This window comes from Quercus robur, chromosome 7, assembly GCF_932294415.1.
Source record: "Quercus robur chromosome 7, dhQueRobu3.1, whole genome shotgun sequence".
In the NCBI taxonomy this organism is placed as follows: Eukaryota; Viridiplantae; Streptophyta; class Magnoliopsida; order Fagales; family Fagaceae; genus Quercus; species Quercus robur.
Genome location: NC_065540.1, coordinates 7,313,859 through 7,457,683, shown reverse-complemented (window position 1 = coordinate 7,457,683; position 143,825 = coordinate 7,313,859). Strand labels below are relative to the sequence as shown.

General features: G+C 34.7%; 8 protein-coding genes and 1 long non-coding RNA gene across 18 annotated transcripts; 7 read left to right on the top strand and 2 right to left on the bottom strand.

Moving 5' to 3' along the window:
- The first annotated feature begins 25,585 nt into the window (after window positions 1-25,585).
- On the top strand, window positions 25,586-28,044 carry LOC126691994 (probable 2-oxoglutarate-dependent dioxygenase SLC1). Its single transcript, XM_050387340.1, has 5 exons — window positions 25,586-25,778; window positions 25,897-26,195; window positions 26,442-26,689; window positions 27,002-27,347; window positions 27,474-28,044. The coding sequence occupies exons 1-5, from the start codon at window positions 25,586-25,588 to the stop codon at window positions 27,717-27,719; spliced, it is 1,332 nt and encodes a 443-aa protein (XP_050243297.1). The 3' UTR covers window positions 27,720-28,044.
- Window positions 28,045-37,151: 9,107 nt separating this feature from the next.
- On the top strand, window positions 37,152-45,675 carry LOC126691993 (carotene epsilon-monooxygenase, chloroplastic). 4 transcript variants are annotated; one of them, XM_050387336.1, is made up of 10 exons: window positions 37,152-37,909; window positions 39,325-39,621; window positions 39,709-39,906; window positions 40,927-41,028; window positions 41,422-41,562; window positions 41,844-41,951; window positions 42,899-42,981; window positions 43,162-43,324; window positions 43,692-43,750; window positions 45,106-45,675. In XM_050387336.1, exons 1-10 carry the CDS (start codon window positions 37,391-37,393, stop codon window positions 45,170-45,172), a joined length of 1,737 nt encoding a protein of 578 aa, XP_050243293.1. In that variant the 5' UTR covers window positions 37,152-37,390; the 3' UTR covers window positions 45,173-45,675. The 4 variants fall into 4 exon arrangements, with proteins under 4 accessions (XP_050243293.1, XP_050243294.1, XP_050243296.1 ...); XM_050387337.1 differs by lacking the exon at window positions 45,106-45,675 and adding an exon at window positions 43,908-44,288; XM_050387339.1 differs by having other exon boundaries at window positions 37,153-37,909; window positions 45,173-45,675.
- A 1,771-nt stretch (window positions 45,676-47,446) lies between these two features.
- On the top strand, window positions 47,447-60,895 carry LOC126691992 (nicotinate N-methyltransferase 1-like). Its single transcript, XM_050387335.1, has 3 exons — window positions 47,447-48,396; window positions 59,753-59,817; window positions 60,493-60,895. Exons 1-3 carry the CDS (start codon window positions 47,676-47,678, stop codon window positions 60,790-60,792), a joined length of 1,086 nt encoding a protein of 361 aa, XP_050243292.1. The 5' UTR covers window positions 47,447-47,675; the 3' UTR covers window positions 60,793-60,895.
- An 11,194-nt stretch (window positions 60,896-72,089) lies between these two features.
- On the top strand, window positions 72,090-78,676 carry LOC126691991 (nicotinate N-methyltransferase 1-like). Its single transcript, XM_050387333.1, has 3 exons — window positions 72,090-72,953; window positions 77,928-77,992; window positions 78,267-78,676. Exons 1-3 carry the CDS (start codon window positions 72,233-72,235, stop codon window positions 78,564-78,566), a joined length of 1,086 nt encoding a protein of 361 aa, XP_050243290.1. The 5' UTR covers window positions 72,090-72,232; the 3' UTR covers window positions 78,567-78,676.
- A 4,120-nt stretch (window positions 78,677-82,796) lies between these two features.
- On the top strand, window positions 82,797-92,998 carry LOC126691990 (uncharacterized). 2 transcript variants are annotated; one of them, XM_050387332.1, is made up of 9 exons: window positions 82,797-83,183; window positions 84,045-84,242; window positions 84,512-84,634; window positions 86,712-86,749; window positions 86,835-87,000; window positions 88,030-91,323; window positions 91,412-91,537; window positions 91,799-91,935; window positions 92,524-92,998. In XM_050387332.1, the coding sequence occupies exons 1-9, from the start codon at window positions 83,103-83,105 to the stop codon at window positions 92,756-92,758; spliced, it is 4,398 nt and encodes a 1,465-aa protein (XP_050243289.1). In that variant the 5' UTR covers window positions 82,797-83,102; the 3' UTR covers window positions 92,759-92,998. The 2 variants fall into 2 exon arrangements, with proteins under 2 accessions (XP_050243289.1, XP_050243288.1); XM_050387331.1 differs by having other exon boundaries at window positions 82,799-83,183; window positions 91,409-91,537.
- A 16,847-nt stretch (window positions 92,999-109,845) lies between these two features.
- LOC126691988 (uncharacterized) lies at window positions 109,846-121,584 on the top strand. 4 transcript variants are annotated; one of them, XM_050387330.1, is made up of 21 exons: window positions 109,846-110,068; window positions 110,182-110,970; window positions 111,075-111,152; window positions 111,230-111,434; window positions 111,576-111,684; window positions 112,316-112,450; window positions 112,689-112,781; window positions 115,102-115,194; window positions 115,309-115,390; window positions 115,470-115,529; window positions 115,620-115,672; window positions 115,753-115,919; window positions 116,673-116,883; window positions 117,047-117,104; window positions 117,242-117,298; window positions 117,426-117,671; window positions 119,377-119,441; window positions 119,544-119,600; window positions 119,707-119,783; window positions 120,176-120,194; window positions 120,894-120,993. In XM_050387330.1, the coding sequence occupies exons 2-19, from the start codon at window positions 110,209-110,211 to the stop codon at window positions 119,765-119,767; spliced, it is 2,592 nt and encodes an 863-aa protein (XP_050243287.1). In that variant the 5' UTR covers window positions 109,846-110,068; window positions 110,182-110,208; the 3' UTR covers window positions 119,768-119,783; window positions 120,176-120,194; window positions 120,894-120,993. The 4 variants fall into 4 exon arrangements, with proteins under 4 accessions (XP_050243287.1, XP_050243286.1, XP_050243285.1 ...); XM_050387328.1 differs by having other exon boundaries at window positions 109,847-110,068; window positions 119,690-119,783; XM_050387327.1 differs by lacking the exon at window positions 120,176-120,194 and adding an exon at window positions 121,113-121,584 and having other exon boundaries at window positions 109,849-110,068; window positions 119,690-119,783; window positions 120,894-121,034.
- Window positions 121,585-122,356: 772 nt separating this feature from the next.
- Window positions 122,357-127,625, top strand: LOC126691986 (probable pectinesterase 15). Its single transcript, XM_050387325.1, has 5 exons — window positions 122,357-122,873; window positions 123,113-123,284; window positions 124,641-124,847; window positions 126,097-126,347; window positions 127,091-127,625. Exons 1-5 carry the CDS (start codon window positions 122,380-122,382, stop codon window positions 127,290-127,292), a joined length of 1,326 nt encoding a protein of 441 aa, XP_050243282.1. The 5' UTR covers window positions 122,357-122,379; the 3' UTR covers window positions 127,293-127,625.
- Window positions 127,626-127,707: 82 nt separating this feature from the next.
- Window positions 127,708-128,501, bottom strand: LOC126691987 (non-specific lipid-transfer protein 1-like). Its single transcript, XM_050387326.1, has 2 exons — window positions 128,001-128,501; window positions 127,708-127,917 (listed from the first exon to the last, which is right to left on the bottom strand). Exons 1-2 carry the CDS (start codon window positions 128,351-128,353, stop codon window positions 127,908-127,910), a joined length of 363 nt encoding a protein of 120 aa, XP_050243283.1. The 5' UTR covers window positions 128,354-128,501; the 3' UTR covers window positions 127,708-127,907.
- Window positions 128,502-129,993: 1,492 nt separating this feature from the next.
- On the bottom strand, window positions 129,994-142,767 carry LOC126691985 (uncharacterized). 3 transcript variants are annotated; one of them, XR_007644915.1, is made up of 4 exons: window positions 142,549-142,766; window positions 142,389-142,449; window positions 139,282-139,378; window positions 129,994-130,245 (listed from the first exon to the last, which is right to left on the bottom strand). It is a non-coding gene; the product is annotated as an uncharacterized LOC126691985 (long non-coding RNA). The 3 variants fall into 3 exon arrangements; XR_007644916.1 differs by lacking the exon at window positions 129,994-130,245 and adding an exon at window positions 132,813-133,125 and having other exon boundaries at window positions 142,549-142,767; XR_007644914.1 differs by lacking the exon at window positions 129,994-130,245 and having other exon boundaries at window positions 139,065-139,378; window positions 142,549-142,762.
- Window positions 142,768-143,825: the final 1,058 nt, after the last annotated feature.

Here is a 143,825-nt window from a genome sequence, read left to right as displayed (position 1 = left end):
TTTACTGAATATTTTTGGTATATATAAATATATAAAATTTTCTATTTATTTATAAAATTTTAATTTATAACCTCATTATCATCAGACCAAGACACCAATCGATTTTTTATGTAGATGTGGATTGAACTCTATATCTCTTATTAAATCATCAGTATTCAACTATAAGCAAGGGCGGAGCCAAGGGGACCGCGGGGGGGGGGGGGGGGGGGGGGGGTGTGGCGGAGGGGAAATACGGTGAAAAAAATCCCTTAAGTACTTCTGTTCCTACCTAATATGGTGAAAAAAAATACTCCCTTTGCAGAAACAGACCTTGACACCAACCTAATAAAGAAAAAACAATCTCCCTCACGTATATTCAAAGCATGTGGTTTTTCACCTACTTCACTATTCTTTTAAAGTAACTTATATCTTGTGACAAGATTATTGTCTCATGTTTTCACCCATTTCACTGGTGTATTGTTTTGTATTGATTTTTTTTTTAAATTCACTATTCATATAATTTTCTTGTTAAATAATACTAGAAATATTACAAATTTTACTACATTAATCTTATAAGATGATGTATTACTATCACAAAAATCAATTATATTTATTTTTTATTTTGTCCAGTGGTACTAATCAAGTTCTTACCATATCAATTTGTTAGCTTTTTGTAATAAAACTTGTAGCAATTTTAGTATTATTTTAGTCTCAATTTTTAAAAAATTTCTATTCTATATCTTGACTTTTTCAATGTTTTAAACTCCACTTTTATTATAAACCCAAATCTGTTCACAATTGTTTAATTATTTTTTTATTATTATCAATTAATATTTTTTAAATTAATTTCTTTTTTAATATCAACTTTTAATCTTGTCCCCATAGATTGAAATCCTGGCTCCGCCACTACCCATGTCTCATTGGGTAGTGTAACTCATTTACTCCGTTTCTTATTTTTATTTTACAATTAGGGGTCAATTATATTGTCCAAAAACTTTTTTTTTTTTTTTTTGATAACAAAAACTTAATTTTTTTAGTAAAGCATAAAGATACTCTTCAAATTGATTCTAATAAAAATGCTGTTGTATAACAACTCGAATTTGAGTATTAATCTTAAAATATTTAAAATTTTCTGAAAAATTCTGAAATTTTAAATTAAAAGAAAGGGTCAATCTTCCAAAAATCATGTACAATCTCCTGTGTAACTTAAGCTTTAGTTTAAATTCAAACATTTTGTGTTCAAGTTTGACAAAAAATAAATTGCACTACGCTCCTAGAATTGGAAATTGATACTTTCCACTAAAAGGGGCAAGAAGTATTGTTAATTTGGTCAGATACAAAATATACAATGGTAGACCTTGTCTTGAATCTTGATCCCTATAACAGACAACTCATGGATGGATAAAAGATACTTCTTGATTAATCATTTCTTAAGCCAAAGGAATCACACTGAGAATGATATTCTCAAGAGTAGGTTGTTTAAGTTTGTTAGTACTTGAATTCGTACTATACATTAATATACATGCTATGTAGACGTGGACTTGAACAATATTACCAAACTGATGATAGTTCTCTCCTCCTGTTTATTTTATTTTATTTTATTTTATTTCCAACCGATGAAAGGTTTTTTTTTTTTTTTTTTTTTGAGAAAGAACCAATCAAAGGTTGACTTCATAGGTGACGTATTCGTGTATAACTTATACAATAAAGTTAGTGGTATAATGGGAAAGTTGTCACAACAGGACTTTCATGCATTTCGTTTCTTCCAAAAGCCAAGCACTTTCATGTTCCAAGAGAATAATCACACGATTCTATTTACAGAAAAACAGGATTGGAGCCACTCTTAGACAATGGGGGGCAACGCCCTCTCCCAATTTTTTTTTTTTTTTTTTTTTTTAATTATTAGTATATATAGGTACTAAGTTTAGCTATTTTATTCTATAAAATTACACATCGTTACTCTTAATAATATCATTAATACTTTTGAGAGTAATGCTAAAGGTTATAGTCACAAACTTTTTTACAGTATTTTTATAAATTGTTGAGGTAACAAATTTAGAATTACCACATACATCCCTTTTTTACATAACAATAACCGCTAACTACATCAACAATTTATAAAAGAGAATAAATTTTGTAAGGATATGGTGTAAAATCTATGTTTTATCCTTTTAATCCCAACATGCCCCATCATCTTATCACATATTTAAAAATAAGCAGCACTACAGTCAATCAATTCTAATACCCATATATAAATCCAACTAAATTGAGAGTTTATTGAAATGTTATTAGGTGTGGTAAGATGTATTGAATTTCAAGTAAATTGCCGACATGGCAATCTCTTATTATATTTATAAAACATGGGTTTTACACCCCATCCTTACCCAATTTGGACTCTTTATAAAAACGTTTGTAACTCTAGCATTTTCTTCATTTTAAAGGCTATAAAAAATTTATAGATCTAAAATCTAAAACAAAATAGTTATGTCCTTATACATCAGTAAGCATCAAAAACACTAAAAAAAAACAACAAAAATCCCCTAAAAGCTAAACAACAAAACCAAATGCCAGAGCCGCCGCAACCAGCAACAAAGCCACCCCTAATTTCAATTACCGGCTTCGTTCTATATACAGAAAAACATAGTAAAGAAAAGACTTTACGTGTATGTGATTGCCTTCAGTTCTATATTTATGTTTTCAAAATCAAATAGCCAAATATAACTGAAAAGTAGTATGACCAATGAGCAATTTTTTGTCCCTTTGGTCTCATTGATGGTCGGGCAGACTTTGGGAGAGAGAGAGAGAGCGCTAACTTTTGTATTTCTGTTAACTATCATGAGTTTAACCATTATTGATGCTCAGCTCAGAAGCATATTAACTATGGAGTTACTTTTGAATAATTTATTTGTACACACATTTCAAATCTAGCCAGTTTTAACCTTATGTAAAGGCCAAAGTCTACTGATATCATAAACAATGAAAATAATGCAAATCTTACTCATATATTTTTTAAAAATTAAGGATGTGGGTCTCCAATTCTCTGGATACTTTTTTTTTTTTTTTCCTTTTTTTGTGGTTAGGGGAATATGGTCGCCTATTCCTTACAATAAGCAATTCAATAGAAAAATATCTATGAACAAGGGAAACCAATGAGATACAAATACATAAAATAAGGAGCAACACATACAATATTGAGGAGCTGAGGTGGACCTAAACCATGCAACGAATTAGGAGCAAAGGACAAAGACAGAGTTTAGTAATGGCTAGCAGAGAAGTTTGATGGCCTTTTTAGACCAGCTTGGCACTGCCCCAACCACACACATAGGTCACTATTTAGTAGGGACACCACGGGTTCGATTGACTTTAGAGAGAGAGGAACGGTCCTATAGGTCACTTGTGCTTAAATAGTTAATGGAATTAGTTTAAGGGAGCTGCAGTGAGCATAGTGAGTGACCCAAGACGAAACTGCATTGAAAGTTCAAGAATTGGCTAGGGAACAGAGACCCGTTAGACCATGGAGAACAACTTCAATGATAATGGTTTCTTATTTACTTGAAATTTGTTTTCTAGTTGTATTTTAATCTAAAACTTAGAAAATTGTTTTGCTTTTGGGGTTATCTAGGGCTTGTGTGGTTGTGTTTTTTTTTTTAATAAAAAAAAAAATACATATATATATATATATATAAAACTAAAAAGTTGGAAGAAGAGGAGGAATTTGAAACCCTACAGGTTTATATATATAGAAAAACATGCTATATTTAAGAGTAACCATCTACAAATAACTTCTGAAAACGTATTTGTTATGCATAAACATAATTAATAAAAAATAGCATTAAAAAATAAGTATTGTAAGAATTATGTGTGATCTAACCAAAATAGATAAAATGGGAAGATATTATCTAGCTCCTCGTGCATGCATCCAATATCTTATAACATGAAATTTTACTTGTATAGTTAATTCCATCAAATAATGAGGATGATCAAGTTTAAATGGTCACCCTTATTGTCACATTACTAGTATGCAATTTTAGCATTTAGCATCTAAAAAATCAACTTTATAACATATAACACATCACTTTACAATATACCTTACATCAAAACTTTTTTTTCATCAAATAATGAGGATGATCAAGTTTAAATGGTCACCCTTATTGTCACATTACTAGTATGCAATTTTAGCATTTAGCATCTAAAAAATCAACTTTATAACATATAACACATCACTTTACAATATACCTTACATCAAAACTTTTTTTTAACACTTTATTTAAATATTCTTTCTTTATTATTTTTTATTCTCTCTCTCTCTCTCTCTCTCTCTCTCTCTCTCTCTCTCTCTCTCTCAACCCAACTATTCTTAGCACTGCCAGCCACCACATCCACCCACCCATACCACAACCACCACATCCACCCACCATTGCCGCTACCAGCCACCAGCTAGATCCACCGCAACCACAAATAACAACAGAAGAAAAAAAAAAAAAAAAAAAAAAAACCTAAAAAAAAAAAATCTTTGGACCATCGAACCATCGCCGGACCATCGGACCATCGCCGGACCACAGCCATTGAGAGAGAGAAGAGAGAAGTGAGAGTTGGTAAGAATATATATATATATATATATATATATATATATATATATTACAATCTACCTATAGTGAGCTGTTATCAATAACAGTTCACTGTAGCTCAATGCTAAAATTTTTAGCATTTAGTATCTTTATTGTAGGTGTATTTTTGTGATTTGAGGTGTTATAAATGCTAAAAAATAGCTTTTAGTATTTTTAACACATTTGATGAAAATGCTCTAAGCAATGCAATAAGCTTTAAAATAGGAGCACCCACCTTAATATCCAAATAGCAAAGAATAAAAATACTTCTAGTTTGTAAGAAGTGAGAAAATACAAAAGTATGAGAAGGACTTCTCTTAGAACAGTCTGTTTAGCTAGACCCAAAAACTAAATAGGTCAATGCCTATGAAATAATGAGTAAAAAATATTTGTATTGGTCTAGCCATACCTCTCAAATAAAAAACCAATGAATGAGTGAATACCAAATGGCAAAATTAAAGCCTCACTCTACTACTACAAGAGTTAGACATTTTTGTAGTGGTACTTTAGGTTAAGTAATATGTTTGAATTTAGTGAGAGACTGTAACTAAAGTAATGTTTGTGTGTGTTAGCAATTAGTTTTTTTCTCCAAAAAAAAAAGGGCAAAATTTGAAATTTCAATTAATGGGGAAATAAAAATATTCTTCCCGATCTAACAATTTAAAAATAATTAGCTTTTTCAACGAGCAATATCGAGAGACCTCGTCATATATATAATATGAAAGCACAGTTGCACACGTACAATTACATAACTATTTTATTAGCAATACATTTTATATATATACAAAACTTAGAGGACAACAGCTGTAATGCAAGATAAGCTTAATTTTGGAGTGTAAGGAAGATGATCAATGCCATCACATGTTGATGTTAGTATGTTAAGAGTGTCATTATTGAGTTTTTTAAATATTTGCTACTATTTCTTTGCGGTTTCCTGGAACTAAAGTAATTAGGTGTACTTTCTCTCCAAAAAAAAAAACAAATTGTAATTAGGTTTACTATTTGTCTATCAAATTAATATTATGTTTATAACATTTTTACAATACTTTCCTAACAAATTTAAAATAACAAATTATTATTAACTATTATTGGTGGGCTAAAAAGTAATTTCAATTGTTAGTTCAAATTAAAACCAATAACAACTTATTACCTATGATTTGTTGTGAAAGTATTATAAAAATATTGTAGACGTAGTAGCACTTCTCTTATAACTATATATTTTTTATTTTAAAACATAGTTTAGGAAAATTTTAATACCACTTTGATGGAAAATATAAAAAAGTTATTAAAAAAATTAGTTATTTTTTATAACGGAAAGCTAGTGGATCATTTTTAGAAACTTTTTTTCACCCAAAAAAGGTTTCTAAAAATGATTCACTAGCTTTTCCGTTATCACAATTTTCTTAAGCTGGTTCATTAATAAATGCTCTAATGACATTCGTCAATTGGACCCGATTTTCAAAATATGCATATTATATCATACGATAATATGATGCTTCTTTTCCCCTCATAAAAGGGAAGTTTTTATTAAAAACAAATATAAAATATACATACTATGATCCTACACGATTTAAATAAATATTGTCAATAGTTTAATTTTGTCAAAGACTATTTGGTGAAATATGCCTGCATGCCATCTCTGTAAGCCTATATTAACTTCATAGTAGATCTTTCCATTTTCTGCCACGTGGAAATTTTATGCATAATTAAATAATAGTAGATAGTTCATCAATTACTTGACGCACTAAAATGTCATTGTGATCAATCACGACTGGTTGTTCAGGCACCTAATTTTGAGTTGAGGACTTTGTTTACATTTAAGAACTGACTTTAATTTACACTCATTTGACTAGGGCGTAAATGAAGTAAATTATTTATAATTTATAAATAGTTCAGATTTGGTTTGAGAGAAAAAAATGTTTATGTATATTTGTTTAACTAACAAGTAAAGCTCAAACTCAATTTAATGCTTGATAATTAAACAAGTCAAGTTGAAATATAATAATGTGTTTGTCAGTAAATTAGTGGGTATGTATTGGGACATCATTATCTAATGCTACAATCAAGATAGATGACGATCATCAACCACAGTCCACAATCGAAACCACATCTAAGGCTGCGTTTATTTTGGCGTAAAACCATTTCAAGAAATGATTTTACACTTCACCGTGTGTTTGGTTGCGCATGGAAAATAGAATTTTCCGGAAAAACATTTCATTTGACCGTATATATTATGGCTTTGACCCGGAAATTGGTTTACATTTCTATTTTCACTTCAAACCATTTCCGGACTCAGACGTGCAAAGAGAGAGAGAGAGAGAGAGAGAGAGAGAGAGAGAGAGAGAGAGAGAGAGAGAGAGAGAGAGAGAGAGAGAGAGAGAGAGAGAGAAAAGATAGAGCTCAAGCACATTCCACCTGAAGAACCCAAGCATATCCTCGCCGGTCAAATCGCCGTCCTTGTTCAAACTCATCCTCGTCGGTGATGCCCAGAACAACCCCTCGACACACGGCCCCGCCGTCACATGCAAGCCACTTCGCCAACCCATCCCTTGTCCTCATCCTCCACCGACCCATCCCTCATCCTCGTCCTCACCAACCCACCTCCATTGACCCATCCCTCGTTCGAACCAACCCATACCTTCAAATCAAGTTTTACGGATTGAAAAGTCACCGCCAAACACAAATCGAAGCCTTGTCATCTCGTTCTCATTGCCGCTAAAGCTTGTCGTCAACGCCAAACACAGATCGGAGCCTTGACCCGATTTCAATCTCTCACTCTTTCTTCCTCCCCCTCTCTGTTTGACCGAGTTTGAAAGTTTAATGGTTTTATTTTGATTTTTGTTTCTTTAAAAACTTTACATCTTGCAATTTTCTATTATAAATTTGTTTGGAAGTTGAGAAAATGGTTGAGAAAATGTGAGAAACCAGTAGAAAATTTATATTTTTCAGAATGTTACCAAACACTTGAAAATATTTTCTAATACAATTTTCAAAATACAACCAAATACTAAAAAAATATTTCCCTTTCCGGAAAATATTTTCACCTAAAAATATTTTACATTCAACCAAACGCAGCCTAAATATATATGTATAGTTATTTGTTATTTTGTTATGTAAAATCTTCTCAGCATACATTGAATATAAATACAAGAGGCTTCTTCTAATACATTAATTAAAGAAGCAAAACAAAAACACGTTCTCTATAAGTTTCTTTAGTATGTAGCTTGATTTGAGTATATATAATATTATATGTTTATTTGTATAGATATAGAAACTATACTTACATAGGCATGAGACTAGATTGTCTAAATTTGTAAATAAGTTACAAATATATCAAATTATTATTTATAATTTATTGATAACACAAATAGACAAATAGTTCATTTTGTAATAAATATTATATATGATTTTCAACAATACAAGATTGATGGATCTAATTTTTAAAAGTTCATAAAAATTATTCTATGTAATTAAATTTAACAATATAGTTGTAACTATAATTTAATTATTAGCTAATAGCATATATTTTGTGAAGGGTAAAAAAAAAATGTTGTGTTTACTTTCTATAGGAAAATAAGTTAATCAAGTGACTTGTAAATAAGTTTGAGTTTGTTCAATAAGAAATTAAACTAACCTTGAACATGCTATATAGCTTGGTGATAGCTCAAATTTGGCTTATATTCGAAATAACACTAAATGAACAATCATAAAATTTTAATACTCGACTTGTTCACAACCCCATTACATGCGATTTGGTTTCATACGTGATTTTTTGTATTATTAAGATATGTACCATGTGTATGTCTTCTTCTTTTTTTTCTTATTATTTTTTAACAAAAAAATAAGTGGCAACTCCACACATAATCCTGAAAATGGAAAATGCCGATACCTCTCCCCTTTTCTGAGAGCACCCTAGTTTTTCTGGTCTCTCACACACCCACTTAACCTCATGTATCGTAGATGTTAGATATATTATGCCTTAGAGCAATTGCATCAATACTTCTAAATTTTTTTGTCTATTTTACAAAAAGAATCTACTTTTTTCTATTTTACACAATCACTTTTACAAAGCAGCCACATTAGTTTATCTATTTTAAACATTTATTTCAATAAAATATTCATTCTATTACATTTTTTATTATGGCAAGAGATAAGTGGCAAGAAGAGAGAGAAAGAGAGAGAAGAAAAGGAAATTAATAAAATAATTTATACAAAGCTACAGTAACCGTGTATATTTACACGGTTACTATAGCTCCTTTGTATACTTGCACAATTATAAACAAGCAGATGTGGGAGCTTTTCATGTCATATTGTATAAATTTTATCACTTTTTATATTTTAGAAGCATTAATGCAATAGGCCCAAACTTGTTGTCCATAATCAATGCACTCACTACGGGTTGTAAAACTGACTAATTTTCCAGCCACCCACAACGGAAAATGTGTTTTGGTAGATAAAACCAACACACATTTTGGCAATTGGTTTCCCTCATTGTCATTGTTTATCACTATATGTTGCCACCAACATTTGTCTCACGCATTCCATTCCACATTGAGTACAAGCTTTTGCGCATATTATTCGCCTAGTCTAACATGCCAAACTCAAAGTTATACCTTTAGTTTGATAGAGGTGTTAGATATATTATGCCCCAAAAGAGCAAAACTTATTATAGACCCATATACTCATTACAAACTTAGGGTTAGCATGAGGCTAGACTATATATTCTACATTGAGTTTTTTGTAATATATAAAGTTGAATAGTAAAGCTGTAGCTATTTAGTACTTTCCACTTTGAAATATAGACGGTCAAATTAAACCATGTTGTTCTCACTCTTTATTGTCTTACAATCACTTTTAATCTCACAACAGTTGCTATTCTAAGTTCTAAAAATAAAGATACATGGATTAGGATCGAGTGCAATACTTAAGATATTGCATCTGGTGCAATTACCCCCTCCCCACTCACAAACATTTTTTTTTTTTAAATCATTTTCACATTTTAACTTTAATTTTTTTTACTTTTTAATTTAATGGTCGAAATTAAAAGTTGTATTTTTCAACTCTCATTCTTAACCGTTGATAACTAGTACATCATGCAGTATTTCACCTAATCTCGATCCAAAGATATTGCATGGTTAGTGTAATTTATTTGAACTTAACCCTCATTCCCCACCCACAAATCAAAACTAAAATAATCTTTCGAATAGATAAAATTTGAAATTACTCAGCATACGTACTTTCCCCTCTGCCGAAGGTACGTCAAGAAGAAGCTTAGCATCAACATTTCCTCGCCAAACATATAGAACAAAGACCTTATTGGTCGGTCGGTTGGTCCGACGTAGTCACGAGCACAAAAGTTAATTGTTTTCTGTTTTTAAAGGAAAAGGTTATTTATTCATGCGCAACAGATATGAGCAAAACAAATAGTTTTTTTTGGATGAGTCAAATGAAAAACCTATAGCATAATATTTTATGTAAAAGAATAGTAAAACGTTTTTTTATACATAATATTACGTGTAATGTAGATCGGTACGTACTGCATCTGACATGAAATGAAATTACTGCACCTATAGAATTGCAACTTGCCTGACTCTATTATATATGTATGAGTTTTTTTTTTTTTTTTTAAAAGAAGTACATGATATTACAGAATCATACTTATTTTTTTAACCATATTGAACAATTGAGATATATATAAATGCTTATATTATTAGACTTTTTACTGTTTATTACAAATTGTTGATAATGAAATGGCGCATGCCCACTTAAGTTGTTTATCAAAATGACCATAGTGATCATCAAACAGGGTCAAACAATGTCCAGTACAGTACTTGGAATAAAAGAAATAGTTTGAATTTCTTGTCTTTGAGATTTGAGATGATCTTTGGTAGTCTCTCGATCAGTCCGTGGATGTATATAATGTTATGAATCACATTGTTACAGCATAAGACTAAGTCCTTGATGAAATGTCAGATCAACTTTTTTTTTTGGGGGGCCAAAGACAAATCAAATTATTAAGTTAATTTCTCAAAACAACATAGGGTATAACCTCGTCAAAGATTGGGTAGTACATATATAATATCATTATTCGCAATATACAGTCAAAATGAACGGAAAGTGTGGGGCCCAACAATATATGAGCCAGGCCCACTTGTTCACGGGAAGCTTTAAGGCCCAAGCCGAAGAAGGTGGTAGTCCAAGCTCATTAGCGCAAAGCACAAATGGGCCCAGAAAAGCGGCCGAGGACGGTGCAGCCCTTGGCTGGCCCAAAGCTTCACCAAGAAAAGGGGGCAAAAGCGGCATAGGGACAATCTTAAAAGAAAATCTGAAATATCTAGGAAAGGCTGCCCTTACTGCCTTTCCCAGACTGAGTTTTGCACCTAACAGAGCCATATCTTTTAGCTTTATCAACTACTCCCAACGACTTGGGTTTGGGACTGATGGGACAAGTATCAGTCTTGGAAAGGTCGACCCTACACGTGGACGAAGGAAATTGAACGCATGCGAGTATAAAAGAAAAAATATGTATCCTAAAGAGGGGAGTCCCACTAGAAAAAAGAGGGTTCCTGAGGTGAATACACCTGAGCCATGTAAGAACACCTTAACAAAAACCACCTCCAGGTAAACACGACTTAGCCTTTCGATCCCACTCTCTACAAATGATATTGTATGGGCCCATTCACGTCCTGACACAACAACAAGTTTAAAAAGAGAATACAAGTTTTGGACAGAACCAAGGCCTTGTATGGTCCTCGGACCCAAGCCTCTGGGGAAACCAACTACTTACAAAGAGAATACAAGTTTTGGACAGAACCAAGGCCTTGTATGGTCCTCGGACCCAAGCCTCTGGGGAAACCAACTACTTAAAAAGAGAATACAAGTTTTGGACAGAACCAAGGCCTTGTATGGTCCTCGGACCCAAGCCTCTGGGGAAACCAACTACTTAAAAAGAGAATACAAGTTTTGGACAGAACCAAGACCTTGTATGGTCCTTGGACCCAAGCCTCTGGGGAAACCAACTACTTAAAAAGAGAATACAAGTTTTGGACAGAACCAAGGCCTTGTATGGTCCTCGGACCCAAGCCTCTGGGGAAACCAACTACTTAAAAAGAGAATACAAGTTTTGGACAGAACTAAGGCCTTGTATGGTCCTCGGATCCAAGCCTCTGGGGAAACCAACTACTTACAAAGGGAATACAAGTTTTGGACAGAACCAAGGCCTTGTATGGTCCTCGGACCCAAGCCTCTGGGGAAACCAACTACTTAAAAAGAGAATACAAGTTTTGGACAGAACCAAGGCCTTGTATGGTCCTCGGACCCAAACCTCTGGGGAAACCAACTACTTACAAAGGGAATACAAGTTTTGGATAGAACCAAGGCCTTGTATGGTCCTCGGACCCAAGCCTCTGGGGAAACCAACTACTTACAAAGGGAATACAAGTTTTGGACAGAACCAAGGCCTTGTATGGTCCTCGGACCCAAGCCTCTGGGGAAACCAACTACTTAAAAAGAGAATACAAGTTTTGGACAGAACCAAGGCCTTGTATGGTCCTCGGACCCAAGCCTCTGGGGAAACTAACTACTTACAAAGGGAATACAAGTTTTGGACAGAACCAAGGCCTTGTATGGTCCTCGGACCCAAGCCTCTGGGGAAACCAACTACTTAAAAAGAGAATACAAGTTTTGGACAGAACCAAGGCCTTGTATGGTCCTCGGACCCAAGCCTCTGGGGAAACCAACTACTTAAAAAGAGAATACAAGTTTTGGACAGAACCAAGGCCTTGTATAGTCCTCGGATCCAAGCCTCTGGGGAAACCAACTACTTAAAAAAAAAAAAGGATACAAGTTTTGGACAGAACCAAGGCCTTGTATGGTCCCCGGACCCAAGCTTCTGGGGAAACCAACTACATAAAAGGAAAACTGTGTTACATGGGTTCTCTAGCTTGCCCTCGGATCCTCAACACTAAAGGGACCAGTATGGAATGGAGTAACGTGTTTCCAAAAGCATAACTGAAGTCATGCAATGCTCGGTCACTCCCTCGGATGAATTATTTAAAATTTGTCGTCCTCAGACAATATTCTCGCGCTTATTACAGAACGTTCAAATGTTATCTCGGTTAGTTTCCTAAATTTAACTTACTATGAGTTATTATTATTATGCCTGATATTTAACTTACTTTAAATACCGCCGAGGAGGAACACACACATGGAGCACACCCACTCACAAAGTAGTGTTGTCAAAGGAACAGCATTCAAAACAAGTAAAGAAATCTCCATTTTTTACTAAAACAAAGAAATAGTACAGCGTACAATGAAAAGCTAGAATCAGTTTGTGTCAAAGCTGACTACATAACCAAAAAGAAAGGAATGTACAAGAGAATAAAGTAAAGCCGAGGAAGTAGATCAGAGGAGAGGTTGGCTACAGCTCCGAGACCTTGTTCTTCCTCAATGCTTTCACTTGCCCACAACTCAAACAGCAAAAGAGACCCAACTTGAGCCTGACACCGCTGAAGGAAAGGTGCAGGGAGTTGGAAGTTGAGGGGCTTTCTCTAAATATTCGTCCGCCACAAGGCAGAGGCGATGATGGCGGAGAATCTTTCTTCTGACACACCAAAGTTCTGGCGTGAGCAGAACCTGCTTCGGATTTTGACTAAAAGAGGGAGAGACATCCTTTCCCCTCGATTGAAATGGAGTACTCTCTTGAACTTATGCTTCCTGTGCCCATACCTCACCATTTTAAGTCTCATAAGGGCACGGCGCTTCGGTGGCGGAGAGATTTCCTTCTTCCCAACCCTCGCCTCAGACATATTTTGCTAAGGGAGGACAGCACTGAGTATAGGAGCTGTGATTTGGGAGAAAACCAAAGAATTGGTGTGAGGATGAAGTAACTTTCTCTCCTATTTATTTAAAAAGATAAGGTGGTGGCATTTAATTCACGCAGCGTCCCAAGGAACGCTACAGACAAGATGGCGTAGGCTCAATCTCCAACGCCACCTGCAACCAGGGGATTAAAGGAGTCTCTGGAAGGTGCACCTCGAACATTGGGACGCCAAAAAGTACTACGTAACCAAAAAACTACGTAAATACCCTTTAAGTTGTGGGCCAAGTGAATTCGCGGCCCAGGCCTGTTCTGCATGGGGGCCCAGGGGCAATGGCCCACCCCGAGGAATAACTGTTACCGAGGACAACTTCCTGCTCGGCACCTCGAGAAATACCTGAGGAAAGGGAGAAACTGAACTCAAAGAGTCTTGGACAGAACCTAGGCCTTGTATGGTCCTCGGACCCAAGCCTATGGGGAAACCAAGTACTGAGAAAATCTAAGTTTAAGACAGAACCCAGGTGTTACGAAGTCCTCAGACTCAAGCCTTTTGGGAAACCGACTACTCGAATGGGGAGGGTTCTCGGCTCAGATACTGTAAAAGGTTAAAGCCAGTGTGTTAAAAAGATGGCGAAACGACCCAACTTTCATTAACCTAAGGAAACTGTCCATTTGGCGATTGAAACGTCCTCGGATAGTTATTTCCTACACTGTATCGAGCGCTTAGTCCTCATCTTGGCTAATTTTAAGGTGAGTTTCGTTCCTCACTGGTCGGCTTTGCTATGTTAAATAATTTTATTAAAGTTATGGTGACACCTTTTTATTAACAAATATTTCAGCCTTAGTTGTCATTAATTCAAATGCTATATTATTGTACCGAGCAGCATGTGTAAACTCATAAAACATAAAAACAGAACATGCGAAATAAATGAATAGTAACTTTTATTAATATGGAAAATTGTTACAACGTACAAAGAAGGGCTTAAACAAGCCTCTACAAAAGGTGAACTTCCGAAGCAGCAATAACCACTGCAATACAGATAAGTAAATAGTCAGGTGCCCTTTAAACTCGCCTTCAAAGCTTCTCCAATCTCTGCCTCAGTACTGCTTGTATCAGGAGAAGAACCTTTTTTAGAAAAAGATAAAGGAGAAGGAAGAAGAATTGGAACACATGGAAGCACTTCAGCAAGCTCTTGTCACCAAAGAGCACAAAGGAAGAAGAAGATGGAGGACATGAGCAGAAGATGGAGGAGATGAATGAGGAAGATGGAGGACATGAGCAAGAGAAGGAGGAGAAGAAGAGGGAAGAAATGAAAAAAAGGAGAAAGGAGCAAAAGAGAGAGAAGGAAAAGCCCCAGAATGGAGCTGGTGGTGGAAAGAAGAAGAAAGAAAAGTAAAGGGTGGCACCAGTGAACGAAGAGAGGAAGAAGCAGGGGCATTTAGTCCCTGCCCCAGTCCTGACTCCTAGCACACCGGTACCACATTAGATATGCTCATGAGAGAGCGGGTGGTGATGATGTTGTGTGTCCTCGGCTCAGTCACGTCGAAGGTGCGACGTGACGAGTTCCTGCTTCGGATTTTGGCTGAAAGGTAGGCAAGACAAATCTTAAGTCTCCGCCATCCTTGCCCCGACCGAGCCATCTCGAGCTTGGCCAGAACAAGGTATTTTTGGGAGGGAGAAGGTTTCTTCATCACCTATGACCGTGGCGAACGTATTACGAGTCGAGGTATAATCAGAGGGTAAATGTGAATTCTGGGAGGAATCTAAGGACTTCAGTTTTTTTGGGGGATTAAGGGATTCACATATGAAAGAAACAACTCATGTCCACCCTCTTTATATAAGGGACAAAGAGGATGGCATTAAATGTGTTCAGGTCTTCAAGGAAATCTGCCAGCAAGAACGCGCCTGTTCCGCTCCCCCACGTTATCAGTAGCCATTGAATTTGAGAGGTCTCGTGAAGGGAAAACATTAAAGACCTACTTCGGGTAGCCAAACAGACAGAACGTATAAATGCTAAATCAAGAATGATATCTCGTAGATCGGAGCGTTTCCTGGGCATTCGGAGAATTGCCAACGCCAGGGAAGGGTCAAATTAATTGAGCCGTAATAAAGGCTTGGAGTAACCAAAACCCCCCTCTCCAACCAAGAGGTCAGACAGCAGGGTTTTGAGGGGCTATTGTGGGGCCCAACAATATATGGGCCAAGCCCACTTGTTCACGGGAAGTTTTAAGGCCCAAGCCGAAGAAGGTGGTAGTCCAAGCTCATTAGCGCAAAGCACAAATGGGCCCAGAAAAGCGGCCGAGGACGGTGCAGCCCTCGGCTGGCCCAAAGCTTCACCAAGAAAAGGGGGCAAAAGCGGCATAGGGACAATCTTAAAAGAAAATCTGAAATATCTAGGAAAGGCTGCCCTTACTGCCTTTCCCAGACTGAGTTTTGCACCTAACAGAGCCATATCCTTTAGCTTTATCAACTACTCCCAACGACTTGGGTTTGGGACTGATGGGACAAGTATCAGTCTTGGAAAGGTCGACCCTACACGTGGACGAAGGAAATTGAACGCATGCGAGTATAAAAGAAAAAATATGTATCCTAAAGAGGGGAGTCCCACTAGAAAAAAGAGGGTTCCTGAGGTGAATACACCTGAGCCATGTAAGAACACCTTAACAAAAACCACCGCCGGATAAACACGACTTAACCTTTCGATCCCATTCTCTACAAATGATATTGTATGGGCCCATTCACGTCCTGACACAACAACTATTATGGTTCGTTTCGGAACGTGACCCTACAGAAAGGAAGGTTAAAATTACCCAAAGAATTAAAAATATAAAAAATGAAAGAAATGATAAAAGCATGCATCTCGGTGAAATTTCAGAGAAGAGAGAATTTGCAACAAGGACTTTGACAGAGTCCAAACAATAATGAATCTCTGTCTTTTAACGAGTTGGTTAAGGAGACTCCGACAAATAAGTGAGTAAATCAGTGGAAGAAGGTAAATGAAATTGACAAAATAACAATGTTCAAGGTCTCATATAGCTTACTTTGGTATGAGTAGGGTCAATTGGAACTCCTTTTGAGAATTGTTATACTAACTGGTCGATTTTACGTGGCCGACCTAATAAGTAGATGTTGGTTGCACCGATGTGGTTGATCTGGTAGGGTAGTACACCTTTTTTGGTCCTGTCAAGAACGACCCCCACACGTGTTTTGCCTCTCATTATTGGTAAAGATTTGTGTACATTGCCGCTATGATAACGTGAAGAAAGGGTTAAAATCATTCCTGAAAAGAAGAATAATAAGTCAAGGAATATACATGGCAACAATTTCTATAATTTTTGTTTTAAACTATTGATTTTTTTTTTTTTTTTTTTTTGAGAAATGGATACTTGAGTTGGTATGTTATGATTGGTACGAATAAAAATGATGTTTTGATTTGAATTAACTTAAATATCCTCAAATGAAGGACTTTTAGTTCAAATCTTTCTTAAATAAAAAATCAATTGGTTTCTTTATTTGAGGGTAAAAAAAATCATTATAAGTTACTGTGGGGCCCAACAGTCTATGGGCCCGGCTCGCTCGCTTATGGGGAGTCCACAGGTCACCAAACTAAAGGAGGCCAGGGCCCAAGCCCAAAAATAGTGAGCCCAATGTGGTTCAAAGGTACGTCCGAGGACCGCTCAGTCCTCGGAAAGCCCAGAACCCCATTGACAAGAATGGGATACAGGCAGACTTGAAAGATCAGAAAATATCTCACGAAAATAGTCTTTAAATATCCTTCATTGACATGACATCGCCCCAGACAGAGCCGGATTTTTAGGCTTTATGGATCATCTCCCACAATTCAGGGATTAGACTGATGGGACAGATATCTGCCCTGGAAAGATCGACCCTACACGTGGACGAAGGACAACGAACGTAGGCTAATATAAAAGAGAATGTTATGTGACCAAAAGGAGGTCTCTCATGGAGCTCCCGAAAAAAGAACTGGAGGAAAGAGAATGTCTGAAGAATATACGCCGGACATCACCTAAAAAACCCGCCGATGGGCAATCGGGGACAACACCACCGCTCCTCGGACAGTATCCGAGGAGCCAGATCCTCCTCAATACAAGGACGAAGGGCCTGAATATCCAGCCCAAAGCTTTATCTCATGTTGGTTCATCTAAAGTCTGGCCCAAAATGCCATCCTGTGATCCAACGCTGGCTTTTTAACCCCACTCTCTACAAATATTATTGTGAGGGACTTTCCGTGTGCGAGCCCAACATCGTCGCTGGGCCGTTACAGATTTTGTGTCCTTACAATTGGCGCCGTCTGTGGGGAGCTTGCGCGTTGGCGTAGGAGGTGTTCGAGTCAACTCTTTAGCCAGCTGAGGTTTGTGGAATTCCCTCCGTCTCCGGCGACATGCCGTCGTTGCTCCGACCCGAATTTCTGCTAGGGGCTACGCCCTGCAGTGTCAACAGCGCGGACAGCTTTAGGGGCTCCCGCCTTCAGGCCAAATCCCCCCTGCCATGGTCTAGGGGCTGATATCTTAAAAGTAATGGACAGAACCAAGGCCTTGCATGGTCCTCGGACCCAAGCCTATGGGGAAACCAAGTACAAAGAAGACATCTTAAAAGTAATGGACAGAACCAAGGCCTTGCATGGTCCTCGGACCCAAGCCTATGGGGAAACCAAGTACAAAGATGAAGGCATCTTAAAAGTAATGGACAGAACCAAGGCCTTGCATGGTCCTCGGACCCAAGCCTATGGGGAAACCAAGTACAAAGAAGAAGACATCTTAAAAGTAATGGACAGAACCAAGGCCTTGCATGGTCCTCGGACCCAAGCCTATGGGGAAACCAAGTACAAAGATGAAGGCATCTTAAAAGTAATGGACAGAACCAAGGCCTTGCATGGTCCTCGGACCCAAGCCTATGGGGAAACCAAGTACAAAGAAGAAGACATCTTAAAAGTAATGGACAGAACCAAGGCCTTGCATGGTCCTCGGACCCAAGCCTATGGGGAAACCAAGTACAAAGATGAAGGCATCTTAAAAGTAATGGACAGAACCAAGGCCTTGCATGGTCCTCGGACCCAAGCCTATGGGGAAACCAAGTACAAAGAAGAAGACATCTTAAAAGTAATGGACAGAACCAAGGCCTTGCATGGTCCTCGGACCCAAGCCTATGGGGAAACCAAGTACAAAGAAGAAGACATCTTAAAAGTAATGGACAGAACCAAGGCCTTGCATGGTCCTCGGACCCAAGCCTATGGGGAAACCAAGTACAAAGAAGACATCTTAAAAGTAATGGACAGAACCAAGGCCTTGCATGGTCCTCGGACCCAAGCCTATGGGGAAACCAAGTACAAAGATGAAGACATCTTAAAAGTAATGGACAGAACCAAGGCCTTGCATGGTCCTCGGACCCAAGCCTATGGGGAAACCAAGTACAATGAAGACATCACTGGAACCCCCTATATCCCAGTCGATTGCTCAGAGGGATTGCTTAGAAATCATCAGCCTTGGACGATATTCACGCGCTTATCACAGAATATCCAACTGATATCTCGGTTAGTTTTCTTAAGTTTCATTTATTATGAATTATCAATGTAATGCCTGGTATTGTCGATAAATTGGAGTTAGTTGAATTATGCTTCAAGTCATTCGGCTCTAAGTACTCTTGAAGAAACGCACACATAGGGCACACCCATTCAAAAAACAGTGTTGTCAAAGAAACAGTGCTCAAAACAAGTAAAGAAATTTCCATTCTTATTATGAAGAAGAGATAGTACAGTGTACAATGAAAAGCTGGAATCAGCCTACGTCGAAGCCTACTACATAAGCAAGAAAAAGAAAAATACAAGAAAGCTGTAGAAAGCCGAGGAGGTATGTCGGAGGAGAGGTTGGCTACAGCTCCGAGACCTTATTCTTCCCCCGCATCTTTGCCTGCCCATAACTCAGGCAGCCAAAGAGACCCAACTTGAACCTGACACCGTTGAAGAAAAGGTGTAGGGAGTTGGAGGTGGTGGGGCTTTCTCTAAATATACGCCTACCGCAAAGCAGAGGCGCTGATGGGGAAAAACCCTTCTTCTGCCGCACCAAAACTCTGGCAAGGACAGAACCTGCTTCGGATTTTGACTGAAAGAGGGGAAGATTCCTTTCCCTCTCGGTGGAGATGGAGTACTCCCCTGAACTTGTGCTTCCTGTGCCCATGCCTTACTGTTATAAACCTCATGAAGACACGGCGCTTCTGCGGCGGAGGAAGTTCTTGCTTCCCAACCCTCGTTTTCAACATGTTATGCCAAGAAAGGAGGACTCCGGATATGGAAGGCGTGAGGTAAGAGAAAACCAAAAGGAGGAGTGTATATATATAAAGCAACCTGTTCTTCCTCCTATTTATTTGAAAAGACAAGATGATGGCAGTCAACTCATGCGGCGTCCCAAGGAGCACTACAGACAAAGTAGTCTTGGCTCAACTTCCAACGTCAACTGCAGCCAAGAGATTCAAAGAGCCTCGTAAAGGCGCGCCTCGATCCTTGGGGGCGTCAGAGAAGTACTGCATGGCCAGAGGTTGCAGAAATATCCCTTAATCTGCGGGTCCATTGGATTCGCGGCCCAGGCCCGCTTTGCGTGAAGGCCCAGGGACACCCTGTTTGGCACCTCGAGAAATGCTCAAGTTAAAAGGGAAAACCAAGTACTGATGCAGACGTTGGTCTTGGACAGAACCTAAGGCTTGCATGGTCCTCGGACTCAAGTTAAAAGGGAAAACCAAGTACTGACGCAGACATTGGTCTTGGACAGAACCTAAGGCTTGCATGGTCCTCGGACTCAAGTTAAAAGGGAAAACCAAGTACTGACGCAGACATTGGTCTTGGACAGAATCTAAGGCTTGCATGGTCCTCGGACTCAAGTTAAAAGGGAAAACCAAGTACTGACGCAGACATTGGTCTTGGACAGAACCTAAGGCTTGCATGGTCCTCGGACTCAAGTTAAAAGGGAAAACCAAGTACTGATGCAGACGTTGGTCTTGGACAGAACCTAAGGCTTGCATGGTCCTCGGACTCAAGTTAAAAGGGAAAACCAAGTACTGATGCAGACGTTGGTCTTGGACAGAACCTAAGGCTTGTATGGTCCTCGGACTCAAGTTAAAAGGGAAAACCAAGTACCGACAAAGACACAAACCTCGGACTCAAGCCTAAGGGAAGAATCAAGTACATAAGATAAAACCTTAAATACTGGAAAGGGTTAAGTCTCACGTATCATGAAAGTGGTAGGACAACCTGATGATCGTCAACCTAAAGAGGCCATTCATCCGGTGGGTAACACGTCCTCGGATAGCTACTTCTTACATCTTATCGAAGCATTTCATAACCATCATGGCTAATTTTAAGATAAGTCTCATTCCTCACTGGTCGGAGTGTTATGTTGAATAATAATTTTGTTAAAGTCATCGTGGCATCTTTTTATCAACGATTACTTTAGTCTTATATATTATTGATTGAAATGCTATACTATTATGCCGAGCAGCGCTTTCACATTCGTTAGAATATATAAACAATACATACGAAATAGAGTAACAATAACTTTTATTAATATGAAAAATTGTTACAATGTACAAGGAAGGGCTAAAACAAGCCTATACAAAAAAATGAACTGCTAAAACAGTAACCACATCCGTAACACAAGTAAGTAAACCATCAGGTGTCTTCTGAATTCGCCTTCGAAGTCTTTCTGAACTCTATGCCTCAGTACTGCTCGTATCAGGAGAAGATCCTTATACAAAAATAATGAAGGAGAAGGAAGAAGAATTGGAAGACATGGAAGCACTTCAGCAAGCTCTTGTCACTGAAGAATGCAAGGGAAAAAGAAGATGGAGGACATGAGCGGGAAGGAGGAGAAGAAGAGGGAAGCAATGAAAAGAAAGTAAAAGGAGCAAAAGAGGGAGAAGGGGAGCCTTATTAGGTATGCTCATGAGAGAGCGGATGGAGATGACAAGGGATGTTTTCGACTCAGTCACGCCAGGAATGGGGTGTGACGAGTCCCTGCTTCGGATTTTGGCTAAAAGAATGGGGAGGCAAATCTTAAGCCTCCGCCACCCTTGCCCCGACCGAGCCATCTCGAGTTTTGTTGGGACATAGCGTTTCTGGGAAAGGAAGGGTTTGTTCATGGTGGATTATTATGAGATAAGTATTATTGAATAGGGAGTAACCGGATGGAGGAAATGGATTCTGGGAAGAACGTGAGGGATTCGGATATGAAAGGGTCACCCTCTGTCTTCTCTCTTTATATAGGGGACGAAGAAGAGGGTATGAGACACATTCAAATCCTCAAGGAAATCCAGAGTATGACGCGCCGTTTCGTTCTCCCACACCATCAGTAACCGTTGCATCTGGAAGGTCTCGTAAATGGTAAGAGATTAAAGGCACGTTGCAGATAACCACGCGGCATAACGGTCACGTACATAAATCCAGGAAAAACGGCTCGTAGACCGGCGCATCCCTCGTGGAGGTGAAGAGTCATCAACGTTGATCAAGGGCCGAATTAAATGAGCCGCAGTCAAAGCTCGGTATTACCAAAACCCACCTTTCCAACCCAGACGTTGGACAGCCGGGTTTTGAGGGGCTATTGTGGGGCCCAACAGTCTATGGGCCCGGCTCGCTCGCTTATGGGGAGTCCACAGGTCACCAAACTAAAGGAGGCTAGGGCCCAAGCCCAAAAATAGTGAGCCCAATGTGGTTCAAAGGTACGTCCGAGGACCGCTCAGTCCTCGGAAAGCCCAGAACCCCATTGACAAGAATGGGATACAGGCAGACTTGAAAGATCAGAAAATATCTCACGAAAATAGTCTTTAAATATCCTTCATTGACATGACATCGCCCCAGACAGAGCCGGATTTTTAGGCTTTATGGATCATCTCCCACAATTCAGGGATTAGACTGATGGGACAGATATCTGCCCTGGAAAGATCGACCCTACACGTGGACGAAGGACAACGAACGTAGGCTAATATAAAAGAGAATGTTATGTGACCAAAAGGAGGTCTCTCATGGAGCTCCCGAAAAAAGAATTGGAGGAAAGAGAATGTCTGAAGAATATACGCCGGACATCACCTAAAAAACCCGCCGACGGGCAGTCGGGGACAACACCACCGCTCCTCGGACAGTATCCGAGGAGCCAGATCCTCCTCAATACAAGGACGAAGGGCCTGAATATCCAGCCCAAAGCTTTATCTCATGTTGGTTCATCTAAAGTCTGGCCCAAAATGCCATCCTGTGATCTAACGCTGGCTTTTTAACCCCACTCTCTACAAATATTATTGTGAGGGACTTTCCGTGTGCGAGCCCAACATCGTCGCTGGGCCGTTACAGATTTTGTGTCCTTACAGTTACAATCCTATTGTAGGTATAAAAGGGAAAAATATGTCTGTAATTGACCTATTAAAAAACGAAGTTACTTCAATTATTCTTCTCAAATAATAAAACAAAGCTACTTCAATTGTAATTATGACATCAACAATTTGTGGGGAAAAAAAAAGGTGAAAATTTGCGGTAAGAAAAAGAAGAACCTGTAAACGTCAATGAACTAATATGGCAAAGGGCAGTGGCGACTCCAGAAATTTTTTTCAGGGTGTTCCTCAACAAAAATAAATTACATGATCTAATAAAAAGAAAAATTTGTATATTGACAGCAACAACAATTAAAAAACATGTAAAGACATAAAGTTTACAATTATCTTGTATATGGTTTTCTTATCAAATATTTGTCTATAATTTTAGCAAAAGAATAAATAATAAACTATAAGTCCATTTGAAATATTAATAAAATTATTAATTATCGTTGTTTAGTTTTTCATTAATTTATTTGTCTTTTATAAACTATAATTTGTTATATTATTGTTTCATTAATTATAAAATTATTAATTGTTGTTTAGCCAAACATAATTTAATTTATTTGTCTTTTATAATGTATTGGTTAATTAAATTATCAATTATTGTTTATTAGTTGCTTCCCCCAATTAATTATTGGTTAATTAAATTATTGTTTATACTTATGTATTAATTAAATTAATACTTATTTAATATTTTTATATTATAATTGTGGGGCCCGGCCCAAAAATGATGGGCTATTCCAAACTCAAGCCCAGCCGAGGAGCGTCCTGGCCGAAGAGAAGCCTCATATGAAGCGTACTCAATCCCAATAGCGCTAAGGAAACCTGTCCGAGGAGTAACTCCTCCTCGGACATCATGAAGCCCAGACGAGGAACTTTCCCCAGCCCTTTCAGCTCATCTTCACAACATATAAAAAGAATTAAATCTAAAATATCTCATGGAAGGCTACCACCACATTAATTGCACCCCAACCACACTCTTGGCCGCATTAATGAGGAAAAGACCCCTGAACAGTACCGCCTTGGCCTCTGCAACTCACAAAGGGACTGATGAGGGCGTCTGATGGGACAGGTGCTCAAGTGGATGCATAGATGATCAACAGGTGTAAGGTTGAGATGAAAAGAAGAGAAATATATAATGTAGTGGAGTCTCTCAAAGAAGGGACGGAAAAACTGTATCAGGAACAAAGAGAAATAAAATCGGACTTGAGAAATATCCATTCCGGTGTTTTTATTTTCTTTTGGCAAACAATACTGTCCATGCATTAGACCGAACAAGTTCACTGAGGCTAAGTTCTTTGACCCATCCTCTACAAATATTTATTGTGGGTTGCGCTTTGGGCCAAGGCCTAATCAACATAAGTTGGGCCAGGAAAATCGTGCAACTACAATAATATATTTCATTTAAAATCCATTTTTGGTGAATTTCTTGCTCATTTGTGATATTTTCATCTAAATTTTGTGTTATATTTTGTTTATTACTAATAACAAATTTATCCATTGATCCTTTTTGAGACTCAATTAGTTTTTCTTCTTTTAAGTTTTTCATATTCAGATGTATATTTTCTAGTAAACATTTTTAATCAAACAATATATTTACAAAGACTAAAAAAAAAAAAAACTTTCAAGTATAGAGCAAATGAGAAATAAAACCTGATTTATATAAAAAGTATTATTATAGTTTCACCGAACAATAAAATTTTTTTAGCAATCTCAACCTGCATAGATAAAAATTTATTCATTATATTCCCAATAACTAAAATATATATATATATAAACACAAGATTAAAACAAAAAAATAAAAAATAAACACAATACTGTACAAGCCCAGGGCCCTAGCCCAGCCAAGAGGATGCCTGCCAAGATGGCACCCGCAAAAAAAAAAAAAAAAAAAAAAAAAAAAAAAAAAAAAAAAATCCAATTGCACCAATAACACACCCAAAAAAAAAAAAAAAAACCGGGCTTAACAAAGCAAAAAAAAAAAAAAAAGGCCCAGACGTGGTGAAACGTCCAGTCCACTGCCCAGAGAAAAATTATCTTTAACAAATCTAAAGAAGACTAGAAGAGTCTAGAGAAAGCCAGTAAAACTGAAAGGAATCAAAACCCAAATGCAGCACTCAGCAGCAGCGGAAAAAAAAAAAAAAAAAAAAGATGAGATCGGAGGAAGCTTGGTCTAGGGCCGGCCCTGACAGTGGGAGTGGAGAGAGAATGAGAGAGGCGGAGAGCATGAGTTGAGAGAAAAAAGCAGAGCAAGAATGAGAAAAAGAAATGTAAAAATTTTAGAGATTTGAGATTTTTTTTTGTTTTGACAACTTCTAATTGCGTTTTTGGTTTTTTATTATTTTGTTTTTACAATCCGTGGGTTTGCTACCATGTTGGGTTTGCTACATTGTTTTTTTCCGTTAGATTGGGTTTGTAATCTGTTGTTTAGGATTGATGTTGAGTTTTTTTTTTTTTTTTTTTTAATTTTTGGGTGTTCCTAATTTTTTTTTTAGGGTAAACAAATAAAAAAAATTTAATTATTATATATATATATATAAAAAAAATAAAAATAAAATTTCAGGTCAGGGTGTTCCCGACCCTACTAAGATGAGCTGCATAGAAAAAGTCAGCTGCCATTTATAAGATTTTCCATTTACAATACATTTAATTGAGAGAGAGAGAGAGAGAGAGAGCTACCAACAAGGATAGGTGTTAGGAAACAGGACAAAACGTTACAGTTGAGTTTTTGGAGTGATGGCATATAGGGGCTTTCTCAGTCCTTAATTACCAGCTCGTGGTCTGACTAAACCATTGTCAACGGTTCGTTATATGAATAGAAGTGTAGAACCAATCCTAGGGATTCACAAATCCGAAAATGGTTTCTCAAAAACTTGCTACTGTTCCAGTCCCCTCTTGCTTCTCTACTATATATACATGCATCAAAACCTTCTTATTATCACGCACTTCATTTCATTCTTGTACTCACTGTCCCTTTTATCTCTTCATCAACGCTTCACTTTTGGTTTGTATCTAAACCATAAACCTCTCTCCCCTCTCTCTCTCTCTCTCTCTCTCTCTCTCCACAAAAGCATAATACTAAGCTTAATTATAACATCATTTTCCTTATTTGTGCATTCCAGGTTATTGTACCATGTCTCCTGCAATGGTGATGGCAGCTAAAACAAAGCAGAATGACAATCTAGAAAGCCAATACCAGAAAGGAGTGAAGCACCTATGTGAAAATGGGATAAACAAAGTTCCCAAGAAATACATATTACCCGTTTCCGATCGACCCAATATGAAAGATAGAGAGCTAATTAATGTCAACAAGCAAAATCTTAAGTTGCCCATCATTGATTTTGCAGAATTGCAAGGTTCCAACCGGCCTCAAGTTCTTAAGTCTCTCGCTAATGCTTGCGAACAATATGGTTTTTTCCAGGTAGGTTTTTGTGTGATTTGTAATTTGTTAGCAAGATCCTGACCTAAGACCTAGTTGTATTACATGTATTGGATATGTGCATTTTCTCTCTTCGAATGGATAAGTCTTGCACGATTGTAAAGCCTACATAAGACACTATGCATATATTGGCCGGATACATAAAATACCTATTACTAGTTACCTTATTCAACTCTCTGAACTGTTTAACCCTTATTTTAAAGCAAATATTTTTGTTGGTTAATGCAGTTGGTAAACCATGGAATTCCAAGCGATGTTATAAGCAGTATGATTGACGTGAGCACAAGGTTTTTCGAGCTCCCATTTGAGGAAAGAGCCAAGTACATGTCCTCGGACATGCAATCACCAGTTAGATACGGAACTAGCTTTAACCAAAACAAAGACGATGTGTTTTGTTGGAGAGACTTCTTGAAGCTTATTTGTAATCCCATATCAGATGTTGCTCCTCATTGGCCTTCTTCTCCCGTGGACTTGAGGTGAGAAGCTTAGCTTAGCTTCAACTAATTTTCTATTTAAATTCTCTCTCTCCAATTGCTTGGCCTATAATCGCTGTCCAAGGCTTTGTTGGATTAGCTGCACCTTTCTCAACTTAAAGAACTGGTTGACTTACAAATCATGCAATTATATATCAAAAAAATTTATATTAGTAAACAATTTTGAATGACTTGTTTCAAGTTGTCTATCAATTAATATAACTTTTTTTACTTTTTTTCGTTTTTAATCTGTCTGTCTATGATGTTGGTAATCTAGAAAATGACCAATCAAGCTTGTTGTTGTTTCTTAAACAGGAGATTGGTGGCTACCTACGCAAAAGAAACCAAATACTTGTTCCTAATGATCATGGTGTCCATCTTAGAAAGCTTAGGACTTGTGGGAACCACGGAGAACAAGACAGAAGAAGATGATATTTTAAAGGACTTTCAAGATGGGAGCCAGCTAATGGTTGTTAATTGCTACCCTCCATGCCCTGAACCCAATCTAACCCTAGGAATGCCACCTCACTCCGACTATGGATTTCTCACTCTTCTTCTCCAAGATGAGGTTGAGGGTTTACAAATACAACACCAAGACAAATGGGTCACCGTCGAACCAATCGCTAATGCCTTTGTTGTCAACGTTGGTGATCATCTTGAGGTTGGTTTATCATATTAAATTAAAGAATAATTAAACTAACATGACACATAAATTTGTAAGAATTATATAATAAAATCTGTACGTGTCATTCATGTATGCTAACAATAGTACTATTAAATTTTGTAGATCTTTAGCAACGGGAAGTACAAGAGTGTTTTACATAGAGTCTCGGTGAATTCTATGAAGTCTCGGATATCGGTGGCTTCTTTGCATAGTCTTCCTTTCAATTGCATGGTTGGGCCATCGCCTAAACTCGTCAACGAAGAGAATCCAAGGGGTTACAAGGACACTGACTTTTCTAGCTTTCTTGAGTACATTTCATCTTGTGAGCCCAAGAGGAAGAATTTCTTGGAGTCGAGGAAACTATGCTGAAGGAAAGTGAATGATTAATGGATAAAAGATGTTTAATTATGTTGACTTTGTAACATCAATTATCTTGCGTTGATTACTTGATTAGATGGAATGTATTTTCCTTCGTTTTTTTCTTTTTCTTTTTTCTTGAGTGGGTCACGAATGGCTGTCAAACCCTAAGCTAAGCGGCTACACCCCCTCACCTGCTTGAATTGTAAGACAGATGTAGCATTTGCAATATATATAGTGTGATTTAGCTAATCTAGGGATATAGATTGTGTTGAAGATGATCTAGCTCTATTGATTGTACTGTTAGATATATAATAGTATATTTAAAGCTTTTCTATATTGTATATATTTTTTTCTTTGTGTCTTATTTTATAATATCTACCTGCTACATTTTGTTTTTGCATGACATATGATCTCTGAACTCGCATCCACCCTTTAATCGCTTGAGCTAAACCAATCACTAGTCAATAGGCTGCAAATTGATTAATATCTTAATATTTATTCAAGATTTTCAAACTAATAAAACCATCTACAAACACAATTGGTAGCGCCATTAAGAATAATGTTTTATTACCCAATATTCAAGTCTCTTTTGTCGCCTACCTATCACATTTTGATATGATAGCCGTCACATCTAGGTTCTTTGAGATAGTCCACTCCGGTACTCATGATAAATTGATAATGAGTTGTTTGTTCACTGTTATCGTTGTGTTATACTTTAGATAAAAAGATATCAGGGAAATAAAAAATTAATGACAAAATGAGTTTTATTATGTGTAAGTAACTTAAGCTATGAAGTATATATAATTAAAGTTGAAGAAGTTTGTTAGGCTAGCCTAGACAAGTATATATTTATCAATGCCCAAGTAAATATATCAAATAGCAAATCCACCCTTTAATCGCTTGAGCTAAACCAATCACTAGTCAATAGGTGGCAAATTGATTAATATCTTAATATTTATTCAAGATTTTCAAACTAATAAAACCATCTACAAACACAATTGGAAGCACCATTAAGAATAATGTTTTATTACCCAGTGTTCAAGTCTCTTTTGTCGCCTACCTATCACATTTTGAGATGATAGCGGTCACATCTAAGTTCTTTGGGATAGTCCACTCGGTACTCATGATAAATTAATAATGAGTTGTCTGTTGACCGTTATCATTGTGTTATACTTTAGACAAAAAGATGTTAGGGAAATAACAAATTAATGACAAAATGAGTTTTATTATGTGTAAGTAATTTAAGCTATGAAGTATATATAATTAAAGTTGAAGAAGTTTGTTAGGCTAGTATATCAAATAGCAAATCCACCCTTTAATCACCTGAGCTGAAATAGTCACTAGTCAATAGGCGGCAAATTGATTAATATCTTAATATTTATTCAAGATTTTCAAACTAATAAAACCATCTACAAACACAATTGGGAGCACCATTAAGAATAATGCTTTATTACCTAGTGCTTAAGTCTCTTTTGTCACCTACCTATCACATTTTGATATGATAGCCGTCACATCTAGGTTCTTTGAGATAGTCCACTCCGGTACTCATGATAAATTGATAATGAGTTGTTTGTTCACCGTTATCGTGGTGTTATACTTTAGACAAAAAGATGTTAGGGAAATAACAAATTAATGACAAAATGAGTTTTATTATGTGTAAGTAACTTAAGCTATGAAGTATATATATAATTAAAGTTGAAGAAGTTTGTTAGGAGCCTAGACAAGTATATATTTATCAATGCCCAAGTAAATATATCAAATAGCAAATCCATTCCAATAAATGTATTTACCAATGTCGATATCCTCTTGTCAAATCGACCACTCATGATGGCAATGTGTGAAAAATGTTATGTGTGTGTTCCTCATACATGCCTTGTGCATGTATGAGAGTGTGAATTGGTAATTATGGGGAATTGCCTAAATTTACGAAGTCACCGTCCATCATGGGATTTGTACAGTGTGACGTGATTGGTCACTTATATTTATTTGATATTTTTTCCAAACATATATAGAAAGGAAGTCTAGTTCTCCTACTCTAAAAAAGGGTAAAAAACCATGTCTTGAAGCTAGAGTCGTGAATTCAGGAGTTCAATTACCTGTAGGAAATATTCTATGCAACCTGTGACGCTTGTCTCTCGACAACATTCTTTCTTGAATTATTCATTGACATATAAAAGAGTTACTGACATTATCTTTTGGGTCAAAAATGTTTTTGGGTTTTTGAAGTTGCTTTGAAAATCATATGTGACAATTATGCGTGCTTTGCGAGCTGATAGGAATTCCTACTAGATTTCTATGACGAAAATCCAACAACATTTCTCCTTATTTTCATAATAGAAATCCATAAAAGATCCAAACCTAGTGCATCACTATGCACTAAACATGATCCTTACCAATATTTTGTGGTAAAATATCGGCATCATTTTGCCTTATATTTACGGTGAAAATTTGGTAAAGATTCGCATTAAGTGCATCATGGTGCACTAGCAAGGTGTTGTGCCTGTGTGCACAGGGTGTACCAACAATGTTCATGGCCAGGGAGGGGTAAGCACACATAAAGACGCATTTTACACCAAGGTGCACCAATGACTTCCCTTGTGGTGCATGTCATACACACAATGAATCCACATATATATCACTAAATAACACGAATAGGGGAAATCACACACAAAGATGCATTGTACACTCCTGGAACATGCTTACATATCTACAACATAAGCTTTGAACACTTATACTTTACAAGGTTAATTAGAAAATTTTATAACCAAGGAGGGTCGTTCCTTGTCACAAATTTCCATCATCCAAAGTATACAACTTGCCTTATTGCACACATTCATCACTTATAGTATATAAAAGTACAAATGACAAATGGAAGTATGCTTAAATTAAATACGATTAACCAGGACCAAAGTGAAATTCATGCATTGATGCATGAGCATGAGTAGGAGTGTGTTCTTTTTTTAATAAGATATTTTGTTAGATAAGTCAGACATGAACTTATATGTCAGATTTATAAAATCTGATGGAAGTGAGTATTATTTATACAAACTTTTCAATAAATCCATCGGTGTAATCTATTAAAAGCATTTTAACTTTAATAAAGCAACTTCCATAGTGGAGCTGCTAGGGACTATATGTTTTGTTGAATACAGTGTATTTGAAAATCTTCTAATCAAGGCAGTGACTAAAACTAAGTACAACCTACCGAACACAAAAATTCAAACACAAACAAACAAAAGAAAAGGCTAGCTCTGTTCTTGTAAATGCTGTGGAAATGAGTTTTTTTTTTTTTTTTTCCTTTAATTAATAGAATAGTCATGCATGTGTATGCTTAGGAGTATAAAAAAATAACCTCAATGCTGATCTCATCATATCTAGCAGATCCCTTGTAAGTTGTATCATTGTATGAGGTACCATCTGACATGGCTATTAAAAGAACTATTGTCTTGCCGGGAAATAATGATGATTGATGAGTTGATTTGGAAAGATAATCAAAAGGTCTGCTATTATAAATGATTTCTATATATGATTAAAATTTTCAAATAATCATATATATATTTTTATTAGAACGGTTGTCATCTAATATGCTTATTGAGAAGTACACGGAAAAACTGCTATACTTTATTATAGGATATCCAAATGCAAGTTCTCAATCATTTCTTAATCTCTCTATTTGGGTAAATGTTCTAAATTGTTGCCACCTTTAAGTGAATAACATTATTTATTTTCCTCATAAGAGTTGGTATTCAAATCTCCCCCTAACTCTACTATTGAAGTAACTATCAAATTATTTTTTTGAAAAATTATAAATTGTTATATGCTATGGAGTGGTTACTATAACTAAATTCTTATTTGATTCTAAAAATAAATTTCTTAAAATAAAAAGTTATTGACTATTTTAGAATATTAAGTCATTACTTGTAGATGGCCTTCAATTATACATCTAAAAGATAAAGTTGTATCCTGATTCTTGAGTACAAAACTAAACTATTTTTATAATGTCTGGAAAAGATTATGGTAGGTAGCTTTATCTCAAATATTTTTTTTTAATAATAAAAAAGGCTAATTTATAGACTTGAATTCGCAACTTGTCACTTTTGATAGAAGACATTTGCCATCACACTAAAAGCCGACTATATCTTATTTAAAAAAAGAAAAAGAAAAAAAGAAGTGATACTCTCCTAATTGAATAAAAAAATCTAAAACGTGTGGAGTGGTACATGGCACAAATAAAACAGAGGGAGGGAGAGGATGAACTTAAAAAATCAGAACAAAATCATTTCAAATAAGTGGGCGTCGAAGACCACTTTGATAAATACAGAAGGATAAGAGAAAAAAAAATGTCTAAAGACTACGAACAATAGAATAGAAATTCAAGGGCGTCTGTGTCCAATTAATCTCGTGGTTGAATTTCATTCGATGGCTCTGGCCCATGATGATATTATCATAAATCAAAACTCTTGACTTGTGCCGTGACTGTGAGTGAGGACCTGATCTTAGTTGACCCACACTCCGGTCATTTTCTGCCAATGGCTTGGTTTCTAAAATTGGTAAAAATCTATAAAGTCACTGGAAACATTTCTGTGCAACTGCAATAATAGTAACATTCCTTCAGCTCACTACTTTGTACTCTTATCCTAATAATCACTCTATAAGTATAAAATAATTATGAGATGAGAGAATAAGGGTCAAGGTTTAAGTTAGAATACATTCTAAAAAAAAAAAAAAGGTTTAAGTTAGAGTAGAATTACTATTTTTTTTTAGAGAGTTTCAACCTCTCTTTAATTCCTTTTAACTAGCTCATTTAACCTCTTTTTTTTTTTTTTAAAGAATCAACTCATTTAACTGGTGTGCGGCACTACTCACATTTGTATAACCCACAGGGCCACAGTGAGTGGAAGGAGTATTATTGTGGAAAATTCTAGTGGGGATTCCAATAATATCTCCAAACAAAAAATGATTCTTTTAAATGCCTACATAAGAAACAAACCCAAAAAAAAAAAAAATGGAAGAAACAGTCACTTACATAATTACATGTATTGCTTTTTCTTTTTCTTTTTTTCTTTTTCAAAAGTACATGATGCCAAAAAAAAAAAAGCAAAAAATATTAAGGGAAAGGATTTGCTATAAATTAAATTGCAGTAAATCCTGCAAAAATACATGTGTCAATGCATCATATATATACCTATCCAGTCTTATATTTTTCCGTGTCAAGATTAAATTTTTCACGAAATAGAGTCTACTTGAGGCATTGACACATGCATTTTTACAGAAATTACTGCAACTTAATTTGCAGCAATCTTTTTCCAAATATTAATAAGTTAACTGTACTAACAAACTAACGTTAGATAAACGTGTTTTCTACCACCTTAATAATATAATATAAATATAAATTTAAAATATTGTTTATAATTAGTCACACATTAATTTATACTATCCTAATATTACTGTAAAAAAATTAAAACTAGGAAAGAAAAAGCTAAAGAATGGCAGGTGTCTGGTGTAGTTTCAATTAGTGGGTGTGTATATATATATATATTAGTTTATCAGAAAAATTAGTGGGTACGAAAGAGATCACATTTTTCTTTTAAAGGGGATCGAACGTGTTTTCTCTTTTTCCTTATTTCTGTGTGAACCAAACATATTATTTAATCTAAGGGAAAGAGTAAGACCATTACTCTTGAAAATCATAATTTCAAGTCACGGTTATGATTTCTAAGTTAGAAATTGTGACTTCAAGTCAATGTTTCAATTGTTTTTGGAGTTATGTGTAAAACAATTTGTGTATAATAAATACAACTCTATTAAATAATAATAATAATTTAAAATTTAAAAAAAAAAAAAAAAAAGAAAGAAAGAAGAGAGAGAGGAAAAGACTACAAGTTTCATGATCCTATTCTATGAGAACAAACAGTTTCATGTATTTCTTTTTCATTTTTCTTTTTTCCAAAAGTTTCGTGATGCCAAAAAAATATTCTAAAACTATTAAATTTAACCACAAAATGTTAACAAGGTAATATAAACATGTTTTTTATAAATAAAGGCTCGTTTGGTAATGTTGTTCTAGTAATATTATTTGTATTTTTTGGAAATACGTGTAAGTGAAAAAGTGTATGAAAATACGTGTAATATTGTTTAAATACTGAAAACTGTTGTTTAAAAAACGGTTCTAAATATTTGAAATACTATTACGACGATGAGTGATAAGTCAATTTATAAGAATTATTTAGTAAATTTATAGTAACATCCTATCCAAGCATTACTAAAAATATATATATATATATATATCTAAAAGATATTTTAATCCTTAATGGGCTAAATTCAAGCACAAATAAAAAAAAAAGCTGCAACTTCTATAAATTGTAAAATATAGGATTGAGCATTAGCATTGGAGAATGCTAATGCCATATCTAAGGGAAATTTGGCATTTGCAGCCTTAAAATCATTTGCATCAGAGAATTGTAAAGGCAAGTATTGTAAAAAATAAAAAATTTAATATTTTATCTCTGATTCTCTCTCCTCTGTCTCTCATCTCTCTCATTTTTTATGTTCTTTTCTCTCTCTTCCTTCTCTGCTCTCCATCTGCTCTCTCATCTCTCTCATTTTTTTGAATGGGTTTGCTCCGGTGGCTCCGGTGATGATTTTTTTTTAATGGGTTTGCTCTGGTGATGATGTTTTTTGAATGGGTTTGCTCCGGTGATGATTTTTTTTGAATGGGTTTGGTCCGGTGATAATTTTTTTTGAATGGGTTTGAATGGGCTTGCTCCGATGATGATTTTTTTGATCAGTGGCCTGGGTTTCAAATCAGCGGTGTGAGTTTCAGATCGGTGGCTTGGGTTTGCTGATCGGTGGCTTGGGTGGTGGGTGTGGTGGTCGTTGTTGGCTCCAACTGGTTTGATGGTTTGTGTGTGTGTGGCTTTGTTGATGGTTTGTGTTTCTGTGTGGCTTTGTTGCTGGTTTGATGTTTGTGTTTGTGTTTGTGTTTGTGTTTGTGTGTGTGGGTGTGGTGATGGGTTTGGATAGGTTGATCGGTGTATCATGGGTGTGTGTGTTGTGTGTTAAACCGGTGCTAGAGGTTGAGAGAGAGAGAGGAATAAAAATGGCTGTTGGAAAGCCCAGGAAAATGAGACTGAAAACCGGTTGGAAAGAAATAATAAAGAAAGGTTAAAAAATAATATTTTAATAAAAATGGAGTTTTGGGATGTTGGAAGTATTGTAAAATGGTATGGTATAATGATAAAATGGTGTTTTAGAATGATAAAATAGAGTAGCATTAAAATTTTCCAATGCTAATGCTCTAAAGAGGCACCAATTAAAACATATTTTCTCTTTGTTCTTATTTTTGTGTGGATCAAACATATTAATCAGTCAAAAGGGAGTCAGAGTAGGGTTTTTACTTCAAAGGCCCACTCCACGACCAAGTTCATTTTGGGCCTAATACATTAGTCTTTCGAAAAGTTAGTTCACAGAGAAGTGCGGGGACACGCACGCAAAGCCTCAAAGGTTAATCCAACAACGTGTTGTGCCATTATCATGGCCCAACCTATTTGAAAGAAAGGCCCAAATCTTTCCTCTGTCGATAAGAGACATGATGCAGGTAGAACTGTCCTTCCACTTGAAATTTTTGCAACAACTATTGCATTCAACTCGTGGATATATTGAATCTGATCCAATTCAATGATTCAGGTTGGCTTTTTATGAGTTGATGAATTTGGTTGGGTCTGAACATTTTCTCCGAATCTCATATTGGATTTGTTTGGGATAGTAAAATTTTCAACCCATACCATTATATCAAAGAAAAAAAAAATGAATGGACCTTAAGAACATTGGTTTATAAACTTTTTATGAAAAAAAAAAAAAATCTGATTTTTTTGACATTTTTTTATATTTCCTATTAAAGTGATATCAAAACATATGTACTTTTTATATATATACTTCAAAATATATATGTACTTTTTAGATTTTGAAACTTTGTTTAAATTTGTTAATCTAGTTTTTTTAAGGTATTTCAAGACTTATAGCGAAGTGAAATATCAAATGAACATGTAATTAATTTACTGAATAATAAGCTTATATAGGGTTTAATGAAAACCAATCTTTCTATTAGACCTAATAAAATGACCTAGCTTAATGGCCCAACTCAGCCCAACCGCATCCCTACATGTTGGGTTAGGGATTTTCTCAACTAAAGTAAACCAGGATGAGTTGAAAAATATCCTAAATACAACCCAATCCAATAGTAATGATGTAATAAGGTTTGTGTTAAAGATATCGAGGCCAAGCCTAGCCCTTGGTGTACAAATAAATTATTATTCTTATACTACAAGTCTATAAACTATGGTTTAATAAAAAATAAAATTTAGTCTATAAAATTGTAAATATCATTTATTGGGTTCATTGTAGCATGTAATTTAGCATAGAGAAAATGTAAGAATGAAGGGTTTTCTTCCATGGATGTGGGTCATTAGGCAAAACCACATATTTCTTTTTCTCTCTCTCTCTCTCTCTCTCTCTCTCTCTCTCTCTCTCTCTCTCTCTCTCTCTCTCTCTCTCATACACACACATATATTATAACATGGTATTAAAGCCTTTACTCTTACTCTAAAGTATCATAGTGCAATCGTGTCTTTCTTGGTGTCCATCCGCTGCCTCGGGTTTCTCTGATCTAGCTCCGCTACCATCTAACCTCTATGGTCTTGTTCTTCTAATGATAAAGGATTTCCAAGACACTTCTATTGTTAGATTCATCGTATTCACATCTCTGATCATGACATTGATCACATTGTTAAGTACATCTCATACCGATCTAGTCAATTAAGTGGGGAATTAATCACATAAAACCCTTAATGCACCCTCGTACACCACTCAAATGTTCAATTTGTACTATCACATGCTACACGTGCCAATAAATGCCCCTCCTATGCTCTCACCTCTCACCCTTTTTGCATTTTTCCATGTGTAACAGTAATACTTTAGACTCCACCACCCTTCAAATCAAATGTTTATTAATAGTGAGATCTTTACAAGAATTAAGAGATCTCATTATCTCTGTCACACATTATCGAAAAATATATGATAATTTTTTTTTTAATTAACAACTTATAAATATTCCACTACTCATCGAGAAAGTATACCATGTTTCGGTAATACCAACTCAATATCTATTTTGGTATTTTCTACCCAATAAATGAGTGACACCTGTTTCAAAAAATCACATTAAACTACTTCAATAAATAATTAATTTATTTTCTCGATAATATAAAAAATTGTAATTAATTTATTGGAGTAGTCTGATGTGATTTTTTAAAACAAGTTTCACTCATTTACTGGATAAAAAATACCAAAATAGATGCTGAGTTGGTATTACAGAAATATTGTATTATTTCTCCCAATCATCAATGAGTGAGTTTCTAGGGCCCAATCCAATCGAGACGAGTGACGGGTTGGTGGGAAATCTTGAGAATTGAGAGAGTGCAGCATCCAAAAAGCCGCTAAACCCAATCCACAACCTGTCGCACACATACACACACGGTTACACAACTTTGAAATGAAACACTGAACGCTCTTTTACTTGTCCATCAATGGTGTCTGAGAAAGAAAGGTCTATAGAAAAACCTCTTCAAGCATAACCCCAAAAAAAAAAAAAGTACAATCTCATCCTCACTTTGTCACTCACCACTATGCCTTCTTCATTCTTACTCACCACCTTCTCTCTCCTCCCAAACCCTCTTCTCAAACCCACAACCAGGTCCACCTCTCTCTCTTCTTCCAGACCCACCTCTCACTTCTTCACCATCAAGTCCTCCACAGAAAAAAACTCCACCTCAAATCCCAAACCCACCAATACCAACAAAGCCCGTTCCTCCTGGGTTAGCCCAGACTGGCTCACTTCACTCACTCGCTCTTTGACCATTAGCAAAGACGATGACTCGGGCATCCCTGTAGCCAATGCTAAGCTAGACGACGTGTCTGATCTTCTGGGTGGTGCTCTTTTTCTCCCACTATTCAAATGGATGAATGATTATGGACCCGTTTATCGCCTTGCTGCTGGGCCTAGAAATTTTGTGGTGGTGAGTGACCCTGCCATTGCTAAGCATGTGCTTAGGAACTATGGAAAGTATTCTAAGGGTCTTGTTGCTGAGGTCTCTGAGTTCTTGTTCGGTTCCGGTTTTGCCATTGCTGAAGGCCCGCTTTGGACGGTAATGCTTGCTATAATCCAATTGTTTCAGGAATTTATATGTGGTTGGAGAGGAATATGTTTAATTATGCATTCTCAAAAAAAAAAAAAAAGAGAAGATATGTTTAATTTTGTGTAGAGTTTAATTACATTGTTACTATAAATGGGTGTTTTTATAATGCTATGTATTGGTCATGCTGTGGTTTTGGTGCATCATTTTAATTGTTTAGCCCATTAGGGACGAATGCCCTTGAATCCCTTGACAACTAGTTCTAGCGGTAGCGGGTGGACTCAGTTGCCTGTAGGTTTTACTGACTAGAGGAGAGTACAGAGGACTTTTCTTTAGAAAGCTTCTTTACATCATAAAAAAAAAAAAAAAAAAACATCTTTGTGGTGTGTTTTTTTTTTTATAGGTAATTAGAAAACTTATATTAAAGAGGAAAACAAAAGAAAAGAGAAGTACAAGATGTTCATGATGATGAACAACAACACATCACAACAGCAAAAAAACAGCAACACAGCACAACACTACACAACACAATAGCAAGAGAGAAGTCAGGAAACTAAGCTAAGGGAAGGCATAAACTCAGAGAGGGAAGAACACTCAGTAAAACCCCAGCAATGAGACCACTCCATTAGACTGCGTTGGCATAAAATCTTTAACTCCTCCAACTTTTTCTCTTTATCTTCAAAAGATCGACGATTTTGCTCCAGCCACACAATCCACATTAAGCACCCTGGAACCAAGTTCCAAATTTCCGAATTATGCTTCCCAAGCCATTGATGCCAACTAGATAACAAACCCGCCACCGAACCCGGCATAACCCTATGAATACCAAAAGCTTTGTGGTGTGTTTTGAATATATTTATAGGGAAATAGTGTCATAAACATTAGAACTGTAAACGTGCTCCCTTGAAAATTGCATATAGATTCAATGGTGTTAAAATAGAAAGTAAATATATGACTGATGATGTTGAAGCTGATTCTTAACTATTTGTTTAAAGCTTCTATGTTTCTTACTTATCCCCCCCAAAAAAAAACCTTTAAGGGGTTCTTGGCGTTGATTGAGAAAGAAGACAAAATGCTTGAAAAAAAAAAAAAAAACAATGTTATGTTTTATTTCATCTTATTGAACATGTGGTTATAGTCCCTCCCCCTCTCCCCCTTTTTTCTTCCCAATTCTCCTGGTTTCTTTATTGTTTTAGTGGCTAAACAGATCTTTCTTGCTTGTCATTCTTAAGAATAATATAGGCTAGAGATTATGTCATGGAATAAAATGTCTATATAACGAGTCAAGTGGAGCTTTGGTGTTCTGGAATATGCACCTAGTTGATACTTCTTTTTAATTCCCAATTTAATAAGCTCTCAGCCAGTGACAAAAAAAATTCAGAGAACTGGTTATGGTACAGATGATTTTAGTATGTTGTTTGTGATAGGCAAGGCGTAGGGCTGTGGTGCCATCTCTTCACAAGAAGTATTTGTCAGTGATAGTTGATCGAGTCTTTTGCAAATGTGCAGAAAGATTGGTGGAAAAGCTCAAACCCGATGCACTAAGTGGCACTTCTGTAAACATGGAGGAAAAATTTTGTCAACTAACCCTTGATGTTATTGGCCTGTCCATATTCAACTACAATTTTGATTCACTTACAACTGATAGTCCTGTGATTGATGCAGTTTACACTGCATTGAAAGAGGCAGAGGCTCGTTCCACTGATATATTACCATATTGGAAGGTATGCTATTCTTCTGCACTGTTCTTGATTTTCAATTTATTTTTTCAGTTTGATACTTATACCTAGCCAATGATATTTTTTATGTAGATTAAAGCTCTTTGTAAATTAATCCCAAGACAAATAAAAGCTGAAAAAGCAGTTAATGAGATAAGGAGAACAGTTGAAGAACTTATTGCAAAGTGCAAAGATATGGTGGAAGCTGAGGGTGAAAGAATCAATGAGGAGGAATATGTAAATGAGGCTGATCCAAGCATCCTTCGCTTCTTGCTCGCAAGCAGAGAAGAGGTCTGCTAGTGTTCTTTATCTCTGATCTATAGTTTGTTTTGTGTCTGATCATTGTTGTTTTGGTAAAGCATTCATTTTTTATATGGTTGCACTTGCTTTTAAATGTGAACAAGTGGCAATGAAAGGACATGTCAATTAAGGGAGTAACATAGAATATGACTTTGGATAGAGTAAAACAGAGGTAAAGAATGCATGTGGCCAATCCTAACTAATATGTTGAGGATCCATAGCCGACCCCAAAATTTTGGGACTAATGCTTTGTTTGTTGTTGACATGGGAGTTTTTTGTGTTTCATACAATGTGCAAGTTTCTTTGTGAACTTTGTTGAGTCAGTGTTTAATTTTTTATGTAAATTTATGTGGAAAATTGATATATATTGCATTCATCTCATTTAAGGTGAGATGTCATATTGAACATTTGTACTTTTTTTTATTGATTGGCAATTTCATGTTTTCAGCTTTCCTTAAATCTTGCAAGATTTTCCAAACTTTTGACCATGAAAGCATAAGAGAGGAAATAAACAAAGTTCTTTCAACAAATTGTGTTTGGTTGTGGTTGTTCATACTCTATGCTTGTAGATAAGATCTCTGATTATTCCCGTTTCTGGCCAGAAGTTCTCATTTGAGCTTGAAATTCATTTCATCTTAATGAATGTTGTCATATTTCTCAAATGGTGGTACTCTCAATAATGGCTGTGTAACCACTTTATCTACCTTTCTTCAAAAAAAAAAAAAACAATTTTGTTTCTTAATCCTTTATATGCATGCATTTGAATACGGCAGACATCTTCATTGGTATATCCCTATAAAGTTTGAGGAAATTTAATAATAAATTCAGCAAGAATTTTCTATTTAATGATGCTTTGATTTGATATTGTCCCCCAAGCCCCCACCCCTCTCTCTCTTTTTAAATAATAAAATTAGCCTGACTGGACTTTCATTGTCTTTATGGGGCTTGTGTTCTTCTAGTTATGTTTTATCTTAACCTTTAGTTTTAATACAGTTGCTCTATATGTCTTAGGTTTCAAGTGTGCAACTTCGAGATGACCTTTTGTCAATGTTAGTTGCTGGTCACGAGACCACTGGTTCAGTGTTGACTTGGACACTCTATCTTCTCAGTAAGGTACCCTTTCCATTTGCACATCTCTCTTTACTTTTTGAGTTTTTCGTTGCATACAATTTAAAACGTTGATAATTTTAGACATAATTAGAGTTCAGAGGTGGACTCTCTGTGTTGCAGGTGCAGAAAAAGTATGTAATGTGAATTTTATGTTTATCTCCTTTTCTTTTCTTGACTTCTTTTGAATTTTTCTAGTGAATTATGAACCTTGTCGTACTCATCCACTTATAGCCAAGTTCTTACGATCTTTAGCATGGGTCTGGTGACCTCTACAACATGTATATATATTGCTATGTTAACTTCATATGCATGCAGAATATATTTTCCATATGGTGTGGTTTTAAGATCAGCTACCTATTGTTCATCATCTCTTTTATTTTATTTTTTCCAATGCAGGACTCCATCTCTTTGGTGAAAGCACAAGAGGAAGTTGACAGAGTTTTACAGGGAAGGCCTCCTGCTTATGAAGATATTAAGAACCTGAAGTTCTTGACCTGCTGCATAATGGAGTCTCTCCGTCTCTACCCACATCCTCCTGTAGGTTGCATTCTTTCTCTTCCACTTAAAATGAATTGTAAATCAAAATGTTTTCTAACACAAAAAAGAAAAGAGTATATATGGTAGTTCTGTTAAATCAATTTCTTGTTGGTTTCAGTCTTTTAAATCTTTTAGGTCTTGATAAGAAGAGCTCAAGTTGCTGACATGCTTTTAAAATGAATTTTAATTCAAAATATTTTCAATCACAAAATAGAAAAGAGTATAAATGGTAATTCTGTTAGCTCAATTTTTTGTTGGTTTCATTCTTCCAAATCTTTCAGGTCTTGATAAGAAGAGCTCAAGTTGCTGACATGCTTCCTGGAGATTACAAGGTTAATGCAGGTCAAGACATTATGATATCAGTTTATAATATCCATCATTCCTCAAAGGTATCACCTAATATTCCTCAAACTTCTCTTTTTGTGGTTATTTGCAACTCCTCTTTTCGTGAATTGCTTAAAACCCAAGTGAGAATCCATTGCTCTTTATTGTAAAAAAATAATATCATTTGGTGTTGTCCAAGTATGGAGCCTTCAGTGGCATTCAGATATCGAAAGTAAGCTTGTTTAATAAAAAGAACTTGCTACCCTAGATATTCAATTGCCAATGCCATACTCCACGTTAGCCTTCTTGATATGGACTCTTCTGAACAGCCATGCTCTTTTTTACTACTATATATTTAACTGTATATCTTGATCATAATTTTGATTCTTCTGCAACACAGGATTGACCAATTTGAATTTGAGAATCCTACACCATATGTGATTTATTTTTTTAGCCAGGCAACCTTTTGTCATAATTGACAATTAATTTTCTATTGTGGCTTGGTTTCTGACACAAATGGAGGAATTATACTATTACTTTGTTTGCTTGTTTTGATTCGTTTGCATCAATGTAGAATTAAAATTCCATATGTATATATATTTTTTCACAATAGAAGATTTAGGCCTTCTATCAACCTTGAGGGGTAGCACTATTGGCTGGGGGGCCCACGTCTCATAAAACGGAAGTCACTAGTTCAAATCTTCCCTCCCTCAATGTAGAATTAAAATTCCATATGTATATTTTTTTTTCACTATAGAAGATTTATGCCTTCTATCAACCTCAAGGGTAGCACAATCAGCTAGGGGGCGCACGTCTCCTGAAACGGAAGTCACTAGTTCGAATCTTTCCTCCCTCCCGCCCCCTCCCTCTTAGGGCTAAAACTCACTTTAATATATATTTAAAGATTATTGAATATTATCCTAGACAATTTGATGCATCTTTTGACAAATCTGAGATGTAATATTTACCTCTCCTTTCCACATTTTTGGCAATTTCATTGTGATGTCATGAGGTTTGGGAGAGAGCAGAAGAGTATGTGCCGGAAAGATTTGACTTGGAAGGCCCTGTTCCTAATGAAACAAATACAGATTTCAGGTAAAATTTCTATTTTATCTTTCAGAGATGCAAAAAGAGCTACTTAAGTCTCTTGGCACTTCATATTTCCTGATCCTATTTTCCTAAATATGCATTGTATAGCTCCAAGGCATGAATTCTTTACCTTTTTCATATCCCATTTAGCACTGAATACTAATAGTGTAAAATATATTGCCACAGATTCATTCCATTCAGTGGTGGACCCCGGAAGTGTGTTGGTGATCAGTTTGCTTTGATGGAAGCTATTGTTGCTCTCGCAGTATTTCTGCAGCACATGAACTTTGAGCTGGTTCCTAACCAAAACATTGGCATGACTACTGGAGCAACAATACATACAACAAACGTAATGTCTCCTATTTATCATACAGGGATTGCTTGATTTCAACTCTGAATTAGAAATTCACATCTCAAAAAATATCATGCATTTCTCTGCTGGTGATGCCATTTCTAGGAAACGATGAATTGTGTCTGGTTTGCAGGGTTTTTTTTTTTTTTTTTTTTTTTTTTTTTTTTCGCGGTAGCATTTGTAGAACTAACTAGTATTTGTTTCTGTCATCTTATCATGAATTATTGCAATGCTAGTTTGGTTTTAAAGAAAACTAAGAACCAAATAGAAAATAAGGAAAAAAGAATTTTAATTCCATGGACTAGAGCTAGCTTATGTTTAATCCAAGCATGTAATGTCTTCTAAAAAGATGTTATTGTTGCAGGGCTTGTACATGACACTGAGCCAACGGCAACCAAAATCTGCATTTTTCTCTTCTTCTAGGTAAGCTGTAATGTATTACATAAATATTGATTGTATCCAAGGGTTTAAGGTAAAAAGTGCTGTAGCAATGTGTAGTAGTTTTGAAAGAAACATAATTTATTTATTTTTTTGACCAGAAAACATAATTTATTAATGTTGTAATTCTTTTGATTAACAGACAATATTATCCATTACTTTTGACTGACAGCAGAGTGACTCAATGTAGGCTATAATAATTGAAGTGGTAAACAAAAAGCATCATTCATCATTCCATCATCTTGCTAGTGCAGCGCCATGTATCTTGATCTCACTTCAAGTTGCATTGCTTAGATATGAAGTTTGCTTTCTGCAAATTCTAGTAACTGCTATGTGCACAACAATTTACTATATGTTCTGCATACATTTCAAATTACACAATTAATATGTTGATATCCATATTCTTAAACTTTTGTATTATATGTGCGCGTTTGGTTAATTGTATTAACTCAAGTCCAAAGGACCTACTGGTTGCCTTAAAATATATTTAAAGGGAGACAACAATTTACCTTTCCTTGGGGCATATTATGTGCTGCACAATAGTATCTATCTACATGTGGCTTGTCTTCTTTCTTGGTGGGATCTCAGATCTCTAAAACTGCTTTACTGAGCAATGCGTGTAAATGATTTCTTATGGGTCTTATGCCTCAGCAGTATAGAACATACAATCAGACACCATCAGATTTCAGATCAAGAAGATTTTTTTGGTTGTGAGAATCAGTAGACATTAGGATATGTCTACTCTTTTGTTCATGCCAGCCCCTAACATTACGCTAAACTTTACTCCAAACTTTGTAATTTTATATCTTGTCTACACAAAAAACGAATTGATGTTTGTCTTATAGCTTAATAATAGAGAGAATTCTATCATATTTATATAAAAAAAAAAAAAACAAAGTGATCTCTATATTGTTTAAATTCATCTGAACAGTTTCGATTTTAAAATAATTTCATAAATGTATATGAAAATAGATCAGGTCAGAGGTGGTGTGTCTTTTTATCATAGTTTGAAAATGTATTTGTATATTGTTTCTATGCTTAACCTGTCGTGACGCTAGCACAATGGATGATCATTGGCTTTGTTAGTTTTGTTGTCCATCGCATGAACAAACCTTAGGCACCAACCCAACCTGTTACCATTAGCTCATTGCAAAATTACAGCTTTTACATAATCTAGGAAGTAAGGATACTTTATTTAGAGTGTTGTACCCATGTCGTACCGACTGTTTTGTGTTATAATTTTTCAAAAATTGCATATGCCGTACTCATATTGTGTTTGTGTTCATGCTTCCTAGTTTTATAATATATTTCTGTGTTATATGGTCCTACATGTGAGACAGGTTTCACATATTATCATTATGGGAGAAATGTCTCATATACCTTATCAATGTTGTGATATCGAAGTAGATGATGCTGATTATTTCACGCGTAAAACTAGTGACAAGATTTTGTGGGGGAAAAAGGCAATGAATTGGTTTCCTCAATTATTAGCATATTCACGTGGGTGCTGTGGTATCTTCGGTAGGCCCACCACGTTAAAGCAAGTTCCAAAATAGCTTGTCCGCTCTAGAATTGGTTTTCGAAGATGAGATTCGAAGGCGTTGTAGGTCAATTTTATCATCGGTATTCTCATTCATTGTGATGGTGGTGTCGGCAACATTGACAATGAGAGTAATTGTGATGCCCGAATTTAAAAAGTGTGTTGTGTGGTTGTATGATGAGTCCCATATTGGGTATTTATTTGGTAGATTTAGGCTTTATTAATAACTCCAAGAAGCCTTTATTGTAACTAGTCTTTTTGAGGTATAGCATAGGCTATCATAGCCGGCCCATGTGGGCCCAATGACAACTATCCCACAACATATTGTGATGCTTCAATTTGATTGATAGTGTATGATAAGTTACACATCGGGTTTGGACTTCTTTAACAAAAGGAACCTTAATTGTGACTAGTTTTTTAAATATTACAAAATTCTTCTGGGTTTTTACAAAAAAAGAAATTAGAATATATAAAGTTCAGGATTTTTTTATTTTTTTTATGTGTGCTTCTAATATTAGGATTTGTTTTAATTGGCAACCATTCCACTCATACCCGTTCTAATGTGTTCATTCAGTATCACATAAGCTTTTTATATCTATTAGTTGGTCCAATAAAAAAAAAAAGTCATATAATTTCATAATACCATGTCAAATTGATAGCCTACAAAAATTTTAAATAATTAAAATAAATGTTCTAAAATCTAAAAACTACATAAACTGATTAAAATTCAGAGTGGAGGGTAGTATGGTACTGTAGGTGGTTGGAGCGCGCACTCTCTATATAGGGAAAGATCCAAATGAACTCACTCTTAAAGTCATTCTTAACTTCTTAAGTGAGAAAGTTTAGGAATATAATTTTTGTCAAAACTTTAATGTTGTCAATTGGGAACGATAATAATAATAAAAATAATAATAATAATAGTGATAGCAATGATAGCAAGGAATGGAGGAAGTGACGACAGATAGAAGTCTTGGGATATTAAAAAAGAAATTTTCTATTTTTAAAATAATGGAAAAACATTTTTAGTCTTGTTGGATTATTTTTCTTTTAGATTATTTTAAAAGAAAAAAAAATGTAGAACAAAGGAGTCAATACCTATTTTTAGTCTTGGGATATATATATATATTTTTTTAAATCTTGGACAAGTACATAAAATAAAGAGATTTAAGTCTATGATAATCAAGTAACCTATCTTTATCTCAAAAGAAAATGTAAAATAAAACAGTGCATAATGCATACTCAATATCTTTCTGTGTGGCCCCCAACCCATCCCAGAGGTGGGTTTTAGTCATGGATGTCAATACCGTACCGTACCGGCCGGAATATACCGTACCGGTCAGCAATCCGGTACACTCGACCTCCCTGTTTCGTACCGGAAAAAATACCGGCCGTACCGGCCTCGTACCGGCCGTACCGGCCAATTTCGGGCAATACCGGCCGGTACCGGGCGTACCGGCCGGTACAGAAAAAAGTTTTTTTTTTTTTTTTTTTTTTTTAAGTTTTGTAATTTTTGAATTTTTGTTAGGACAAAATGGTAACTTATTTGTATTAACTTATTAGTATTATTTGTTTTCTTAGTATGCAATGGTAACTTTTAAGCTTTCTATTTTATTTTTTTTCCCTTTTAATTGATACTAAAGTCTAAAACCATGAATAACTAGTTCTAAATTGAGAAAATGTTTTATGGTAAACTTTTATATTTATTATAATATATATATATATATATATATACACAAACACATACATACATATATATATATATATATATTTATAAATATAAAAATAGCGGTAAACCCGAAACGGTACACCGGTATTGACCGGTATCCGAAATATATCGTACCGGTGGCCAAACCGGTACGGCCTCCGGTACGGTATTGACATCCTTGGTTTTAGTACCTCCATGGGATAGTTCTACATAAAAAAGAAAAAAAAGAAAAAAAAAGAGAAACTCTTGCCACACCAACAAGAGAAACTCTGGCCACAAATATAAATCAAGAAATGCATAAAAAGATAGCTTTTTGTGTTATGACCACCTGATTGGATTTGAATAGATAGTCATCGTATTCACCCGATTCCATATTTTCATGCCTATACCCCACTAATGCGAGAACGAGTTTTAATTTATAAAGTTTGTTCTTGATAGGTCAAAAAAGTTTCAATATATGACCTATCTATTATTTTTTTCCTTCACTTTTCAGCTTAAATTATGAGATTAAAAGTTGTAAAAATGGTTGCAACGTAGAACAGAACCACGTCTTCTAGTTCCAGCTACTTTCTTATAAAAGCCAGACACTGAAATCGTGGACTTTGTTACTGTCACAATCTTTCTCACACACACAGACCAGAAAGAGAGACTAAAACAGTAGTATTATGGAGAAGGAGAGCACAGAGAATCGGAAACAAGCTAGGATAGCCATAATGGAACTAGCCAACATGATCAGCGTACCCATGTCCCTAACCGCCGTCGTACGTCTCAACGTCGCTGATGCCATCTGGCAAGGCGGGTCCAACTCACCTCTCACCGCCTCTCAGATCCTGACAAGTGTCCTCCCCTCCGGTCACCAAGGGGACCCGGAGAATCTCCAGCGCATCCTCCGCATGCTCACCAGCTACGGTGTGTTCGCGGAGCACCTTAGCAAAACCCCGGACTCCGACACCTCGGAGAGACAGTATTCTCTGACCGAGGTTGGGAAAACTCTTGTTACGGACAGCGAGGGATTATCCTATGCTTCGTTCGTGCTACAGCACCATCAGGACGAGCTGATGAGAGCGTGGCCGTTGGTCCACGAGACTGTGGTGGACCCCACTTTGGAGCCATTTGTCAAAGTCAACGGTGAGCCTCCGTACTCGTACTATGGGAAAAGGCCGGGGATGAACGGTTTGATGGTGAAAGCTATGTCCGGTGTATCTGTGCCGTTCATGAAGGATTTTTTGGACGTCTATGATGGGTTTGATGGAGTGACAACACTGGTTGATGTGGGTGGGAGTGCAGGAGATTGCTTGAGGATGATATTGAAGAAGCATCCTCATGTTAAGGAGGGAATCAACTTTGATTTGCCGGAGGTCGTTGCCAAAGCACCCATCATTCCCGGTAAGATTTTGCTCTTTCTTCACTTGTTTTATTGATTCAATTGCTTCTTCTTTTCTTTTTTTTTTTAATTCCTCTCTCTCTCTCTCTCTATCTCTACGTTGAAATCTTAAAATCTTATCTTTTTTTTATTTTTTGGAAAATGAAAAGATTGGACTTCATTATGTTAGCAACCATTTTTTTTTAATTGAGTTTTAATCTATGACGGCCACTTTTGATAGTTGTGTTTTTTATCATCAGACTAAAATACTAATCATTTTTTAGTATTAGTGGAAATTGAATTTCAAATCTCTTATTATGTTAACAATAGCTTTAATATGAGTAATTTCATAATTGTTGAAATAGTTGACTTTAGTCTTGGACACAATTTACATTCATAGATCCTATTGATTTTTTTTTTTTATCATTCAAACAATCCACTAATTGTAAAATATTTTATGGAAAAAAATTGTGTTCTAAATAGATATAAAAATTATGATAATGAAATATTTATAAGGAAAAAGTTTAGCTCCAGTATAAAACCATCTTTTTTCATCTTATTAGGTGTGGTGATTGAAAAAAGCATTTATACCTAGTTTTAAGTCACTTGACTTTTTTAGTAAGTCGTATGATTTATTTAAATAATACACATGAATATTTTTATAAATAACTGTATATTGAGTTAAAGGAGATAGCTTAAAACCGATAGCTTAAAACCGATATGGAGCTAAATTTTGTCCAAATTTAATCGAATTATTTCTAAATGAATTGGTAGGATTATAGGGTTTTTAATGTGGAGTTAGTTTAAGAATTTTAAGTGGATATTAATTTAGAATTCGAAATCTATTGAGTCTGTTAGTGATGGTTTTTTTTAATCATTAATTCACTAATTAAAATATAAATGACCTTTTCAAGTCTCTTGTTTGTTTGGTCATTATTTTAATAGAAACTCACTTTTTTTTTGAGAAATCTGCATTTGAATTAAATTACTGAAATCAGTCAAAATCGGCTAAAAGTACATCACTGACTTATGGTGGAACATTCTCCATCCACACAGAGAACTCATCAATATGTCTCGCAAGTTTAGCTAAAGAATGAGCTACTGAGTTACCCGATCTACGTGTGTGAGAAAAGGAAATACAATTGCATGAATGTAAATAGTGCTTAATTGAGGAAATTAAATGGCCAAAAGAAGAAAAGGATTCCTCCTCTTTTCTCAAAACTGAGATGACCACCTCTAAATCTCCCTCGAAAATAAAAGAGGGTAGGTTGAGGTCCATTGCTAGTGTGATGGCTCGGACTGCTGCTAATGCTTCCACTTCATCAGATGAGGATGGGAGCTGAATTTTTTCTACTAAGGAGGGTTTTACTTTCCCTTGAGAGTCATGGACAACCATTCCCATTCCAGCTTCTCCCTTGTCCTTAAATACCGCTCCATCAAAATTAATCTTAAGATGTGGTGAAGGAGGAGGCTCCCACTTAACTGGTTGTCTTTGAGGCTGTGGCAGAAGGATAGGAACAACTGGTTGTACTTGCTTGAAATCTTGGAGCATCTGTTTGGCCGCCGATGTGACTTGTGTGAGTGGATACGGTTGGTTGCTTGTTCTAAGCTGGTTGCGCCGAGACCAGATTGTCCATGCCAAAGCTGCAAAAAGCTCCGGGTTTGTGCCATTCTCCAACACAAAACATGCCAACTCATAGAAGTTTGAGAATTTTTTTGACCTGCAAAATAGCTATAACGAGTCAGCTTCCCAAATGACCGAAAGTGCAGCACAGTCTCACAAAGCATGGAACCCGTCCTCTGCTCTCAAATTACAGTGGCAGCAAATATCTTCAGCCAAGACTTTCTGGCGCATCAAATTGGTCTTCACTGGTAAAGCTTCCTTACACGCCCTCCATAGGAAATTTTTTACTTTATTCGGCACCGAGAGCCCCCATATTCGACGCCAAATGTTTGGAGAATCAGCTTGAACCTGATGAGAAGGCTGTGGACCAGTTTTTTCTTGAACAAGAAACCTGTAACCCAACTTTACCACATACATTCCATTAGGAACATGGGGCCATATGAGTTTGTCTTCAACATTGGTGGGGCTAAGGGGGATTTTCAGTATGAGTTCAGCTTCCAAAGGAGCAAAGAAACCAACCACAACATTCCTATCCTAGCTTCAATTTATTGGGTTAATGAGGTAGTTTACTGTAGCTTCATGTAGGCCATCAATAGATTCTCCATTCCCCACTCTCTAGCATGCCCCTTTCCACAACACCTCCATTCCCTTAAGTAAACTACTCCAAGCATATGAACCACCAGCACATTCTGGGGCCTCCATGAAAGAACAGTCTTGGAAGAATTTACCTTTAAAGACTTTGTGGAAAAGAGAGTCTTTATTGTGCAGGAGACGCCAAGCTTGTTTGGCTAGCAAGGCGTCATTGAAGAGAGCCAAATCTTTAAAGCTCATACCACCATCAATCTTGGATTGTACAAGTGTCTCCCATTTGACCCAATGAATTTTTTGCTGATCTCCTTGTTGCCCCCACCAAAATTTCCGAATAAGGCTCTCTAATTCAGTACATAGCCCTATGGGTAGCTTGAAGCAACTCATAGTATAGGTGGGAATAGCTTGTACAACTGCTTTAATCAGAATCTCTCTCCCAGCCTGAGATAACAATTTTTCCTCCCACCCTTATAACTTCCTCCAAACCTTTTCCTTAATGAATTCAAAGCTGGCTTTTTTCCTTCTCCTTACAAAGGATGGTAACCCAAGATATTTCTCATACTGTTTAATCTCCGAAATCCCCAAAACTTGTTTGATATGCTCCCTTTTTTTTTTTTTTTTTTTTTTTGAAGTAAGCTTACTGAAAAAGATGGTGGTTTTATTTCTATTTATTTGCTGGCCAGAATAGCTCCCATACACCTCCAAAATTTCCAAAATATTACTGCATTCCTGATCTGTGGCTCTACAAAAAAGTAGACTATCATCTGCAAAAAGAAGATGTGTTAGTCTAGGTCCACTTCTACATAAAGCAAAGCCCTTAATATCTCCACGGATGGATGCTTGTACAATTAGAGCATTCAAACCTTCAATACACAGCAAGAACAGAAAAGGAGATAATGGGTCCCCCTGTCTGATACCCCGGGCTAGAGTGATCAATCCTTTTGGTTCCCCATTAATCAGGATGAAATAGAAAACAATAGTAATGCAGGTCATCATTAGTCGAATCCATTTTTCATCAAACCCCATTTTCCTCATCACTGCCTCCAAATACACCCACTCCACTCTGTCATAAGCTTTGCTCATATCCAGTTTTATGGCTATATAATCATCCTTTCCAGTATGCCTCTGCATGCTACGTAAGGACTCAAAAGCCACCAAAATATTATCTGAAATAAGACGACTCTTTGTGAAAGCACTCTGATTCTCAGTAATAATATTTGGTAGGATTTTTTTGAGTCTATTTGCTAAAACCTTTGAAAAATTTTTATACAAAACATTACAAAGGCTAATAAGCCGAAATTCAGAAACTAATTCCGGATTTTTAACCTTTGGAATGAGAGTAATAAAAGTATGATTAAGGTTAGCAGGCAAAGATGCAAAATTTAAAAAGTGAAGCACAGAGGAGGTGACATCCCCACCTAATAAATCCCAATAAGATTGATAGAAGATAGGGGGCATACCATTCGGACAAGGAGCTTTTAAGGGAGCCATTTGTTTTATTGCATCATGCACCTCAAAAGTTTCAAAATCAGCCACCAACTTGGCATTCATCTCTTCATTAATGATGGTGTTTATATGCTGGGTGGTATTCTCCAAGTTTGTAGGATTGGCTGAAGTAAATAATTCTTGATAATAAGCCACAATAGATTCGGCGACCTCTTCTTGGCTTTGGTACCAAGTGCCATCAACTCTCTTCAAAGAAAGGATGGAGTTACACCGAAATCTTTGAGTAGCCCGTGCATGAAAATACTTCGAATTCCTATCTCCATATTTCATCCATTGAACTTTTGATCTTTGTAGCCATATCCTAGCCTCCTTGTCCATGAGATTATTGAGTTCAAGCATTAGTTCTTTGACTTGAAAGTTTTGTCCAGACCTCATAGCATTCTTCTCAGCTTTCACAATCTCCTTCTTCTTTAATTCTAGTTCTGTCCGTATGCTGCCAAAACTCTCCACACTCCACTTCTTCAGTTCAACACCACACTTCTCAATCTTCTTTATAACTCTAATACTTGGGTCAGTAGAATCCAGCTCGACCCATACAGCTTGAATAGTGTCTGAGCACCCTTTTTTAGTTAGCCACATCTCTTCTAACCTGAAAGGTTTGGTTGCAGCCGAAAAAATCAAATCCCATGGTACTATCCAAACTAGACAGTGATCCGAAGTGAAGGAATGTAAATGGTGGACTACAGTTCCAGCAAATTTAAGCATCCACCCTCTATTAGCCAATCCCCGATCCAGTCTCTCCCACACTGAATGACCATCATTAAAGTTCTTCTTTCAAGTAAATTTAGAACCCGTAAACCCTAGATCCATAAAACCACACTCATCAATAGCATCTCTAAAGAGTTGCATCTGTGCCTAGCTTCTGGTACTACCTCCCAATTTCTCCGACTGTCTGGTGATTTCATTGAAGTCTCCCAAGCAAAGCCAAGGAAGTGCCATCCTAGAGTTAAGATCGCGAAGGAGATTCCAAAACTCTATTCTTTTGTGTGTCACAGGTTCCCCATAAAAACCTGTTAATCTCTATGCTCCATCTGCTCCTTTATTAACAATAGCATCAATATGGTTTCTTGAAGACGTTTGAACTTGCAAGTCCACACTACTTTTCCAAAAGAGAGCCAAACCACCCCCTCTGTTTATTCTATCTACAAAGTGTAAATTATCAAAACCCAAATTTCTCTGTAAATCTTTTAGCCTTGCTTCATCTGCCCATGTCTTGGCTAAAAACACGACAGAAGGATCTTTAGCCTGGATTAAGTCTCCAAGCTCCCGAACTGTACATGGGTTCCCAAGCCCACGACAGTTCCATGCTAAGCAACTCATTGGGACTGGCGGGACTACACAGCAGCCTCCGCCAATATAAAGTGGTCACCATCGGAATTCTGCATCCTCTTGGATGCCTGTCCAGTTTCTTCAAAATCCTTAGCTTCAATAGTACGTTTTCCTAGGGTTGGTGCATGCATGGCTGGTTCAACAGTCTAGTTCAAACGTGCCAAACGTTTCCAATTCTCAAACCTGGTTGATTCCCATCATGATCATGTGGGTTGGTAATGGGCACGTGTGTATCAACATGGTTCAAGGGAGCACACCTGTCACCTACACAGATCACTTTAGCAATGCTAGACTCTTTATGAGACACATCTCCCTGAAAATCCGGGTTAGCTAGAGAAGTAGTATGAAAATCAGAATCATATTTATGTAAGTCCATATCAATATCCTGAAGTTGGTCCTCAAAAGTTATTGTTTTGGTGTGCATGTTTTCAGGCGCCACGATAGGAAAAGATCCCAAGCCAACATCATCATTACCTACATGGGAAGTTGGATGATTTGGCGCTTGAATTTCCGGGCTTACTGTATTTTGACACTCAGAGGACGGGTTTGGGTCACCTGGACTAGAAACCACCGGTTGCGGTGTCTCCTACGACTATTTGCCTACTCTCCGAACACCTATTCCTTCTTGCCGGGCCATCATCCCCTCCGAAATCTCCTCCGGTGCCTGAGACAAAAACGAACAATTTCTTCCCTACTGAGAAAGGATCGGCCCAGAGCCACGCACCATACCCCTGCTGGTCTAGTGACAGAAAACCCTTACTGGAAAGCCAAACACTGCACTCGTTCGCGTCGTGGGACACTAAACTGCACTAATAACAAAAGTTTGGCATCTTCTCGTACCAAAAGGTTACCCAGACCTCACCATCCTTACCCAGGAGGACTTTGCGTCCTCCGTTTAATGGTCTAGTAACGTTAACTCCGACTTGGGCCCTTAGGAAGTCACCACCAATTAACTCTCCGGCTTGTGCTGCTCTAGAAACTTCCCCCAAGCTTTTTCCGATCTCATAAGCCGTCTTTTCATTTAATCTGTTCACTAAAAGCCCACGGAGTTGAACCTAGTATTTAACAGTGTGAAATCTGATACTTCGGATAGGGCTTGTACCATCATAATGAGCGAGAAGTATGAGGTGTTTGTCATATGTCCACGGTAGGGGTGACCACGGGTCGGTCCGGGTCGGGTTTGTGCCCAACCCGCAACCGACCCGACTAAGTCAGGTTCCAATTTTTCAGACCCGCTGCCGACCAGTCAGAAAATCGGATCGAATCGGACGGTTCTCGCCGGAAAGTTGTCGGGTCTCGGTCGGGGTTGATTATTTGGAAAACGGCGAGAATCCGGCCAAGAAAATATGAAAAACGGCAGTATCTGGTGAGGAAATTTTGAAAAACGGTAGAAATCCAGCCAGATCTCGCCAATCTAGCGAGATCTTGGCCATTTTCGGCAAGATCTAGCGAAATCTCGCCAGATCTAGCTTAAATCTTCCCAAAGAAAACTCAAAACTCGCCAGATCTACCTAAAAAAATCTCAAAACTCGCTGGAAAAATGATGCGTCGGTCGGATCGGGTTTCTCAGATTTGAGAGGAGGAGATCCAATCTCCGACCCGTTGATCTCGAGTTTTGGAGAATGAAATCCGTCGCCGACCGCCGGAGCAGTCGGTTCGGTCGACGGTGGCGGGTGGGTCGATTCCGACTGGTCCTTGGACAGCCCTAGTCCACGGTTCAGTAGCTAGAATCCTCTCAACCTCGTTTTCATTGTCAAACACAAACAGTATAACATGGTTGCCAACATCTCGAATCTCAAAACCGTTTCGGGTTTTCAACAGAGGCTTCAGTGTTCTTCCAACCGCCTCAATATTAAGTGCTCTTCTAGTCAAGAACTTTGCTGCGAGAATCACCTCTTTATTCTCGGGATTTTCTTCATCTAAAGTAACCTTATTAGTTTCTTCCTCCAGAAGAGAAAACCTTTTCCAATCGTTGAGTATGTCCCCCATAACCGTTTGTTGAAGGCGCTTCAGTGCAATAGAAAGAGAGAAAGAAGTTTACTGTTTCCCACCCCAAGAACGGGAACCCACTAGCCCTACTGTCGACCGTGTCAATAGCGGGGAAGATTATCACTCCCTATAGAAACTCACTTAATTATATATAAATTATTAATTCAAATCAAGGGGACGGTGGTGATGCTAAGTTACATATAATATAATTTAATATTAAAAGTACACGTACATAACGTGATAGCCATATTATTATAAATTCTTTTAAATAGTGATATGATTTAAGTCATTATATTTTATTATTGAATTTTATCACATTCAATGAAGTGTCACCAAACATTGAATCTGTTTTATAGGCTAATTCGAACAGTCGTCTTTAATAAAAGTTCTTTGTATTTTTTCTCAAATAATTTATTATTGATTTTTATCACATAGTCTGAATGAAAGAAGTGTCACCAATGACCAAACATTAAATTTGTTTTATAGGCTAATTTGAACAGTCGTCGTTAATAAAAGTTCTTTGTATTTCTTCTCAAATAAAAAAAAAAAAAATTTAACTCCTCGATAAGTGATGCAGTTGCTCTGCGTCATTTTTTACTTTCTTTCTTTTATACATTAACTGGGGGAGATATATAGGAGTTGACAAGGGTCTTTGGTTTGTCTCTGACTGATTTATTTTCCCAATGGACGTTAGAAATATCAAATATGAGCAAAAGTTCGGGAATAGAAAATAAATAAAAGGGAATCTGCACTAGAGGAATTGTTAGCAGATATTCATGCCTAAATATAACTATTAGGATCATGACAAAACATGGGAAATTAATATATAATGAGTACATAAAATAGGCATTTTATATACATATATATATATATATATATATATTTACCTATGTATGTATTTTTTTTTTTTTAATTCTTGTTTACTACTGTACAAACAAAATAATTTGAAAGATACTTTTTTTTTTTTTTTTTGTAATTAAAAGTATAAAACACATATCACATATTATATTTTATGATTTTATCATACTTTTTTATTTGAGAAACACACACACACATATAGGGGAAGGGGGATGAGATAAGGGAATACACTCACACGCCAACACGAAAACTGCATGTGGCAGTTAGTGTCATGCAGCAAGTGATAAACCCCTTCTCAATATCATACCTTCATACTTCATACTCCAATTTTACTAAAATTTAGTAATTTTATTGGCATTATAATTGATAATTGTGTTAAGTATTTTTTATTATTGATAAGCTTCGCACCGAGTAAATTTTGAACTCACAACCTCACTCTCCAAAAAATTATTATGGGATAATGAAGTGTCAGTTAAGCTATATATTGCTTATTAATTATCAAAGTAATATTATTATATACAATATCAATATCTTTTGATTCCATGGTTTACTATATTTATATTAAAAATCAATATTATATATTTTTATCATAATCTTAAATGATTTTTTCTTTAGTCTATTACTGTAATATAATTATTTAATTTGGATGATTAGATTTAAATATATATAAACATATATATATATATATATATATAATATTTTAAATTGAAGATCAAACTCTTTTAAGTTTTAGTATATGAGAAAATAAATAATTTTGTTTTGTATTGTAATTGAAAAAAAGGGTAAAAAACTAAACCGAAAGAAACTTGTACCTATTCTATATTATATTATCCTATCTCATATATTATAATAATATAATGAAATGTGTACTTCTTCTTTATTAATATTATCAGAAAGGGTCCAACTCTACAACCGCTACCCTCATGGAAAAAAGCAAATTCTCTATCCATTCTAAATGTTCCACTTTATTCTTCACAAATTGCATTACGTCATGTTTAATTTATTTTTTTCTCATTTTAAGCTTTAGTTATTTTATAAAATATGCATAGCCCTTGCTAGCTCTAATTGCGTCACAAATCTCCAAGCCCATTTGAGAAGTAGTTAAGGTTTGCATCCCAAGCCAAGAAGAGTTGAGACCAGAGAATGAATAGGATTGGTATAATCTTGAAATTTCAGAATTTGAATTTTCTCTTCTAAATTTTAGGAGTGTTTAAATTTTACACCCAAAAGTTTCAGAATTTGGAGTATAAAATTTAAATTCTAAAATTTCAGAGTATAAAATCTAAATATCCCTAAATTTTAGGGATGTAATTTACAATTTATCCTAATTATTATAAGAAATTGTTACAAGCACCAATGACACACATCAAAATTTTCGCACCGTATTGTTTTTGTATTGTGGTGGATTCCGGGTTAGGCAAATTCCTATGATAGAGGATGTGAAAATTCGGTACATTTTTACCTGTTAACACTACTCATATTTTTAACTTCACTTTTATTAATTCATCATGATGTGACGTTAATTTTTATTTTTTAAGATAAAGAGTTTTAGAAGAGTTGCCATTTTACAATACTAGCAGCTATGCGTTGTATTTCCTATACCTATGGTTCGGCGCTAGGCAGTGGGGAGAGGGGAGGTAGAAATCCAATCAAATAAAAGCCACCCCCCCAAAATCATTATCATTATCATTAACAAAATACTCCATAAAGGTTTTGTATCTAAATTGACACATTTTTATATACAAAATGTAAAGATTTTGTACCTGAATTGACATATTTTTATATACAAAATGCTTGAAGATTTAAGGAGAAAAAAATTTGAGTTGCAAGATTAACAACGTAATATAATTATCTCTATTATAAAAAAAAAAACATATTACTCGAACAGTACTTTTTGCATCATGTTTAAAGTTTAGAAATAAATAAATAATTAGTTTAGAAAAATAAAAGAACTCACCTTTTGTTTTTTCTTGTCGTCCTGTCTTTTCACCAAATAAGCTACCACCAAACTCAAATAATTCGGCTGAACATGTCAGGCCATAATTACTCAATTTTATATATATATATATATATAAGTAGAATAACATATTCTTTTCAAAAAAAAAAAAATGTAGAATAACATATTACTCGAACCGTAATTTTTGTCTCATGTTTAAAGTTTAGAAATAAATAAATAATTAGTTTAGAAAAATAAAAGAAAAACTTACCTTTTGTTTTTTTTGTCGTCTTGTCTTTTCACTCAAAAAGCTGCCACCAAACTCAAATAATTCGGCTAAACATGTCGGGCCATAATTACTCAAAATTTTTTTTAATATATATGTAGGATAATTTTAGAACCACATGAAAAAAAATATTTTTTTATCATAGTTATTTTACGTAATAGGTTCTGACTGTGATTGACTTTTGGTTAATTTCACATTGACTTATAACTTATTCTTTATTATTTATAATCTATCACATAAATTATAATATTTTATGTGATGAATTTCTAGTTCAGTTTCTTGTTCTCATGTTAGGAGTTTGCTCTTGATTGTATAATTTTTGCGTAAAAAATTATTTATTTTTTTTGTAAAATATTATGTATTTTTTTTGTGATACTAAAGGTCTGTTTGGTAAAAGAATTTGAGTAATGTTGTTTATATTTTTTAAAAATACGTGTGGATGAAAAAGTATATAAAAATACATGTAATATTGTTTAAAAATTAAAAATATATATTTAAGATACCCTACCAAATAGGATCTAATTTTTTTTTTTATTTAATCCGGTAAAGTAGAATATTCCATGTGATGGTGACAACCATTCCACATGGCTAATGACAGCCATCACTGTTTGTTTGTTTGTTTTTTTTTTTTTTTTTAATTATCATTTTTTTATTATATATAAGTAGAATAGTTTTAATACGGCCTAAAAAATTATAATTTTTATCATAATTATTTTGCAGGATAGATTGATTGACTTTAGGTTAATTTCACGTAGACCTATAACTTATTCACTATTACTTATAAGCCTGATTTGGATGGTATGTTCATGTTCACGTTTGTAAGGTTTGTGCATTTTCAGCTTCTTTTTTTATTATTATTTTTTTTTAAGACAAGCGCCTAGTACATGACGCATATAAATAATAAAAAAAGAGTGAACAGTAATTTTTCATACATTTAAAAATTATTTTGCTACAATATTTTTAATTTTCAGTAAAATAAGTTATATCCAAACAGACTTATAATTTATCACATAAATTATAATTTTTTATGTGAAAAGTTTCTCGTTCTCATGTAACATGTTATGAGTTTGCTCTTGATTGTATAATTTTTGTGTCAAAAATTTTTTTTTTTTTGGTGACATTAAGTTATTTATTTATTTAACCCTATGAAAGGAGAATATTCCATGTGATGGTCACTTTTTCCGCCACTAAAATTACTTGATGGTAACGTGTGAATACCATTCCACATGGCATATGACAGCCGATCATTGTTTGTTTTGGCAGGCGTGACCCACGTTGGTGGTAATATGCTCAACTCTATTCCGGCTGCTGATGCTATCTTCATGAAGGTCTGTATGTTGAAAAACTCTTTCCCTCTCATATATAATGGTCCCCCAAAGTGAAAATCTCACATATTAATGGTCCCATACGGGCGGCGCCACCTTAAGGCTGGGAACACCCGACCTGAATTTTTTTTTTTTTTTTTTTTTTATATATATAATAATTTAAAAAATTTTATTTGTCTTTCCTTCAAAAAAAAAAATAACACCCTCAGTTTTTTTTATGCCAATAAAATTAAATTTTGCTCCATAATTTATTCTACATTTAGTAGATGAATAATTGCTTAGTTGTGTACATTGAAAGAGACGTAACTTGTAGCATTGATAATAAGACTATCATGCAATAATTTCAAAATATGAAAACTCGTAGAAGGCAATTATAAATTTTATGTATTTACGTGTTTTTTTTATTGTTATTGTTGTTAATATATGAATTTCTATTTTTATTAAATTATATAATTTATGCTTCTTAAAGAGTAACCTGAAAAAAATTTCTGGAGCCGCCACGTCTCCCATAAGTGAAAATTTTTGTGTTTGATACATGTATCTATTCTATTGTCTCACATGTAACGGGTCCTATAAGTAATCATGAAATTCATTCTAATCACGTCTCTGTTTACTGGAGTATAATCTTCTTTTATAATCTTGAGAATTATAATGTTGTTTGACCTTATTATTTGGCAGTGGACCTTGGAGATATGTACAGACGATGAATGCAAGTTGATTATGGAGAATTGTAACAAGGCAGTTCCAGTTGGAGGAAAGTTGATTCTTTGTGAGCCAGTGCTGCCTGAGCAGTCTGATGAGAGTCATATGACTCGTGCACTCTTAGAAGGAGACATCTTTATCATGACTGTCTATAGGACCAAGGGTAAGCATAGGACTGAAGAAGAATACAGGCAGCTTGGTCACTCAGCTGGTTTCAAACATTTCCGGCCATTCTATCTCAATGATTTCTTTACTATTCTGGAGTTCCAAAAGTGATGAGTTACTTAGTGAACTCCACCTGTATCAAAGAAAATGTCTGCCATATAAGTGACTAGTGGTCATTACTAAAAAAATAAAAACTAAGGCATCTTCTTCATCACTCAAATTGTACTAGTCTTTGATGGCCGAATCGCAGTCTCTTATCCTAGTGTTAGCAAAATTCCAGGAGTTGGAATTAAATATAGGGTTTGAGCTTTGAATTTAAGCATGAATATAACACGTTTTATTCTTAAAAAGAAAATGAAAAACTGAAAAAGGAAGTTCTGAGAAAAAAGGTTACAATGTTGGTTTAAATTTTAGTAAGTAGTTCTTCCATCACTTTCAGAAGCATGGTTTAAAAAAATTAGACAGAAAAAAGAGTGATTTTGGTTTTGGTTTAACTGGAGTTTTGATCAACTGTTAGACTGGCGTGATGCTGCAAAAACCAAAACGATATACGAGGATAACGAATAATACACACAACTACATTTTATAAGGAAAATCATGATGCTTTCAAAACTTCAAAATCATGATTTAAAGTCATGAGTTTCCTTGTAAATTGCAACTTTTGTGTGTGTTATATATACAAAAGTGTGTGTAATAGATAATCCTCTAATTTTGGAAAATAAAGAAATAGAAAATAGATACATTGTATTTAGATTTATTTAGAGCCAGTACCAAATAAGAGAGAACAAACTTCTAAAAAGTCAGCACTTAAGGTTGATTGGAGTGAGACTAAACCATTAAAAATAATTCAAGAGAAATTCTATTAATCAATCAATTTTTTTTTTGCACTTCATCATCTCCCTTAGTTGGAGAAAATTTATTCTCAAGTTTTGCAATGTTGAAAGATAACAATTCTGGTAAGACACACTACCAATTCTGGTACTATACCAAGGGTCTATTTGGATAGAACTTATTTTGCTGAAACTGAAAACTTATTACTGAAAACACTGTAGCAAATAAGTGAAAAAACGTGGATGATATTTTTTTTATGCGGATACTGTAGCAGAGCTGAAATTACTGTAGCAAATAAATGGCAAAGTTCAGCTCTTTTTTTTTCCCTTTTTCTATTCACTCCTCACCGTTCCCTTGTGCCTTCAGAGAGTTCCTTTCTTCCTTTCCTTTATTTTTTTCTTTGATTCTCTATTACTTCACTTCTCACTCCCTTGCTCACATCTCTCTCTCGTTCAAGCTCGCCACCGGAGTTGGGTTGGATTCGGAGTGGTCACGGCGTGGTGGAGTCGGTGTAGTCCCGGCGTGGCGGAGATCGAAGTGGTCACGGCGTGGCGGAGATCGGCGTGAGCCCGGCGTGGAAGAAAACGAAGTGGTCACGGCGTGGGCACGGCGGATTCCAATGGGTTTGTTTGATTTTTTGCTATTAATTTTTGTCTTTTGGGTTTGGATGGGTTGGATTTTGGATTCCTATGGATTGGTATTTTGGATTCTGATGGGTTTGGGTTGGATTTGGATTGGTTGGTTGGGTTGGCGTGGTGGGCTGTGGTGGTGGCATGGTGGGTAGTGGGTTGTTTGGTTGTTTTTGCTATGGGTTTGTTGGGTTTTTGGTGGGTTTTGTTTTGTTTTTTTTATTTTGGGTTTTTGGTTCCGGTGGGTTTGGTGAGCAAAGGGCAGTGGTGGCGTGGTGGGCATGGTGGTGGCGTGGTGGGTAGTGGGTTGTTTGGTTGTTTTTGCTATGGGTTTACTGGGTCTTTGATGGGTTTTGTTTTGTTTTGTTTTTTTTTTTTAATTTTGGGTTATTGGTTCCGATGGGTTTGGTCGGCAGAGGGCAGTGGTGGCGTGGTGGTGATTGTTTGTTTGGTTGTTGAGCAAGTGAGGGAGAGGCTTGGTGTCCATGAACAGTGCTTCAACACGCACCGTTCATCAGAGTCGTTGCGCAAGAGCCTGGTGTTGGTGTCCATGAACAGTATTAAACACGTGTTTGGATTAATGAAACGGTGCGTAGCGTGTTGCGTTTTCATTTCAGCCTGCGTTTCCTCAGCACAACGCGTGGGTCCCAGCATTTTCCAAACGTAAACGCCAAACGTGGTTGCAAAACGTGAATCCAAACACTGCCCAAATCTTGAATCTCTTTTACGAGCACTTAGAACAAAGAAACCTCACATCTTATGGAAATCGAAAAATCTAAACTATTGTTAACTATGGGTGAAAATAGCCAAATAGTACATTTTTGCAAACTATGTTGTAATTTACCAATGTTTAAAAAATATATAGGAATCTACTACTTTTTGAGGACTTGAGTTTGGTGAAATCGAGTTTTCCATGGTACTTGAGTTCCATAAAAAATTTTCAAAATATATTTTTTCAAAGAACTCTAGTTTTTGGAACTCGAGTTTCACAACGAACTCGAGATTCAAAAAGGTGATAAATCCCTACATATTTTCAAAATAGTGATGATTACTAATTTTTTTGCTAAATAGTGGTAGTGGACCATTTTCGTCGTTAACTATGTATGTATGAGTAAAATCTCAAGTGAAAGGGGAAAAAACAATTAAGAAGTAAAATAGCATAGTATATAGTTAAACCTAAAGGTTCTAAACTGATATATCGGCTACTCAAATGCGTATAGATTGAAGGGGATGCCAAGATTGTGAGACACTCTTCCTTAACTGAGATTGGATGGGAATTCCATTTATATATCATAATCCATAGACATATAGCTTTAGCAATTTCAGCCTTGCTTGAATTTTTTTTTTTTGGGGGTTAGATTCCTAAGTGGGTTGGCTCACAATTTGGCCCATTAGGCCTCTTTTTGTACGACTTGGGAACCCCCACCTTTCTCTCTTCACTTATGGGCCCTTATTAAGGTTGATGGGCCGGTTTCCTGCAAGTCCTTTTGTTTCTTCTTAATGAATTTGTCATTACTCAAAAAAAAAAAAAAAAAAAAAAAAAAAAAAAAAAAAAAGAGTAAAGAAAAGAAAAGAATATAAGCTTGAGCTCTTGGTTTGTTCCAATTATTCTAGATAATTCCCCATTTTTAATGGGTAAAAGGTAATTGGGTAGGGTTTGGATATTATCCAAATATTTTGGGTAGGATTTGGATATTACTCATTTATCCATTATTACCCATTTAACAAATTAGATTTAACTCAAACCCAACTCAACCAAATTATAATGGGTAAACCTCAACCTACCCAATTACCTAATAATCAAAATTACCAAATTGCCCCTAAAACTTGAAAATGACCAAAATATTCCTAAAATCCTCTAAAATTGCTGAAATGACCAAAATACTCCCAAAATCTAAAAATTACCAAAATATCTCTGAAACGTAAAAAATGACCAAAACACCCCCGAAACCTAAAAAATGATCAAAGTACCCTCGAAAACTAAAAATTACTTAATACCCCGAAACCTAAAAAATGACCGAAAGACCATCGAAACCTAAAAATTACCAAAATGCCCTCTAAACCTAAAAAATGGCTGAAATACCCCCAGAACATAAAAAATTACCGAAATACCCCTTGAAACCTAAAAATAACCGAAATACCCCCAATAAACTTAAAATTACCAAAATACCCTCTAAATCTAAAAAATGACCAAAATACCCCCGAAACCTAAAAATTACCAAAATACCCTCAAAACATTAAAAAAAATTATCGAAACACTCACGAAACCTAAAAAATGACCAAAACACCCTTGAAACCTAAAAAATGACCAAAATACCCCTAAAAGCTAAAAATTACTAAAATAACCCATAAACCTAAAAAATGACCGAAAGACCATTGAAACCTAAAAAATGACCAAAATACCCTCAAAACCTAAAAATGACCAAAATACTCTCAAAACCTAAAAAATGACCAAAATACCCCCAAAACATAAATAAAAAAAAATAAAAAAAATACTAAAATACCCCCTAAAACCTAAAAATGACCAAAATACCCCCCCATAAACTTAAAATTACCAAAATACCTTCTAAACATAAAAAATGTCCGAAATACCCTCAAAACCTTAAAATTACCAAAATACCCCCTAAACATATAAAATGATAAGAATACTCCCAAAACCTATAAAATAGCCGAAATTGAAAGTTTGGATCGGGTAGGATTGGATATCCATTATCTAATGGGTATGACCATCCCTACCAGCAAGTAACTAATAGCTCCCAAACAAGCATAGTTGTACTTCTTTTATGATTTTTTTTTTTCTTTTGAGAAGGTTCTTTTATGATTAATTAATTATTGCATTTGGCTAAAAGGTTTGGGTGAAGTTAACAATACCCAATACCCAAATGGAGCTAGATATGGTAGTCGTGAAAGGGATGTTTGGGTTCTTATTCACTTATTCAGTTGTTATATGATTGCTAATAAAAACTTACTTTTTTTTTTTCTATTTTAAATAATCACTTTTTAAAAATACATTATCTATTTTATACTATATTTTATTAAAATATTACTTTTTAATCAATTTTGATAACTCTCTCAAATCATTTCTTTCTTTTTGTCTATATAAGTAAAGACTTATGTTTAAAAAATAGATTTGCTTGTGAATAGTAATTATGTATATTTATATGATTACCATAATAATAATTTAAAGGATAAACTACATATTTGATCTTTATCCAATACACTATATTTCAATTTGATCCCTAACTTTTCAATTGGTTCAATTTGATCCCTAACCTTTCAATTGTTTCAATGTATATTTGTACCGGACCGAAACAAAACCAAAAGTTACAAAATCATATTTAAATCTAAAAACTTAAAAATTACTCTCTCTCTCCTCCCACAGTAACTTATTGTTGCTCACGTTGACATTGCCACCACCATTTCGCCTTCATGTTGCCAGTTAGCTCAGGTTTTTGCGAGCTCTTCCTCTCTCCTTCTTCAGCTTCTTTTTCTTCTTCTTCTTCGTTTTCTTTTAAGTAAAATATTATTTTGGTTCCTAAATTTTACCAAAAGTTTTTTTTCATCCTTAAACTTTAAGAAATTCATTTTTCGTCCATAAACTATTAAAAAGTTAATATTTCATCTATAAACTATTGAAAATATTTTATTTATGTCCTTAAATTTTACTAGAAGTTTATTTTTCATCTTTAAACTATTGAAAATGTTCATCATTTCATCCTTATTTTTGTCTCTATATTATTTAAAAAACTCTTTACAAAATTTATAAATAAAAAAAGAATTTTTTAAAATTTAAAGACAAAATAAACTTTTAATATAATTTAAAGATCAATAGTATTTTACCTTTTTCTTTTTTCTTCGGCCTCTCACTCAGATGCCCTCTGTATAGTCTTGTTGATATTAACTTTGCTAATACTTTTTCATATTTCTTCTTTGTTTTTTTGTGTCTTCTGCCAAACCGACGTGAAAGTCACTTTCAAACTTTCAATTTCAGATTTTAACTATTGACTACCATATGTCAGTGCCATTATGTCATTGATACGCCATTGCTCCAAAAGAAAATAATTTATATTATTATTTTGACTATTATTTTTAGTTTTAGTATTTGGATTCTCAGTGGGGAAAAAAAAAAAATATATATATATATATATATATATATAAAATAAATTAGTGATAATTTTAAAACGGTATACCGGTATTAATTAGTATCAAAATATTTTATTTTTTTTATCAAACCGAAATAGCCTTGAATATGGTATTGACTCCTTTGAGTAAAACTACCACAAATTTTATTATAAAAAGCTTACAAACTAATACAATAAGAGCATCCGTATCAACTCTCTCAAATGTGTCAAATGCCAAATATTTAGCACATCAAACACAAAAACGGAGCTTTATCAGATGTTCCAAATCTCAAAAATTATGTCACATTGCTATAGTATTGTCTCAAATATGAGATAGTACGGACAACAATGGCAAAATGAGATATTATTATTTTATTGTGTTTTTCTCTCTCCTCTTCCACAGATATCTCTCTCTCTCCGTCAACTCTATCTCATTTCTTCTCTCTCTGTCACTCTCTATCTCTTCCCTCTCCTCCCTGCTCAAGAAAGTTGCTCAAGATCACTCTCAAAAAAGTTGCCGCCGATCTCGTCGCCTCACTTTCCAGTCCTCACCGTTGATCTTGCCAGTCCTTGCCGCTGATCTCGCCGCCTCATTCTCCATTACTCGCTGCTGATCTTGCCGCCTCATGCTCCGATTTTGGTTGATTTGGTGGGTTTTGGGTTTTGATTTGGGTCGAGGTTGTGGGTGGTGAGTTAGGTGGCTTCGATGGGTTGGGTTAAAGTTGTGAGTTATGGCTTCGATGGGTTGATTCAGGTGATTTGGGTTGATGTTGTGGATTGCGGCCAGATCATGGATCGCATCTGAGATTGGGTTTTCGTTTGGATTGAGGTTTTGGGTTGAGCTTCGATGGCTTGATTTCGGTGAGAGGTGAGTCACGATGACTATGCTGTGTTTGTGGTTGTGGTTGAGAGGTGGAAGAGGAAGGTTGGTGGTGGCTAGATTGTGGGGGTTTTTTTTTTTTTTTTTTTTTTCCCCCCCTCTTTTGTTAAGGTTTTTGGATTTGGAATTTGTTGGTGTTGTTGGTGTTGTTGATCGGCGTTGATGTTGTTGCTGTTGTTGATGATAATGGGGAGGAGATAATATATTATTTTAATGTGTAGTAAATATTATTTTAATGTATAGAATTGAATGATAAAATATCTGATAAATGAGATGTTGTAAAATGATGTGGTAAAATAATAAAGTACGTTTTTGGTGTGTTAAAATGACATTTTTTATACCACATTTGCTGTGGATGCTCTAAGTCAATAATGAATGTGATTTGTGACATTTTAGAAAGATAATAAATAATTGTTCAAATTATTTTTTGCATGATTGGTGACACATCAATTTATAAAATCAATGTAATAAATTTTGTATGATCCCTAACAAGGCTAAACTCACTTATTTTGAGGTGAGGGGAGGGGGGGGGGGGGGGGGGGGGGGAGGATTTTCTTTTATCAAGAATTTCTATTATTCCAAACTTCAAAAAATATTTTTCAAAAAAATATGTTTCATCAATACCTTACCATTAACATTTCTAATGGGAACGTTTATAATTTAAATCCTCTCTCATGTTTAATATATATATATATAAAAAAAAAAAAAAATCTTGGACAAGTACATAAAATAAAGAGATTTAAGTCCATGATAATCATGGAACCTATCTTTATCTCGAAAGAAAATGTAAAATAAATACAGTGCATAGTGCATACTCAATATCTTTCTGTGTGGCCCCCAACCCCTCCGGTTTTAGTTCCTCCATGGGATTAGGATAGTTCTACATAAAACAAAACAAAATAAAATAAAATAAAACACACCAACAAGAACAACTCTTGCCACAAAAATAAATCAAGAAATGCATAAAAAGATAGCTATTTGTGTTATGCGTGGCACCACCTGATTGGATTTGGTCGCCGATAGCTGAAAAGTCATCATATTCATTCTTTTTTTTTTTGATACCACATAGGGGAGAAAAACAAACCAACAGACTACACAACAACTGGATTAAACCAGTTACAGTTCAGAGGCATTTAACATGCCAAGTTCGCAACTGACCAAACAGAATTTACAACAAGTTTAGGCACTAAGAACACATCACAGCAAAACCCATTATGGTTCAAAAAGTCTAAATCAGCAAGCCGGATCTGTTGCAGCCGGTTTGTGGTCTTCCTATGCTAAATTAGATTGACTAACTGTCTGCTGGTGCCTAGAAACAAAACAAACTGGAAACCATGGTTTTTTGCTTTGAGAGCAGCTTCCACCATAGCATCCAACAGCGCCCCACATGTTGTATCAGCTACACTACTATTAACACCATAAAACAAGCTATCTCCCTGCCTAGTAATAGCTTCATAAGCTGAAGACCAGCGATTTGGTTTCTTGCTCCTGGCTCCAGCAAGCTTAACGATCAACTGCCACTGCCCTGAGGCTGAGTAGTGTTCTGGTTGATATCTTCTTGGCTGACAAGTGTCTCTTGGTTGGTCAAGGAAAGCCTCTTTGTACCTGCAAGCCATAGATTGAGAGATTAAAATCACGCTCATAGGATTAGGTTGTAACCCATCATATAGCACTCTGTTCCTGTGTAACCAAATATGCCAAAGGGTTGTAAAAATTGCTTGTAAGTAAGCCATAGAAGAAGGCTCCCTGGATTTGAACTTCATGAGGATTGTGGAAAGCCAATGTTGAACACTTAAACTCCTAAAGTCAGTAGCATGCACAGCCAATGTTGATCCGTGCCAACAAGCTCTAGTAAATGGGCAGAGAAGAAAGAGATGAGTTGAGGATTCAACATCAGAATTACAGAGGGGACATGTTGTTTGGGTTGAGATGCCTCTGTTGTTTAGATTACTAAGAGTGGGTAATCTGTCCTGGATAAGTTTCCAAACAAAAGTATTGATTTTCAAAGGAACTTTGACTCCCCCAATCAGATTCCACACATTTTGGTCTCCGTGAATATTTCCAGAAGAAAGGGAATCTTGTATAAGAATCTCATAGGCTCTTTTGACTCCATAGTTACCATTAGCCTCATTGGAAAACTTCCAAAGCAACTGGTCTTGCACATCATGAGCTTTAGGTAAAGGAATTTGGAGGATTTGTTTGCTCAAACGAAAGTGGTATAAGGTTCGGACCAAATCAGCTTTCCAAGTTTTGGAATTTTGGTCAATAAGATCCCCCACTGTACCAGTTTGTATTTCAGGATGATGCAGAGTACCATGAGCACTAGGAAACCAATTTTGATGAGTAAGAGGGATATTGAAACCATTACCAACTCTCCACTGCCCCTCCCTAAGTCTAGAATCACCTTGCTTAACAATGTTCTTCCAACACCAAGTATGATGAGACTTTGGAATGTATTCTTGTAAAGAACAATGTGGGTAGTATTTAGCCTTAAAAGTTCTTGCCAGCAAAGAGTTAGGATTTTGGTACAACTTCCAATATTGCTTTGCAAGCATAACATGGTTCATGGGACCAAACTTTTTAATACCAAGACCTCCCTTCCTCCTAGGTTGACAGATTTTTTCCCAATTCAAAAGATGAAGTTTTTTCTCACCTTTCCCATGCCCCCACCAAAAGGCTCTAATAATGGTATCCATCTCATTACACACCTGATCAGGAACCTTAAAACAAGAGAATGTGTATAATGGTAAAGATTGAAGCACAGAGGAGATAAGAGTTGTTCTTCCTGCTTGTGATAATAACCTCGCCTTCCAACCCTGCAATTTGGACTGGAGTTTTTCAACCAAGAAGTGAAAATCAGCTACTTTGTTACCCTTAAGCTTAAAGTTAAGGCCGAGGTACTTGGTAGGAGTATGCACCAGATTAACTTTCAGCTTTCTAGCCAATGCTTCCTGTTCTTCCATAGGCATATTAGGTGAGCAAAATAAATCAAATTTGAGGGGATTGATAGACTGCCCAGATACCCTACAATACCAATCCAAAATTTTCAGCAAGGTGTCAACAGAGTGCTTATCATTCTTAAAGAACAGAAGGGAGTCATCAGCAAACAACAGATGGGTAAATGAAATGCCATTCCTTCCAACTTTAACCCTTTTAACTTGTTTAAGGTTTCAGCTTGTGTAAGGGAGATGGAGAGGATATTAGCACAAAAAAGAAACAAGTAAGGGGATAGAGGGTCCCCTTGCCTCAACCCTTGAGTTGGTGTGAAAGACTTAGACATGTGACCATTAATGAGTAAGGTAAATTGCACAGAGGTGACACACTCCACAATCCAATTAATCCATTTGGAGTCAAACTTCATCACCACAAGCACTGCCTTCAGAAAATTCCATCTAACTTTATCATAAGCTTTGGTCATATCTATTTTCAAAGCCCCAAAACCGAATCTCTTACCTCTCTTCCTCCTAAGGTCATACACGATTTCATGTGCTATAAGAATATTGTCAGAAATGTTTCTTCCTTTAATGAAAGCATTTTGAAAGGGAGTAATGAGCTTATCCATAAGTGGTTTTAGCCTATTAACAAGTATTTTGGAAATAATCTTATATAAGACATTGCAAAGACTAATAGGCCGGAAATGAGTGACCTCTTCAGGGTAATTGACCTTAGGAATAAGGGTAATGAAAGTATGGTTAAGCGGTCTGAAAAGTGAACCAGAATGGAAAAAGGCTTGGACAGTATTGATCACATCTAGCTTGACAGTTGGCCAATACTCTTGATAGAAGAAGGCAGGGATACCATCAGGTCCAGGAGCTTTGTGAGGTCCTAATTGGAACACAGTGTCTTCAATTTCCACACTTGAAACTGGTCTAATAAGAGAAGAACAATCCTGGGCAGATAAAGTAGGAATAGGTAGACCTTGGAGCTCATCAACTAGTTCCTCCACACTAATGGTTTTTTTAGCCTCAAAATTTTTCTTAAAGTGATCATTTAGTGCGTTCTCAATCTCTTCAAGCTTATCAGTGAAAATGCCCTGATCATTCTTGATGTGAAGGATCCTACTTCTAGCTCGTCTCTGTTTAACCACTGTTTGGAAAAATTTAGTGTTCCTATCCCCTTGAAGGAACCACTTAGTCCTTGCCTTTTGGGCCCACATCAGCTCCTCTCTATCTAACAGGGTTTCAATCTCCATTCTAAGGGTTTTTTCGGCTTTAGCATCCTCAACAGAACTGATAGAATTCTGGAGAACTTGCAGCTGAGCTTGTTTCTCTTGAATCTCAGTTTCCACTCTACCAAAAACCTGTTTATTCCACTCCAGAATACTCTTTCTCACATTAGATAATTTGTTTCGAAGTTGTGCAGCTCTAGAACCAGAAGAATTAAAATTCCAAGACTGCTTAATCAAATCATGACAAGTAGGATGTGAAATCCACATGTGCTCAAACCTAAAGGGTCTTTTCCTATAAGGTCAACGAACCTCCAAATCCAAGATAATAGGTCCATGATCAGAATGAATGCATCATATTCATTCAATTCCACATTTCCATGCCTAAACTTTAACCCAATCAAAACCTTTTAGCCACAAAAAGGGATTAAGACCTGAACTAATACCTTTCACCATTACTTGTCTAGTTTTTTTTTTTTTCCTGAGAGAGTGTGTGTTTTAACTTATGGAATAACTCTTTACTGAAATTTGAAAATTAAAAACTAAAAAAATTATAATAAAATAATTTTTAAATATGTGATTAATATTGTAAGACTGAATTTTAAAGTTTTTTTTTGTTCTAAATAAAATACTTATGGACCCTGTAGAGGACCCACTAAATAGTACGTAATCACGTGAAAGTTTACTTCTCCCCCAATTAAAAAAGAAGAAAAAAACAGACACAGACGCTCCTCTGTACGCAATCCAAACGTGTACTAAAAGTTGTGAAAAATTATTGCAACTTAAAAACAGAAGCACGTCTTCTAGTTCCAGCTACTTCCTTATAAAAGCCAGAAACTGAACTCGTGAACTTTGTTACTTTCACAATCTCTCTCACACACACAGTGACACAGAGACCAGAAAGCGAGACTAAAACAGTAGTATTATGGAGAACGAGAGCACAGAGAATCGGAACCAAGCTAGGATAGCCATAATGGAACTAGCCAACATGATCAGCGTACCCATGTCCCTAAACGCCGTCGTACGCCTCAACGTCGCTGACGCCATCTGGCAAGGTGGGTCCAACTCACCTCTCTCAGCCTCTCAGATCCTCACACGTGTCCTCCCCTCGGGTCACCAAGGGGACCCAGAGAATCTACAGCGCATCCTCCGCATGCTCACCAGCTACGGTGTGTTCGCGGAGCACCTTATCAAAACCCCAGACTCCGACGCCTCGGAGAGACACTATTCTCTGACAGGGGTCGGGAAAACTCTGGTCACGGACAGCGAGGGATTATCCTATGCTTCGTATGTGCTACAGCACCATCAGGACGAGCTGATGAGAGCGTGGCCATTGGTCCACGAGGCTGTGGTGGACCCCACTACGGAGCCATTTGTGAAAGCCAACGGTGAGCCTGCGTACTCGTACTATGGGAAAAAGCCGGAGATGAACGGTTTGATGGTGAAAGCTATGTCCGGTGCATCTGTGCCGTTCATGAAGGCTTTTTTGGACGTCTATGATGGGTTTGATGGAGTGACAACACTGGTTGATGTGGGTGGGAGTGCAGGAGATTGCTTGAGGATGATATTGAAGAAGCATCCTCATGTTAAGGAGGGGATCAACTTTGATTTGCCGGAGGTCGTTGCCAAAGCACCCATTATTCCCGGTTAGATTTTACACTTTCTTCACTTGTTTTATTGATTCAATTGCTTCTTCTTTTTTTAATTATTTTCTCTCTCTCTTCCTTTTTGTTTTGGGTAACTCAATCTTAAAATCTTATCATCTCTTATTATATTAGCAATAGCTTAAATATAAGTAATTTCATAATGGTTGAGTTGGTTAACTTTAGGTGGGGACACAACTTACATTCATGGATCCCATTGATTTTTCTCATTGCTCAAACAATTCACTAATTGTAAAAAATTTTATGGAAAAAATTGTGTTTTAAATAGATATCAAAATTATGATAATAAAATATTTATATGGAAAAAGTTTAGCTCCAGTTTAAAACCATCTTTTTCCATCTCATTTGGTGTGGTGATTGAAGAGAGCATTTATACCTAGTTTTAGGTCACTTGACTTTTTTAGTAAATAGTGTGATTTGTTTAAATAATACACCTAAATAACTGCATATTAAGTTGAAAGAGATCACTTAAAACTGATATGGAGCTAAATTTTGTCCAAATTTAATCGACTTATTTCTAAATGAATTGGTAGGATTATGGGGTTTTTATTGTGGAGTTATTTTAAGAGGATATTAATTTAGAATTTGAAATCTATTGATTAAAATATAGTGATGGTTTTTTTAATCATTAATTCATTAATTAAAATATAAATGACCTTATCAAGTCTCTTGTTTGTTTGGTCATTATCTTAATAGAAACTCACTTAATTATGTATAAATTATTAATTCAAATCAAGTGGGACGGTGCTGATGCTGACTTACATATAATATAATTTAATATTAAAAGTACACGTACGTAACGTGATGGCCATATTATTATAAAATCTTTTAAATGGTGATATGATTTAAGTCATTATATTTTATTATTGAATTTTATCACATTCAATGAAGCGTCACCAAACATTGAATCTGTTTTATAGGCTAATTCGAACAGTCGTCTTTAATAAAAGTTCTTTGTATTTTTTTTTTCTCAAATAATTTATTACTGATTCTTATCACATTGTCTGAATGAAAGAAGTGTCACCAATGACCAAACATTAAATTTGTTTTGTAGGCTAATTAATTTGAACAGTCTTCGTCAATAAATGTTCTTTGTATTTCTTCTCAAATAAATAAAAAATTCAACTCCTCGATAAGTGGTGCAGTAGCTCTTTGTCATTTTTTACTTTCTTTCTTTTATACATTAACTGGGGGAGATATATAGGAGTTGCCCAGGGTCATTGGTTTGTCTCTGACTGATTTATTTGTCTCTGACTGATTTATTTTCTCAATGGACGTTAGAAATATCAAATATGAGCTAAAGTTCAGGAATAGAAAATAAATAAAAGGGAATCTGCACTAGAGGAATTGTTAGCAGATATTCATGCCTAAATATAACTAGTAGGATCATGACAAAACATGGGAAATTAATAAATAATGAGTACATAAAATAGGCATTTTATATACATATTATATATTTACCTATGTATGTATTTTTTTTAAAAAAAATTATTGTTTACTACTGTACAAACAAAATAATTTGAAAGATACTTTTTTCTTTTTCTTCTTTTGTAATTAAAAGTATAAAGTACATATCACATATTATATTTTATGATTTTATCATACTTCATACTCCAATTTTACTAAAATATAGTAATTTCATTGGCATTATAATTGAAAATGATGTTAAGTAATTTTTTTTATTGATAAGCATCACACCCAATAAATTTTGAACCCACAACCTCACTCTCCAAAAAATTATTATGGGATAATGAAGTGTCAATTAAGCTATATATAACTTATTAATTAGCAAAGTGATATTATTATATACAATATCAATAACTTTTGATTCCATGGTTTACTATATATATATTAAAAATCAATATTATATATTTTTATTATAATCTTAAATGGTTATTTCTTTATTAGTCTATTACTGTAATATATTTATTTAATTTGGATGATTAGATTTGAATATATATATGAACATATATATATATAATATTTTAAATTGAAAATCAAACTCTTTTAAGTTTTAGTATATGAGAAAATAAATAATTTTGTTTTGTATTGTATTGTATTGTAATTGAAAAAAAAAAAAAAAAAGTTAAAAACTAAACCGAAAGAAACTTGTACCTATTCTATATTATATTATCCTATCTCATATATTATAATAATAGCCCCTCACTTCCTGGGTGGTTTCTCAAAAAAAAAAAAAAAAAAAATATATATATATATATATAATGAAATGTGTACGTATTCTATATTAATATTATCAAAAATTGTCCAACTCTACGACCGCTACCTTCACGAAAAAATGCAAATTCTCTATCCATTCTTAATGGTTTACTTTATACTTCACAAATTGCATCACGTTGTGTTTAATTTTTTTTTTCTCATTTTAAACTTTATAGTTATTTTATAAAATATGCATAGCCCTCGCTAGCTCTAATTGCGTCACAAATCTCCAAGACCATTTGAGAAGCAGATAAGGTTTGCATCCCAAGCCAAGAAGAGTTGAGACCAAAGAATGAATGAGATTGGTATAATCCTGAAAATTTTCAAAATTTGAATTTTATCTATTAAATTTTGAGAGTGTTTAGATTTTACACTTTAAAGTTTCAGAATTTGAAGTGTAAAATTCAAATTCCAAAATTTCAAGGCATAAAATCTAAACACCTCTAAACTTTAAGGGTGTAATTTATAATTTACCCTAATTATTATAAGAAATTGTTACTGGCACCAATGACATACATCAAAATTTTCACACCATATTGTTTTTGTATTGTGGTGGATTCTAGGTTAGGCAAATTCCTATGAGAGGAATAGAGGATGTGAAAATTCGGGTACACTTTTACCTGTTAACACTACTCATATTTTTAACTTCACTCTTATTAGTTCATCATGATGTGACATTAATTTTTTTAAAGATAAAGATTTTTAGAAGAGTTGCCATTTTACAATACTAGTAGCTATGCATTGTATTACTATTTTCTATATTAAACATAGGTGTTGGTTCGGCACTTGGTAGTGAGGAGAGGGGAGGTAGGAATCCAATCATATTAAAGCCCCCCCAAAAAAAAATCATTATCATTAACATTAAGGCTATCCACGGGTCAGGTTGGCTCAAGTTTGGGACTAACCCGGACTTGACCTGATAGGGTTGGATTATCAAAAATGTGACCCGCAACCGACCCGATTATGGGTCGGACTCGGCGGTTCAGATCATTGGTTAAATAGGTTGAATTCGTTGGTTAGGTGGGTTTGGGCTTTGAATTTGGCCAAATTTGTGAATTTGCATGAATTTTTTTACTCAATTTTTGGCAAGCCTTATGGCTTTTGACAAAGATTTATATATCTTTGAACCATGTATATATATATATATATATATATATCATATGGGCCTCTATTCATATCCTTAATTTATTTCAAATTGGCCCTTCAAATTCAGTTTGTATGCCATTACACAACTGTGAATCTTTTGGGCCTCCGGACCCTATCAATCCAAATTTAATGTTTCTAGCTCACATATAATGACAAAAAATACAATAAATAAGGCTGTGTTTGGTTGCCGTAAAACGTTTTCCGGAAAATACATATTTTCCGGAAATGCTAATTTCTGGAAAAGGAAAATATTTCTGTGTGTTTGGTTGCATTTCAAAAAATTTTTCGGAAAATATTTTCTAGTGTTTGGAAAAGAAGAAAGGAAAACACAAATCAGAAAACACAACCCAGAAAACACATCCAGAAAACCCGTCGGCGCGAAGGCGATCTCGCTGGCGCGATCGCGTTCGCGAGATCGCGGTCGACGCTTCGCGAGATCGCGCCGTCGATCGCGATCTCGATCCGGCGCGAACGACGCTTCGCGAGATCGCGCCGTCGATCGCGATCTCGATCCGACGCGATCTCGCGAAGGCGAGATCGCGATCGACGCTTCGCGAGATCGCGATCGACGGCGCGATCTCGCGAAGCATCGATCGCCGTCGTCGGACTGCTCTTATCCTCTCGCGCGCGTGGACTGGAGCTCGGACTGGAGATCGGCGCGGACTGGAGCTCGGACTGGTCTTCTCCTCTCGCGCGCGCGCGCTCTCTCTCTCTCTCTCTCTCTCCGGAAATCCTTTGAAGTGAAAATGAAGGCAGAAATTCATTTCCGTGGTCAAAGCTGAAAATTTCGGTCAAACGGAAAATATTTTCCGTGACAGCCAAACGCCCTCTTTTCCGGAAATTGATTTCTGGAATGCGTTTGAAGCCGATTCAAACGCACCCTAAGGTATAAAAACCTAGGTAAATTAGCAAGCACATTAAAATACACATAAAATATCTCTTTCTAACTTTAGCAAAAAAAAAAAATATCTCTTTCTAACAGCCTGTTAAAACCACTAGAACCGTACTTTTTGTCTCAAGTTTAAAGTTTAGAAATAAAAAAATAATTAGTTTAGAAAAATAAAAGAAAAGCTCACCTTATGTATTTTCTTGTCGTCTTGTCTTATCTTTTCACCAAATAAGCTGCCACCAAACTCAAATAATTTGGCTGAACATGTCGGGCCATAATTACTCAAATTTTTTTTTTTAATATATAAGTTAAATAATTTTAATACCACATAAAAAATTATAATTTTTGTCACAATTATTTTACATAATAGATTTTGACTGTAATTGACTTTTGGTTAATTTCACTTAAACCTATATTACTTATAATCTATCACATAAATTATAATTTTTTATGTGACGAGTTTCTCGTTCAGTTTCTTGTTCTTTTTATGTTAGGAGTTTGCTCTTGATTGTATAATTTTTTTGTCAAAAATTATGTTTTTATTTTTTATTTTTTGTGATACTATTTTTATTTATTTATTTAACCCTATAAAAGGAGAATATTCCATGTGATGGTCACTTTTTCTGCTACTACAATTACTTGATGGTAACGTGTGAATACCCTTCCACATGGCTAATGACAGCCGTCGTTGTTTGTTTTGGCAGGCGTGACCCACGTTGGTGGTAATATGTTCAAGTCTATTCCGGCTGCTGATGCTATCTTCATGAAGGTCTGTACGTTGAAAAACTCTTTCCCTCTCATATATAATGGTCCCCCAAAGTGAAAATCTCACATATTAATGGTCCCATAAGTGAAAATTTCTATGTGTTTGATAGTTGATACATGCATGAGTATGTATCTATTCGTTCTACTGTCTCTTTCACATGTAACGGGTCCTACAAGCAATCATGAAATTCATTCTAATCACGTCTCTGTTTACTGGAGTATAATCTTCTTTTAAAATCTTAATAATTATAATGTTGTTTGACCTTATTATTTGGCAGTGGATCTTGACGACATGGACAGACGATGAATGCAAGTTGATTATGGAGAATTGTAACAAGGCAGTTCCAGTTGGAGGAAAGTTGATTATTTGTGAGCCAGTGCTGCCTGAGCAGTCTGATGAGAGTCATAGGACTCGTACACTCTTAGAAGGAGACATCTTTGTCATGACTGTCTATAGGGCCAAGGGTAAGCATAGGACTGAAGAAGAATACAGGCAGCTTGGTCACTCGGCTGGTTTCAAACATTTCCGGCCATTCTATCTCAATGATTTCTTTACTATTCTGGAGTTCCAAAAGTGATTGAAAGTAATGTGGTACTTAGTGAACTCCACCTGTATCAATGAAAATGTCTGCCATGGGACTTGTTGTGAGTGACTAAAAAAATAAAAACTAAGGCATCTTCTTCATCACTCAAATTGTACTAGTCTTTAATGGTCAAATTGCAGTCTCTGATCCTAGTGTTAACAAAATTCCAGAAGTTGGAATTAAATATAGGGTTTGAATTTAAGCATGAATATATAACACGTTTTATTCTTAAAAAGAAAAAGAAAAACTGAAAAAAGGAAGTTCTGAGAAAAAAGGTTACAATGTTGGTTTAAATTTTAGTAAGTAATTTCTTCCGTCCCTTTCAGCTATAAAAAAGCATGGTTTTAAAAACTAGACAGAAAAGAAGAAGAAGATGATGAAGAAGAAGAAGAAGAGTGATTTTGGTTTTGGTTTTGGTTTAGCCGGAGTTTAGATCAACTGTTGGACTGACACAGCTACATTTTACAAGGGAAACCGTGACGCTTCAAAATTTCAAAGTCATGACTTAAAGTCACGAGTTTCCTTGTAAATTGCAACTTATGTGTACTATGTGTACAAAAGTGTGTAATAGACATTACTCTAAGTCTAACTATAAAATTGGGAAATAAAAAAATAGAAGATAAATGCATAGTTAGTACTTAGATTTACTTAGAGCCAGTATCAAATAAGAGAGAACAAACTTCTAGGGGTTAGCACCTAAGCTTGATTGGAGTGACACTAGACCATTAAAAATTATTTAAGAGAAATTTTATTAATCAATCTTTTTTTTTTTTTTTTTTTTTGCTTCCTTCATCATCTCCCTTAGTTGGAGAAAATTTATTCTCAATGCAATGTTAAAAGATAAAAATTCTGGTACGACACACTTGCACCAAATCTTGAATCTCTTTTACGAGTACTAGAACAAAGAAACCTCACATCTTATGGAAAGTGAAAAATCAAAACTATTGTTAACTATGTCTGTATGAGTAAAAGTCTCAAGTGAAGGGGGAAAAAATAGTTAAGAAGTAATTATAGTAATATAGCGTAGTTAAACCTAAAGGTTCTAAACTGATATATATAGGCTACTCAAATGCTTATAAATCGAAGAGGATGCCAAGATTGTGAGATACTCTTCCTTAACTGAGATTAGGATGGGAATTCCATTTATTTATCATGGTCCATAGACATATAGGTTTAGCAATTTCAGCCTAGTTTGATTATTATTATTATTTTTTTTTTTTTTTTTTTGGGGTTAGATTCCTCAATGGGCTGGCTCACAATTTGGCCCATTAGGCCTCTTTTTGTACGACTTGGGAACCCCATCCTCGCTCTCTTCATTCATGGGCTCTTGTTAAGGTTGATGGGCCGGTTTCCTGCAAGTCCTTTTGTTTATGCTTAATGAATTTATCATTACTCACAAAAAATAAATAAAAATAAGAAGAATATAAGCTTTAGCTCTTGGTTTGTCTGATTTGAAGTCTCTCTAGAAGTGTTATCTCCCTAACAACTAATCATCTTAAATCCAAAGTCAGTATGTCCCTGTTCTCATGTTGATTAGCAAAGACTCCATGTTGCTTTTAAATCCATCACCTACCAATTGCGTAAAACTTAATTTTAATACCAGCAAGTAACTAATAGCTCCCAGACGAGCATAGTTGTACTTCTTTTATGATTAATTTTTTTTTTTGAGAAGGTTCTTTTATGATTAATTAATTATTGCATTTGGCTAAAGGTTTGGGTGAAGTTAACAATACCCAAATGGAACTAGATATGGTAGTGGTGAAAGGGATGTTTGGACTGTTATTAGCTTATTTGGTTGTTATATGATTGCTAATAAAAACTTACTTTTCCTATTTTAAATAATCACTTTTTTAAAATACATTATCTATTTGATATTATATTTTATTAAAATATTACTTTTTAATTAATTTTTATAACTCTCTCAAATCATTTTTTTTTTGTCTATATAAATAAATACTTATATAAAAAAAATATATTGCATGTGAATATAGTAATTGTGTATATTTATATGATTACCGTAATAATAATTTAAAGGGTAAACTACATATTTGGTCCTATACACTATATTTCAATTTGATCCCTAACTTTTCAATTATTTCAATTTGGTTTCTAATCTTTCAGTACCGTGTCAATTTAGTTCTTACCGTTATTTTTTGGATGAAAATTATTGATGTGTCTGTAATAGCCAAAATAAAAAATTAGCTTCCGTTGATGTGAGAATAAACTTAAATTTTATTTTGACCGTTTGCCATGTCAACAATTTTCATCTAAGATATAACGGCAGTGACTAAATTGACATGACATTAAAAAGTTAATGACTAAATCGACATAATTGAAAAGTTATGAACTAAATTGAAATATAGTTGTAGTTTACCCTAATTTAAATTAACACAAATTTACATGAAATGATATGAGTAACTTTTGGAGTTAGATTTGCAAAATTTATCCATACATGACTGATGTCAATGTGAGTGTAAGAGTCAATTGGAAAGTAGAGAGAGACTGCTTAGAGCATCCACAACAGATGTGCCAAATGTCAAATATTTGGCACATTTGGCACACCAAACACCAAAAAATCCTCTTTATGAGATGTTTCAAATCTCATAATTTTTGCCACATGTGAACAATACCGTTCTATTTTGGAACGGTACGGACAAGAATGCGAAAAAAAAAATTTATTAATTTCTCTCTCATCCTTTTTGACTTTCTTTCTTCTCTCTCTTTCTTGTTGTTTGGTGAGAGGAGTTAATATATTATTTTAATGTGTAGTAAATATTATTTAATATATAGAATCGAATGATAATACATCTAATAAATAGAATATTGTAAAATGATGTGATAAAATAATAAAATAGACTTTTAGTGTGTCAAAATGATATGGATGCTCTAAGACCGTCCCGTGAGTTGTGACTGCCAAATTTGTTGTCTACTGTGCTGCTAATGGGCTTTAAAATTTCTTTGAGGGCCCAAATGACCTGTCCCTTGGATGGTTTTTTCCTTTTACAATGGTAAAACTCAATTCTCTATTATTTTGGGCTTAAACTGGGCTTGCCTAACTGATTCCCCTACCCTTTAGAGGGGGTTGAACAAGATTTGAACAACCTCGCAACAGAGTCAAAAACAATGGAGCTTTAGCTTTTTTGACTCAGAAATCAGAATATCATCCCATAAAGATAAAGACGAACGTAATGCATTCTTACGTAGCCATTGGATTCATTCAACCCACCCACTCCAATACCTATACATGTCACCCAGCTAGCCTCATACACACTCTCACAAACCATAATCATCATATAATAATAGTAACACTAGAATTATAGGATAGAGACAACAAATTGACAAAGAAAGCGGTGGGCCAACAATTAAGAAGACTTCAGAAGAAGAGACATTCACAGTGCTGTTGAATTGAATTGAATGGAGAGTATCGTCCCCATTGACAATGACGAAGCACACAACACCCATGACCCATAGAATATACGTACGTCGATGGCGTCGAGAAATGTCCTACTGGCTACAACAATAATATCCCACAAACCCCACCAATTCTTTTTTTATTTTATTATTTTATCAGATTTCTCTTTTTTTTTTTTTTTTGAGAAGTATCAGATTTCTCTTAGACTGTATCACTTAAACAAAATCCATTAAAACCGCCCCATTTTATGTTTATTTATTATTATACTACTCTTGGCAATGAAGTCAAGGAATTGTAGAACTTGCTTTGTCTTGTTGCTATGCAATGAGTCCATTACACGTCAACAAACTTAGCAGTTAGCTCTGCCCGTGATTCTTGTCTCGGAGAAGTCTGAATTTTTTACTATTTATTTATTAATAATTAATGTGTCTGATTAATGAGCATCGAATTACATTTAATCAAGATTAAGTATTTTTGAAGTGAGCATGACATTTACTTCCATTAAAAAGGTATTTGTTTATTTTTTTATTTTTTTTTTTTCATATGTTTTTGAAGTCAACACGACTTTCAGTTAAGTTAAAAGAATATTTGTTTATTTGTATTTGCTACTTTCTTATACAAGCAAACCTCCTCCTCAATTTGTGGCTTAACAATGAAATGGAGTACCGTTGACAAATTTCATAATTAAATTTAACAAAAAAAAAATCATAATTAATAAATAAATAAATAAATAAATAACGAGCGTACCTAAGCTAGCGACCATTGGGTCCGGCAGTTTCAGACTTGCAACAACTTAAATGAGTTTAATTTCCATTGTTGTTAGTTACCTATTAGGCGCTCATTCACTCACACAGTGACACACACAGTCTCTCTCTCATTCTTCTCTATGAAACGCCAAAGGAGGAAAATAAAATAACACCCTTCACAACAATGACCAGCTAGCTAACGCTCTTTCTCTCTCTCTCTCTCTCTCTCATTACCTGGTTGGTAGTAAATTGATAATGGTGGTTGAGGAGGTGATGGAATTTGTGTTTGAATTGGGGAGAGAGAGATAGAGTAAGTAACTAATTAATGTGAGCACCAATTATCAAGGAAAAGGATAGAAACCAGAAAAAAAAATGTTCAGGTTGCACAAGACCAGGCATGCCAAATCAGGAGAGAGAGTTGATTTCAACTTCTCCAACTTTAAGGCCCTTCAGGTATTTGCTTTTTTTTTTTTTTTTTTTTTTTTAACAGACACTTTCAGTGCCTAAGAATTTTGCTTTCAATGAAACATCATTCTTAAAGAACATGGTAATTTGGAATTGTTGGAATCAGATGTGTAATGTATATGTTAGCCCAAACTGCCAATGTTCTTTACAAGTTCTGAACAATGTTGATTCTGATTCATCTGATCACTAAGATAAAAGTTATTAAACCCAGAAAAAAGAAAAAAGGAATGGTGTGAATTATGAGCCAAGAAAACAGTAACATATAGCAGTTAGATATAGAAAAATTAATGTAGCTAAAGGTTTTAGAAACAGAGGAGGTGGGCAAGTATGATTCTACTATGCTCCTTATTCATTTTGTGGGAACAATCAGTTGTTATGGGATGTTTCTATTAATGGGTATTTGCTAATTGTAGAGATGAATGTGGGATGTTTAGAAATGCAATACAAGGAAACTTTTTGTTGAAGTTGGCCGTAGAGAATGTAGATGCAATTATAACTGTGAATTTTATTATTGATTGTGTGTTCAACCTCTAGAAAGGATCTAAGAAGTGGAATTATTAACATTGTTTAGATTTAGGTCCAATGTAGAGTGGATTTGGCAACCCAAACCTTTCAAATCTCACCTGCCGGGGCTGGAATTTTTACTGTTTATTTGTATATTTATCAAAATTTTCACCTTTGAAAATTATGAGGAACCCTTTATTGTAAAGGTCAGCTACTGCCATATCAAATTAGTCGGGGGAATTTTCGGGTTCAGTTTAGCAGTTACAAGTTTTGGAAGGATTTTTTGTTCAGTAGTTACATACTATTTGCTTACTACTAATTTTTTTTTTTTTTTTTTTATAAAAGGTACCAAAAGGCTGGGACAAGTTGGTTGTATCCATTATCTCTGTCGAAACTGGGAAAACAATTGCAAAGTCAAGCAAAGCACTTGTACATAATGGAAGTTGTCAGTGGACGGATTCTATTTCAGAAACTATATGTTTTTCACAGGATGACTCTTCAAAGGAGCTACAGGATTGTTTCTTCAAGCTTGTTGTCTCCATGGTATTGTTCTTTCTACCACATACTCTTTCTTTGGTCATTAACTTTTTTTCGTCTTCCTTTTTTCTTTCCTGCTAAATGAGATATGATTCATGACATTCTCTCTTTGCCAATTTTCCAGCCTCTAAATAAATTTTGATTGTGCTTCTTGTACTTCTTTTTTATTTCAGTTTATCTATTAGAATGTGTGTGTTATAGACTTGTACTCATCAGCTCCATCTGTTTAAACATTCTGGTTATCTTAATAATTTTGGATGACTTTCTTACTGTAGGGTTCAGCTAGATCTGGCATCCTTGGAGAGGCTACAGTCAATATGACAGGCTATATGAGTTCACCTGCTCCTGTTCCAGTTTCACTAAGATTGAAAAAGTGCAATCATGGGACAATTTTACAAGTGAGTTGTACAATTGTATGCTATTTGTTTCTTGGTGTTTGTTTAGACTTTGCCACGTTATGCATCATTAGAAAAAAATTAGGACCTTCTTCTTATACCTATCTGATTCTTTTTCCCCCCTTCTGGGAGAGATATTTTATGTCTTTGTTATGATAACAACATCCTGTTCTAATTTTAAACCTTCTTCAAAGTTTTTAGATTTGGCCCACTTTGTCATAACTTCATATGAAGCTAACGAAGGCCATTATGTAACATAGGTATATTATCATTCCTATCACAGTGGAGAAGCACATAAAGAGTATTGTGTGATCATAGAATACTTATGAAGTTGAAGGAAAATTTTTATTAGACTGCTATTAGACTTAGTATGCGTTGTGGTATTGAAAGTTAGACTGTGAAGAAGTAACATATTCATGCTAAAATGAGAATATTAAGATGAATAGGTGGAAATACATGGAAAGATAGGATTCGAAATGAGGAAATTATTTTAAATATAGGGGTAGCCCTATTGACAAAAAGATAAAGAAGAGTTGCTTGACACGTTTTGGTCATGTTCAAATGAGAGCGATTAATGCACCAATTAGAAAGTGTGTGTTGATTCAAGTTGAGGGAATGAAAAAAAGGTAGAGGAAGACCAAGAATAACATTAGTAGAAGTAGTAAAAAGGGACATGTCAATTATGGAAGTAACAAAGAGTATGACTTTGGATATAATACAGTGGCAGAAAAGAATACATGTGACTGACCAACCTGTTTAGGATCCATAGCTGACCCCAAAAATTTTGAGACTAATGCTTGTAGTAGTCTTAGCCAGCTAAGATATTTAAGGGAGTTGAGATAATGACATTAAATGAATGGAAAATTTTGAAAATGATTGCTGATGAGAATCAACTCGCTTGGTACTAAAATCTAAAGACTGTAGTCGACCTGAAAAATTGATTCAATTTCATCAATTTTGATGACTATAACTTGTCTCAAAATTTTAAGCTAATAGGAAAGGATGAATTGATCATTTAATCATTATTATGACATTCCTTCTCTCATGTGGGCCCAATCTCCCCCTTAATTAGTGTGCTTAACCTGTGAAAATTTTAATATTCTAAATGGGCGGTAGAGTGGAGACAAAATTCAAATTCAGGGCTTCTTGCTCTGGTTCCATGATTAACTACCTCTTATCCCAAAAGTTTAAGCTGATAGGAAATCATGAATTTAATCATTTAAACATTATTTTAACAAATTTTGACATAATTCTTGTCATTAATCTTAATATAAGTTTTTACTGTGCACTGAACTGTGGCAATTATTACAAAATAGTTTCCTCAGTTTTTGTAACTATAAAGGAATGTACATTGTGGGGGTTGTCTACACAAATCCTTCTTGACAGTGTGTGCTTGTGATGATATCTTAAGTCAGAATGATTCTGTCCAAGAAACAAACAGGACCAACTTTTTAGTTTTTCAGGCACAGCCTATTTTTAGATTAGTGGGATTTGATATTGGTATTACTAGGACAGACTTTATGAATTTTCCAAAGTTGCTAGCATTATGCAGGCTGAAACAGGATAAGAGGCATGTTCTGTGATAAGATAGTTAAAAACAGATTTTAATAAGTACTGAAGTGGGACTTAAGAATATTTTGTGATTGAATAGATTTTCTGGTATAAAGATGATGTAGAGTAATGGAAATTTGACTTACTAGAGAAGGGGATGTTGTAATTAAAGAAAGGGGGTTGCAGATGAGATTGGTGGGGGGGGGGGGGGGTGAGGGGTAATTTACAAATAATGTATGTTTTTCTATAGTTGGAATTTGGCTACAGTAGTTTTATGTTGATATTAGCTCAGTTTAAAAGGATGAATCTTGATCATTACATATTTATCTGTACGTGGGTGAGGACATGAGGTACTTGTACTTAGTTGAGAACTCATTTTTCTTTACATTTTAATCTCTCCCCTGACATTAAGAATTTTCCATGTCTTTACTCTTTCAGCATAGAACATTTTGGGATTTTAGTAGTAAATATAGTTGTGCTAGTGCACTAGTTAAAATTGCTCAGTTTTCCTTACATATCTGATTTGCAGGTAAAAATTCACTGCCTGTCACCAAGAACAAAACCCAGGTTGGAATTCTATGGTGGATGTCTTCATCATTATATGGTTGTTAACATTCTGTTTGGTTATGAAGATTTACTGCACATTTTTCAGGGATGAAGAATCGAAAGAGACAAACTTCCATTCTGATCAAGAATCAAACTTTCATGATCTGGACTCTAAGTCAGAAGGATCTGAAAGTACATTTGCAAGGAGTATTGAATCTTCCTCTAGTAAAGATTTGGGCTCTACCGTGGACCCAGGAGAACCAGGGAGTAGGGTATGATTACATTTTCTGCTCAAAAGTGGCTACATCTCTGTCTTGTTGGAACTTAATCATATTAGCATCTCAATCTGTACTCGTCATAGATTTATGGTTCTACTAACGATTTTCAAATGATGTTTGCTTTTGTTAGAATATTTGATTTATATAGAGTATCTTTTAGTTTGAATCAAGCATTGATTCTCTCATTTTCTTGAGGACTACCCTAGCATACTTTTCCTATATGTTTCAATGTAACTTATATGTAATCCCCTTTATGGGTCTAACTATAACACACCTTCGTAGTAAAGATGTAGTCATCAACGGCTTTCAATGTGGACATAGGCCATCAGGCCAAACCATGTAGTTCCTGAGTGCATCCGCTTTCTCTTTCTCTCACTAACCCTCAATCCCAAACATCAACTTTAACAGCTTTTAATACATAATATGATGTGGTGAGTCTTGGATTCAGCTTAGTAAGTTATTTTTAAACATGATTGAAGCACTTCTTTAGTTATGATATCTAACTTGGAGATCTCTAGTTATCGGGCATTGTCAGACACTTGGGAGATTATCAGAAACTGGGGTGATTCTCCTAAAGCTCTGTAACTCTAGCTCATTTGAGCCTAAAAAGGACCTGAATTCTGAAAGCCTTCTTCGGTTTTTCCTTTCAGTAGTTAAGTAAAAATCCAAGCCCAGAATCTTTTGGGCTCATAAATCACACTATCTAGCCTTTAATACTGCACCTTCCATTTAGTCCTTCCTGTTATTCTTCAGCATCTTGATTGCTTGACAGTATATTATTGGGTTATGATCTTGAAGCCATATTGGAAGTCAAATTAAAAATTTGTTCCGTTTTGTGAAAATTCAATTATGCATTAAGTTGTATTCCATTTGAACATAGCAATCAAGAGTCTCCTTTAAATTAGCCCACCATTTTATCTGATTCATGTAGTACACATCCTGTGGAATAGTTATTACACAAAGATATTGTCAACAAGCCTTATGTTACCTTGAAACTGACATGATCACCTTGCTTCACTGTAGGGAACAAGTTTCTCTGCATCAGGTTCACATTACAGCTATGATTCAGCTGAGAGTTCCATTGGGAAGGAGACGTTCTCCCCGAGAAACAACTTAAGTAGTGATCGACACAGTCCCATTGGAAGACAAGAATCGATCAGCTCCCAAAATGGTGTGCCTTCTGGCAGCAATCCAAGTAGTGATCCTATTCAATCAAATCATTCGTCATTTAGTTCAAGGCTAACGGGGTCAGGAAACCAGAATAGTAGGCAAGATTTTGAAACATCGTCTTTGAAACCTGCTGGTTCTCCAAAAAACCTTACGGAGACTGCACAAGATTCAGTTGGAGAGCTTCATGCAGAGGCTAAGATGTGGGAGAGGAATGCCCGCAAGCTCATGCTTGATTTGGATATACTGAGGAAGGAATTCTCTGATCAGTCCAAAAACGAGGAAAATTTGAAAAAGGAGCTTTCAACAGCATTTTTAGAACGTGATGAATTAAGGAAAGAGGTTGAACAATTGAAATTGTCGCCGGAGAAGCCTATGGCAAAACAAACAGTGACTGAGGATTCAAAATTTCAAGATGACGGCCTATCCCATATTGAAAAGGAACTGAAAGATGAATTAAAGTTTCAGAAAGAGTCCAATGCCAATTTGGCTCTGCAATTGCAGAGGAGTCAAGCATCAAACCTTGAGCTTGTTTCTGTTCTTCAGGAGCTGGAAGAGACCATAGAAAAGCAGAAAATTGAGATGGAGAATATTTCGGCATCACAATCAAAATTTGGTGATATTGATAACTTCATTGAAGTAAATATAGAGGAAAACAGAAATTTAATGCTCCAGCTGCAACAATTGCAGGAATCAGAGAAGAGTTTGCAAGTTAAGGTGCATCTGCTGGAAGAGGCCTTGGGGGATAAAAATCATCATATAGAGAACAAAGGGAGTCTGAACAACCAAACCCTTTTGGAAATTGAGTCAGAACAATACAAAGGAAAATTATATGCTATAGAAGAAGAAATCATCAGTTTAAAAGCAAATTCATCGGAGTCTCTCAAAGGTAGACAATTTCCAGAAATGGGGTCCTTAAATGATGGTGATGTGAATATGATCAGAGAAATTCAACTATTGAAAGAAAAAGTGCAGGAGCTAGAGAGGGATTGCAATGAGCTGACAGATGAAAACCTAGAGCTTTTATTCAAGCTTAAGGAAGCAACAAAGAATTCCATGGTAGGAGGCACTTCTTTTGATCTTCCACCCCATGAGCTGTTAAATAACTCTTTTACTAGCATTGAGTCTGAAGTGAGTGAACATAAATCCCAAACAAACTATCTGGAAGATAAGTTAAAGAGGAAAAGTCTGAGAGAGGCTGAAGATAATGATGACATTTCAACTCAAGAACTTGAGAGTTTGAATGTGGAACTGGAAGTTAAAGTCACAGAACTGGGTAAGGAATTGGCTGACAAAATTTCTGAGATTGAAAAACTTCAGTCTAAGCTGCGGTCTAAAGAACAGGAGATTGGAGTTCTTAGACAGTGTCAAAGGGAATTAGAGGCTAGTGTCTCTAATCTTCAGAAGGAAAAAATCCAGTTAGAGGAACAAATGGAAGCTGTGCAAGTAGAAAGTGACATCACATCTAAATGCTTGAGTGATTTGCGAAATGATTTAATGGCACTTAGCAGCAGCTTGGATTCCCATGTCTCTGCCAATAAGTTTCTTGAAAGAAAATCTTCAGAGCTAGAAAATGGAAAACGTGAACTAGAGCTCTGTATGTTGGAGCTTAAAGAAGAAAATGGGCAGTTGTCAGTGCGCATATCTGATTTGGAAGAAGAACTAAGATATTTGACTGATGGGAGGGAGTCCAACCAATTTGAGTTAGAGAATTCCAAGGCTTATGCTCAGAGTCTCGAAGATGAGATCACTAGATTAAGAACTGAAATAGATTCTGAAAAGGTATATATGAAAGAAAAGTTGCAGGAGATGCAAAACCAGTGGTCAGAAGCTCAAGAAGAAAGTGAATATTTCAGAAGAGAAAATTCAAAGTTAGAAGCTACAGCTGAGAGTTTCATTGAAGAATGCAGTACTCTTCAGAAATCCAATGGAGAGTTGAGGAAGCAAAAAGTGGAGCTGCACAACCATTGTTCACGCTTGGAGGCAAAGTTGACGGCATCACAAAGAAATTTTGCAGATTGCTCCAAAAGAGTTGAAATGTTAGAAGAAAATCTTTCTTCAACTTTGGAAGAAATTGCCTCAAAAGAGAAAAGCCTTACTTCAGAATTAGATGCACTTTTTGATGAAAACAGAAGATACAAAGAAAAAATTATCATGGGAGAAGGCTTATTAAATCAGATGCATTTGGAGAAAAATGTTGAAGTTGAGAACCTTCAACGAGAGGTAGAACACCTAATCAAGCAACTTTCTGAAAAGCATGAAGAAAAAGAGAGAATAGCTTCTGATGCTGTGCTTGAAGTATCCAGTTTAAGTGCAGAAAAAGCTAATCTGAAAACTTCTCTTCAAGAAGCTCAATCTAAGATTCAAATAATTGAGAATGAGCTTGATATCATGCGGATAGCATCTGAATCAAAGCTGCAAAGCCTGATGGGTGAGCTTGCTGCTTCAAAACAAAACCATGAAATGCTGATGGCTGACCATGAAAAAGTGTTGAATCTGCTAGATAATTACAAATCAGAAGCAGCAAAATTGAAAACGACTGTGAATGGTCTTGAACAACAGCTTGCAGTTACTGAAAATGAACAGCAACAACTTGTGGAAGAATCTAAAAGTTTCAAGGTCCAGTTGCAGACAATGGCACATCTTAATGATGAAGTTTTGGTTTTTAAGAATGAGCTTGATGCAACTAAGTTTGAAAAGAAGAAACTGGAAACATCATTGCATTTAATGTCTGAGGAACATGAAGATTTGAAGGCAGAGAATAATTTACTTGTTGAGAAGATCTCTGTGTTGCAGAAGGCTGTGTCTGAACTAGAGGACTGCAAACGTGCCAGAGTAATATTAGAAGAAAAGCTTCTGCAGATGGAGAGCAATCTAATGGCAAAAGAGGCACTATCTGTTCAGGAGACCGAACCAAAAAATGAGCTCAGCCATATCAGGAAAGCAAACAGGCAATATCAGCGGAAGATACAACTACTTGAGGAGGAGAAAGATCAGTGTGTAACAAAAGTTCAAGCCCTTGAAGAAGAACTAAAGCTGATGAAGGAAGGGAAGCAGAACCAGAGGGAGTCCAGCACTATGAAGGTTCCTAGTTTGTCTAAAACCCATGCTAAAGTTACTCCTGTCCATGAAGATATGAAGCCCTCAAAGGTCAGTTTCATTTGTTCTGCAATTGCATAGTAATATTCAGTGTCAACACTAACTAAATAGCCTTTTTACTTGTACATTGGTTTAGAAGAATGAAGTGGTGAAGAACACTAGCCAGCAACGTGATAATAAAAAGAAGCAATCCTTGAAGAATGCTCAAGTACAAGAACTTGTAAAAGATCATCAGAAGCTTTGTAGCAACCAATATCAAAGAGAGGTAGGGTATCCAAATATTTGGTTTATTCAAATTTGTCTCCGTAGCTATTGTACATTGGACTCAACTTATTTAGATAGGGCTAAACGGATGGTGGAAAATCTGCTGATTGTCACCAAAAGAATATTTTCTCATCTCTTTGATCATGCATATATCTCTTGTTATATCTGCATGAGAATATTGAATTGCAAAGGAATCCTTTAGTATGGATGATCTCATCTTAATCTTTAAAGCTTATATTACTCTGTTGTTTAATTCTTAAAGGATGGTAGTGGCAATGAGATTCTTGATGAAAGTCCTCTTGCTGTTGGAGTCGATCCTGCTTCAAAGATTCAGTTGCTTGAGCATGAACTTGCCAAGGCTATGGAAGCAAATAACAAATATAAAGCTGAGCATGACAGGTATCTATAAAATAAGGATGTTATACCTTCAAAACACATAAATGTGCATATTTTATTGCTTGGTATGGTATCATCCGTATATGCTTGTCGTGGTTTGTGAAGGAAATCTTTATTTAAAAACAATCAAAGAAGGAAAAAGAAAGGGCTATCCATTTTTAGTTCCTTGGATGCAATTAGATTCTTCTCATTAATTCTAATTAATTTTGCAGAATGAGAATATGAGAAGACGAGATTCCCAAAACTGATAGTATCTTTTTGGTCTATATATGGATTACAAAACTACAAAAAAAATGATTCTTATTGACTTCAGCCTACCACACTTTCAAATTGTACATTGATCAAAGCTTTTAATGTTGATTCCTTGACTTTTTTCTGAAATAGTGATCAAAAACAAACTTCTTAACCACAATCATCATAGTCTAGGAGTTTGATTTTTAATCTTATTACTCAACAATAAATAACAAATAAAAGAACTGTAATTTTTTTTATTACAGGAAACTAGCATATGCCTTAAGCATGCAAAACTCTACTTAATTTTTTTAGTTCTAGTTTTCATTCTCAACAGAATTTTCTGCATCTTTGCTGCAGGTTGTCTAAAAGCCGAAACAACCATGCACACTCTCCTAAAAAATCGATAGCAGAAGATGACATAGTGGCAAAAGAAAGTAATGGACGCACAAAATCATCACTAGAGGCAGAGTTAATAGACATTCGCGAGCGATACCTCCACATGAGCCTCAGATACGCTGAGGTAGAAGCTCAGCGTGAGGAACTTGTGATGAAGCTCAGGGCAAGCAAAAATGTAAAAAGATGGTTTTCATGAACTCAAGACCATAAATAAGCAATTTCTTGTACTTTTTCAGTCTCCCCAATTCAGGTAGCTTGTTCCACGAATTTTTGAAGTATATAAGATTTCTCAATCTTTTACGTATATTCCAGAGTGTGAGTTATTGTAAAGAAGAATAATACACCCCTAGCCCAAGTTTGTAAATGAAGGAACAATTGAGGCTGACAGGATTATAGAGACGTAAAAGAAATAAAACAAAATGGTTTTCTTTTTTCCTCTTCTTTCTTAATTTCTTTCTTTCTTCTTCTTTTATTTTTTATTTTTATACAAACAAGAGGAGGAAAAAGAAGGAAAGAAACCCCAAAGTATAATGTTTTATAATGTGGGAAATGGAGTAGGCTGGACTTAAAGTGATTGAATAGGTCTACTTTCCTGAACCACTTTTGAACAAGATTTTTAAAGTAATACAGCAAAATCCAATATCATTTCAATTGTCACTAAATAAATTCGAATATCATTTGAATATTCTTGTTAAGTATACTGTAATTGTTCGTACAGAAGCCATTGGTGGTGCAAAGAGCTTACAAACTAGAGGTATAAAAAAACTTTTTTTAGGGGGGGCTGTGTGTGGTAAAGTTTGGTATGAAAACTTAAAGTTGAAGATTCTTTTAATGCATATTGCATAATGCGATTGATCTCTGTAGTGGTCACAGTGTAGTTGAAGTTGGAAAACGTACGTGGAATTTAGCATATTGTTTGTGTTTGGTATCAAATAATATTCTTCCAAAGCTTCCTGGATACCCGTGTATGTCACCAACAACCAACAACCAACTCCAGCATCTCCTTTTTTCGATTCTCCTTTAGATTTTTGATTAGCACTTTTGTCCTAATATTCTACTCTATAGAGCTTAGTTCCCAACTCTACTTGAGGGTGCTACAAGAAATTTTTGTTAATACTTTTTCTTCTCTTCCTACACTCTTCCCATTATAACAAATGCGTTTACTTTTTTTTTAATCTTCACCTATCCTTTCAATTCTACTAAATGCGTTTCTAGTGGTCATTTTCTAAATTAGTCTGCAGACATATCTGAAAAAACAAGCGCATATTAAGCAATTTTTTTTTCTTCTTTTTGTAAAAAATGAATGTTAACTCTTCATAGTCACTCCATAAATATAAGTACTTGTGGGGTGTGTGGGGCAAAGGTTAGAGTTCAAGTTTTTATGAGGAAGCTTCACACACATATACACTTAAATTATACTACAGTAGAATTTTTATCTTGTATTAATAATAAAAAAAAGAATGTTAACTTAACCCTTCAAGAAATTAGCCCCACTGTCAGTCTCACATGACTAATCAGACTCTTTCAAATGCATTACGCAATCAAGAAATATAATAAAACTTTATTTATGTTTGAGAGAGTGAAAGAGTGAAATAACTTTATTTAGAATATGAAATCTCACTCAGACAATTAAAGCCAAAGAAAAGTCGAGAATTAATTATGGTGAACTTTTTCTGAAGGTGTTTTCTGTGTGATTAAAGCCAGAGAGTGCTTTGTATATGTGACCCCAATTTGGTACAATATGGACGTAGTTAGCCCCCGCTGTGCCTGGTCGCCCAATCAATGAAAATCCATTTCCACAAATCACAAACAGTGACAATTCCAATCTTTGCTATCTAATAAGCCTCCCTCTATCTAGAGTTTCTGCTGGTGGCTTAGATTAGGCTAATAAGCACCATCAGACAAAACCAAGTTCTAATCTTACTTCCAATATAGCGGCTATGAATGATTAACCTAATAGACTTCTTTGTAAGAATAATATATATTTTTAGAAATATAAAAGTAACGTTAGGGATACAATATTTTTCATAATTTTTTTTACAACAGTTGATCTACCTAGTTATAATTAGAGTGATATCACTTTCGCTCTAGATGCACATCACTAATCGTTACTATAATTAGAGTGATATTTCACCCCATATTCGCATTACTAATCATTATAATTATGGTGGTATATCGCTTTCACCCCAGATGCACTACGCACTATTAAATCACGATAGATCGTATTAATAGAAAAAAAAATAGCGATATCACTTTCACTCTTGATACACGATAGATCGTATTAATAGTAAAAAAAATAATGAAGAATATTATGTCCCAAGACAGGATAAGTAACTAGGATTCATGGTCAACCTCCAAAACCCCAAAATTGTGCCACATGGCAAGCCAAAGTTATCATAGTACATTGCTATTAGAGGAGTAGAAGTAAAGCTCTCCTCATTGGATATGCAACAAGAAAAAGTTTAGTGTCACATATTGACAATATAAAAATCTATAGGTTTTGAAAAAGAAAAAGACAGGAGTGAGGAGTGGTGGTGTCTATCAGATGTGGAGCAAAGGAAATGCCAATGGCATATCCCATGGAAGATGCTTAAACTTTGTAGCCTTCCCATTCACTCTCTCTTTTTTCCTTACTTTCTTTTTTGTTACTTTAATAGAAAGTGATGACGGCACAACTTAAGTCTTCTAAACCTTTTATTGCCCTCATGACCAAGCAAATCCTATAAACAACCAATCCAAGCTTCATGATCAAACCCTCTTAGTACTGCACTATCCTATCATCTTATATGCTTTTAGTTTCTTGACCATCCCTGCCCCCCTCCAATGGCACCAACTGATCAAGTGGTGGCGGGAGGGGGTGGTCGCTTATTGTGATGGTGGTGGTGGTGGTGGTGTGATTTTACTACGTATATGAGTGCTTTTTTTCTTATCTTTTCCCCATGCTGCAGGGCACAGTGGGAAAAAGTAAAGGTTGTTGACGACTGAGAAACGCCTTCTAATGGCGGTTTATCTTAAAGGGCAACTTCGATCCTTTGGCATTTTCACTTCCTTCTCAGAATCTCTCTTCGCTTTCACCTGCATTTGGGCTCGAGGAAACTTCCATAAAGGGCGAGTCAGATATATATTATATATCCTGTATGTCATTTTCTCTTTGTTTTGTTTCGACGGTAGTATTATCATGAAATAAATTGCTGCTGTGCTATCTTGGTATATCAGCAAAATCATGTCTAAGTTACTATTATCTGTAACTATGTATAGGCCTCTGGCCAAAGTTTGTTAATGCAGTTTATAATTGTTGTGTTCGAACTTTAAGCATATCCGAAATTCTTATTGCAGTCTTTGTTGTTATGGGTAAAGTTTGGACTCTATGATTTATCTTCATCTTTTTTTCTTTTTCTTTTTTTGGGGTGGGGTGGGGGGGAGCAACTTGGACATTTGCTGGAGTGCTATGCTGAGCGAGCTTGTAGTTTCATCACTTTCATGTGGTGGAAGAAACCGGGGAAACCACACCCCACCCCCCCCCCCCCCCCCCCCTCTTTTGCCTTTACTTCTTAAATTTTTCCTCTTTTTCCTTGATGAAACATAATTATGTCCAATTTTACTTAAATGGCCCCTTTAGATTTTCTTAAAATCTTAATTATAACTCATTTAAATGATTAGAGGTTTTCATACCAATTTTATTTTCTAGTGCTCTTAGTTTTTTTTTTTTTTTGGGACAATTTTATAGTTATTAATTGGGAAAGAGAATTTGAATCTTAGTTTTCTTCATAGAAGAGAACGTGCAATACCAAAATGACTCTTATGCTACATATACATAGACAGAGAGACCCAAGGTATGAATTTCAAGTTTTGCAACAGTCTAATTAGTAACAAAAGTCTATTTTGTTCTTATTTAGATTCATATTTCCTCATTTCTTTTTCATAATTTAAGACATTTTTAAAGTAAGAGTTGAAGATTGAAGCTCGATACAAGACTACAATAAGGGATTCATATGCTAATCAACTTAAAGGCTATTGATAAAACGTGTTAGGGTTTCACTTTCTAGAATCTCCATTGTTGACATTGTCTCGTGGATGATGAGACCTTTGTTATTTTTAAATTTAAGAAATTATTTTAAAAGAAAAGATTCATTTTGAATTTTATTTTTTAATTTTTATTATGGCCATTAATTTATGTTTAAAATTTTATCATAATTATTTGTATTGGAGAAGAGGAACTTTTTCAGAGTCCCACCCAACCCCCCTAATCTGAGAGTACTATTTTATACTATATATAAATAAGATGGATATTAAATACAAGATTCAAAGAATCTATCAATATCATGTATATTCTACATATCAATGTGTATGCATCTCTAAATAAAATTAGTATTACCATGTCAAATTTTTAATTATGAATAGAGAAGTATCAACATTCTCATCAGGCTCAATAAACCCAAAATTTAAAACAAATCAAGTTGTAAGTTCTAACCCAAATCTATGAATGAAAACATTCAACACGAATAATAATGATAAGGTAGTCTTAACTATACGAGGGAGGTGATCAACTTGGCTTTTGTGCCATGTATTATTAATGGCCTGACACCAAAATTAAGAAAATTAGGGCACGTTTGGTACACTGTAACCAGTATTACATGGAAATAGGAATAAGTATTACAAGGAATACATTAAGTTGAAATGTAATAAGTATTACTATTCATTGGTTTGGTGACCATTTAGGAATAAAATCCTAAATATGCATCCACACTTTAGTAGAGTATAAAAAAAATGTGTAATTAAATTATTTTTAAGTCAAATTTCCTAAAATACACGTATTTTAGGTTGTTCAAAATAGAGCTAATAATTAACAAGAAGAAAATTTTATTTTCTTTCCTTTTGAAGATGTGGCAACTAATGGTTTTTTAGGAAATTTTAAAAAAAATTATTGCATAAGGTGAATGAATAGATATTCAGTACTTTTGATAAAGAATAATTGTTCCTCATTTTGAAAAATAACTATTCATAAGGAATAACTATTCATTGTAATAAAAATATAACCAAACAACAGAATAGTTATGTCATATGAATATCTATTACATTACAGTATTTATTACAGTCTACCAAACGTGCTCTTAAATTGAACATATAAAGCAAAAATTAGATAATAATTAAAAAATAATTTAGATTTTGATTGTGCTTTATATTTAACATAATATAAATGATATAGCTAAATTCGCCTAAAACCATATTGCATCAAGCTCAGAACTTTGTCCAAAATAATTATCTATGAACAGTTTCTTAATACAATTTTATTGAGATATTTTCCATCATAACAAATCAATTTTATATTGCTCTCTCTCTCTCTCTCTCTCTCTCTCTCTCTGCATACAGCGTTGAAGGTTGTCTGTCTGATTAGTGATTTTTGAGATCAATGTTGAAGGCAGTGGCTTGACCCAATCAACGTTGATGGTTGCGTCTTTTCTTCAATCGATGCCAGCGAGCAACTTTGTTACAAGCCTGCGCCTGAAATGGGTCTTATTATGTTGGGCCTCATGGTGGTGGGTCTTGCTCTTGGGTGGATCTCATGGTAAAGGACCTTGTGCTTAGATGGATCTCATGGTAGTAAGTGATAGTGGTTGGATTGTAACTTGCACATTGACCACTGTAGAATGTGGTGGTTTTGTTGAAAAATTAGATATATTTGATACAAGTGGAGCATTAGATATATTGGGTTAAATCTTATATTGGACCATTTCTTTTAGGGTAAATTATATATTTGATCCTTAATTTTTATGTCATTTGTCAATTTGATCTCTAAGCTTTTAAATGTGTCAATTTGATCCATAACATTTTGATATTATATAAAGGTTTCTACCATTAAGTGATGGATGAAAAATAATGACTTGGCTAACGATTAAAATAAAATAATATTTTATGCCACATGTATTGTCATGTCAATATAAACTTACACAAAAAAAGTTAGGGTTAATTTTCAGAATTGAAATGATCTTTTTCATTCATTTCATTTTACATTGCTTTCTTGGGAACCAAGCAGGGGTTAAAAACCCAGAATTGAAAGCTCAACTTCCTTCTTTTGCCATTATTTTCCTAGCAACCAAAAATGAAAAACAACTTTGAAGTTCAAGAAGCCTTTAACACAACCCACCTTGTTTATATTTGAATAGGAAGGAGGAAGGGAAGTGGAATGAGAGTGATTTGGCGCTGGGAAAGGAGCTATGGGAGCAAGAAGATGAAAGGTTAGAATGAAGAGTCGCTGAATGCATTGGAGGCTGTGGTGGAGGAGGAGAGTAGGAATGTCTAAAAGGAGGTTTCAGGTTTGGATTGTGGGTTTGCCGTGACATGTGCCTTGCCGTCATTGACAAAGAAGACGAAGGATTTGGATTAGGATGATAGCATTAGTTATTCCATCAATAACGCGATTTGGTAATGGTAAAAAAAATATAAAGAGAGAATGATTTGGAGTAATATTGTAAATTTGCTTTAGTTCGGATTGATTCTTTGTGATACTGTTAGTTGTAGTTCTAGTGAAGCTAGATTTGCTTCTTTGTGAAGATTTGAATATGCTTTGTTAGATTGTCTGGGTTTCACTTCTTCCAAAAGGCCACCTTAATTAGTTTTAATAGTAATATTTTTTTAAGGGTTTAGTTATCACTGGAGTGGAAATGTAAAGAGAGGCTTCCTAAGCTTCTAAGTTGGTTTTTTCTTGTTTGGTTGCAAGGAAAATAAGGGAAGAAAACGAAGTTGAGCTTTCAATTTTGGGTTTTTAACCCCTATTTGGTTCTCAAGAAAACAAAGAAAAATGAAATAGATGAAAAAGATAATTTCAATTCAGAAAAATTAACATTAACCTTTGTTTAAAATAAAGTGTATGATGACATGGAAATACATGTGGCATAAAAATATTATTTTACTTTTACTATTAGCTATGTCATCATTTTTTATTCATCACTTAACAGTAAGAACATTTTTTACTCAATAGCAAAATGTTAGGGACCAAATTGATGTGTTTGAAAGGTCATGGATCAAATTGACAAATGACATAAAGGTTAAAGATCAAATATGTAGTTTACCTATTTCTTTTACTATTTAGCTTATTTTTGCTATTATTTATGAGTCATATTATACTTTTTAGTACTATTTATGAGGCACACTGTACTATTTTAGCTAACTTTTACATTTATTTACATTACTTTTAGCAAAAAAATTTTAGTTTCAGCTAAATAAGTTGTTTCCAAACGTACTCTATATAGAGTAGAAAACTCAGCATATATATATATATATATGTGAATGTGAATTGAAGTTTGTTAAAATAGCATCGGTGCGGTTTTTAGACCAAAATTGACTAAAATTGCGTTAAAATGAATGCAAATGCTCTAATATATATAGCTCCTACTATGTGCGTTCACCTTGCTTCATAAATTCATGATGCCAACTACAATCAACAATCATTACACTCCATAAATTTATCATGCTAAAACATTGTTGCTTTGAGAGCTAGAGTGTTTTTTTTTTTTTTTTTTGTTAAGTGATATATTCTTTTCTCTAAATTTTGGGTAATAATCTAAAGTGATATGCTTATTTAGGGTCTGTTTGGATTCCGTTTATTTTGCTGAAACTGAAAACTAATTGCTAAAAGTACTGTAAATAAATGTAAAAGTCATTTGAAATAGTATAGTGGAACTCATGAATAGTGCAATAAAGTGCAGTGAACATGGTTTTAAAAACTGGTACGGTGAAAGAACGGGAAAATGAGCTAATTACCGGTTTTATGGTCGGATCGGGGTTCGATCGATGGTCCAATCAGTGATGTCATAAATAATTTAATTATTATTTATTTAAATTCTATAAATAATTAATAATTTTTTAATATACTAAAACTAACAAACCAATAGTAATAAATATATTTCCTTTAAAAAAATACAAGTATATAAATATATAATATCTTTTTAAAGAATTTAACATAATAATATTACAAAACAATCATCCTTAACATAATAAACTTTCAATAATTTTAGACTAGTTAGGGATTGAATCTCAAATCTCTTATTCAACAATCAGAAATTTTACTAGTTGAGCTAACTGAAACCCACAAAATCCTTATTTCTTAGTTCATTTAAATAATTATTTTTCCCCCTTGTCTCTCGTCTCAACATACACAGCCACCACAGCTGCCAGAGACCATCACCACCATCTACAACCCAAATTTAAATAAATTAATAATTATGTATTACACTCTAAATATATTCAAAATACAAATAAATTAAGAGAATAAATTAAAATGATAAGATGGTGCTAGGTGCCAGGTGGAGAAACGTGGGCTACAACTCAGATAAATGTCTCCAGCTCCATGATCCAAGTTCCAACACCTTCATTTACTTTCTCTTCAATTTTTTACCTCCACAAGTCCACATCCTTATCTTTACTTTTTGACTTCTCCACTTCTCTTTTTACCTTTCTATTCATCTTTTCGTTTCCCCCCCTCTCTGTGCTTCAGTGCTTTGTCTTCCTCACGAGAAATAAGGAAGTTTCCGCCTGAAACTTCAGCATTTTCTGAGCAATATTCATGAGTTTTTTTTCTCTTGGACAATTTTCGGCCTCCATTTGCTTGGTTTTTTAGGCCTACGGCGTACCTGTACAGGTTTGTGCGTGCACTTCCTTTATATTAGTAGCATTTTAGGTGAACTTGTATTGGTTTTTCTATGTTGCACAGACACGGACAAGTTTGAAAAATAAGGATATAAGAGGACACGGCGGTTAAATAATTAATTATATTTTATATTTAGGTATATTTTTTAATATTTTTAGACATAAAATACATTTATGTCTAGTATTTAAATTATGTAAGAACTATAAATAAGTAAACTAACACTCAAAGTAGTACAATAATACACAATATTTAAAACTAGAGCAGGACACACAAAAGCAAAAATCACTAAATTCATAATAAATATTATAATTTATAAGGCAAAACAAAAGGTTGAGTAAAGAAATACATTAACATTGAAAATGGGATTAAAAATCAAAAAAGGCGTTATAACTTATAACTTATATAAATAAGTAACTTAACCAAAAATAAATAAATAAATAAGTGAGTAACAACTATATAAGTGAGTAACAGACCCATTACCATTCAGTCACCAAAATCCTATATAAGTGAGTAACAGATCCATTACCATTCAGTCACCAAAATTCGAAGGAAAAAAAAAAAAAAAACAAAGAGAGGAGGTTGGACCCTGTTGTCCACGTCGAGAGAGAGAGAGATCGTCGGAAGGGACAGGGCACGACGTCTCTCAACGCCTATGGAGCTTGCCGATCGGCCCGATCTTGCTCCGGTAAGGGACAGAGAGAGGAGGTCGGACCTGTTGTCCATGCCGAGAGAGAGAGATCGCCGGAAGGGGCAGGGCACAGCGTCACTCGACGCCTATGGAGCTTGCCGATCGGCCCAATCTAGCTCCGGCGAGGGACATAGGGCAGCGACAGAGGTCAAAGGGAGGGTGGGTTGAGAACTTGAGAGGTGGGTTTCTCAAAACGACTTCTCAGACTCAAAATCTGTGATTTTCCTCTTCTTCTTTTTTCTCCACTGTTGGCGTGTCGGATGTGTCGGAGCAGCGTCGGAGAAATGAAAAAAAAAAAAAAAAAAAAAAAGAGGACACTCGTCGGACACCGGAATCTGGTGAGTCGTACTCGTTCCAGTGTCGGACATGAACGCAACGCCAAAAATGGCGTGTCTGTGCAACCTAGTTTTTCTTTGAGAGAGTGAGAAATACATTTCGGCTGAATTTTGATTTCAGCCGGTATTGATCGAAACTATAACGTGAGAGCGAGAGGACAGGCCACTATAGCAAAACCGATTCAACCATGTCGGTTTTCGATTCTCAGGTTGAACCGGCCGGTTTGCACTATTTACCAATTTTTAAGCTATTTCCGGTTTTTTGTCATAATTGGATCGGGTTGAAGGCCGGTTTCTGATTAAACCGGTCGGACCGACCGGTCCAGTCCGATTTTTAAAACCATGGCAGTGAGGCTCATGAATAGTAGTAAAAATCAGCTGAATAGTGAAATAATTTATAATTTTAATCCACATCCAAATGCACACTTACTAACAAACAAACAAAAAAAAAAAAAAAAACTTTTTTGATCTCCCTTGATTAAACATTGGTTGTAAGTGGGCAACATTTCAAAGGAACTACAACAAAATTTATGCCTAATGCTAAACAATGCTAATTCTTACAAACAGAGTACTATGCTAAGAAAGAGAAGTCTCTTTTCAACTCAGACCAACTAGGGTTTAGTGGGGGAGACTCTAATGATTAAGTCGTTAACCTAACAATAGATAAAAAGTGAAATAGTAATACCTGAGTTCACTAGTTAAGACTAATTGGTGGATAAACATTTCTAATTCAGGTTGCACACTTTTAACTGTTTTAAAAGGTTATAAGTTCAGGATCCTAAGTTGAGCTTTGGATGACCTTAATGGCCTATTTGGAAGTTTAGAGAGGGACGAGAGTAGAAGGAAGTAGAGGAGAGAATAGTAGTGGGGAGGAGAGTAGATGTGAATGGTTATTCTCCACCTTATTTGGATGTTTTTAAAATTAGTAAAGGGGAAGGGAGTAATTAGCACTTCCTTTTATTTGGATGTTTTAAAAATTAGGAGGGAGAGGAAAGAAAATAATTTAAATAGACAAATTTACCCCTATTTTAAAAATGAACTTGCAATATTGGTCTATGATTAATTTATTAGATTAAATAATTGTTTAATCAACATTTTCATTCCATCAAACACCACCGATAAAAGTATAAAACTACTATTATAAAATAATTTTTATTACCTCAAAATAAATTCTAATAAAAATAAAAATAAAAATAAATTCAAAAATTCATTGAATCTTATTACTCTGTTTGGTCAAGAATGCCAAGCACGATATCATTGACATAGCAAAACCAAGAAGCCTCAGGCTGCTTCGCATGGTGGAGCCCACCGGCCCAATTGAAAGCGATATCGGTGTCGCCACAGTTGAGCTTGACGACGGTGCCGTTAGACCCGCTGGCGGAGGACTGACAGAATCCGAACAAGTTATGGGCCATGTGGATTCGGTGGGGTTTCAGTGGGTCATCTTGGCCGTAGTAGTAGTCGCCGATGTTCGGCTCGTAGAAGTAGCTCATGCGCCACTTCTTCGTGTCGGGTCCCGATGGGAGCGACGCGCCACCCATGCTTTCTTCCATCACCGAAAACCTAAATGCTCGCTTTTCTTTCTTTTCTTCAAGTCGAGGACATCAGACAAAGGTAAACTTCCACCCATGATTTCAACGAAGATGAACGCTGCCTCGTTTGGATCGGAGATGGAATCGGAATCGGATTTTGAGGAGCGTGGTTTTGGTGGCGTCGGGATCACTGATGAGGTTCTAGCTTTCGTGAGGAATATCGGGATGCATCCAGAGACGTGGTTGGATTTTCCAATTGATGAAGAAGAAGACTTGGACCAAATGTGCGTTTTTTTTTCTCAGGAAACAAACAGAAAGTCAATGCTTAAATTTTCTCAGGAAACAAACAAACATTATTTATATAATCTATGTGTAATTTTGTTAATTTAGGAAGGATAAATTAGGGAATTTACTTGGACAATAATTTATCTACTTTACTCTCCCTCAAAATCTCTCTAATTTGGGGGAATTAAAAATAAGGGGTTAGAGGGAGTTGAAACCCCTCCAAACCCCTCCCCTCATTCCTTAAAAAACTTACAAACAAGGTAATTAGATTACTCTCCTTCTCTTTACTGTACTCCCCCTCATTTTTTTAACATCCAAATAGGCTCTAAGAATTCCATGAAGTTAAAGGAACTTACAAAGACTTCTTCTAATACTTTATGGAGTTCTATGAGGTTCCATTTACTTAATGTTAAATGTCATAAGTAGGGGTGACAATTTTTATCCATATCCATGAACCCACCCATTACCCACCTTATTTGGATAAGTCTTAACCCAACCCATTTGAATATTTGGGTTAAATGGGTAAAGACCCATTTGGTTATTTAATTAGATGGGTCTAAATGGATAAACCCACTAATACCCATTAAACCCATCTAAAATTTAAATAAACAACATAAAATCTAAATTTCTAGAAAATGATCAAAATGCCCATGAAACTTAAAAAATGATCAAAATATTACAAAAACCCAAAAAATGACCAAAATACCCCCAAAACCAACAAAATGACCAAAATACCCCTGAAACCCAAAAAATGACCAAAATACCCCCCAAAACCTAAAAATTACCAAAATACCACCAAAATCTAAAAAATGACCAAAATATCTTTGAAACCCAAAAAATGACCAAAATACCCCTAAAACCTAAAAATTACTAAAATATCACCAAAACCCAAAAAATAACCAAAATGCCCCTGAAACCTAAAAATGACCAAAATACCTCTGAAACCCAAAAAAAGACCAAAATACCCCTAAAACCTAAAAATTACTAAAATACCACCAAAACCCAAAAAATGACCAAAATACCCCTGAAACCTAAAAATAACCAAAATACCTTCAAAACCCAAAAAATGACAAAAATACTCCCGAAACCCAAAAATGACCAAAATACCCCCAAAACCCACAAAATGACTAAAATACCTCAAAAATCTCTAAAATGAGCAAAATACCCCCCAAAACCCAAAAAATGACCAAAATACCCCCAAAACCCAAAAAATGACCAAAATACCTCCAAAACCCAAAAAATGACCAAAATATCCCCAAAACCCACAAAATGAGCAAAATACCTCCAAAACTTCTAAAATAAGCAAAATACCCCCCCTAACCTCTAAAACGTTCAAAATATCCCCAAAACCCAAAATTTACCAAAATACCCCCAAAAGCCAAAAAATGACCAAAATGCTTCCTAAACTTAAAAAATGACCAAAATACCCCCTAAACCTTAAAAATGACCGAAATACCTTTGAAACCTTAAAATTGCCAAAAATACCCTCGAAACCTAAAAAATGACCAAAATACCTCTGAAACCTATAAACTGATTAAAATACCCCCGAAACTTGAAAAAATTACCAAATTACCAAATTACCCTGTAACCTAAAAAATGGCTAAAATACCTCTGAAACCCATAAAATTACCAAAATACCCCCTAAACCTAAAAAATGACCAAAATATCCCAAAACCTAAAAAAATGACCGAAATACTCTCGAAACCTAAGAATTACCAAAATACACCCTAAACCTAAAAAATTACCAAAATACCCCTTAAACCTAAAGAAAATGACTGAAATAGCCCTAAAACCTAAAAAATTACCAAAATACCCTGAAACCTAAAAAATGATCGAAATACCCCAAGACCTAAAAAATGACTAAAATACCCCAAAAAACTAAAAAAATTACTGAAATACCCTTAAAACCTAACAATTACCAAAATACTCCCTAAACCTAAAAAATTACCAAAATACTCCATAAACCTAAAAAATGACCGAAATACCTCTAAAACGTAAAAAATAACTAAAATACCCTCGAAACCTAAAAAAATTACCAAAATACCCTGAAACCTAAAAAATGATTGAAATAACCCCCAAAGCCTAAAAAATGACCAAAATAACCCCAAAACCTAAAAAAAAAAAAAGATTGATAAAAACCCCTGAAACCCAAATTATGACCAAAATACCCCTAAACATGTAAGACGACCAAAATACACCTTAAACTTCTAAAATTACCGAAATAGAGGTTTAGGGTATTTTGGATGTTTCGAGGATATTTTTGACAAATTAAAGGTTCTAAGAGTCTTTCATTCATTTTATAGGTTTCGAGGGAATTTTGGTAATTTTTTAGGTTTCGGGGTTATTTTGATCATCTTTTAGATTCTAAGGGTATTTTAGTAATTTTTTAGGTTATGAGGGCATTTCTGTCATTTTTTAGTTTTAGGGTTATTTCGGTAAATTTCTAGGGTTCAGAAGCATTTTGGTAATTTTTAGGTTTTGGGGTATTTCGGTAAACTTTTAGGTTTCAGTGGTATTTTTGTCATTTTTAGGTTTCGAGGGTATTTTGGTCATTTTTTGGGTTTCGGGTGTATTTTGGTCATTTTTAAGTTTCAGGGGTATTTTGGTAATTTTTTGGGTTTTGGGATTATTTTGGTAATTTTTTAGGTTTTGGGGGTATTTTGGTCATTTTTAGGTTTCAGGGGTATTTTGGTCATTTTTTGGGCTTCAGGGGTATTTTGGTAATTTTTTGGGTTCGGGGGTATTTTGGTAATTTTTTAGGTTTCGGGGGTATTTTGGTCATTTTTTGGGTTTCGGGGGTATTTTGGTCATTTTTTAGGTTTTGGAAGTATTTTGGTCATTCTTTGGGTTTCAAGGGTATTTTGGTCATTTTTTTGGTTTTGAAGGTATTTTGGTCATTTTTTGGGTTTCAAGGGTATTTTGGTCGTTTTTAGGTTTTGATGGTATTTTGGTCATTTTTTGGGTTTTGTGGGTATTTTGGTCACTTTTTAGGTTTTGGGGGTATTTTGGTCATTTTTTAGCTTTTGGGGGTATTTTGGTCATTTTTAGGTTTCGGGGGTATTTTAGTCGTTTTTTGAGTTTTTGGGGGTATTTTGGTCGTTTTTTGGGTTTCAGGGGTATTTTGGTCATTTTAGTGGTTTTTAAGCATATTTGGTGATTTTAGAGATATCGGGGGTATTTTGGTCATTTTAAATGTTTCATGCGTATTTTGTTAATTTTAGAGATTTTGGGGATAATTTTGGATGTCTAAGGGTATATTTGTAATTTTGGAAGTGTAGGGGTATTTGCATCATTTTAGGTATTTATGGGTATTTTGGAGGTCAAGAGGATATTCAAGTAGTTTTAGAGGTATTTGGGTTAAATGGGTGGATTACTAATTAAATGGGTTGGGTTGGTAATGGATAATTAATTTATATATAAACGGGTCATAAATGGATAAATGGGTAATTACACACCCAACCCATTTATGACCCAACCCGCTCATTTGCCACCCCTAGTCATAAGTGAGCAGAGATTTGGGATATTATAGACTTTATATGGGCTAGCCCGTTTGCATGGCTGACCAACATTTTGAGATTTTGGGCTTTGGCCTTATTTTGTGATCATGAATACAATATATCATGCTTAATACTCATGACAATGCATTAATTGTAGACGGTTATGATTAATAAGTACGTCCACCACCCATCAAAAAAAATAAATAAATAAGTACGTCCACCAATGGCGAATATATTATACATGGTATGTATAACTTTTACATCATTTTATACGTTTCCTAAATTTTTAGGGGGCTGAACTTGATCGGCAAGTAAAACATGATGCACATACAATGTATGTAGTATGAGCGTTTCTGTCCTGAAGAACCATGAGCTCTATTTTCAATTGGTTCTTATTGAGTATATCCTTGTGCTACTAATGGCATTTTTTTGGTGTTTTTAGGTTTTTGGTCGTGGGTTTTGGGATTTCTATTGAGTAGAGGATAAAAATGAGGGTATTGATAGGCAGTGATGAGTTCTTCAAAGATTTGGGTGGAAAATAAGAATTAGTAGAAAGTTTTGTGGCCAGGGATAAGAAAAGAAGAGATAAAGAAAAACAAAGCATATTGAAAAAAAGAGATGTATTTATATATTGGTTAAAGTACTAATCCGATTCTTCAACTATTTAAAAATAGATAAAATATATTTAAATAAGCTGTTGACTTGTGCATTTTATGTCAATAAAACATTTTTTATTTATTGTGATTGAGCATCAAATTAGCACTTTTTTTTTCTTCCTTTTTTTTAAGAAGAAAGTAAGCAATTTTTTTTTAGAGAGAAAAAAGTAAGCATCTATTTACAACATCTTATGCAAATTAGACTTAAACAAGTATATCGTGGAAGCCATGGCAACAGCAAGGGCGTTGGTCTTTGCACAAGAACTGGGGATAACTGAATTTGTACTGGAAGGAGATTCAGAGGTAGTGGTCAACTCTCTTCGTAGTAATGAAACCTCATTTTCTTCTTTTGGCCACCTGTTGGAGTCAGCAAAATCTTTACTCGGTCCAATGACTGGTATCAACTTCTCCCATGTACGTAGATGTGGTAATAGAATAGCCCACAACCTAGCTAGACATGCAAGAAATGTCAGAGGTTTGTTGGTGTGGGTGGAGGATGTCCCACCACACTTAGCTGATGTACTTTTTGCCGAACCTGGCTGATTTTTATCATTTTTATAATAATAGGAGTCTTCATTCTCAAAAAAAAAAAAAAAAAAAAAAAGACTTAAACAAGTATAATAATAAAATTATTATTAAAAAAGTTTATAAAACCAAATTGATAAAATTAATTAATTTTAGGGTAACTTCCATTAAATATTTGGCCTAATGTCAATTAGGTTCAAAAAATTTTAAAATTGATCAATTTGGTCCTAGAGATAATATAATCCCTAACACTGTTAAATCATCCGTTAGTTTCTCCCCTTCACTGTAACTCTCTCCTCCGGCCAGAAAGCAAGCAAAGCAAGCAAAAATCAAACCAACCTCATCTCATCTGATTCTAGCGTGAATATTGAAGCACAAGACAGTCCCAGCTTGTTCAAACATCCTGTGAAGATAACCACAAGCCAAAACCAACCATTATCTGATAAGAGGTTGCTAAAATGTTGCAATGTGAAATTCAAATATGTAATCTGTACAGAACATTTATATATACGTATCTCTACATATTTTTCTAGTTCTATTAGAAATCTCCAAGTCTTGCAGTCACTGTATATTTCCAGACCCAGATGATGTTTCATCCCTCTCTGTTACCCTTCTCTCTTCATTCGTCCCTCTCCCCCTCTATCCTCAGATCTGCCACCACCACCGGCCACAAAATCCAGCCAAACCCACAACAACAAAACCCAAATCCAAAAAATTTATAGCAAACGACCACCCCCACTGCAAATCCACGAGTGGAGTGAAAGAGCGATGGTGTTTGTAGTTGTGATCTTTTGTTTTGCTTTAGGTTTAGAGTTTGAGGAATTCGATGGTATTTTGATATATATGCGTCTAAATTGGGCTCTAACTTTTGAAGGGGTGGATCTGCTGCTCATTTGGGATTTGGAGAGAGAGAGGATGAGAGGGAAAGAGAGTGGGTAGAGAGAGACAGGTTTGAGAAAGAAATAAAAAATACGGAAGTTAACGGTGTTTAAGGGTCAAATTGGTGAAATTCGAAATGTTTTGGACTTAGTTAACATTAGTCCAAAGTTCAGGGTATAAAAAAAATTCAAAACTGAAAGGGCAAACAAAATAAAGAAGTTGTTTTACCTTTTTGGGCTTTAAGCTGATCTTGCCATTTGCTTGTTCCTGTCGGCCTGTTTAATCTGTTACTCTCTATCTGTCTCTCCAATCTGTGTCTGTATCTCTGAGTTGTTCAGTTCATCTTCCAATTATAACGAAACCCTGAACCCCCCCCTCTCTCTCTTCAATTCTGCCTCCAAAACCCTAATTCCGATCCCCAATCCGTACCAATTCCTCATGTTTTTCCTCTAATTTTATCTGGTACATTCCTCTTTCCTCAATTTCCTCCTAAACCCTAGAAATTAGGGTTTTGTTGTTGTTGTTGTGGTGCAGTTTGATCATTTTGTTTTTGGATTTCGTTTTTTTTTTTGCAGATTTTGGGGGCTGAATTTGCGAGAGCTATGAAGCGAGAGTTGGAGGAGGAGGTTAAGCCAGAGCTGGGAAATTCTTCTTCACTCGGTAATGGGACTTGGATTGGGACCGAGACTCAGGCGAGTTCTTCTTCCATTGAAGTTTCTGAGAATAATTTTAATCGTAGGTTATTATCCAAAGGTTCTGTGGTGAATGGTTTTATTGTTTATACCCGTGTAAGAAAGTCTCGGTTTAATTTCCCTTATGAAAGTTATGAAATTTCTGATAATGACCAAAATAAGCGGCTCAAGGGCTCGGATGAGCTTGAAAATAATGTAATTGCTTCTGTTTATTCACGTCGTAAGGATAAAGAGGTTCAAATTGTAGCTGAGAATGGATCCAATTGTAATTTGGGAATTAACATTTGTAAAGATGTGCAAGAGAGTGAGTTGGAACAATTTCCGGCTAAGGGAAGAGGCGGGGAGGGGGGCATTTTTATGGTAGCTGAGAGTAGTGAGGGAAAGAGTGATTTTCCCAAGAAGGAAATTAGGCGGTATTCACGTTATTCGGTTAGACCAAAGGTCGAGCCGCCACCAGAGAGTGTAGTAAAATCACCAGAGGCTGCTCAGAATGGAATAAATTTAGATGGAGAGGCAACTGGTGGATTAAGTGGGTCGAAGAAGCAGAAGAATAAGTTGGTATTGAAAATGTCGAAGAAGATTGCGATGAATAAGAAGCTGATGACTGTCACTGAGCTATTTGAGACGGGTTTTCTTGACGGGGTAACGGTGGTGTACATGGGTTGCAATAAGGTTATTCTGATACCCAATTCTTATGTTAAAGTTGATATTTTTGTTGTAAGTATTGAATATAAAGTGTAATGTGTGGCTTAAGGTTGAAATTGGTGGTATATCAGTTTCAGGGGCCTGGTCTGCGTGGCAAAATTATGGGGGGTGGAATTTTGTGCTCTTGTACATCATGCAATGGATGCAGAGTGAGTATTGGTTGTTGCTCTTTACTTTAATTTAAGCATGCTAAGTAATTTTGCAAATGATGGATATGTTGTTGTAGATTATTCCGCCTTCCAAATTTGAGATTCATGCTTGTAAAACATACAAACGGGCAGCACAATATATTTGTCTAGAAAATGGAAAGAGCCTGCTTGACCTGTTGAAGGCATGCAGGGCCTCTCCTCTGCATACGTTAGAGGCAACAATCCGGAGCATTGTTGGTTCTCCGCCTGAAGAGAAATCATTTATCTGTAGAAGGTGCAAAGGTGGGCTTTCCCCCTTATTATTTTTTATTATTACAATTCTTGTAGCAGACAAGTTTAGAGCACATGCCTAATACAAATTTGACAACTTTGTTTATATTCCTAATGCTACAAATTTGACAATTTTATTTTCCAACATTCCAGGGTGCTTTCCTAGGTCTTGTGTGGGGCAAGTAGGGCCTCTATGCAATTCATGTGTGGATTTAAATAAATCTCATGGTATTCCAACTCATACAGATGGTAAAAAAGTCAGGTACTGTCTCTTGACAAGTTACTTTGTGCTTTATGTCACTTTTTTGTGGAGGTGATTTTTTTTTTTTTGTTGGTTGTAGTTTGGCTAGCTAGACTATGTAATCATTTTGTTTTCTCTGAATTAGCATTTGGGTTCAAAATAGTGATGTTTAGGTGTCAATTCCAAAGGAGTATAATAGGATATGCAATGGTCCCTATATTTTCCATATACTGGTCTGTTATTATTATTTTATCTGCTTATCAAATATAGCGGTTACATGTGAAGAGGATTTAGATGGGAAAAGAGTTCACAGTACATTGCACACAATGAACAGTAATAGAATTTTACCAACAAAAGTCAAATTCTCATACTACTGACATTCTATTGCTTTCTTGATAAGAATCCATGTCTAAATGAGCTACTCTGATTAAGTTCAAATGTCTTGCCATGCCTTCAAGTGACATGAACAGCACAATGGCTGAGTTTTCCAATTTACGATAGTATATGTAAAATGTAAGAATATAAATTAAGTGATATATCATTCTTTTGGAATTTTAGCTTGTGTATATTACTGATCTTTAGATGCTTTCACCATATGTTCTCATATGCCCTTTATAAAAAATAAAAAAAGTTTTCATATGCCTTATTTCAGGTCATCAACACCAGTATTGATCTCGAAGTCCCCCAGAGCTCCTCCAGTGTCTATTTCTCCACAAGATCAGAGTCAATGGGAGGCTTCAGTCTATATTTCCCCTCAAAATAAAAGTAATTGGAAGTTAAAAACAAAGTTAGTATCTTTTTTGGTCTCCTTGGTTTGTTTTGCTTTTATAGCTTATTTCTGATTAGTTTTTCTCATTATATTTAGTTGGTTTACAATATTCTTATCTGTATACTATCTTTTTTGCTTGCTTTTTTACTCTCTCACAGGCACACCCACCTATACATGCGCACGCACACACACACTTTCACTTTTTAATATTTATTTATTTATTAACATACTTCTAATTTCTAACTTTGAATTTCAGGCCACCAAAACGAGTTTACAACTCAAAGTTGTCCAAAAGTGCTTCTGCATGTATTTCGTCAAAAGATAAAAGACCCTGGAAAATAACAGCAAAGTTGGTATCCTATTTTAAATTATCTTTTTTTGATAAGTAAATCATTTTTTAAAGAAGAGGAAATTACTCAAGTACATCAATTGATGTCCTTGCTGTTTTGTACCTTGTTTGATTGGTATCGGGCTTTGGGATTTACTCACTGTAATTCCATTTTGGAGTTCCAGGTTTCCCTTCATTTCATGATATGATTCCTTGTAATTTATTTAGGTACTTTGTGAACACGAACTAATCTTCTTTTTTGAATAAATAATATTTATTGCTTACCAAAAAAAAAAAAAAAAAACACATGAAGAAAACTAGATCAACTCCTAAAGACTTACAATTTGAAATTGAAAAGATCATCTGATTCTATAAATGTATGCTGCATAACCCTTTCATCTCAAAAATAAAGATTTAAGTGAAATCACTAATAGCACAACTGATGCGGAAAGTGCGAAGAATATTTATTATTTTTAACTTACAGACTTCTTTTTCTTTCTAGGTCATGTGAAGGGGCCAGTTTTATTTAATATTGAAAGTCAAATTTATTTTTATTGGTTAATTGTATTTTATTTTAGGCCTTAGTAGTTAATTAGGCTATTACTATTTTATTTAAAATTTTAACTTCCAAGAGTCAAGGTTATTTTTGTTATTTAATAATAGGGATTTCATAAGTCAAATAGAGTTAGGTTTTCCTCCGTCAACTAGAATTAGGGTTTAATTCTAGTCCCTACGTGTTTTTGGTGGGTTTAAGGTTAGGTGAACTCGTAGATCTAGGGTTTAGAATTGTGATAGGAATTAAAAGATGGTTTGATGAGTTATTTGATGGCTAGCTGGTAGAAGTAAGTATGTGGGTTTTAGGGTTTTGATGGGTAAAGGAAAGAGCTTGATTTGGGTTGGTAAGGAAGAATGAAAAGAGAGGCTTTTATGGTTTTCACGGGCTGGATGAACTGTAGCTGTGAACAATATCACAAGAAAGGGATAAGATTCATTGTCTTTCCTTGGAAAGGCATTTAGAAGGTTAAGGCTCTTTGGCGTGTTTTTTTCTTTATTTGGATTGTAGTTTGGGATAAGATTCTTACAAGTGACCATTTGCCAGGTAGAGGTTTTGATTTTGTTGACTGGTGCATGATGTGTCGTTGTAGTGGGGAGATAGTGGATCATTTGTTACTTCATTGTGAAAAGGCTCATTCGTTGTGGAGTTTGGTTTTTAGATCTTTTGGGATTTCATGGGTTTTACTAAGATTAGTTATAGACACTCTTTTTGGTTGTGGAATTGGTTGGGAAAGCACTCATCTAGCATTTGGAATGTCGTTCCATTGTGTTTAATTTGGTGTATTTGGAGGGAGCGTAATTGGTGGACTTTTGAAGACATGGAAAGTTTCAGGGACCAGTTGTTTGCTTCTTTTTGTGGTTCTCTTTTTTTATTGGTCTAGGACTTGGGGACTTACATCTAGTGATTCTCTCCCATTATTCCTTATTAGCTCCCTCCTTTGTAATTAATTTCCTCTTTGTTTTTTTTTTATTTTTATTTCCCTCTTTTTGTAATCTTTGGTCTGCCTTATGCCCTTTTTGCATAAAGTAGCTTTTTGAATATAAATACTCTTTCTTGTACTAGCAGTATTAGAACTTTTAGTTTGACTGGTGAATTAAAAATCTAATAAAATACTAACTTGGACTGAAGAAAAACCTAATATACATAGGACCTCGTAGAAAATTATATACTTGACTAAATTACCAAAATACCCTTAATTCTCAGGAATTGCAGAAATAATAGATTCTCCCCCTGAATACAGCATGGACTGTAATTAATAAAATAAAAATGCAAATAAAATTCTGTTTTAACTCTAAAACACACACAACTAAACCTCTAAAACTATGCAATTTTCACTTTAATTGGACTTCATAGTGGGCCCATAAGATAAGTCTTGAATAGGCGAATTTGCGTAGTAACAAATTAATCTTAAGTGTTTGCATCAATAAGCACAGTATTGTATTGCTGTGGAGACAAATTACAGTTTGCTTTATTAAAAATAATTCTCTTGGAATTTTTCCAACAGTTTGGTGTTGACTCTAGCCAACCCTAGGTGCTAACTCCTAGGATCTCTATCCTACTTGGTGCTGCCTTCAAGCAATCCTAGGTGTTGGCTCCTAAGTGATTTTTTTATTTGTGTTCTTTAATTTTTGTGTAGCATAAAGTTTGGGTTTTGTCCTGTGTCACCAACTCCTTCAAGAGTCCAATTATTCCTCTCTCTATTATATTATAATTTATAGTTAGTGGCTAGTATTGTGTTATGTAGATCATCTTTCAATTCCTTTATATGCTTGCTGTTATTTGCAGATCATCAAAAGCAGTTTTGATATCAAGGCCCTCCAAAATTGGTTCTATGACTTTCCCTTCACAAACTAAGGCTCAATGGAAAATAACAACAAAGTTGGTATCTTTTATATGTTTTTTATTTTTGCTTTGTAGCATATATGCGGCCTGAGTTTCCTTTTTTAGCAAGTAGATAATTTCTTTTGTTTGTTTGATGCCTTTTTTCTCAAGAGATATACGGTTGCATAAGTTGGTTTTTGAGGAAGGTGGATTGCCTGATGGATCTGAAGTGGCATATTATGCACGTGGACAGGTTGATGAGATAAAGCTCTCAAATTCTTGCCTATTTTTGTTTCCTATTGATGCGTAATGTATCTCCTTCTTCTGGGCAGAAATTGCTTGTGGGTTATAAAAAGGGCTCTGGTATACTTTGTTGTTGTTGCAATTGTGAGGTACTTTTTATATTTCTTCAACTTCGAAGTACCAGAATATTCTTTAATACATTATAGGATGTGTTCACATTGTTTACATTTAACATGCAGGTCAGCCCCTCTCAATTCGAATCTCACGCTGGCTGGGCCTCTCGAAGGAAACCGTAAGTTATGTGAGATATTTGTGGTTCTTGAATCATCCCGTTCTTTTATATTCTGTGATGGTGTTTGTGTTCATTGGCAGTTATGCTTACATTTACACATCCAATGGGGTGTCTCTTCATGAACTGGCGATATCACTCTCAAAAGGCCGCAAGTATTCTGCCAAGGATAATGATAACCTATGCATCATTTGTTTAGATGGTGGGAATCTTTTGCTTTGTGATGGATGCCCAAGGGCCTTCCATAAAGGTGACATATAAATTATGATTGATATAACTTATAGTAAATAATTATTAATATATTAAGTAAGTATTTGGTTGCCAACTTATATGAGCTTCTTTGGCTCTTGCTGAGGGAAAAGGGGGAAAATCAGACTTTTTCTCTAACATGACTGGTGCCTTTCCATGTTACATTTGACATGTGAGATCCTGGGTTCAGCTGGGTGTCCAAAAGAAAATTTCCAACATCATACTCATGATTTTAGGTTTAAATGTTTTACTCTTCAATGTTATTATTAGTATGGACCTATAGCAAGTGAGTTCTCTATTCCCTATCATGTCTGTATGGGCATCTTGAAAAGTTGTACCAATTCTAGTCAGAGGTAGACTCTCTGTTCTGTATTTTCAATTTCTTTATGCTAATATGCATTGTTCTGTATGCATCACATTTTTGATTTGGTTGTGTCTTCTCCTGTCTCTAGGTATTTATAGGCTTGTTAGTTATGATTTCTTTTTTGATGAGATCTTATGATGTTTATCTGTGATTGCTAATTCTTTTTCTCTTTCCTCTCCCTTAGGGTTTCACCTTCTTGTCTTTTAAAAGAATTTGCTTTTTTTATACATTTTTTTTTTTTTTTTTTAAAACAGGGATGCTCAAATTTCATATTATATATCTACTTTTAATGTACTCTGTCACATCATTTGGGTGGGTAATATTAGTTGCCTTTCTTGATGGTGGTCTGCTTTGGTAGATTATGATGTGCAAACTTATTGGCTTGTGCAGAATGTGCATCTTTAACAACTATTCCTCGTGGTGATTGGTACTGTACATACTGCCAGAATATGTTCCAAAGAGAGAAGTTTGTGGAGTATAATGAAAATGCTCTTGCAGCTGGAAGGGTTTCTGGTATTGATCCTATAGAACAAATAAGTAAAAGATGTATCCGTATTGTCAGAAACATAGATGCTGAACTTAGTGGATGTGTGTTATGCAGGTAGTAATCATTCTTTGTTTTGGTAAAAAATCTGTTGGTGCCTTTGTCACGAACATCATTATGTTGTTTGTAACAAGCAATATGATACATTTTACCGTGATGTTACCTTCATTGATTCATATATTTTTGTATATACCATAGCTTGACACTTTTAACCTTGCAGAGGTTATGATTTTAGCAAATCAGGTTTTGGTCCAAGGACAATTTTACTTTGTGATCAGGTAATCTCCCCATTTCATTTCATCTTGTCAGATTTGAGCTCGCACATGAGAAGAAAATGGATGTCATTTATGCAACCTAAATAACTAACTGTTACTTTTGTCTTTTTTCACTCCTTTGGCTATACTTATTGTGCCAGTGTGAGATGGAATTTCATGTTGGCTGTTTGAGGGAGCATAAAATGGCATTTCTGAAGGTCTGCACATAAACGGTTTCTATTTTGTTTTTTATTTGGATTACTTTGTATGAACAACGTCTTTCTCCTGTCCAGTGGACATGCAACTCTGTTTCTGGATCAAAATGTTGATGCACTTGTACAACAGGAATTGCCAAAAGGGGAGTGGTTCTGTAGCATGGATTGCACCAGGATAAATTCTACTTTGCAGAAGTTGCTATTAAAAGGAGCTGAAAAGCTCCCAGACTCTCTTTTGGATGTTATCAAGAGGAAAGAAGAGGAGAGAGGCTTACAATCTTTTAATAATATTGATGTTAGATGGAGGCTTCTTAGCGGTAAAATTACCTCTCCTGAAACTAGGTTTTATCTTTCAGAGGCTGTCGCCATCTTCCATGTAAGTTCTGCACTTGCTTTATGTAGATACCTCATTTCTTGAAGTCTTTTATGTTATTTTATTACAACAATCCTAGTAGTAGTTGATTTTGTCCTTAAGTTTTTGGTCTAAAATGGTAATTAATTAGTTGGATACATTATGCAGTATCTTTGGATACATCTAAACTTGTATGATTCCTTGTTTTTAGGAATAGTTCTTTCATGAGTGGATTTTTTTATAATTTGATTTAAATTAAAATATTATTAAAAGGTGTTTGCAACATAAAAACAGAAGGAATTGTATAATTAAGATGTATTTAATGCTGCTCCTCAATGTATTCAAATAATCAGCTAAAAACCTATTTACTAGAAATACTATGTATATAATCTTTTAGGAAGCACAATGACTCCTTGAGAAATCTTTATGCCCCTAACTAATAGTTTAACATCTTTGCCTTCTTTAAGCACCTTTGATAAGGAGGGAAAGGAATGGTGCTATGGAATATTTTATGCGTTCTTAGAACAATATAGTCTAAGAACAATATAGTCTAAGAACAATATAGGAGAGACGAACAAAGTCTTAAGTAGTAGCGGCCAGCCTCATATGTTGTGCTGGTATGAGTTGATAATTGTTACTGACCAAAGTATGGTAGGACTTCATGTTTAACTGTTTTAGCCTGTAGGGAAGGTTAACTTGTAGCGTTTGGTGACATCCAGTTATACCCTCCACTTCCCATTGCTGAAAACTTTAAAATTACTCGGTAGTGTGACCACTTGAAATTACTGCCTGTAAAATGGCATCATCCCCCAATCCTCTCCCCCCCCCCACCCCCAAAAAAAAAAAGAAAAAGAAAAGAAATGGTAAGGGGGTGGAGGGTGATGCCGTAGGTTTAATCTTTCGCAGTTGCTTGAGTTGTACATTTAACTATCATAAATAAATAAATAAATATGGTGGCTAACAATAGATAAAATCCAGTGCAGTTGCTTGAGTTGTGCATTTTAACTATCACGAATAAATAAATATGCTGGCTAACAATTGGAGTGAATTGAGTAATTCTCCTAGGTTACTTTATGTTCATCATCGTGAACATGAAGTAACTTTCTTAATAAAATACCATTATTTATAATTAAAAAAAAAACAAATGGAGTGAATTGATTCTTGCCCGAGAGTAGCAATACATGAAATTCTATATTTTGATAAATGGTTGCACACGATTTAGTTCTGTAGCTGAAAAAGGCAGAATACTGACTTAGAAGTATCCATTTTGGTGCTGGATAAAATACCGTATGCTTTGACAGGATCTGGCTAGTTTTGACCACCTTTTCAACTTGTGATATTCTAACATGTTTGCTACCACTCAGTGCTAGTGGCTCTGCTTTTTGATTCATATTTAATTTTAAATTTATATTGGCTTATGCAGCAGTGCTCAAACTGAACTCTGTTCTGTGTTCCATATGCTAGTGTCTACTTTTCAACCGCTAGGAACTAGTGATTTGCCACTATAATTCTGAATTTGTCAATCTCTTGCTGGGCCTCCAGAGATTTATACTGAATATTTTCAGTACTTCTAGCCTTCAAAATATGGCTCTAAGCTTCATGCTTATTGAGATTATATATGTAATGCGGCCATTCTGTGTGAGGGAAACTAGTGAATCATTTTTTTGTACATGTAAAATGAGCTGCAAGCAGAGAAGTATTTGATTGAGAATTCTCATTTATATTTCAGAATTGCTTTGCGCCTATTATTGACTCAGTTAGCGGGCGTGACCTTATTCCTGCCATGGTTTATGGGTGAGCAAAATTTATTTATTTATTTTCCTTTTCTATTATTGATGGTGTTTTTTAAAGCCAATGGTTAACCATCTTTGTTTTCATGGTCTCTCTCCCTCACAGAAGGAACATTAGGTCCCAAGAATTTGGGGGAATGTACTGTGCAATATTGATGATCAAGTAAGAACTAATTTTCTATACCTAAGGTCTACCTTTTTTGTTGTTTCACTTTAAAATATTGATAATAGTCTCTTTTGCTAACATTGCAGCTCCTCCGTTGTATCAGCTGGACTTGTTCGTGTTTTTGGCCGAGAAGTTGCAGAACTCCCTTTAGTTGCAACAAGTAATGGTCACCATGGAAAGGTGAGAAGCTCATGTGCCCTGCTTGGCTAGTGATCTAACACTATGTTGGTTGGTTTATAATCCATCTTTGATTATTTGCATATTTACACAACTCTTTCCCTGAATTACACATGGGACTCCCTCTTTCTTTTTCTTTTCTTTTTTGGCTTGAAAAGGACATTATATAGTACCAAAAGAAACATTACTAGCATCAGAAACTAGGCTTGGTACCTTGGTCTACAATGGCCTTGCTAGCCAATAGGCCTAGAACATTAGCTGCAAAGTTAGCTATCTTATTGATCCTATTTTCCATACAAATGCTAATTTCTGTTATCACGCTGTGAATGTCACAGTTGGGATAAATTGTAATTGCAATTATTTGTAAGTTTTGTTTTGTTGTTGTGTTTTTCCAGTAACAGTCACCATGGAAAGGTGAGAAGCCAATGTGCCCTGCTTGTCAAGTAATATAATACTACATTAGTTTTATTATCTTTCTTTATCCTGTCAGCCACCATATTGCTATTAGTTACATGTTTACATAACTTTTTTCTCTGGATTACACACGTGGACCACCCACCCCCCCCCCCCCCCCCCCTTTTCCCTTTTTGTCTTGAAAAGGACATTATATAGTACCAAAAGACACATCATCAGCCGCTAAGGCTCTGTTAAAACTTGGCTCGGCACCTTGGTCTACAATGGCCCTAACAGCCGATGGGCCTAGAACATAAGCTGATGGGTCTTGCAGCTGAGTTACACTAGAAAACGTCTTTGAGAAATGATTCAGAAAGCACAATCTTATTTTAGTTTTTGAAAACAATTTCCAAAAGCATAAACCAAACATCCCCTTCCGCGATTTTCTTATATATATATAAAAGAAAAAGATGCCTTTGGAGTATTGAGCTATGAAAAGCAGGGTTTATGGTATCATTCATAAAGAGCAGCACCATATTCATGGTGAACTATTTTTGGCACTTTTTGTACGGTACCATGTTTGTTAGTGCTCTATTTGGGGTCTGTAATTAATTAATATGCTTGTCGACATTCAATTTTCTCCGACAGTTTTGTTATTTGTCATCTACTGCAATTTTTGTGCAAGCTCAGTTTTTACATTATGGAACTCTGCCTTTATAGGGCTACTTCCAAATGTTGTTTTCCTGCATTGAGAGGCTGCTGGCTTTCTTGAATGTGAAGAGCCTTGTCCTCCCTGCTGCTGAAGAAGCAGAATCCATATGGACGGACAAATTTGGTTTTGAAAGGATGAGAACTGAGCAGGTATGTTATCATGTATTTGCACTCTGTATTTTAGCTTGCTTTCAAACTTTCATCACATTTCTGTATACCATGTTGCAGCTTACCAAATACCGAAGAAGTTGCTGTCAGATGGTGACGTTCAAAGGGACATCCATGCTTCAGAAAATAGTTCCGCAATGTCGGGTCATCAAGCCTGATTATGAAAGTGAAGATGCAGAGTAGTTACTCTCTTGTTTGTGTTAGTTTTTGTAAATGTCTTGTACTTTTGCTAATTGAAGTTACTTTTAGAATTCATCTTTTGGTCTGGATCAAAGATTTTTAATTGGAGTGTATATCCTGGTGGAATTAGAGTTTTTTCAAGAAAACACAAGAAAAGAATAAAAAAAAAAAAAATTTCCCATCATGACAAAGTCCTACCATATATATATATGTATGTATGACAGTACTAGTAACGCTGAAGAATTCAATGGTCAATTTAAATGGCCTTAGGGTTTTACGTTGTAGTCACTGAAATTTTGATCGCAGACTACTGTTTATTGTTGAATAAATAATGTACTTTCTTTTTGTTTGATGATCACAACTACGTAGACATTGATCATGGTATAAATAAAATTTAGATGTGTCATGGGTTAGTACTTAGTAGTTTATTAGTGAGATCATATATAATGGATGCTGAACACGATGACTAGCGGTATGTTGGGTGGATTGCATTCATCTATTCAAAAGAACTAAACTAGTATGCAAACTCTTGAGGGCAAGCCTCATGTGGCCATGCCATACGATAGAATTTCTTCATTTGGATTCGCTTGCGGGCTAAGGCTTATGTTTTTTGGATAATAATATGGGCTAAGGCTTCTTTTTACCAAAAGCAGGTGCTCCAATTATGGAAGGTGTCCCTATATATCAAAAAATCAAAAGCATAAGCTTTCTTTGAATTGTTCTTTGTAGCTAAAAAGGATATAGCAATCCTTATTTGCCTTGCAGTAATTATCGTAGTTAGAAACGATAGAATGAGGATTTATAGCCCATTCCAATTTGAAGTTTGAGGCTTGACTAAATTGAGTTTAGTGGAGCTAAGCTAAAATCATTATTCGAGAGCTGTCAAAGAGACAGAGTCACGAGTTAGACACGTGCACGCAAAACCCTAGTGCTTTCGGTGATTTCATCAATGGCACAATATTATTCTCTGGCTTGGCGTGTATATTTTCCATTCTCCATTGCAGCCCATTCTCTTTTTCTCTATTTACTTTCCGTATTACTTATTAAGGCAAGCCTTTTCATCATCCTCTCCCCACCATCACCACACAAAGTCCATGCTTTCGTACCAGGCAAGCCAATTACGCATCAATGACCTCAACGTTCTCACATGATAAAGACTATACTTCACTCCTACGTCTTTTTTTCACTCAAAATGACATACACAAGATTAACTGACGCCAATGCCTTAACCATGAGAATCAAAATAATCTTCTGGCTCTCTGGCTTTTCCATTGCACTCCTCTCCGTCATAATCGCTCTGTATGCCATCCTTCCTTCCTCTACTTTTAGGACTGCCATTATTTCTCAAAACAGTTTCAGCCTTGCTATTTTCAAGAAGGTTGTTCAGCAAAGTGGCGTCGATGATTTTCTGTCCCGCCTAACACTCATAGTGTCTGGAGACCATCATCGAAGGAAGCCGGAAAGGAAATGCGACAACAGAAAATGGAAGTCTAGGCTCATCTCCATCTACAATGTGGCCCTCGTTTTGACAGTTGACTTGAAGGGATGCGGGGATTTTAGTAGTGTCCAGGAGGCAGTAAATGCTGTTCCTGACAGTAGCCCCTCTAGGATCCTCATCGTTATTGATTCTGGTACATACAGGTCATTCTCTCATACAAAGTATTCATCCCTCGATTTTTTTTTTTTTTGATTTATCATAATCGTTATAAAATAAGTTATTTACAAGCATATGCAATTATAAATACAACGGCCTAGTATATATTATCAAAGAGAAAATAGACTCCCCAGATGAAGTTGCAATATTTATCGGATACCACTAAATATAAAATTCATGCATCAAACATTAGCATACAATAAAATGGATTACCATGTGTTGGCAGGGAAAAAGTGGTAGTAAACACCAACAAGACAAATTTGATATTTCAAGGTCAGGGATATCTTAACACAGCTATAGCATGGAATGACACTGCAAATTCTACTGGAGGGACTTCATACAGTTCTTCAGTTGCCATTTTTGCCGCCAACTTCACTGCTTACAACATCAGCTTTGAGGTAACTGATGTAGTTTGAGTTATGCTGACCAAAAAGGAGACAATATATAATTATATACACACATAAAGAGTCATGGAAACACACGAAACTTATTACATTGATTGCTTTCTTTGTGAATTTAATTAGGAATCACGGATATTTTATTTGGAGTGTTGTACTCATGTCGGACATGTGTTGGATACTTGACACTTCTCGGACACTTTTGTATGCATGTTTCAATTGTGTCCTTTTTTAAAAATTAAAAAAAAAATGTTGGATATAGTCAGGACACAAGAACAAGAGGAATCGAATACCCTTCACAAAACAAAGAGAAAATTCATACTCTGAATTATAATATTGCATTTGAAAATTAATAAATATCTTATATATATATACAAGATAGAAATTCTACTATAATTTAATCTAAAAATAAATATCTTTATTCTTGATTTGTATTCTAATTTGAGTAATGCTATAAATACAAGCTATTTTACAATATTTTTACAAACTATTGATGTGACAAATTCTTATTAGTTCTAATATGAGTCTACCACTAACATCACATTTATGTTTATCAACAGTTATTTGAAATTTACTAAAACCACATCAGCAGTTTGTAAAAATATTATAAATTAGTTTGTCTGTAGCATTACTCTTCTAATTTTTGAACATCATTTAATAGTAATGAATTTGCTTTATTATCCATTATTACCATAAATGATTAATCATATATAGAAATAAAACATTCATTATTTCTCTTAAATTTATATATGTTTAATATTAAATGAAAAATAAATTTTTAACTATATATAAAAATATAAAGCTAAAATGCAAAACTAACCTTCTAAATTTTTTCAGATTTCATTTCAGACCTTTAACTTTGTTTTCGTTCATTTTACTCTTCTAAGTTTCAAATTTATTCAATTAAGACATTTTTGTCAACTTTTATTAAAAAATTTTGAAAAAAAAAATCTGGAAAATATTTTTCAATCATTAGTTGAATTTTTTTAATTTAAAAAATGTGAAGAAAAATTTAAAAAATTGAAAAATTAACCACGACATATAACAAATGTTGATAGAAAAATCTTAATTGAATAAATTTGAAAATTAGAAGACTGAAATGAAATCTGAAGAAACTTAGATGGTCAGTTTTGCATTTTAGTCAAAAAAAATATTTAATAATTAATTGATATACATATTTTCATCATATCCGTGTCCTATTTTTCAAATATTACTCAATTACTTCCATTGTTTAAATTGACTATTGCAATAAAGTATTCAATTTCTTTATATCCAAAATTCCCTTTGGGGTTTTCTTTTGAGACCATTTCCTTTTTGGTGATTTATTTATTTATTTATTTATTTTTCTTTCAAAAGAACACAGCTCCTCCTCCATTCCCTGGAATGGTTGGAGCGCAAGCCGTGGCACTCAAAATTGCAGGCGATATGGCTGCATTTTATGGATGTGGATTTTATGGAGCCCAAGACACTCTTTATGATGAAAGTGGGAGGCATTATTTCAGAGAATGTTTCATCCAAGGGTCCATCGATTTCATTTTTGGAAATGGTAGATCTCTCTATGAGGTAGTCATGCAACCCTTTTCATCAAGAACATGTTTTTTTAGTTTTCCTTCTGCTGTAAGGCATTCAACATTTATATCATTCTTGTATTAATCAATATATTTTCCTAGAAATGGTTTCTTCTCTTTTGCTATATATCCACTATCAAAATATCAAAACACTTTTATTTAAATAAAAAATAAAAAATTTTAATCATAAAAGGACGCTGTTGTGAAGGTAAAAATCATGTAGGCACTTTTAATTAAGGTGGTACTAATGTATTTGCCACAATTTCTACTCGATTAACACGACAATAGACAACCAATGATGCAGTTAGGATTTCGGTTAGGGATGCAAGATTAAAGCCACTCACACACAAAGGGTCTAATGGCTCCTCGATGATTCAATCCCTATGAACTATTGACACTAAAAATAATAATTAAATAATCAATGCAAGAGACTAATCTAAGTTAAGTATATAAAGTTTAAATATATAATTTGATTAATAAAAATAAATTGGGAAAACAAATTAATGTAAAAGTGTTAAAGAATAATAATATACTAGAATTCAATTTTCTTTCTCCATTTATATATCTATATAATATCTAAATGTTGAAACATAGTATTTATTGTTACTACATTCCTAATTATTCTAATTATTCAAAATTTGACTTTATCACAAAAACACAAACTTTAAAACCCAAAAAAAAAAAGGAGTCAAGAGATCAAAGAAAAAAATTAGTGAAGGGATGGAGGCAATAAAAGTTAAAACCATGAGAAAATAAGACATAAGTTTTTTTTTTATTTAATAATTATTTTAAGTTTAAAATATGGTTTGGCTGTTTTGAGTTCAAGTGCCCTTAATCAAATTTTATGTTATCTCTTAAATTTATAAATTTTTTTTACTTATAGAAATTATATATAACATATTATTCTTATCTTTGTGTTGGGGCAAGTCAAAATCAACGTAGATGCCCATTTCCCTACCTCTCTTGATGACAACAATAGAGTAGAACAAAAAAAAGATCAGAAGGAAAAGACAAATTAGTTATATGGTAAAGAACACCTTCAAAATGTTCATTGTAGTTTACTTGCTGATAGCAACACTCCATCTACGTACCATATATTTCCCATTGACTTCATTTTCCTTCTTTGAAATTGTCTTTATTTCTTTCTCTATAATTCCTTATTATACCCATACCCATTTTACTCTATAATCTGTGCATTAAGCAATATGATTTATATATTGTGGACATATTAATTAATATGACAGGGGTGCAACATTAATTCAATAGCAAAACAAGTCTCCGATGAGATCAGTGGCTCTATCACAGCTCAAGCTAGGCAGTCGATGAATGAGCAAACAGGATTTTCGTTTGTGAATTGTAACATCAGTGGAAGTGGGAAAGTATGGCTTGGGCGAGCTTGGGGAGTTTATGCAACTGTTGTCTTCTCCACAACATATATGTCAGATGTCGTAGCTCCAGTTGGCTGGAATGATTGGCAAGACCCCTCTAGAGACCAGTTTGTGCCTTATCCATTTTACTTTTCTCCATATATATATATATATATATATATAGATTCTCATAGAAGCTTGTCTTTAAATTATCATATAGTTTTACTTTTTTTATTCTATAATTTTTTTTTCTTGGTCAATAATTGTGGGTGGGTTCACCCTCAGTATATTAATAATTAGTTTAAAGAAGAATTAAGAGGAAAAAGAGACGATTTGTGGATGCAATTTTTTTTGTTGTAATTTTTCTCATAACCTTGATGTCAGTCATAAGAGTGGCGAAAAAGAAAGAAAGAAAGATAGATTCATAAGAAAATGATAGGCAACTAATCAAAATATGTTACTTCAAAATTAATGTAAAAGTTATGGTCTTAGAAGAATTAAGAAAAAATAGTTTAAAGAAAAAAAAAAAAAAAAAAAAAAAAACTCTATTGTTCTACCTTTAGTGACATTAGTGAAATAGCCAAATTGCACTTAAATTAAAATGCTATGAATATTTTAGCAAAACAGTTTAGAGGGAAAAAAGATTCTCTCTATTTCAAATGAAATGAAGAGTGCATTTTACCATTAAAATTTTGTTTTTTAGATTTAGTAGTTTACATAGTGTCATGTTATTTAAAATTTTGAATAACGTGGTACTAATTAAATACACCTTTAAATTTGTAATATTTAATCGATAATGTTTCTCTATTTCATTATGAGGCACTTGAAAACATGTGATACTTAATTTTTTCTAACTTCCATAAAAATACAGGACGGTCTTCTTTGGAGAGTATCAATGTTTGGGACCAGGAGCAAATTACACAAATAGGACTTCATATGGAAAGCAACTTGAGCAATCTGAAGCAACTCTCTACATGGATATTACCTATATTAACGGAGATGAATGGCTAAGTTATCATCGAAATCATTTATTTCCTCTTGATTGGATATTCCAATCAAGAGGAAATAAATGATTTCGATGATAACTTAGTCATTCATCTTCGTTAATAAAGAAGATATTCATGCTTCTTATTATATGTAAGAATTTTTCATTTTTGTGCTCAAGAAATGAGAGAGAATGTAACTTAAGCATAATCCTTGAGGTTTGAGTCAAAATTAGATAACAAGTGTTTTAGGATGGTTTTATTTTATTTTTAACAAATTTCTAAAATTAAAAAGAGAAAAGAATAAAAGGAAGTGGCTTGTCAATTGTACTACTACTATTATTGAAACAATCATTTTAATTTCTTTTGAGACGTATAACTTTTAAATTTGTTATATATTAAAGAAAAGTCTCTTAAAGGCAAGTAAGGATTACCAAAGTGAGTCAATCATGTTGGCATGGACATCCTGTATTCCAAAAAATTTACTCCTCACGTAGCACAAACATTGCAAAAGTAGAAATAAGTCCTATTAATAATTTCTGTAAGTTCAATAGGTTGGATTATTTCATAATAACCCGTATACATTGATACTATTTCTTATTAAATAATAACACTTCAACATTGTGCCATAACACACAGGGAAGCTAGCTTTCCTTGAAGCTTTATTTTTATCTTCATAGAATACTCCAGTATGTAGAAATAGAATTAGTCCACCCTGCAAATTATCAAATTCATAAAATTAGTATATGTTAAATCATGTATCAGTTCTAGATAGAGAATTATATATAAGAGATTTACTTGGAACAATCAGTAGTGGGTGTGATTTTGTAGGAACAAGTAGTGCCACAAGTCTGAGGAAGTGTTCCAACTAGTTCATAGTTGATTCCTGGGATCTTTGAAAGACCATCCATGATGCAACTACATGCGGCTCTGTGATCTTGTGTGGTATTTGAAGCAGCGTTGAGTGCTTTAATACCTTCACAACACGCTGGAGGAACTGTTCCTCCAAAAATGGCATAACTGATACATGGGGTCAACAAGTTTGTCACCTCAGCACATGTTAGACTTGCATCAACATGTGAAGCAACAACCAACATGCACACAAGCACTGCTGCTGTGAAAGCCATAGAAGAAACTGCGAACCTTGCCATTGTAATAATGATGTTAGCCTCTCTCACACAGATATGATTACTTTTGGGTGTTGAGGTACACAAAATGATTCTAGGCCTTTTAAAGAGTGGCAAGGATGAGGGTTGGCTCTTTTGAGGCTTCGTCTGTTACCATTGAGTCTAATGGCTGCGAGGAAACTCAGTCTGAGGCTGAGACTAGCTAAAGAATTTTCTAGGTCAGAAACTCAGAATAGTCTTCAGTAAGAAGCCAATAATGCTAATTAATGGACCTTAGATTATCTATGATTAATGGACCTTAGTGTGGAAAAAAATGAGTTACGTGATTGAATGGACCTTAGTGTGGAAAAAAATGAGTTACAATAATGGACCTTAGTGTGGAAAAAAATGAGTTACGTGATTGATTATCTATGATTAAGCAGCCTTGATTTGCGGTGGGGGACTTGGATAAGTAAGAATTGGGCTCTTGAGTGAAACTATGCCTACAAAGTGAATTGGACTTGGGCCTTAGTTGCAGGCTGCCCTGATTGGTAAATACATCATCGGGAGGGTTGGAATACACAACAAATGAATCCAAATGCAGCCACATCTAGTCATTGCATCAACACTCTTGTTATGTTATCTTCCAGGTAACAGTGATTTATTTCAATTTTTCTAAAGCTGCTGATGTTTATATGATGCTAAAGATACACTTTTAGCATTTGGGGTTGTTTTTATTTTGACCTTTTATATTTCAAAATTTTCATTTTAGCTCTTTATGATTGGTTTCATTTTCATATTAATCAAACAATCCTTTTTGGTAATAATTTGACTGCTAAGCGCACTTTATGCAAGTTTAGGGTCCGTTTGGATACAGTTGAAAACTGAAACTGAAAACTAAAAAACACTGTAGCAAAATAATTTTTAAATGTGTAAATAATACCGTAAGACCTATTTTTAATAAAAAAAATTGCTGAAAAGTGAGATTTGTGAGTCCCATGAACAGTGCACGGGACCCACTAATGTGGCTAAAAACTGTTTGACAAATCAAATATTGCTACTACTGTTTATGAGCAGTAGCTGTAACAATAAAATTTGTCCCTAAAACGCGTGAAAAAAAAAAGAAACAAAAGAAAAGAAAAACGCCAGATGCAGACGCTTTTAGCCGAATCGAAACGTACACTTCATATTTCATGAAACACTCGTTCTAAAATATTGAGAAATTGGGAAATGCATGAACTTTTATTGAGGTATTAAAAAAATATGTTTTGGAAAGTTTGACCAATATGAAAATTGAATTAAACATGAAGGTATGTAAAAATCAATATAAAACAACTCAAAACTTTAATTTTTTTTTTTTTTTAATCCGTCATGGTTTTTTATTTTAATTTTTTTCATATTGACTAATGATTGAAAGGTATGATCTTGTTGCAAGTGTCTTGGGGGTGGGGAGAGATATTTTTAGAAAATGTACTTGGATTAATTGCTTAGAGACACATCACAAGAGCGCAATCATTTTGCGAGGACATTGTCGGGAGGCTTCTGATGCAATTCACGAACCACTCGCACAATATACATGAGTCCCAATTTTTTAAGTAACCATAGTTTAGGGAAAGTTCAGCTATACCCTTGGATTCCTTTCATACTTTTAGCATGGGCGAGTTTTTGTTTTTTAAGAATTAATATGAGGTTATCCAACTGAGTATTTTCTTTTTGAGGTAGACATTTCTAAAATCAAAATAGGTTTTTACAGATATAGACGTGAAATCTTTTCAAAAATTGATATAAAAAGTAAATCTAATAAAATAATCTAGTCTTTTTGTGAAGTACATTTTTAGTTTCATGTTCATTATTTAGAGCATTCCCAATAGCATTTTGCATTACCTTGTAGCAACCAAAAAAACACCAAAACAGACATCCCATCAGATTATGTATTCCTGTAGCAAACAATAGATATTACCATACTAAAATGCAAATATACTTATTATGGTGCAGCAAATGCAAACAATAGATATGCTTATTTGATTCACTTGTCTTTCTCTCTCCAATTGACCGATTTGTGTTTTGTTTATAAAAGATTATATAAAAAAAGTCATTTTATATTGTTATAATCGAATGGGTTGTTAAATAGAGAATGAGATGTGTTGTATATTGTTTAAGTGATGGTGTAAAATAAATAAAGTAGATTTTAGAGGTGTAAAATGCCTTTTTCATTGGATTGCTCTTACAATATATTCTACATAGGTATGTTAGGACATTTTAAGAGGGTAACACATGCCCACTTGGGCTCACAAATGTTTTGCCTCCAATCCCCAGCTCCCAAAATACCAGCCTCACCCAGAATTTAAGTTGAGGTATATCACCTTCATGACCATCTTAGAGGTGAAAGAAAATATAAATGAGCATTATATTGTAAATTAAGAACCATAGAAAATGGTCAATCACCCTCTAAAATATAAAATAAAATATCAATTTGGGATGTTTTCTTACAACAGCACTCACATTTTGTTATTATAAATGAACATTAGTCCTCCTGTTTAGAGGTTATTTCTTTTCCTTTACTGAAGTAGATCAAAGAGGACTTCTCTGCTCGTAACCTCAGTAGCATTCTCATTAACGTTAGCAATGTTTTTCTATTGCTTTGTTGTTTTAGTTAATAAAAAAAATATTTATTACTTTTATCTTCATTTTGAGTGCAAAAAACAAAATTTCAATTTGGCTTTAAAAAATACGAACAAACTTTATTGCTTGTATCCTCATTTTTTGAGCGCAAAAAACAAAATCTTAATTTGGCTTTTACTCTAAGTCTCTAATTAAAAATTGTCTCAATTTGTTATGGCTAAGGCACAATGAGGAATAGAGGACACATAGCTTCTTTACTTGAGAATATCTCATTCCTTCCTAGACCTCTATGGACCATGTCTATTAGCAGACAACTATCTCTAAGCCCGACAACCAATATGTTCAACACACCACATGCTAATGCTGTAATGCAACAAGTCTAAAGCTCCTTAACATGTATTAGTTGTGCAGCTAAGTATATATGTATATCTTCTCATAGAAATTACCAAATACCAGTCCATATGAAATGAGGTAACTTGGACACTGAATATCATTCTTGTCACTATTTAGGATAACAATTTTTCGTGTGCAAATACAAATCTAAGAAATGGATTCTACAGGAGGAGGATTGTAACATGAGAAATGCAAGAGGGTCAACCTTTTTTAAATATACAACATGAATTTTGACAATGAGAAGCTCTATTGCACTCGTAATCTTTGAAGAATGAGAACCAACCATATAAAATCTATGTTGAGAATTCAAGTATCATAAACAAATCTTTATTCTTCTGATCATTATTTTGTAATTGAAAACAATTACAAATATTTTTTTTAATTACATAAAATTAAGTGCTTATATCATAATCAATTAATGTTGTTATCACATCTAAAACACCAGCATGCATGGTTGGCCTACGGCCTACCAACTAAAGATTGTCATTAATCAAAACAATAATGCACTTTACCTTCCAAATTCTAGTCATTGTTTCAAATCTAGGGTTCATATGTATGATCTTTATGGCCATAAAGGTCATTGCATGATAAATGTTAATATAAGAATTAAGAATCTCTTCTTTGCTTTCACATTATATATATACATTCGAGTGCAAATCTGTTCCTGTTGGAGACAAGACTTACGGAATGTACATGGGCATTCGGTTGTGGGCATTTTTATACGTGGTTCACTATGGGAATTTGGTTGTTAATGTTGTTGTTGTCTCTGCTAAATATTGTGCAATGTTCTAGTTTAGTTTGATGATTTAACTATATGTTTTTTTAGCGTTATTGACTAATGTTGTACTTCAATTTTAAATCAATAAAGTTTTCTTTCTTTTAATTAAAAAAAAAATATTGAGTCCAAATTCATATAACCAACTTTAGTTCAAATGAAGGCTTTCACATTTTCTGGCAAAAGACAAGATTAATATTGAGAAAGAATTATATCTCTATTGCCAAAAATTAATTCAAAAGCAACCACAATAATAAGAATGCTCAAAAGAACGCGTGCCATTAATGAGAGATCATAAAACGAATGGTTCCCTTTCTACCGAGAGAAATCCTCCAACAAAAATATATTACCTTTTAAAAATAATTGAATCGAAGTTTCCTTCTTTTAAAATAGGTCGGATTTGGATCCTATTTTTTGCTTCATGTTAGATTAGGCTTATGGGTTTGGGTCCAATTTTTTTAAGGCCTACCTACTAGTACATTTTATAGTTACATTTAGAACAGTTAAAATGTTACAATAGAGCAAAAAGCTTGGAACTTAATTAGTGTGCGCCTCATGTGCCTCCTAATATTTTCAAGAGTTCAAATCATTTCTCCCTATTATAACTATCAAATTATTTTAAAAAAATTTATATAAATAAATATATATATATATATATATAATATAATATATTATAATATAATATAAAGGTTACAATTGAAAGAACAAACAAAATAGAAAATAGAAAATATTCTGCGTCTTTTTTGCTAGGTAAATGAGTATATAAGACAACTCGTGTTTGGAAGTCTCTACTCTCCATCTGTGTATGATCATCTCAACAAGAAAAAAATAACAATACATAATTAAATTTAAATCATTAATTTGAGGATTTGAGTATCACACTAACACTAACACTAACACTATCAACATAAACTTTGAAGAATCATAATCATCAGCCAATGTTAATCCCCCGCCATGAAAAGCACAAGCTCCACGGGTTGTTAAGAGTGTTGTTTCCAATTTATCAAATACTTTTCTCTTTACCTTTCTGACAATAATCATGATAAATTAGTTCATTTAAACATTTTTTGTGTAAAAAATTAGTTAATTTGATCATTTTATCCAAATACGTTAGCAAGTGAAATCATTTATGTTGTTTTTATTTTTAAAATAATATTCTTCAATCAAAAAGATTTATCAAATAGCACAACTCATGAGTGCTTTCAATTATATTTGTTTTTATTAAAAAATTGATAGATAAACCATAAATACTAACTTTGATAAAAAAAATTAAACCGTAAGGACTAATTTAACAATTGACAAAATTGGGGACAGCTCAACTTAACCAATCCAAAGTCCCTCCCTTTTAAGATGTCTTGTTCTCAGGAAGCGAAACTCTTTTGGTACTTGTGGAGTTCGTTTTGTCGGGTGTTGTGGTGGTGGTCAAGTCCAAATCATGTCTTCTTTGATGTGGTGGTGGTGCAGGAGGAGTTATGGTACGAGTGATTCAGTTTTTTTTTTTTTTTTTTTTTTTGAGAAAAGGTACGAGTGATATAGGTGAGAGAGAGAGAGAGAGAGAGAGAGAGTTGGGGTTCTGTTTTACTTACGTAAATGTGTTGACTATGGTTAATTGCATATGACATAAGATACATGTTAGCTTCATAAACCTAGTTTGGAAGAGTTCTTTCAATTTGTGTTGTAAAAGTGAAGGGTCTAAAAATTTAATTGTTCTTAAATCTATACCAATTTACAATTACTTTTTTTTTTTTTCAATCTTCTTATGGGTTGCGGGAAAACAATTACTTCTTTTAATCCTTTTTTATTTTTTGATTGTTTTTCTTCATAAATGATTAAATTATAAACAGATCGATATGTTCAAAATTTCCAACCATGTCATCCGACAGCTAGGCAACATTTGATAGCTCATAGCTAATCAAAATATATTATATATGTAACTCCAATCAATAACCTAAATTAGTTAAGATCCTCTTTAAATGTTATGGAACATCTTTTTTTTCTTAAGAATGAATTAAAAATAACCTCAAAGGGAGTATTTTGTTGGAACACAAAGAATATTTGATTCCGAACTCAAACATAAAAAAACTCAAAATTATGGATATATGTATTAGCTTCTTTATGTATGTGCTTCACTTGAACCAGTCAGTTTCTAGTGATCAACTAGTTGTCATCTCTTGATATTTTCGAGACATGTATGACTTTCAAATCCTCTCCTTCGATTTTAATTCTCAAATCATAAACAAAAAAAATTCCCACAATTTAGCAATCAACGAATTGAAATGAGTAATGTTAGAAGTGTCAACTAAAAACTTATAATTTATATACTGTCAAGAACTTTATAGTTCAATTCATTAGCACATCCTAAAATTTCTAATAGAGACCAAGGTTCAAATACCCCCAACTCTAAACTATTAAATTATCTAATCTCTCTATGAGGTAGACATGCAACTCTTTTCTTCTGCTGTAAGGCATTCAACATTTAGATCATTCTTGTATTAATCAATATATTTTCCTAGAAATGCTTTCTTCTCTTTTGCAATCCACTATTAAAATATCAAAACACTTTTATTTTTTAAAATAATAAAAAAATTTAATCGTAAAAGGAAGCTGTTGTGAAGGTAAAAATCATGTAGGCACTTTTAATTATGGAGGTACTAATGTATTGGCCACAATTTCTATTTGATTAACACTACAATAGACTGTTTCAAAAAAAAAAAAAAAAAAAAAAAAAAAACACTACAATAGACAACCAATGATGCAGTTAGGATTTCAATTAGGGATGCAAGATTAAAGCCGATCACACCCAAATGGTCTAATGGCTCCTCCTCCCTAGGAACTTTTGACACTAATAAAAATAACAAAATAATCAATGCAAGAGACTCTCTAAGTTAAGTATATAAAGTATAAATATATAATTTGATTACTAAAAATAAATTGAGAATATTAATTAATGTAAAAGTGTTAAAGTATAATAATATACTAGAATTCAATTTTTTTGCCCCCATTTATATATCTATATATAATATCTAAATGCTTAAATATAACATTTATTGTTACTACATTCCTCTTTAAGTCATATTAGTTAGCATTTCAGTCCACTTAAGTGGAGCAGAGATCATGTCATTGTATTTGATCCATTTGACCCTGGGTTTTAATTCCTCTTCTAGGCTTTTGCTAAAGTAATCCATCTTAAGTGTTTTGGTTCATTTCTCCATCCAAAAAAAAAAAAGTCTTTTAGTTCCAATGGCATAGCGAAAAATAAAGTATTAATTATAGGATGTATTGATGAAGTGATAATACCAAAAAAAAAAAAAAGTAATTTTTTGATAATATTAAAAAAGGAAAATTGTGCATTTTTGGATATGAATGCTCTTAATTAAAAGCTAGCTTTGGAAACCAAATGGCCCATTGAATAAGTGAGTGTTGCCTCACTCTCACTTATTACATTAGGTAGTAAATCTTTGGGCTTTTAAGCCCACTTGGTGTAGTAGGGTAGTTTAGGCTTGGGACTTTTAAGCCCATTCTTGTGTTCAGACCGTCCCATTGTCCGAAACCCTCGTCTCCCTCTCGCCAGAACCCTCATCTCTCTCGCGCGCCAGGTATGCTCTCTCTCTCCATGTATTTGTTTTTTTGTTAGTTTTTTAAGGTGAAAATCGGTGTTTGGTTTGTGATCTGGAAGAACATTTTTTTTTGTGAAATAGCTGATTGAGTAATTTTCTAAATTTACAATAGTTTTTTTTACTTACTCAGCGTTTGATCTCTTCGAGCTCTAGGCTTTCAGATCAGAAACCCTCATCTCCCTCCAGCCAAAACCCTCACATCTCTCTCGTGCCAGGTATGCTCTCTCTCCCTCTCCATTTATGTTTTCGTGTTTGGTTGTTAGTTTTTTTTAGGTGAAAATTAGTGTTTGGTTTGTGATCTATACTTATCTCAGTGTATGATCTCTCCATTTTTTTGTTTAGTTGTTAGTTTTTTTTTAGGTGAAAATCAGTGTTTGGTTTGTGATCTGTACTTATCTCAATGTATGATCTCTCCATTTTTTTGTGTATTCCTTGGAACTTCGGTTTACATGGATTTTGTGGTGACTATTTCTAGGTTTCTTCAAGCTCCATGTCGAAGCACAAATCAAACCGATCTGTCCCCCTTGACGTGTTTCTTAAGATGGTAAGTGTTCAAATCTTAGTTGGATTATGTCCTGTAATATTTCAGCATGCCTTAATGTATACCAAAATTCCTTCAGGGAGAGAGATTCCTGGTGCAAAAAATGCAATACAAAATGGACCGAAATCAGTGCCGATGACTTCTCCAAACACATTAACAAATGCCGATAAGAAAAATTCTTAAAACCAATGCAACTAAAAATTTTATTTATGTAATAAAAACATTAATACAAATGTAATGCAACTGTACAGCGGGGTGCCCAATGCAATCCCAACCCCCAATGCAGGGAAAGGTCACCCCCTGATCATTGAGATGGAAAAGAAAGACAGAGAGAGGAACAAGGAGAAAAAGCTCAAAAACTCAATAGCAAATGCTGAGAAGAAGAGGGCGACGAGGGCAGCAGCAAAGCCGTCCTCTTCTTCTCAACATTTGCTATTGAGCTTTTTCTCCTTCTTCCTCTCTCTCTCTATCTTTCTTTTCCATCTCAATGATCAAGGGGCGACCCTTCCCTGCATTGGGGATTGGGACCGCATTGGACACCCCACTGTACAGTTGCATTACATTTGCATTAATGTTTTTATTACATAAATAAAATTTTCAGTTGCATTGTTTTGAAGAATTTTTCTTACTGGCATTTGTTAATGTGTTTGGAGAAGTCATTGGCACTGATTTCAGCCCAGTTTGTATTGCATTTTCTACACCAGGAATTTGTCTCTCCCTGAAGGAATTTTGGTATACATTAACGCATGCTGAAATATTATCAGGACAGAATCCAACTAAGATCTGAACACTTACTGTCTTAAGAAACACGTCAAGGGGGACAGATCAATTTGATTTGTGCTTCGACATGGACCTTGAAGAAACCTAGAAATAGTCACCACAAAATCCATGTAAACCGAAGTTCCAAGGAATTCACAAAAAAATGGAGAGATCATACACTGAGATACGTACAGATCACAAACCAAACACTAATTTTCACCTAAAAAAAACTAACCAAACAAAAAAATGGAGAGATCATACATTGAGATAAGTACAAATTACAAACCAAACACTGATTTTCACCCAAAAAAAAACTAACAACCAAACACAAAAACATAAATGGAGACATCGAGAGGGAGAGATACCTGGCATGAGAGAGATGTGAGGGTTTTGGCTGGAGGGAGATGAGGGTTTCTGATCTGAAAGCCTAGAGCAAATGCTGAGAAGAAGAGGGCGGTGAGGGCAGCAGCAAACACATCTAACACTTGTCCTCTAAAAAATGACCAATTTAATCTTTTAACACAAACGGAGTTCATGTTTTCTGTTAATAACAATATTTTTACAAAACCAAATTAAAACTCAGATCTACTCTCTCCCTCTTCTTTTCCTAATCTCACCAACTCTATATCTCTCTCAACACCCTTTTTCTTTGCATGTACAAATCTCTCTATATCTCTCTCAACTCCCTTTCTCTTTGCATGTACAAATCTGAAAATAGTCCCTCATGGACCCAGAGATTCATTCTTTGAATTTTTCTCCTTTTTCTTCTTAAAATAGCAACACAAGCAAAGCTTTTTTTTGGTTGTTTTCTTAAAATAATATTATTTTAAGTTAATTACTTTGCTACTTCATGTTTGGTAGCCAGGAAATCTGAGAAAATAAAAGAGAAAATTTGAGAAAATCAACCCCACCCTTTTCTTAATAGATCAACCAACCTTTTTTTTATTTGGGCAACGGGGAAAAGAAAAGGCCATAGGAAAACTCACATCTCCTCCATGTAGAGTTCGGCAACCAAGAAAATCAAAGAGAAAAGCTGAGAAAAAGTCACATCTCCACCATGTAGCTTTTGGCAGACAATAAAATCAAAAGGAAAAGTTCCTTTAAAAAAAGACCCTTTTTCTTCTGTACAAAGAAACCTAGGAAAACCCAATAACTCTAGTCAAGGTCTAACTCCACCACAAAGTTGCCATCAACCCCCAAGCAAATATCAAACTCCTAATACCCACGTTGGCCAAACCCAATCACCCTTAACCCATTGAAAACCGTTGACCCACCACCACAAGATCTCCATCACAAAATAGAGAGATGAGAAAGAAAAAGGATCCATCATCAGCAAGATTCGGACAGCCAAGAAAAGAAGATTGAGAGAGAGAGTCAGGTGAGATTAGGAAAAAAGAAAAAAGAAGAGAGACAGGAGAAAGAGAGTCAGATTCAAACAAGCAAATGAAAAAACAAATTTGAGAGAGATCTGAGTAACGCCAAGCATTAACACCGCTTGTGTTGACGATTAAATTGGTTACTTTTTTAGAAGTTTTGGATGTGTTTGGTATTACCCCAAACCACAGGGTAGTTTATTGGAACTTACCTTCTTTTTTCACTCGACAATTGTTTTAATAAGGGCATATGAATCAATTAATATAAATTACATTTTCTATCCTCTCACTTTTCTTCTCAACCAAACAAAAAAACTTTTTCATCCCTACACTTTTCCACCAAACACAAATAAGTGAAACTAAAATCTCTTCTACCCTCTCACTTTTCCATCCACTCCCCATTTTCTATCCTCCAACTTTCCCGTCCTCCCAACCAAACGGACCCTACAGGTTTATTCTCCATATGCCATACCCTAGCCTCAAGTACAGAGTCTCTTGACATCAATTTCCTCTCATCTTACTTGAGAACTCAATCCCTAATTGAATGCCACTCAGCATTCCCAATATTTCCTTCATTGCCAACAAGGAACTCAGATGGCTTCTTCATTATATATCTAGTTACAACAGCAACCAATACTTATTCCCAAAGGGTCAGATCCTACATCTAGTTAATATCTCCAGCTAATATCTCATATATGAAAATCAAAGCACCATGTTCTACAACTTGTATACGAGACCTAACTTTTTTTTAAAAGGTAGTACATGAGATAACTGGTCAATACTATTAAAGGCATCTCAAAGTCCAAAACAGGCTTGACAATGCACAAAGACAAGAAATGCACTAGAAAAATAAATAATATGTAGAGCAGTAATCTTGAATTAAGCATCCATACCAGCCTTTCTATATCTCTTTTTATCTCAGCTTCAACTAACATGTGAAGCATCATAGCTTGGGCAACAACTCTCTCAATCTTCTTTTTCCACACAAATCTGCATATACACACGATAAGATGTATTAATATATGAATAAACCCATCAAGTATGACTGTGTGAGTCAGTTGTTTTGGCCAAAAGGGTTTGCATGTAATCCAGGGTGGTCTTGCAAAAAAAATGTATATATATATATATATATATATATATACACTTGCCAAAAAAATATTATATGCTTAACTAACCTATTGTGACCACCCTAATAAAAATTTTGAACACCCTGACTTGAGAACTACAAAAATTTGGGTTCAACAAAAACAATAGTGCTACTATATTCACAATATTTTTACAATAATTTTACAACAAATCTAATGTAGTAAGCTGTTACTGATTCTAATTTAGGTCAAATACTAATATTATTTTTTTACCCACCAATAACAGGTTTTTGGATAAGACTTACTTAAAAAAAATGTTATAGACGTAGCATTACTCCAAAATTAATTCTGCCTCCAAACATAATTCTTAATCCCTGTTTTTTTTAAAGCTTAAATAACGACAACAAATTTTAGCTCAAATAACAACAAACATAAACCAAACGAAAAAAAAAAAGACAAGACCAAACAACAAGAAGTGAAAAAATTATTCAACAAAAAGCCTATTATAAAACAAAAGGATAAAATTTGTAGCTCGTCTAACCTATTCAATAAAAATAATTTCTAATTTCATTTTTCTTTAAAAAATGGTACCAAGAAAAATATTGTGATAATTTAAATTTATTAGTGACCACCCTAAAAAAATTCCTAGAGCCACCACTGACTGCCTATGAATAACATGTATAATGCTCAATGAAAAACAAGATTAGATATTAAAAGATTCAAGATTTATGGTCTAGCTTTGATGTGTCTCTTAGAAGCGCACTTTTTAGCCTACCTTGGCCAAAATTCTTGTTCCAAATCGCACACTAATTATCAGACCTTAATTGATACTGCATCTTTAGGATCTTAACACTATTAATATAAACCACGGAATTGGTATATAAAATTAAATGTTATGGTGTGCTGCTATACACTTCACAACCCCTCAAACTCTACAAATTCTATATAGACCCATTTGGGACTGAAATCGTTCCAGTCCACCAATGATCTTATATTGAAAAATTCTTATAGACTTGTTAAGTACTTAAATTATTAACTAGGAAAGGTTAACGAATGCCCTAAGGGCATTGGTTTAAGAACTATTTCTAAAAACATTTTATGGGAAAATGATAAATTTATAAATTTTTTTGACAACTTATATTTCCTATGAAAGTAGTATATCTTTCCTAATATGATTTATTAACAATTGCCCTAAGGGCATCAGTTAACACGACCCTATTAATAATTAGCCATAGGGCATTATGGCTACCAGAAATTCAAGACAAAAATATTGCAAAAAGTACTCATATCTATCAAATCCAAAAAAGTAAAAATTGCTTGACTACCAATTTTTGTGATACTATAGCAAAAGGAAGGGCTTATATAAATTTTATATGTATTAAATTAAAATGCTCTGTTTCAATTTATATAATTATTTGACCACTTGCCTCTCCATAAAAAATAAATAAATAAATAAATAAAAAATTGGGGCTATGGCTGCCAAACACAACATATTCTAGACCCCGCAAAGTAGGAGCTTTGTACACTGTGTATAATCTTTATTTGATCACTTGATTGTTGTATTGCCCAGTGAAAATTATTTTCAATTTATCCTCTTTTTTTTAGATGTGTACATCACTACAATCAGATGTGCACTTGTGCTTTGCACCTAGGCTCTAGGAAGCCTTCCGTGCTTTAAGTGTGACTTGTGCTTTTACCAACATTACTGTCTGTGCTTTTTAGCTACAAAACTAGTGTCACCACCTCCACAAACTCGCAATATAAATTTAAAAATAAATGCCACTATAAATTTAAAAATAAATCCAGCGTATGCATACCAGCAGTTTAAAAAAAAAAATCAGTGTTATATTCGCTAAAACTAAAGTTTAATTTTCAATTGCTTTTGTGAGATTATGATAGCATATTAGCAACAAAATAACAATAATAACAACTAAAATTTAATAAATAATCAAACGGTTCTTATCAAAAGCATATCATATAATAAATTAATGATGATCTCTCATCCTACAAGCCACACACAGCAGATAAAAAAAGTGAAGCCATCCATTAGCCAAGGCTTGCAACAAATAATTATACAAGTAAATGATCAAAAACGGAAAAGTTCTGTCGAATATGTCAAATATTACTTATCAACGAATATGTCAAAGTATTACAATAAGAGTGTTCAACTAACAAAGTCCAAATGGTAGATTTAATTCTTGTATCTAGCAAACCTCTAAAGCACAAACACATTTTGTCAAAGTATGCCGACCTCCATTTTTTTTGAGGATAAAAAATTCTTTCAAGTATTTTATAAAAAAATGCAACACAAGTCATCAAAATATTGAAAATTTTTTATTTTTGATAATTCAATAGTTAAAACAGGGAGGGGAAGTTGGAATCATGTATGTATCCATTGGAAACACCAAGAGTTTGCTAACCAATTGAGTTTCAAGACCCTTGGAAAAATATTTTTGAAGTTTACTAATTAAAATTTTAAATGAAGTGGGAAACAAACAAAATTTTTACAACAATTATTGCCAAAGATCTACGGAGAAAGGACACAGAAGGTCAAAGATATTGTGCTAAAAATTACCAGGTTTTCCAAAACAAAAACAAAACATAGAGAACCTAAAAAAACAAAACAAAAAATTGCCGAAGAAGTAATATTTGAAAAAGAAACATAAATATATGAAAATCTTGTTTCTGAAGGGATAGATATGACAGATTTAGAATCACACCATTCATCATATCTCAAGGAATAAGAGCATTAGCACAAGATGTAGTAAAAAGAAATACCATTTTGACACATCAAAAAACTACATTTTTATTTTAAGGTACCATTTTACAATACACCAAAACCAAAAACAAAAACAAAATCAAATCCAAAACAAAAAACAAATTGAAATAAAGAGAAGAAAAAGAAAAGATCATACCTTTCACGTCAACTGCGCCGATGAACAGCCATAACTAAGAAGGGTTGTTATTGCCAAAGATCTACGGAGAAAAGGACACAGATTTCAAAAACAAAAACAAAACCAAATCCAAAACAAAAAACAAAACCAAATCCAAAACAAAAAACAAATTGAGATGAACCCGTGGACGAGATCAACATCGGGGCGAGATCGACGGAGGCGGAGGCTGGGAAAGATCAGCATCGGGCCGAGAACGCCGGCGGCGTGAGAGTGAGAGGAACAGAGGTGAGAGAGGATACTAGGGTTCTCTCCTTTTTGGAGCTTACATATACAGTAAGTTTTATAAATAAATAATAAAATAAAAATAAAAGGCAGTGATTCCGAGCCTGTGATTATGAAGAGAGAGAGATTTAGGGCCGTTTGGGTATAGTTTTTAAAAATTGTTGTTTAAAAAGATGTGAAAATTGTGGTTTAAAAAGTGTTGTTGAAAAACATATTTTTAGTGTGAATAAAATAAAATAAATGTGTTTGGTATCATGGTTTAAATAACATTTTTCAATATTCAAAAAATATAAAATATGTGTTTGATATGTGTGTTTTGAATGATAAAAAAAGCTGACCAAAGTACAAAATAAATATATTTTAAATTAGAAGAGAGAACATGGTGGGCAGGAGATAGCCAAAACATTTAAAAAAAAAAACTGACAAAGTATGAAAAAGCGAGTTCAAATCATGTGTCACACATTCACTATTCCATCCCATGCTCCACAAATCAAAATAAACCACATGTCTCTTAATTTCTAATTTTAAGCTCTTTTATTTGACTTTCCTAGAATAAATAAGAAAGAAAAAACCCAGCACATATTCGTCCCCAACACATATTTTTTGACTTTCCTAGATGATTTTGATCCTGAAAAAGCTGACCGGCACTAGTGTTTGTTATTTGAGATAATTACAGAATTGCCACTAAGCACTAGTGTTTATTGTTTAAAATATAACTGTAGCTGATTTCAAAAAATGGGTTTTATAACATTAGTTTTTGAACAATGTTTTTCAAACAATAAGGACAAAACTGGTACACCAAACATATTTTTTTTTGTTTTTGAACACTAGTGTTCAGTGTTTAAACATTGAACACTGTGTTTTCAAATGACAAACCAAACGGGTTCTTAATTATTCCAGTCCAGCACCATATGTAAGGTTGTGTCCTCCGCTTTGTCCTTCACCACACACCATAACTTTGGATCTGTTACACTATTCTCATCAAGAATTCTAAAATTTTTAGCATTTAACACTTCAAAAATCTACTTTATTTATTATACCATCATATTTTAAGATATATCAAACATCAAAACTTCTATATTTTTACTATTTCATTTAAATAATATAAACTACTCATTAAAATAATAATAAAACAACTTCACACAAACTACCAGCCAACCCTCTTAGCCAACTTGA

Excerpts from the sequence above, each read along its gene's own strand:
- LOC126691994 (XM_050387340.1), top strand. The coding sequence starts at position 25,586 with ATGAATAGAAGTGTAGAACCAATCCTAGGGATTCACAAATCCGAAAAT. Across the intron at positions 25,779-25,896 it reads TCATCAACGCTTCACTTTTG|GTTATTGTACCATGTCTCCT; the intron begins GTTTGTATCTAA and ends TGTGCATTCCAG. Across the intron at positions 26,690-27,001 it reads TCTTCTCCCGTGGACTTGAG|GAGATTGGTGGCTACCTACG; the intron begins GTGAGAAGCTTA and ends TTTCTTAAACAG.
- LOC126691987 (XM_050387326.1), bottom strand. The coding sequence starts at position 128,353 with ATGGCAAGGTTCGCAGTTTCTTCTATGGCTTTCACAGCAGCAGTGCTT.
- LOC126691990 (XM_050387331.1), top strand. The coding sequence starts at position 83,103 with ATGTTCAGGTTGCACAAGACCAGGCATGCCAAATCAGGAGAGAGAGTT. Across the intron at positions 91,324-91,408 it reads AAGATATGAAGCCCTCAAAG|AAGAATGAAGTGGTGAAGAA; the intron begins GTCAGTTTCATT and ends ACATTGGTTTAG. Across the intron at positions 91,936-92,523 it reads TATAAAGCTGAGCATGACAG|GTTGTCTAAAAGCCGAAACA; the intron begins GTATCTATAAAA and ends TCTTTGCTGCAG.
- LOC126691991 (XM_050387333.1), top strand. The coding sequence starts at position 72,233 with ATGGAGAACGAGAGCACAGAGAATCGGAACCAAGCTAGGATAGCCATA. Across the intron at positions 72,954-77,927 it reads CAAAGCACCCATTATTCCCG|GCGTGACCCACGTTGGTGGT; the intron begins GTTAGATTTTAC and ends TTGTTTTGGCAG. Across the intron at positions 77,993-78,266 it reads CTGATGCTATCTTCATGAAG|TGGATCTTGACGACATGGAC; the intron begins GTCTGTACGTTG and ends ATTATTTGGCAG.
- LOC126691988 (XM_050387327.1), top strand. The coding sequence starts at position 110,209 with ATGAAGCGAGAGTTGGAGGAGGAGGTTAAGCCAGAGCTGGGAAATTCT. Across the intron at positions 110,971-111,074 it reads TGTACATGGGTTGCAATAAG|TTTCAGGGGCCTGGTCTGCG; the intron begins GTTATTCTGATA and ends GTGGTATATCAG. Across the intron at positions 117,105-117,241 it reads CAATTTTACTTTGTGATCAG|TGTGAGATGGAATTTCATGT; the intron begins GTAATCTCCCCA and ends TTATTGTGCCAG.
- LOC126691992 (XM_050387335.1), top strand. The coding sequence starts at position 47,676 with ATGGAGAAGGAGAGCACAGAGAATCGGAAACAAGCTAGGATAGCCATA. Across the intron at positions 48,397-59,752 it reads CAAAGCACCCATCATTCCCG|GCGTGACCCACGTTGGTGGT; the intron begins GTAAGATTTTGC and ends TTGTTTTGGCAG. Across the intron at positions 59,818-60,492 it reads CTGATGCTATCTTCATGAAG|TGGACCTTGGAGATATGTAC; the intron begins GTCTGTATGTTG and ends ATTATTTGGCAG.
- LOC126691986 (XM_050387325.1), top strand. The coding sequence starts at position 122,380 with ATGATAAAGACTATACTTCACTCCTACGTCTTTTTTTCACTCAAAATG. Across the intron at positions 124,848-126,096 it reads ATGGTAGATCTCTCTATGAG|GGGTGCAACATTAATTCAAT; the intron begins GTAGTCATGCAA and ends TTAATATGACAG. Across the intron at positions 126,348-127,090 it reads CAAGACCCCTCTAGAGACCA|GACGGTCTTCTTTGGAGAGT; the intron begins GTTTGTGCCTTA and ends ATAAAAATACAG.
- LOC126691993 (XM_050387336.1), top strand. The coding sequence starts at position 37,391 with ATGCCTTCTTCATTCTTACTCACCACCTTCTCTCTCCTCCCAAACCCT. Across the intron at positions 39,907-40,926 it reads TGCTCGCAAGCAGAGAAGAG|GTTTCAAGTGTGCAACTTCG; the intron begins GTCTGCTAGTGT and ends TATATGTCTTAG. Across the intron at positions 42,982-43,161 it reads GAAACAAATACAGATTTCAG|ATTCATTCCATTCAGTGGTG; the intron begins GTAAAATTTCTA and ends ATATTGCCACAG.